Below are 144,179 nucleotides of genomic sequence, written 5' to 3' on the forward strand. Positions count from 1 at the left end.
TCTCTCACAAATAAATAAACTTAAAAAAAAAAATGGAAAATTCAGCAATACTTTTTAATCTATATGAAATAGGCTATTAAGCAACCCAAGCTTTCAGCTTTAAGAATGCTATCCTCCTATAATCCATCTGAACTTGTATCTTGATATGAATACATGTTGCGAATATATCAGCATTCATTTGTTTTTAGCTATTTACATAAATCAGTTGTGTACTTTTTCTTTTCCCAAATTACAAATGCCAAGAACCAGTTACAAAATCAGACTGCCATGAAATCACACAAAGACAAATGTAACGAGTTTTAAAATTTTATTGAAATTCAATTTAGAATTTAACAATTTAAGAGCATTATTTTGAATATTTTCTAACCAGTATTTTCACCTGCTTTACATGATTTCTGGGAACAACTTTAAAGAACTGATACTTTCTGCTTAATTTTCCACAATATGTCAATTATACATTCATTAAAATCTCAGTTCCCTGAAACTGTTATTTCAATGTCAGAATTTAAAAAAATAAGCCCAAATATTGAAAATTTAAGACATTAATATAGCCACTGTAAAATAGAAAAGAAAAAAAAACCTTACACAATCTGAACTGTTTAAAATTGTTAACATTTATTGTAGTAATGCAATATGAATTTTTTAACATAACCATATGAATTTTTCATTAAAATGTTCAACCATTTCCTACTGAAGCATGTCCAAAGTTATAAAAATCTTCTCTTTTAAAGTAACCTACATTGAATTAATCCAAAGTAACTGTGGCACTTTAGATAAAACATATACTCCATTGTAGTAGCTTAAGGAATAGTCTGATCAATAGCAGGTTACTGGAAAGAATAAAAACAGCACAGCTTTCTTTAAGGAGTGAGTCGTTTGGGATCACGGGGGAACATTGAGGTCTGGCGAACATTGTGCAATCCCAAAAAAAGCATAGTGACTCGTTCCAATCCTAGGGAAAAAAGTAATCATTAATTCCTTTTCTGAAAACCTTTCAGGGTCTTACTTATTGAAACTACCAACATAGTATCGTCGATTAACAAAATACTTCTATTATTTTGAGTTTATTTAAAATGAACTGTTTTGGGTCTGACACAGAAATAGAAATGATGCTGTATGTGGGAAGGACTAAATGAGATATCCTTAAGTTGTATGGATTCTGTGAACTACAAAAATCTTGTAAATATACAAAACTTACGATTTAAGCAAACACAAAAAAGTCATTTTATAAGCCTGTATGTTTTCAAATGGGACCAGAATCTTAATTATGTAGTCTAGACCATCAGCATAAGATGAGAGCCATAAACTTCTTCAGGGAAGTTTATTAATGGAAGCACCAGAAATTTACTGTAAGTCAATAGATGTGTAATGTAGTGGTTCCTAGTATAAGACTCTAGGATACATTATTGTAAATGTTCTGAGTGCAGAAGAGACTGATTTTGATATGTGACTTAAATACTGTATCACTGTCAGAATTAAGACCGAGTACCACCTAAGAAACCGAAAAGAACTAGCAAATGAAACTCTGTGTGTGTAATTTATTTCACCAAAGTTGTAGAAGACATTATAGAAAAAATGCAAAGAATATTTTTATACAGCAATAACTTTTAATTTTAATGGAATGTATTTAACTTCTTTTTTTTCTTTAAGTTTTTATTTAAGTAATCTCCACACCCAATGTGGGGCTCAAACTCATGACCCCAAGGTCTAGAGTCGCAGGCTCTTCCAACTGAGCCACCCAGGTGCCCCAGGAATGTATTTAACTTCTAAGACAGAAATATAAATAAGAGAATTGACATTTTTAAAATGTTTACTTATTTTTGAAAGAGGAAGAGAGCACATGAGTGAGTGGGAGGAGGGCAAAGAGGAGAGAATCCCAAGGAGGCTCTATGCTGCCAGTGCAGAGCCTGATGAGATCATGACTTGAGCTGAAATCAAAGAGTCAGACACTTAACCAACTGAGCCACCAGGCGCCCCTGAGAATTAACATTTTTATTGCTATTCCTTACCAAAAAATCTGCAGCTGTAAATTCGAACTTTGTATTAATCTAATACCAATCTAAAAACCCGACTATATCCCATCTTCCCTTTAATCATTAATTACCAAAAAATGAGTGGTATTTGATAACAATTCAAATGTCCACAAGTTTGATTAAAATTTACATTGTCAATCAGTCACAAAAATATGTGAATTAAACAAAATGCACATTACTGCATACTCTGAGAGAAAATAGTTGTGCATTTCCCATTTGAACTTAAATTCTAGGGGCACCTGGGTGGCTCAGTTGGTTAAGCATCTGACTTGAGCTCAGGTCAAGATCTCATGGTTTTGTGAGTCTGAGCCCCATGTTGGGCTCTGTGCTGACAGCTCAGAGACTGGAGCCTGCTTCAAATTCTGTGTCTCCCTCTTTCCCTGCCCCTACCCTGCTCACACTCTCTCTCTCAAAGATAAATAAACATTAAAACAAACGAACAAAAACAACTAAATTCTGTATCCAGTGGAGCACTGTTTGTAATAACAAAAGGCTGGTATCAACCTACATGTCTATCAAATTTTGATGTACCCTTTCAATGGATTGATTCTATGTAGTGTTAAAAAAATACTGAAAATGTCTAAGTACTGATAAGGAACAAATGAGAAAATACAGTAAGTGACAAATGCAAGGTACTGGATGATTTACATTGTATGCTACAATTTGTGTAAAAATGTATTTTTAATTTTTTTTTTCAACATTTATTTATTTTTGGGACAGAGAGAGACAGAGCATGAACGGGGGAGGGGCAGAGAGAGAGGGAGACACAGAATCGGAAACAGGCTCCAGGCTCTGAGCCATCAGCCCAGAGCCTGACGTGGGGCTCGAACTCACGGACCGCGAGATCGTGACCTGGCTGAAGTCGGACGCTTAACCGACTGCGCCACCCAGGCGCCCCTAAAAATGTATTTTTAAAAGTGTCTACTTTTGCATATGCAAAGATTATCTTTGCAAAGGTAAAAATAAAACTAGCAATAATAGTTTCTTACAGGGAGATGAATACATACTCTTCTATACCCTTTTATTTTGAAAAATTTTACAGTACTATATTATTCATTCACCAACCCTCCCACCCAAACATCAAACAAAAATTTCAAGGAAACTATACATTCAGAATTCTTTTAAGAGTGTCTGATAGGGACATCTAGGGGGTGCCTGAGTGGCTCAGTTGGTTGAGATCTGACTCTTGATTTCAGCTCATGATCTCACAATACATGAGCTAGAGCCCTGGGTCGGTCTCTGTGCTGACAGTGTGGATCCTGCTTGGGATTCTATCTCTCTCTCAAAATAAATAAATATTTTAAGAAAAGTTCTGATAGGGACACCTAAAAATTGAGCTAAATTTTTACTTATTCATTTACTTTTAAAAGGTTTATTTTTTATAAATTTATTTTTTTTTAGTTTATTTATTCATTTTGAGAGAGAGAGAGAGACAGAGAGCATGTGTTCTCATGGGAAGGAGGGGCAGAGAGAGAGGGAGACAGAATCCCAAGCAGGCTCTGGCACTGTCAGCACAAAGCTTGATGTGGGGCTGGAACTCAAGAACCGTGAGATCATGATCTGAGCCGAAGAGTCGGACATTTAACTGACTGAGCCACCCAAGTGCCCAGATTTCTTTATTTTTTAAAAGTAATTTCTACACCCAACGTTGGGCTTGAATTCACAACCCTGAAATCAAGAGTTGCATGCTTCTGTGACTGAGCCAGCCAGGTGCCCCTTACCCTTTGTAAATCAGAGTGGTCTCTTACATTTACTCTAGAAGTGGTCCTAAAAGCCAATGAACCATTACATTACAACAAAATATTTAGCAATAATCCAAGCTAACTCGAGGGAGAGCTTCAATTTGGGCTACTGTGAATGAACTCATGGATGCAGAAAACAGGATACTCAATTTAAAAGACATTTTGCTTCTCAACTCTTCAGAGAAAAAAATGGCTAGAAATTTATTACAATATTTTACATACAAATTAGCTGTTCATTTTGTTCCTTGGGAGTCACATTTTCATTTAGTCATAACTCGCAAAATTTGTTATACTTCAAATTTGTACCATACTTAGCACTTATGGACCTATTTGTAAACAATAACAATATATAAAATTTACTTTTTGAAGTCTCATGTTGAAGAAATTTAGTTAGAAATGAATGAACACTTTGCCAAATGAAATCTGGATTGGAACTATATTCTCATAATATTAAAATAATATTACCAATGCCTCCACCAGCATGAGGAGGGGCTCCAAAGCGGAAGGAATCAATGTATGCCTTAATTTTCTCCAAATCTAGGAAAACAAACAAACAAACAAACAAACTCAAAAGCCCAACATAATTTATCATTTTATTTAGTAACTCAAAAAAAAGTACTAAGCAATAATTATTGTTCAGTAAAGATTAAAACAAATAACTATGTTTCTGAGAAGTCTTTAAAAGGTTTAAAATGTGCTTTTTTCACAATATACATTACTCTCCCAAATATATTTAAGTTGTTTACCAATTCCATGATGTAAGGCTCTCTCTGTTAGCAGCTGAGGATCATGTATTCTCTGAGCTCCTGACAGTATTTCTTCTCCCCTCATGAACATATCGTAAGAGTTGGACTGCTTCTGCAGGGCAAAGCAAACACACAAGAAAACACCACTCTTCTAGTGGCTATCATTCTATTTCCATTACTCATATGAGAGAAAAAAAAAAATCTCTGTTGTTCAAAGAGCAAGGCCATTTCCCCCTACAATTAATGATGCAATCTGCTCCAATGAACACAATTTGTTTCTCTAAAACAAGATTAAACTAGTGAGAGCTGAATAATAACTTCTTCCTTCCCTCTATCAGATTTTATAGTCCCCTCCTCTAACACGTTCCAATAACAAATCAGAGCACCATATCTAACTGGTAAGAAGTAGTGCCGATTCTCATTTCACTTTATCATCTGAAATGTTTTTAAGTATGATATAATTTTGAGACATTTTTGGAACTTCAAATTATCAACAGGTGTAGTCTTTTTAATTTAGATTTTTAAAAATTTTAACAAAAGTAAATTGAACACCAGTTTACCATAGCTTAACCTATTCTCTTATCATGTTTTAACTTACTTTCCCTGTCTTCCAGTAAACCAATGGTTCTCAAAGTATGATTCCTGGATCAGGAGCCTCAGTATTACCCAGAACTTGTTAGAAATACAAATTATTAAGCTCCTTCAAGACTAACTAATCAGAAAGTCTGGCGATGGGGCCCAGTCATCTGTGTTTTAAAAAGCCCCCCCAAACACACTGAAGTTTGGGAAGCACTGTAATGGAAAAACAGTAAAAGGTCAAAAGACAATACAAATTAAATGAACTCCCAGGACAAAATGTTGTTTTTTTAGTTCAAAGTCAATGATAATAATATGCACTATAGTCTGCAAATCTAATGATACTATTTATTATTTATATGGCATTTCTTCCTCATAAATCTTCAAAAAATGAACCATGAAAATGATTTTTAATGTAGGCTTTGGGACTAATTTTCTGGAATATTCAAATTTCATAATATCATTCTGACCTGAATTGGCAGAAACTAGTAGTAATATATATAGTGGCCCATCAAAATTGCAAATTACTGATGAAAACCATTATTCCCATTGTACAATTTAACAAAGTCACAATAAAGCTTCCCCCCCCCCCCCCAATATTTAAAATAAAATTACTTACGGGATTTCTTGGGTCAGGCATGGTATAGAAAGGTCTGACAGCCAATGGATATTTATCAAGAATATAAAAATCTGTATCATACTATAAAAAAATGATTAAAATAAATTAAAAAAATTTTTAACCAAAGTAAAAAGAAGGCTAACATTTTGGTAATTGTCTTTTTAAAAATAAGTTTTGTCTTCAAAATTACTATAGTTACACTGTATATACAATAAATATTCTTCTTTCAAGGAACATCTGTATCCTATGGTATTTTGCCATCATGTTATAAATTCCTCTAATAATTAATTTTTGGAAGCTTTTATTATTCAATAATAGTTCAAATATTGTTTTCTTTCTTTTTTTTTTTTGGATATGTAATCTCTTTGTAATTTCTTCCCCATTAAAAATTATGCTGCAATAAAGTGATTTTCATTCCTTTCCCTTGTTAATCTAATTTCAGATACAATTTAACTTTTGTTAAATTATTCTAAATCTCTTTGGGTTTTACAAAAACTATATTAAATCTATAAATTATACTAGGAAAAACAGGCATCTTTTACAATATTCATCTTTAAAAAACCTCGATTATTTTCCCAATAATTTAAAATTTTGTACAGATATCTAAAAGAAATCTGGTAGTTTTCTTCAAATGAAAACTATAATTGAAATAAATCAGTAACATTAACATGAAGTTATGACATTTTTGTTAGAAAGAATATTATATGATCCAGATTTAATGAAAAACAATCACATTTCAACGGTTTTGATGCTAACCATTTTGCTACAACTCAAGCACAGAGGGAAAGTCAATAGAGCTGACAAACCAGAACCAGCTCTGCTGAAACAGCACTTTAAAGGTGTAAACTCAATACTGCAGTTTCAGAAAGAAGTGAGCTCCCCAGTCAGTCTTGAGTACAACCAGCAGGAGGAGCTCAAGGTCTGTCTTCATTCACACACAATTCTTTCTATTTCTTGGAAGATCACACTAAATTCAGCTTTTATCTTCTTTCGAGTTTTAAAAAATGAGATAGGAAAGCAGCACAGGCAGAAAAGAAAATTCATTCACCTTCAAGTCCCATTAATCAGTGAGGGTACTCAGAAAAGATTGTTTCTAAATAATTTCAAATCATCTTGAGGTCCTTTCTGACTAACCTGACAGTCTGATACAGATACTACTTTTAGGGATACCTCAGTACAACTTAGTACAAAAATCAAATAATGAGCTAATCAAACTTACTCAGCAAAGCTTGTCTGAATATTTTTTATTTCTCCAAGAATTAAAAAAAATCTATCAGCCTCCTTGGTTTTTTAATTTATTCTGGAATCTTAACATTCTGGAAGACTGTCCCCCCTGCAACTGTTCTTTAGTACCAGATTTAGAAAAAGAAATCCAGCATGTAGTCCTACCTTTTCCTTCACCAAACGACCCAACAGTTTTTCATTTGGTGTACTGAAGAAAAAAACAAAACCAAAAAAACTCCATGAAATTAGATATTTGAAGATCAAATAGCAACTTTAAATAGTTTTAAGTTAATAAGGCACCTCTTCTATTTGAGGTTCTCAAAGGATAAAAAATGTGGACAAAATACATAATTGTCTATCCTGCTCTTTTTTAAAAAGGCAATTACAGTGACTTAACATTTAGTAGGTGCTACTCAAAAATATTTAAATAAAATGATACAGATTTAGTAATTCACAGATTCAGAAATAACATGGATGAATAATTTCCCACAATTATACATAATAAAAGTTCACTATAGCAACATAGGCTACATTCTTGCCATTAAGTAGTTCTACTTTAAAATGATCTCTTTTTTGTTACTCTTTAAGTTTATTTGTTTTCTTTTTTGTTACTCTTTAAGTTTATTTGTTTTGAGAGAGAGAAGGGGCAGGGAGAGAGCAGGGAAGCAGGGAAGGGGCAGAGAGAGGAGAGGGCGAATCCCAAGCAGGATACATGCTCAGTGCAGAGTGACGTGGGGCTCGATTTCACAACCGTGAGATCATGACCTAAGCTGAAATCAAGGTCAGATGCTTAACTGAATGAGCTGCCCAGGTGCCCCTAAGTTACTCTTTATCAAAGGTTTATAAAACAAAAATCAGTATTTCCAAGTCTTTAAAATTTAATAGTGTTATATAAACCTATTAAATTTCTATACCTAAGAGGCTGTTACTTTAGCTTCTATCCTATGTAAGAACAATTGCCAAAATAATCAAGAAAATATTGCTCAGCTTAAAATAATTACAGAATTTATAGTTTGCTTTAAAATGCAATCTAGCAACGAAGGAGATGCTTAAAACCATAAGTGCATATTACTGTTAAAGAAACAAAAATAAAGAGTTTTGAGCAAAATACGCTTAAAAAAAGCCCTAAAAAAGACAACAACCACCCCTTGCACTCCTACATCCATACAAATTATTGTGAGGGGTTAAATATTTTAACTTAAGAACTTTTGAACAAAATATAAGTACCGTAGATAGTAACTGCTTTATTAAACCACATAATTTGCTTCAAAATTATAAGATATATGATGTGAATTTAGATAGCATAATACCATATACCAAATAAAGAACAGATATTTTTATAAGTTTGGAGATTGTAATTTTATGCCCTAATCCTGTGTGGTGATGGATTTAGACTGCTGTCTACCCTCTCTAACACAATAACTTAAAAAGAGAACTAACATATTAGATGACAAAATCATAGGCAGTAGTCACTATCTTTAAAGTGTTACAAATATGGGGTAGGTGGGGACAAAAAAATGGTCTTTATAAACAAAACTATCGAAGCTCAGGCAAACCACATCAAACAACATTTTATTTCAGATCACACATTAAACAAACCAGGATCATGCTCTATACCAAAGTTAATAAAACTGAGGTTTATTACCTGGGTGAAAAAAAGATCATCATTCATTAATATACTCATTCTTTCATATCTTAAATCTAATTTACTAAAAAATTTTAAAAAATCACAAAGTCAAACCTCAGATCTTCTTCATCTCCCATTTCGATTCCAGCTTCCCTAAGCATAGCCAATGCTTCACAATACTCCAGTCTTAAAGTTGGCTCCAAAAATTTGAATGGCTCACATGGGAATTGTTTATTCACTGTCCGAATTTCAGTTTGAAACCTATTTGTACAATGATAAAGAGTTAATAAAAAAAAACATATGAAGTGTTTTCTCCACAAGAGGTCACTGTGGCAACACATAAAAATTTTACTGATACTGATGAAATAAGGAGCATATAGTTCTATTCTTCTACACACTTGATATATATATATTTTAAAACAAAGAAACATTTTTAACATTTCACAGGAGTCATATGTGCAACAATGAGGAAAGGACAATCTGAGTAGGTTCAGTGGTGGTAGCAGTAGCAGCTCCATGGTCAGCCAAGTGCCTTCTTCAGGTGAACCACTCAGCCCCACAGAAGCTTCTAGCTGTCTGGGGAGCCCATTCCCTAATGGCCGGCTGATGTAGACCCATGAGTCTACTGCACATACTCTTAGTTCTATGTGTTCTACTGATAACAAATTTTTAAATTCAGAGGTAACTCAAAAGAAAATGCTTTTAGAGTAATGTTGTTTTGTGTAACATCAGCCTCAATACAAAAATTGCCTTGGGGACTTTTAGGCTCTTCTGTAGTAGTGGCAACAGCTAAGAAAAAAACACCTGGTAGGTGTTAAGTACCTATGTCATACAAAATCATTCTTTGAATCAGTGTATGCACCAGGAAACAGTGTTATCAACAAATTCTTTATGTTAAAGACAAAATTTAAATACTCAAAATATTTAACACCTTTCTCAGTCTCATCTTGTTTTGCCACCCCAGTGGTATTAAAGGATTAAAAACCATAACTTACACCAGTTAACACTGTTAGTAATATAAAATACCCATTTTATGAGGCATTAAAAGGAGCTTTTTAATCCTTTAACACTTGTTATCATCAAGGTAGACCAAATTAATGAATACTTATCTTCCCCCATCCCCATTATACTGTAAGTTTGTAAGTGCCAATTTCCCATTTTAATAACCACTACAGTATAGGTCTAGCCTTTAAACAACAGGAACAAGACAAATATTTACTGCAATTAATTGTGGAAGATCCTATTTTAGTAAGATTTAAAAAGCATATCTTTGCTATTTATGGATGAAATGATAGCTGGGATTTGCTTCAAAATAATAGGGGGTGGGAGAAATGGGTAACCAAAATTGGCCATGGGTTAACAATAGTTGAAACTGGGTGATGAGTACATGGGGTTCATTAGGCCAATCTTTCTATTTTGTATGTGTCTTGAAATTTTATGTAATTAATAGGATTGAAAAGTATGTTTATATTCCATGAAAGCAGTAGAAATTAAAACATTATCATCTCCTGATTAGTCTTAAAGACTTTCATGGGAGCAATAAAGCTTAGCCATTGATTTATTCAAATCTTTTTTTTTTTTTTAATGTTTTATTTATTTTTGAGAGAGAAAGAGAGTACAAGCTGGGGAGAGGCAGAGAGACAGGGAGACACAGAATCCAAGGTGGGCTCGGAGCTGTCAGCACAGAGCCCGATGTGGGGTTCGAACTTGTGAACTGCGATCATGACCTGAGCCAAAGTCGGACGCTTAACTGACTGAAGCCACCTGTGCACCTGATTTATTCAAATCGTGATGTAATAAGAAGGGTTAAGAAGATCTCAATAATTGATCTTTAATTTTTTAAAAAAATTTTTATTTTTGAGAGAGAGAGAGAGCACAAGTGGAGAAGGAGCAGAGAGAGGTGGAAACACAGAATCTGAAGTAGGCTCCAAGCTCTGAGCTGTCAGGACAGAGCCTGATGTGGGGCTTGAACTCATGAACTGTGAGATCATGACCTGAGCCGAAGTCTGATGCTTAACCAACTGAGCTACCCAGGTGCCCCCCCAAAATTGATTTTTAAATTGCCTTTCTTTGCCGTGGATATTAATCCCCATTCGTTTCTATTAATGGTAATACAAAAATATAACTACCAATGTTTTAAAATACATTTGTGTATTATTCTTCTATGAGAAATAAGTACTAAGGATAAACATGAGAGGGACATGACACAAGCTAGGTAATCCAACTTAAAACTGACACAGAAACTTAAAATTACTAAATGACTTAAAGAATATAAAAAGGCTTTTCTTTCTAGGTTGCCACCTTAAGTCTACTTGAAAAAGTCTAGTGATGATGGTGTCTGAGTCTCTAATTTGTAAACAAAGATTTGATTAAACCCAAGGGCCCAATTCATGCTTGATCTGTTATTACAAAAACCAAAGTGGAAATTTTATATTCTAGTATTAAAGAGAGAAGATATCAAAACCCAAAATAAACAGACGTCAGAAACTTTCTTGAGTTATAAATGTGAAAAGAAAATGAGAAAAGCTCTGTTCCTTCACTGTAGTTTCAAATGGTATTTTATTTTATAAGGAAACATTAGTTGTTCCATAGATTATCTGTATGAAAATTGCTTTAAATAAACTGTACCGAAATGTTTCAGACAACTAAGGTTAAAAAAAAAAAGCTGTCTACAATTACGTAGTCATCAAAGTAACAATGCAATGCAGAGAACACCTGGAAAATATTGGTGCTTATGCTACAAGATTTTTGTAAGATCAATGATTAATTTAGACTTGCAATGGAGTAAATAAGATTCACAGTACTTTCTGAATCCCTTTTAAGTATCAATGAAGCATATCCAAATACATCAACAATTAACAGTTAAATCAGTACTCTTCAAATAAAAACTTCAAATACAGTCCTTTGTCAGTTATCAAAGCATTAGATAAGTCTACTCTAGCCTAATATTTAAGTACTGTTTCAAATATGGAGAAAGGAAAAAAAAGACTCTTGATCTACTACACTTATTTTCCATTTTCTTTTCCTATTTTCTTTGTGTTAAACATCATCACAAGTAAACAACTTTCAATGACCTTTAAGGGAGAAACTATTTGCCACTTTAGAGGGTATACCTAATATGAACATTTTACATAATTCAATTTTTTGAACACCCTGAACATGTTTATTAACTTTCTATAAGATTCTTATCAGCACATTATTATTATTACCACTACCAGTTTGATAATAAACTGTTATAAAGGTAATATAGGCTGCATTTCTTTCAGACATTCAGGATGTAACATAAAGGGAAAAATATAGTTAGGTTGGTTCACAATCTGGTAAACTTCCCCACCAAAATGAGGTTAACTAGCTGAAGTCCAAGCTGACTTGGATCTAGAAGTACTAGTTTGAAGTATGCATTTTTTCACTAATTAACTACTGATCATCTAAGTGGCAAGTACTCTCCTCCGTATATATTTATGTTTATATATATAGCTTTACACTTTCAATTCATAAATTGCTTTATTTTGAAGAACTCAAACTGATTAGACATTAAGTCCACATAGGGATATAAAATATGTTTTTACCTTTCTTGGAGTCCTTTGAATATTTGTACTAAGGTGTCAGCAATTTCTTCCACAACTTCATGGTAATGGTAATTAAAAGCCATTTCAATGTCCAAACCAACAAATTCAGTTAGATGTCTGTGGGTATTTGAGTCTTCAGCTCTGAATACTGTAACATTAATAAAAGAAACAAACAGTAAATGGAAATTTTGGAAGTTTGGAAATTTGGGGACTTAAACATAAAATTTTATTTACTAGTACTCAAATGGTATTATTTTCATTATCATTATAGGGTTTTGGAAAGACTTTTGATAAGCCATCTGTTTCAGCATTCTTTTGGACAGCAAGTTCATTATCAACTCTTAAAATCATGTAGTAAAAGCTGTAACAAATGTAAATTAATAAATGAGGCTCAGGAAAATCCCGAGGGAGTGCAAGATCCTGAAGAGCCTTTTCAGTAATTAAAAACAGGACCAACAGTGAGTTCTTCTCAATTTTATTAAAACTTGACTCAAGCTAAATGAAATTTGTAAAAATGAAATAACATTATATATATTCTAGCCATTACCTCAGTCCAGCTCTTATTGTCCACACTGTACTGTCCTCCTTTCCCAGTCTTCCTGACTCTAGCTCTGCTCCATCTTTTCTATAAGATTAATATTCCTATAACACATCCTTGCTCAGTAATTAACTAATTAACTACTGATCATCAATGGTTCCCAAATGGTGACTGAATGAGAAAAAATCTAAAACCTTTATGTTTTTATAATTTAATCTTACCCTATATTTTCCATTTCTTCTTAACACTAACTAGTCTTATTTTTTATTTTCTCCCATGCTCTTTACTCATTCTGCTTCTGCTAACTAGAAAATGTAGTCTGTCCTTAAAGCCCACTTCAGTTTGCATTCTCTTTTCTGGTAACTCTAGCAAATTCCATCTTCTCCCTCTTTTTACACTGTCTATACTACATAATTAACACCAATCTGCTGATTGTACACAGCACAATCTGATTATTCGCTGTGAAAATCAGTTGATTATTCCCTGAGACTGCAATATGTATGCATGTCTTATTCTGTCTGGGGAGCAGGGACAATGTTTATTCCCTTGTCACTCAAAACATGGTCTGCAAATCAGCAGCATCAGCAGTACCTGGGAGCTTGTGACAACTGCAGAATCTCAAGCCTCCCTCTAGACCTAACGGTCAGAATCAGTATTTTAACAAGATCTTCAAGTGATTCATGTGCACATTAACATTTGAGAACTGCTGGTTGATTTTTTTTTTTATGTACATGTTATCTAGCACAAGGCTATGTATGCAGCATACATTAAAAAAATTAGTTAATAAATCCAGAAAATTAACACAATTAATGCTCTTGCCAGTTTCTAACAGCAGGTATTTAATTTTTATTTAGCTACCACAAAACTTATATATACAAAATAACTTGGTAAGTTTTATAGAATGAAGCAAAGCTGGTTTTTGCTTATAACCCACTTTATTAAATAATCTGCCACATGATTATGTGTCCATGCTTAACTTTAAGCCAATATTTCTTAAAAGCCATGTCAACATAACCAAGTAAATATCAGATATTTCTTGTTAATAAATTCTAATGGACTTTATAGCACATTCTCAATGCTAAGAACAGTACAAACAATAATACTAAAATAGAACAGCTCTGAAATAAAATTGGTAGCAGAGTATACAGAGGTACATTTGTAAGCTTACAACAGTAGTAAGGGGCTATCAAGGACAACAAATTACATTTTTCGAAAGATTGCAACTACTTGTTCTTTAGTGTTCATGGAGAGTTGAGAGTCCAAACAGGAGCTAATTACACCTAAATAATAATAAATAATATACTCAGGTATATTTCAGGGGGCATATATTATCAAAGCATGCATTTTCAAAATGAGATCTTCCCTAGGCAAACATTTTCTTCAGCAAACTTCTGTAGGGATATCAAATGGTTATGCATCTATTCACATAAGCGATGTTCAACTACTTAAAGAACTATTGAGCATACAATTTTGTGTGTGTGTGGGGGGAATTTCTACCTAAGCACATTGTCTTTTTTCCCTAAAAGTCTAGTGGCTCCCCCCTCCAAAAAAAAATTGTTTTAAAGTTTATTTCTTTCGAGAGAGAACAAGATAGAGAGAGTGAGTGTGAGAGAGCTCACCAGCAAGCATGGGGGAGAGACAGGAGACAAGAGACAGAGACAAAGAATCCCCAGCAAGTTCTGGCTGGCTGTGAAGCCCAACCTGGGGACTCAAACTCAGGAACTATGAGATCATGACCTGAGCCATAATCAAGAGTCAGATGCTTAACCCACTAAGTCACCCAGATGCCCCAAGTTTTTAAAGTCTAGTGTTTACATAGCCAACATATAAAAGGATTTAAGCTTTCAAAATGTCTGTACCTAGAGGCACCTGAGTGGCTTAGTCAGTTGAGTGTCCAACTTCGGCTCAGGTCATGAGCTGATGGTTTGTGGGTTTGAGCCCTGCATCGGGCTCACGGCCATCTGTGCAAAGCCTGCTTCAGATCTTCTTTCCCCCTCCCTCCCCATCCCCCGCTTGCATGCTCTCTCAAAAATAAAATAAACATTAAAAAACAACAATAAAATATCTGTATGTAAAATGTGTTCCGAAAACCATAACTACAGTACAATTAATAAATTTTGAGAAAACCATAACCACCAACACCTTACCCGGTCCAATACAGAAAACCTTCTCAAAATCAGCACAAATACACATTTGCTTGTACAGTTGTGGGGACTGGGCCAGGTATGCATTATTTTTAAAATAGGACACAGTAAATACATTGGCTCCTCCTTCACTGGCAGCTGAAATGTAAACATTTTTGTTATTATAAGTAACTGTGAACTTATCAATGCAAAGTTCTAGTAAAAACAGTTTACATACTTTTGGTTTAAGTACTTCACTTAAAAAAAAAAAAAAAACTGGAAAATCAAAAATTGCAGAGAAACCAGTCTATGTAAGTCTTATACCTGATTCTAAACAGTTCATATTTAGATCAGATTTACTTCTTTGGCTATCCATTCATTTTACTTTTTCGGATATATACACTCCCTTTCTGTATCAATTTCAAATCTATTAAAGCTACTGTAGAAGGCCAAAATATTTTTTAAAAAAGGAGAAGATATTCTTAATGATTCTATCTTAATGATTGTATTCTATCAAGAATACAATGTTCAATTCTTGATTTATAACTAAATGCCATTTGTAATACACTTTTTAGTGTTATTTAAGCAACTTAAAAAGAGTTAAATGATTAAAATAAAGTTCTCATATAAGAATGAGAATTAATGAGATTTTCTAACTTGTAGTATTTAGTAGTATTACAATGCAGTTTATACAAAACAAAATTGCAATACCACTTTAGAAAGAAACCTACATAATGAAAGTAGTTTCTAGTGCAACGTATGTAACAACAATCTTGTTTCATGTGCTACTGCCTAATTTTATAATCACTACCACATAATGACTTCTGAAAGGAGATGTTGTATTATTGGTGTCAGTGATATGTGACTGCTGCTATATAGCAGTCTTCAAAATAAGAAGTCTCGTGGCAATAAACCTTAAGGGATAGTCGGGATTCTCAAATTAAAAAAAATTAATATTAAACAGCTTGGGGAGAGCAAATTTATTTTTAAAAATTAAGAGAAATCTCTTAAAGCATACCTGAGATAATTTTAGGAGTTTGGATCTCCACAAAACCCTTGTTAATTAAAGTTTCTCGGAAAAGCTGGCAGATACCAGACTGGAGACGGAAGACTGCCTGACTAGTTGATGTCTAAAAGACAATAATAAAATCTAATGAAATCAATTCCACACATTAACTGAGATGGAGTTATTTTCTAATCAGGCCACCTGCCTGGAAAGTTCACAGAGGAAACACTTCATTGTATGAGAGAAAAGTTAGGTCAGATGACAATTAGTATAAGGATATATTTTTCATATTACAGGAGAATGGCAATTTTGCCTTTTAAAATCTCCAATGTCTCCAACTCGACTTTGCTGAGAGTCTATAAGAGATTAGAGAGTAGTTTAGACATAAACTAAGACGCTCAAAAGATTTCAAGTACACAATACTTTCCAAAATATGAAGTCAAAGTAGGGGTTAAAAATGTGAATGCTTACAAGAGCCAAATAACATAAATGGAATAAATGAATGACACTTCCTGAGTGGTACAGGGCATAGTAGAGGACATAATGCCCCATCTGGAGTGCTAGGTAATGTTGCCATGCCACAGTATTGCCAGATTTACTTCCCACTTTTTAAGAAAAGCCATCTACATTTAATGTGCAAATCCCTACTTTACAACAGTAGCAGTGAATTTAAATGAAGAAAAAAAAAAAAAAAGATACCCAAGAAAAATACTACTGGGGCCAAATTCTATAGGCACAACCAAAAACTTGTGGGAATACATAGCATGGACAAATAGAGTATGATGTCTAACTACTGTGGCCAAAATTATGAAAAACCTGAGGTTTCTAGGCAGTATCAAGGACTTTTGATTATTGTTACAGCCTCTTCTATAGAGACTACAGATGAAAATAAAAAAGGAAGTGGGACAAAAAAGCAAATAAATACTCAGGGGAAACGTTAAGAGTGTACAATAAAGGTAGACCCATATGATTGCAGAAAAGTTGGAAAGAACTCTTAAGGTGACAAAGAATTTAAGCTTTAGGTAGAATATTTAAGGAGGAAGATGTGGTCAAAACATACAGAAAGATGACACTGGTTTTACTACAATAATGAAACCATTGAACTCTTTCACTTGCAACCAAACCAGAAAGGGAAACAGAAGACCTATGAGATTACTAAATAAACCACAAGGGCCAACTACTTCTTTTATTAATTCTGTGCTCAGATCAAATTCAAAGGATTGAGGCATTAATTACTAATCTCTACCTGGTCATTCTAAAATGTGCGTATAATTTCTTGCACAATTTTGTAGTGATATTAATGGATATGTTCTTACTTACTAACTTGTCAAAAACAGGTATCACTTGGGAGCAAACCCATTTATTGGCTTCATGTTCCTTTGTCATTTTAAAATAATGCAAGTCAATATCCCATGAATTACTGCTCCATGGTCCTTGTGCCTGCAATTCTTTTTAGGGGAAGGGTCAGTCAGTCAGTAAGGTACATTGCTTTCTGTATTGTCATATGTATAGGCAATGAGTTCTATAAACTTGAGACATGTATGGTATCCCTGCCCACCTTGATTTTGGCACAATCATGTCACTTAATAAATAAATGAGGCATACCCTGAGATCAATAACTCTGTTGTCTAATCTTGTATCCTGGTTAACAGTAGCTCTTCCTTCCTAAAAAAAGATGAAAAAACAGATTTTACTAATTTTTTTAATAACACAAAAACACTTTAAGAAGCCATGCTTACTTTTAAGTGAGAATAGGTGTGCTTATGTGTGTTAATATTATACCCCCAAATCAGAATTCTGAGAAACAAGAAGCAGGGCCAGAGAGAAGCTATTGTTAAAAGAGACATGGAAAGAAGAGAAATGTGAATGAACAGAGGTCAATGCTTTCTTTACATCTCGCATCGCCTCAAAGCCTTGCCTCATTACTGGGACATGAGAAGAACTAACCACCTGTGCCTTTATTGATTCCTGGATATTACCTGCTAGTTAAAGACTGAAGGAACAGATAAAAGCTGATGGAGTAGTGGGTCTCAAAGTACGTTCTGGGCACCACTAAATGTCCCAAAGACACTTTCAGGAGTCAATGAAATCAAACCTATTTTTCACAATGACACATTTTCACTCTGTACTGAGTTTTTCCAAAGTTTCATGATGGGTGCTTTCACAACAGAATAAATGCAGAGGCAGGTAAGAGAATTTAATTGTTGCCTATTAAGTCAGACATTATAAAGATGTATAGACACGTAAGACAATGTCACTCTTGCCACAAAATTATTTTTTGTTTTTGAAAATATTTTTCAAAAAAGTTATTTTTGTCATTCATATAAGATTATTATATATAAATACATGATATTACTGTTATTTTTAAAGAATTAATACTGAAAAATTTCCTGTTTTAACTTCTAATACTGCAAAATACTGACAGATATACCTACGAATATAAAAGTTTGTGGGGGCAATTATTTTTAGGAGTGTAAAGGGATCTTGAGATTAAGAAGTTTGAGAATTGTTGATGTAAAAGTAAATTTAGATAAAAAATGAAGCTCAAATCAAATCACAGATATCTTCACACAAAAGTAGGACATCAAGTTTTCAATGTTTTGTAAACTAAACATACAGAGGAAGCACAGTATTTCAAAAATATCGTTTTAACCTCTTCTCCTTCCACCTCAGGCCGAACAGCATCATCCAGCTGCAAGGGCAGGCGGGGTTCAGCCAAACTGATCACATAAATCTGAAAGTGAGAGATTACCAAAAATATCATGAAGCACACAAAACCTGTTATCTTTGCTTTAAAAAAATCTGCAGTTGACTTAAATATGAAGGTATGTTTGCATACATCTTAACTGAAACTACCTGCTAAAAATCAAACAAAGATGTACATGTTTTTTCACCTATAAAATGGGAATAATATTTCTTGTTAACATTCCTATGTTGTTGGAACAATGAGATAACACATATATTAACACTTTGTAAACACTAATATGCCTACCAATATGACAAATAAGTACTAACTGGAGTCAAGGGGCCTCAACTTAAGGCTTTGCTTTGTCACATAAAAGCTGTTGTTAGGCAAATCATTTAACCTCAGAGCTTCAATATCCCACTCTGTAAAATAAGGTCTGCAATGAGAATCAAATGGAGTAATGAATATGAAAACATTCTGCTCTTTTGTGGGAGCCATTAAACAAATGTGTTATTATCACTGTTAATAGCATTTGGCATTTCTACCACTAGGACCAAAGTCAACCCAACCCTGCTGTACATCTCCTCCCTTTTCTCATTCTTTTCCCAAATATCCCTTCCTTACTTTATATCTCATTTCTTGCTGCTCTTCTGGATTGGAAGCCACCACAGAAGGTATTCTTTTATGGTGTTAAAATTCCTTTTTATTTGTTAAATTCATTCACATGAATTGTACATTTTAGCACTAAAAAGCAGTTAGGTCATAAAGAATGAGCTAGGGTTTTTTTTTGGCTACTCTTAAAAACATGTTACCCTATTAGTTACTCCCAATTAAGCCTGGAAAACCTGTTAAAGCACAAAAGGGAAAGAGACCTTATTTAGTTAATTCAGGGAAGGAAATCATATTCTTCCAGTCAGTAGATCGCATTTAGCACTCAGCTCAGACTCTTCAAGAAAAAGTGTCAGAAGGATACTCCAGTCCTCTTTATAGTAAAATAGATTTGTCACCACCTCTATACTCAAGTTATAGTGTTTCCCTTTGATGAGTTAACAGAAACGCGATTTCCCATGCAAAGCTGGAGAATGGAACAGCTACTCCTTCTACTTTTATAACTAGTAGAAATTCACTTCATCAGGTTGTGAGTACTCTGATCCCCATAACTTCACAGTGCTGGAAGAAAGTATGTACTCACTAACTGCTGGCTGAATAAATACATAAATGATAGGAAAGAATCAGTGCTTCTTATAAGATCCTTTTTAGGATATGATACTTTATACTTTGTGAGATACTTTATAATTATTTCCATTAAAACAAAATTTGTAAGCTTTTTAGGCTTTATATTTCTCATTAACATTTATTAAGTACTGAATGCTAAATATTAGAGTATTTTAGTTTTTTAAGTTTATATTTTGAGAGAGTGAGTGCATGCATACACACAAGTAGGAGAGGGACAGAGAGAGGGAGAGAGAGAATCCCAAGCAGGCTGTGTGCTGTCAGCACAGAGCCTGATGCAGGGTTCAATCCCACAAATCCCATGATCCCTCAGATCATGACCTGAGGTGAAATCAAGAGTCAGAAGCTTAACCAGCTGAGCCACCCAGGAACCCCAGGTAACTAGAATATTTTGGAAGTACATTTACTTGCTGTATTCACTAAAAATTTTTAATTAAAATATTGAAAAAGAAGTGTTACTTGGAAGATAGGAGGTTGTTTTACTTGGTCAGCATACCTTTAGGTTGGTTTGCTTTTACTAGGTTACCTACTTCTTGGTGGGCTTAGTATGAAATGAAGCTTACACAAAGAGAACATAGTAATCTGACAAGTCAGTAATAAATATAAGATTTTTTAAGTCTTGAAGTGTTCCCATGACGACTCCAGTTAAATACAACCTAGTACTCCCAAATTAGTGTGCATGTATGAGTCTTTCTGCATCTGTCAGTCTCCCTGACTGCTCTCTTACACATGCTCACACACATACAAATACACATACAGGGGTGAGGATGGGAAGGATCTACTCCTTAAGAAAAATTTAATGATGCATATTGTAGATACAAACTAGGCCTGGACCTGAGAACTGCAGGTTCAAAACTGCAAGGTTATTTCAAAAGCACTAAATATTTTTGAGTTCACTTACAGTATTTTAGAAGTCAATGGTAATGAACACTTCTAGTTTTTTTGTCCAAGAACAAAATGAATGTGGGGTAAATCTTGTATGAAAGAAGTTATTGCTAGAATGTAAAACCAACACAGTTTTGCCTCTTTTGATTTCTCTATACTGTATATTATCAGAAATATGATGACAATAAGGAAATATAATCATTAAGAGTTAGCGTAATTAATCAACCATTAGAAGTTATTATCAGAAGAAAGTTCACAGTAAAGTAAACGCATAATAGCTTTTCAGACATGTTTTATATATTTTATATTTTTTAATATTTTTCCCCATGTGACTGTGGCAGATTGCAAAAATGGCTCCAATAATTCCTCAGGCTCCTGATTACATACCTTTTTTCAAAGATCTTGCCTTTCTTCCCATCAAGAGGTGGCATCTACTTCTCCGTCCCTTAAATCTAAGTTTTTTCATGTGACTTGCTTTGACCAATGACATATTTAGCAAATGTGATAAAAGGAGAGGCTTGAAAAGTGCTTACACACTAGGGCTTTCCTCTCTTGCTGCTGGGAACCCTTCTGGCACCATGCCAAGAAGACTGGGCTAGTCTGCTGGATGAAAAAAGGCCACAGGAAGAGATGTCCCAGAAATATCAGTAGGCCCCGTTGTTGTCATGCAGAGCAGATGAGCCATCTCAGATCGATGACCCTAACTGCCAGACGTACAGAATCATGAGCAAATAAATACTTTTAAGTCCCTAAATACTGGGATGTGGTTTGTCATATAATAAAAGCTAACTGATTCAGTAATCAATTTATAAAACTCAGTATTTTACACATCAACTCTAATTAAGAACATATAGATTTGACATGATTGTAAGAACCATTTAAATCTATTTCTGTACACAATTTTATATTTTGAAAAAAGTTACCTTTTGAACATGTAACTCTACATCTTGCTGTGTACAGCTTCCAATTTTTTGATTCACTTTTCTCACAACACCTTCTATGTCTACGATACTCTCTTTGTTGATGCTGTCAAAAGAAAAAATTTTCAACTTTAATCATCTCATCAGAGGTGTCAGAATTCATTTGGTGTTTCAACAGTAAAGCTGAATATATTAAACTCTTCTTTAATACAGTAAGCCACTTGAGATAAAGTCAGTCTATTTAACCTACTTACAATAAGTTATTATGTAGCACACCTTGTGAGATTCCTTGAAGAGATGATTTTCCAGATGCCATAATTTAGTTACCATTCGTAAAATACTCTGAACATAAATGGCAACAGGACTAGCACTGAATTGTGAAAAGTAGAAAAAAGTCTTTCAATTATTCATTAAAGAACATTTCCCTTCCTATAGTTGAAATTTACAAACATCAGCATTTCCTATAAGGAGAGGCATGGGCTTCAATTAATGCAATTATTGGTATGTAATGGAATTAAATAATAAAAGAAGGTAAACTGAAAGTATTTCAAGGTAATAAAAAGAAGTTAGGTTGCAGCAATTAAGCCCTCATTGCCTATAGTTTCTGAGTACACACTGTCATTGGAATTATGGCAGACAGCCTATAGGATTGTGCAATCCCATTTAAGGATGTCTATATGAAGCTCAATATACATTAAATGGGTCTCCTATGCAGTTTAATTTTATAACAAACTTGAATTCTGAACATAAGACACTCAAATTCTGAAATATAAAATAGATGAGGTAGATTATTGAACTCACCGATTATTTTTTGATCTCTAGTACATAACAAAGGGAGAAAGGGTATAATCCCAAATGGTGGTTCCTCTACAAAATGTACCAGTTTTACTTTTGTGTATATTATTGTGCTGACAGAATGTATCATAATACATTTGTGGAAAAGGATTAAGATTTAACTTTCAGTTCTTGGAGAGTGATGTGGAGAACATCATGGTGGCTCAACTGGCCAAAACTATCAATGTAAAACTACCAATTAAAACTCTTGGGGGGGAGGGGTAACTGGAGCTGCTGAAGTAAGGTGAAAAGAGAAGGAAGGAAGAAAAATGCAAGATAACTGGGAGAGAGTGGAGTTCCTGACACAGCTGGCATAATACAAAGGGCAAACATGTATCAGGAAAATCTGTTCTGGACTCAACTGTTTATCTGCTATGTCATAAGCCCCAGTTACCTTTTATATTAACCTTTCATGGCTCAAGTTCCAACCTAGAATCCTGCAGAACAAATGACAAGAATCTAAACAAAACAAAAGAAAAAAAAAAAGAGAAAGAAAAAAAAAAAAAGACAAGATTTAACTTTCACAGGAAAACTCTATTTATTCTGATAAGGAATGGGTCCTTAGTAGTTGTAGTGCCATTTGACAAGATCCCAGAAATCCAACAATCCTTATTTTACCCACGAGAACACCACAATCCGTTTCAATGAACGTTTTGCTCAGGGTTGGAAAGGATCAAAATGAGGATAATAGGAGCAAAGTGGTGAAGAAAGGAAGAAAAATTTTCCTTTTTTCACTTTACCATACTGCTTAGAATCCTATTGTGTCTGATACCAACTTTAAAAAAACAAACCAACAGCATAGATATTTATTGCACTCTCTTAAGTCTCCTGCACTAGAACTAGTACCTAATTACTAGCTAAAATCTTGTGCATTGAAGAAACTCAGAATTTATTGTGGCATACTGTTAAAGGGTTTTCTAACACTGGCAATCTAGGGTCACTGAATCTTCCTTCAGTGTGATTTCCACCTAGTCACTTCTGTTTGCATGAGTAAACTTGATACAGCCTTCGTGAGAATTCTGTTGCTTATCTTACACGTCTCCATGAGGAAGGCTTTTCATTACTGATCACATTGTACTTCACTGAGTAACCTGTCCGGCCCCAACTAGAGCTCCACTCTGCCACATTCCTGTTATGATCCTGGCCCTTTTGGGTCATCCCCTTGACTCCTTAGTCAGAAAATCTTCTTCAAGCTTACTCAAGTTAAACTACTCTCAAGATTGAGCACTAAGCTAATATCCTTTCAGAAAAAAAGCTGGGGTGTGATCAGATACTCTGCCCTACCTAACGGTCCAATTAAAGAAAACAAAATGTTCTTTCTCCCTCAAAAGTACCAGATGGCTTCTTCTATCCAGGACCTGAGACTTGTAACTAAGTCTAAGTCTACCTTTAGTACTTTATTTAATTCAGCAATATCATATGATAAAATACTTGAAGAGCTAGAGAAAAAAATAACCACCATTTTAAGCATCATTTCTAGTACCAAACAACTCACAAAAAGGACTTCTGAAAACCTAACTTAATTCTTAAACTAGAGCCAAAGATAAACTTCTATCACAAATTAGTCTACTGAACCAATCAGAAAGAAGGTAGAATTAACCAGATACAGAGGATGCTTATAATTTTTTTTTGCCTTTCCAATCTCAGTATTATCTTATTATACCTAGCAGCTATACGCTGTTAACAGATACTCTTTAAATACTCTTTATTATTACTCTTTTGATACTAGTAACACCATTCCATGATTTTTTAAAACCTTGGATAATTTAGCCCTACTACAGCTACATCCATATCTATATCCATCTAACCTTATTTATTTGTAGACACGAATGAATTCAGTGTAAAATACATTAAAACAAAACAAAGTGTCAAATTTGTAGAAAACAATCAGACCAGAACTTTCTACTCAGCATTAATAAAGGGTTATAGAGGGTTTTACGTGTATGTATGTGTATAACTAGAGTCAATGGAAGACGGATAGGAATCTTAGAATAAGCTACTGCTAGTAGAAGGATGATATTCTACTTTTAGAAAAAGTCTAATTTATATGATTTTAACTGATATTGTATGTTAAGATGGCTTAATACTTTATAGTATATACAGTATAGTTTGCTGTCATATAGAGACCCTATTAAGGTTTCAGCTTTACATTCTGAAACTAATATACCACTGTATCTTATTTTGAAAGAGGAGTATGTCTAACAGACAACTAAAAGCCTTGGGTTTTTAGAGGATATGGCAGGAAAAAAATCCATGGTGGAAAGCAGAGGAACTCCTGGGAACTATTTGATTGTAGAAGAAATGGATGAAGTAAATTAAACACATCTTTCGAAGAGCTAAGTCAGCTATTTTTATTATTATCACCACCTCCCAACACACATTACTACTGTGCTGTGTTCTGTACCTCTTCCATTTTCCAACCACCCTTCTGACCCTGCTTATAAATAGTCACTCTACAAATAAGTTAAATTAGTTATAGCCTTGATATTAAAAATACCCTAATAAGGCTATCCTGTTCATGTTATCCACTAGAAACTGCCAACAATCAATTTAATAGTTTACTTCTTTTTAAAAAAAAATTTTTTTTTTAATGTTTTATTTTTTATATTTGAGAGAGAGACAGAGAGCGAGTAGGGGAGGGGCAGAGAGACAGAGACAGAATCTGAAGCAGGCTCCAAGCTGTCCGCACAGAGCCCAACGGGGGCTCAAACTCACAAACCGTGAGATCATGACCTGAGCCGAAGTCGGACGCTCAACCGACTGAGCCACCCAAGCACCCCTAATAGTTTACTTCTAACTTAAATTGTTTTTAGAAAATAAAATTTTAAAGAGCATCATTCTTTATATCAAGTATTTTATAAAAATATTTTGATTGGCTATCAAGTATTTATTTATTTTTTTTAAACTTTTTTTTTTTAACGTTTATTTATTTTTGAGACAGAGCATGAATGGGAGACGGTCAGAGAGAGAGGGAGACACAGAATCCGAAACAGGCTCCAGGCTCTGAGCGGTCAGCACAGAGCCCGACGTGGGGTTCGAACTTACGGACTGTGAGATCATGACCTGAGCCGAAGTCGGACGCTTAACCGACTGAGCCACACAGGCGCCCCTCAAGTTTTTTTTTTTAAACAAATGATACAATGTATGAATAACTCAATTATAAAACATGCAACTTCGGAGAAAAACAAACAGTACTCAGGTATCTGAAGGAATAAAATCCCATCTTTCTACCACGACTGCCATATAGTTTACTACTTAGGGCCTCACCAATAACCTCAGGGGCAATTTTATTATCTGTAGTTGTTATCAATCTTGAGTTGTTATCAATTTTCATAACTATATTATCTAAAAAGCAACAAACTAAAATAGATGCTCATAGTAATGGCCCTGTCATTAAAAAAAACTCAAAACTGGGGGTGCCTGGGTAGCTCAGTCAGTTAAGCGTCCGACTCTTGATTTCAGCTCAGGTGATGATCTCACAGTTCATGAGATTGAGCCCCATGTCGGGCTCTGTGCTGACAGATTCTCTCTCCCTGGGGTTCTCTCTCCCTCTCTCTCTGCCCCTCCCCCCCCAACCTTAAAAAGGAAGAATGTGTAAAAAGGACTTCAAAGATTCTGTTAAAAAATTGTTAGAACAGTTTCAGTACTTGAAGGAGGTAAGCTTCATAGTCTAAAATAATGTACTAATGAGTAATGCCTTAGTCTTCAATGTTGCCAAAACATTTTTAAAGTTCTTAGCTTATCTCTGTAGTGCACTGAATTCTTACTCTCAAGTCTTTGCTCCCCTATGGTAAGTATTCATCCACACCTTTGCCATGGCTTCAAAGTATACAGAAAGTACTTCTTTGTCTTGTGGCTTTGGGTTTGGCCATATGAGTTGGTTTATATGTCAGTAGATATGATGCCGGTAAAGGTTTGAAATGCACTTGTGTGGCTGAACTTGCCCTTTAGCATTCCTGCTTTTCTTCATAAGATCATCCCTAAAGATCATTCCTAAAAGGAAACTGAGAAACACAAGGAGCAGACCAGGACACAAACCACAGCTTCAAAACAAGCCTAGATGAGCTGAGCTTTAGCTCAAATATAAGAGCAAGAAATCAAGGTTTATTGTTGTATGCTGCCAAGTTTTTAAAAAAGTTTTTTTTTTTAATGTTTATTTTGAGAGACAGGGAAAGAGTGAGAGCATGCAAGTGGGGGAGGGGCCGGAGGGGGTGCAGAGGATCCAAAGACGGCTCTGCGCTGACAGCAGAGAGCCCCAAGCGGGGCTTGAACTTGTGAACCACGAGATCATGACCTGAGTCAGAGTTGGACACTCAACTGACTGAGCCACCCAGGTGCCCCTAAAAAAATTTTTACTGTTGGTAAAGTATACAGTACATAAAACTTACCATTGTAACCACTGTTAGGTGTTTAATTCAGTGGCACCACCACCACTATCCATTTCTAGAACTTTTTATCATCATATAACTCTGTACTCATTTAAAGAATTAACTCCCCATTTACTCCACCCCTCCCCCCAAGCATAGCTACTGGTAACCTCTATTCTACTTTCTGTCTGTATGCACTTAACTACTCTAGGTACCTCAGGTATGTGGAACCATGATATCTGTCCTTTTGCGTCTGACTTATTCCACCCAGCACAGTGTTTTCAAGGTTCATCTATGTTATAGCTTGTATCAGAACTTCATTCTTTTTTAAGGCTGAATAAAATTTCATTATATGTACATAAAACATTTTATTCATACATTCCTGTGCTGATGGACATTTAGGTTGTTTTCCATTTGGGTTATTGTGAATAATGCTGTTATGAATAATAGCATACAAGTATCTGTTTGAGGCCTTGCTTTCAATTCTTTTGGGTATCTGTCTAGAAGCAGAATTGCTGGATCATATGATAATTTTATGTTTAACTTTTTGAGGAACCACCATAGTTTCCACAGCAGCAGTGCCATTTTACACTTCCACCAGCAATGCATGAGGGTTCCAATTTCTCTACATCCTCACCAACACTCGTTATTTTTCTTTTTCTTTTCTTTTTTTTTTTTTGATAACAGTCTTCTCAATGGGTATGTAGTGATATCATTGTGGTTTTGGTTTGCATTTCCCTGATGACTAGTGATACTGGGCATCTTTTCATGTGCTTATTGGCCATATGTATATCTTCTTTAGAGAAATGTCTATTCAAGTCCTTTGTCCATTTTGGAACTGAGCTGTTGTTATAAGTTATTGGAGTTTTTATATATTCTGGATATTAATTCTTTATTAGCTATATGATTTACAAATATTTTTTCCCATTCTGTGGGTTATCTTTTCACTCTCTTGATAGTGCCCTTGGATGCACAAAATGTTTTAATTCTGATGATGTCCAATTAATCTAGCTTTTTTGTTACCTCTGCTTTTGGTGTTATACCTAAGAAATCACTGCTAAATCCAATGTCATACAGATTTTTGGCCTATGTTTTCTTCTAAGAGTTTTCTAGTTTCAACTCTTGTATTTAGGCAGTTGATCCATTTTGAATTATTTTTATTTCTGGTGTACAGTATATATCCAGTTTGGCATATGGATATCCAGTTTTCTCAGCACCATTTGTTGAAAAGATGGTCTCTTTCCCATTAAGAAGTCTTGGTATACTTGATGAAAATCAATGGGCCATATATACCACGGTTGATTTATGGGGTCTCTCTTCTATACCATTGGGTTATGTGTCTAGCCTTATGTTAGTACTACATACGTTTGATTACTATAGTTTTGTAATAAGTTTTAAAATAAGGAAATGTAAGTCCTCCAAATTTGTTCCTTTTCAAAACTGTTTTGGCTATTCAGGGCCCTCTGAGATTCCACATGAATTTTAAGATGAATTTTTCTATTTCTGCAAACAATGTCATTGAGATTTTGACAGGGATTGCACAGAATCTGTAGATGGTTTTGGGTAGTGATATCATGCTACAAAGTTTAAGGTGGTTTGTTACATAGGAGTTTTTTTTCCAACAGCTGACTAATAATACAATCTGAAGTTTAAAAACTTATAAAATTAAAAAATATGCTTGAGGGGCGCTTGGGTGGCTCAGTGAGTTAAGCGTCCGACTTTGGCCCAGGTCACAATCTCACAGTTTGTGAGTTCAAGCCCCGTGTCAAGCTCTGTGCTGACAGCTTGGAGCCTAGAGCCTCATAGAATTCAGATTCTGTGTCTCCCTCTCTCTCTGCCCCTCTCCAACTCATGCTTACAGTCTGTCTCTGTCAAAAACAAACTTAAAAAAAAAAAAATGCTTGAGTTCAAAGCTCTCATCTGATCCTAAGAAAGGGCTCTGAAGTAAGTGAAAGTTTATTTGTATTTATCACATACACACTGCAAATCTCCACTGTGTAGTATGCATTGTAAAGGGATTTAAGGGGCACCTGGATAGTTTGGTTGATTGAGCATCTGACTCTTGATTTTGGCTCAGGTCATGATCTCGTGGTTTGTTGAGATCAAGCCCTGTGTTGGGCTCCTCACTGGTGGCATGGAGCCTGCTTGGGATTCTCTCTCTCCTTCTCTCTCTGCCCCTCCCCTACTTGTGCTCTCATTCTCTCAAAATAAATAAACTTAAAAAAAAAAAAAAGAAATTTAAAGGAAGATATACAAAATTTGACTATGAAATATTAGGGTTGATTTAATATCAAACACAGCAGAATTTATCCATTCAAGTGAATATTAAAAAAATTTGTTTTTAAATGTTAATTTTTGAGAGAGAGACAGAGTGCAAGTGGGGGAGGGACAGACAGAGAGGGAGACACAGAATTTGAAGCAGGCTCCAGGCTCTGAGCTGTCAGCACAGAGCTGGACGCAGGGCTCAAATCCACAAACCGTGAGACCATGACCTGAGCCAAAGTTGGACGCTTAACTGACTGAGCCACCCAAGTGCTCCCATTCAAGTGAATACTGAATTCTTCTTCGAAGTGACTGTTCAGGGAAAGGTTGTAGGGACTATAAACACATCTCAAAAACAGCACTGCCTACAACAATCTTAAAACAACTTATCTGGAATTACTTCTTGGTTTTGTCACATAAGTTGGTTTTTTTTGTGGGGGGCAATCTCATTTATACCTATTGTTTACTACCTGTCAGAAATGCCAAAGATCATGATAGAACTCTGGATGGGGGAAATAAGGAGACAAAATAATAATAATAATAAGTAAATAAAAGAGAGTGGCATTAGAGATGCAAGGAATAACCTGTTTCAAAAAGGAGAGAGTAATATATCAACTATGGGGTTAATGCAGATAGAGATTAACCTTACACACAGGATTAATACAGACAGATATAATTAATATATCAACTATTGGTTAAGTGGCTGTCTCCAAACATTTTTGGTAATTTGATGTCCTCTATCAATAAAAAAAATCTAAGGGTACATACCCCAATATGTATATATTTTATCTATCTTAAAATTATATACATGTAATCCTAAATGTAGGTTATTATACTTATACAAACGTAAATTCAGGGTAAGCCTCATAATTAGCTACAGTGAATGCAGATCCATACTTTACACAGTCTTCCCAATAATTCCCAATTTTGGAGCACAGACATCTTGCCCAATATGATTAGATTATCATTAAAAAAAAACTGCAGAATGCAGCTGATACAAGGATCTCACTCTAAGAGTACATGTGTTAGTGTTAACATTTTCTCATTTGTGCTTATGTTTAAATTTTTTTTTTTTTTCAACGTTTATTTATTTTTGGGACAGAGAGAGACAGAGCATGAACGGGGGAGGGGCAGAGAGAGAGGGAGACACAGAATCGGAAACAGGCTCCAGGCTCTGAGCCATCAGCCCAGAGCCCGACGCGGGGCTCGAACTCACGGACCGCGAGATCGTGACCTGGCTGAAGTCGGACGCTTAACCGACTGCGCCACCCAGGCGCCCCGCTTATGTTTAAATTTTATCCTCAATCTGTGGTCTCCTTGGTTGAATATTTTTTAAGCCACCTGTCCTTTTTCTGGGAGTCAGTCTATCATTTTAATACATATAAATAAATAAATATAATGCCCCCAAACCAAAATGAAGCACAATAAACTGCAATTGGTTACAATACGCCAAAGTGAACCAGAGTTAGGGTACCAGTATTAGCTCCTTTTTGTTACTGGAATCCTGCAGTCTTGCTTCAGGGACCTCACATACTATATGCGACATGTGACCTTCTGAGATGCTATCCAAGTGACAGGCCCAGGGTTTATCTATAAATGAACTATTAGAAAAACTCAAACTCTTTCTTACTTTTTAGATAATAGAAGGAAGGAAGGGAAATAAATAGCAGCTTATTTTCTTTCTCTCAATGGATAATCTTGAGCAAATCATACTGTGAAGACCACTGAGATAAGAGAACAAGAATCATAAACATTGAGAAAGGCTGTTGGGTAGGTGATTTACCGTCCAGCAGTGAAAGTTTCATTTCTGTACAGTCCACAGGTGAAAAAGTATTTAACAGCACATGACTTTAGTTAATCAGATCACCATTGTGCATTTCAACCATAGAGAAATAGATCTGGGAAAGAAGTACTTTGTGTACCTCTTGTTGCTGGGTCCCAGTGTGAGGTGCTGACTCCAGCAAGTTGTCTTGGAAGAACAAAGAAGAATCACCTCCAATTCACACTCACCAACGGCCCCTCACCAGTGAAGGATGGGAAATGGCAGGGTTTGCTCTTATGTTTTAAAGTTATTTTTGAAACGCTTTTTTATACATTGCTTCAAAAACTTTTTTATTATAAAAGAATATACTTATTTATTGTTACAAATTCTAATGTTAAATAATCATTAAAATTAAGTTTAACTTTCCCATCATATACCCAACCTCTTCTTCTTATAATCATGGTTTACTACTTGGTCTATACACCTCCAAATTTTTTCTCCTTTGCAAAAAATATGCAATGCTTCATAAATTTTGTGTTGTCCTTCTATGGTAGTTTTGTTCACTTTCCTCTGTATTTTTTTTTTTAATGCTGAAGAAGTAAGAGTTTCATTTTTACAGCTCAAACAAAACTGATTTATATATATATAAACACCTAAAGTATTATTATTCCCACATCACTGACCAATTTCCTTTTATGTTCCAGTTCCTGTGTGAAGTGCTTTACACATATACCACTTCACTTAAACTTCCCAAAGGCCTACAAGATAGGCATTACCACCGTTTTATAGTTGAGAAAACTTATTAGACTCTGTAAGAGGTCAAGTAAGTAGCCTAAGATCACACAACAGTAAGATCATGTACTGATTACTGCACTAGAGTATTCTGTTCTGTTACAGACTCAACGAATTACACCAAATTCTAAATACTCCGAATACATCATCAGCTCACTCTGAAATAATACATTCTCATTTGTAGAAGCTCACGAGCTGCCAGATTCCTTTATAGTTTATGTGAAGTCAACTGGAAATAACAGGCCCTTCACAAATAGTTTTCATATTGCCCAAGAATTGTACTATCCACTTGTAACACTGATGCATCTTAATGTCCTGCTATTATTGCCAGCCTCAATAGAGGTTCATCAGAATCTTTGTATAAAACAATATGATGTTATTACTTAAAATTATATTTAACTTAGAAATTAATCCTATAAACTGAGAATTTTTGATTTTAGACCTACTTTAATTTTAAAGCACTTCATTAAAGTTTTCAAAACAAATGTTGAACTAGACAAAAACAAATGTAAAAGTTCTGTTTCTCCTTCAATAGATAAGTATCTCAATCCAACAAAGAAGTATAAACCATCTATATGCAGTTTTTCAAAGAGTTGCAATCAGGGGCGCCTGGGTGGCTCAGTTGGTTAAGCATCCAACTCTTGGTTTCGGCTCAGGTCATAATCTCATGGTTGTGAAACTGAGCCCCATGTTGGAGTCCGTTCTGGGTGTGGAGCCTGCTTAAGATTCTCTGTCTCTCCCTCTTCCTCTGCCCCTACCCCACGTATGCTCGCTCGCTCTCTCTCTCTCTCTCTCTCTCTCTCCAAAAATAAACAAACATAGAGCTGCAATCTACAGCAGTGTAATGACCTAGCCTACCTCCACCAACTTATCTATATGATACTCAAGGAGTACTCACATGCCCACCTCTCTCTGGGCCTCAACTATACATGATATATTCACAAACTTCCACCACAGCACCTATAGCATGTCTCTGTATGCAGTTGTTAATCTATTTTTGCCATCTCCCCAAATTAAGTTCCTTATGTGATAATGTGCCATTGTATACCCAAGCCCAGTAGGGTGCCTGGACCAGAGGAGGTACTAAATAAGTTTTCTAAACCAGTGAGATTTCCTCTGAACATTATTTGATATTTTACAGTTACAAAAGCTAATGTAACAAACTGAAATTTCAACTTACCAACTAAATAAAATACCTATTTTTAGATGAAAGATCTAGAAAGGAAAGAAAATGCACAAACTTGTATGCAGTGAGGTGACTCACAGAATGAAAAACACACTTGTGACTCACCAGCTACGAATAAATCACTTAACCACAATGACTAATATGAAGAAAAAGAAAATAAAACACCTATATGTACAACTAGCAGTCTGAAAAAGCCTTTTTTTCAGAATCCAAATATCTCTAGGCTGGGTGGGAAGAGGGGTTTTATATAAGCACAAATACCAAAATTCAATTTTTAACTTGAACCCTGCCATTCAAAATAACCGTAGCCCTTTACAGTAGTTACTATAACTTCAGCTTGAAACTTTAAACACTGTTTTACATTCACTGTAGTACTTAATAGCAGTCAATACAAAAAGGCCTCTAGGGCAACCTTTACAAACATTTTGTCTTTACAAAACTCAACCATAACTAATACAAGACTACTCTGTTCATTACTTTAAGATGGTACTAAATAAAATATAATCTTTTAAGAAAAAAAGGGATGACTTCTTGCTTCAGCTTAAACACCAGCTACTAATACTAAGGTCAGAAGAGTAATGTCAACCTAAGATGGAGATCCACAAACACAGGCCTGGATAGGTATCCCATCTTCCTGCTCCAGACAAATTCATTTAAGGAACACAAACCATTTTGGATACACAATTAAGAACCTCTTCTTAAAGATCTCTAGGGAATAAGATGTGCCAACCTTCCTATGTAGCTCATTTAGTTGCTTCATTTTTATATGCATTCAACCATGAGAAAATTGATCCTTCCAACAAATTGATTAAAATAATGTGCTGAGGAGTCCTGTGGCACTTAAATCCAATTAGTGAGTCAACTTTTCAGATTAGTATATTGATGAATTGGATATTCCTAAGAAAAGATAAGTGGGGAAAGCAACTGACCTCATATTAAGTGCCAATGTTGCTCTTAAGGAATATATTCAAAAGCTAAAAACTGCTAGTGGTATAATCTAGTTAGTAAGGGAAAGATAAGCACTTCAGATTTAATATCTAAAGTAAATGCTAAGATAGTTACCTACTTAAGATATTAAAAGTGACCTCATATTTTGCCTTTTAAATGACTGGGAAACCCCAGCTGGAACTATCTGATTTGATATTTTTAATAGTGGACTCCTTGCTTTTTTCCACCTGGTATATGGCCAGAGGGAATAGAGTTAAATGTAGGGCCTCATGGAATTAACATATAAATACCATTATTTCTGCCACTTTGTTGTGTAGGAGTTCACATGTTTTAAATGTCCAGTCTCTCAGAGTAGCACACTATTCAAAACGGAAACACCTTGAGAATAAATAAACAGTCCTTAGGCACTCCTCTAGTACTAAAGATAATTGCAAGCATTTCACATATAAGATCTGATCTAAGACAGTATGAAAATTAACCAAGGATTAGAAATGGCTTTATCTTATGGCCGTATTTCTAAGCATGCTATTTTCCAAACCAAAGATTCTAGCAGAATGGGTGGTTGGCTGACTCACTAAGCTGCTACCTTTCTAAAGTGAATGCATTAGTAAAGTAAGGATTTTTGCTTTATTTACGTAAGAGTCCACCAGAATTTATTTGTTGCTGTCCATGTGCTGTTTTTAAGCATAATACAAGGCTGACAATATATTAAGCAATGGAACTCCTAGTGTTCTCCAAATTTTTCTTTTTTCATTATACTTAGAAACCAAGGGATAAAGAGGAATAAGATACTGAAGAGTTCAACAAAACAAGGAAAATAGGCAGCCTACAAACTTCTATTTTCATTATAAAGTAGAATACATTCCACTAGGCCCAGCTGAGGAATAAAAATCAACTGTTGTGCCACAAATACACAATCTACTCCTTAACCTTTGTGTTAGATTATGGGATCAGCAATCTATGGGGGGCAGGTCAAAAGAAACAAAGAGAAGGGGGAACAGTGGATAAGGATGCAGTGAGGGCAGTTCTGGGAATGGAAATGGATCGCAGGAGATCAGAAGAGGACAGAAGAAGTAGGAGAAAACAGGGAGACTGGTAAAAAGATGAGAAGTCTTGATGAGGTCCAACAGAAGATTAAGAGACATGGGACAGGTAAAAAGATGAAAATTATGGTTAGAGAGAATGGCCACTGGAGTTTAAAATTAAGTTCTAAGGGGCAAAATCCAAGCGGCAGCCACAGAAGTGAGCTTTTGAAATAAAGCAATGATAAACTAGTGGAAGAAAAGGAATTTTAAGGCCAACGTATTCCAAACGGACACCTAAAAACATTTAGAATGAGTTGACTTAAAATGGGAGGGACAGGATACCGTCAGCCAGAAAAACAAAATGGCTTTGAGTAAAACAACCTTCAGTCTTTGGACTCTTCATGAACTCAAAAGGCTGGAACTTCTCTCCAATTTACTCAACAAAGACAAACTTAGGTGATACTGCCAGCTGCCTATCCAAACCCACTCTCCTTTTCTTCATGGCAAACAGAGCCCCACCCCCGTTCAGTATCTACTCTATCTGGCAAAGTGCTCTCAGAGAAGGTGAGCGCATCACAGCTCCAGAGAGTGGGTCGTGTTTAGTCCCAGCCCATCCTGGGAATTTAGTCCAGATTGATGGTGTCATTTCCACATAGTGTTTCAAACTGGAAACTCTGAAGTAATTTTCCACTTCTTTCTTTTCCTCACCCCACACATCAGCAGCCATTAAACAGATAAGACCCATGTTTTTACCCACTCACTGGGCAAACATAGTTATCTCAAACTTTAAAGAGTACCATCATGTTAGCTGTAATACTTGTTTTGAAATGTGAATTAATCCCAACACAACTGATATATTAGGTATCAATGTGAGCATAATGAGAAGTCTGTGCTTGCCTATGTCAGATTTCATGAGTGAAAACACAAGGTCAGTATGGACAACTGTACTCAGGTGAACTCAAAACACATACACCTCAAACATCTATGTTATAAGCCACGTTTGGTGGTACAATGTGCATTCAGGTTTCAGACAGCCTTCCTTCTACCACTTCAAAATGATTTATAAACTGCAACTCTCTGACACCCATTTCCACAAAGAACAGTATATTTTTTGTAAGACAAAGTGCTGATAACAAGTCAGAGAAATCAAATACTATATGACTTCTCTTCTATGCAAAATCTAAAAACCAAAACAAATGAACAAACAGTAAATCAGACCTATAAATACAGAGAACACACTGATGGCTGCCAGAGGGGAGAGGGTGGAGGGATGGGTAAAATAAGTGAAGGAGAATGGGAGGTACAGGCTTCCAGTTACAGAATGAATAAGTCACAAGGATGAAAGAGCACAGGGAATAAAGTCAATGGTATTGTGACAGCATTGCATGGTGACAGACAATAGCTACACTGTGGTGAGCATAGCACAGAGGTGTCCAATTTCTATGCTGCATACCTGAAACTAATGCAACATCTGTGTGTCCACTATACTTCAATTAAAAAATACAATGTGACACTTATTATAGTATTATTTATGTACTTCTCAACTATTTGACATGTAACAAGCTATTCTACCTACATTTAAAAAAAATTAGGTTCTTTTTTTTATGTCACTGATGAAGTTTTTGACCTTTGTGCTATTAACCCATTTTCCGCAAAACCTTGAGGTTTTTATTGCATAATTTTGCAAAGCATGGTGATTTTTAGGAAAGTATCTGTTATATTAGCAGAACAGCAGAACTGAATATTAGCACTATCTTTATAAAAAGTTAACCCTGAAGGACAACCACATGCAAATGTCCCAATATCTCCTACCCGCTGACAACAGAGCAATTTTACAAGAGGATTTTTGTTCGTGCAACTGTGTAATAAAGAGCCCAGTGTGTCAAGGAACAGCATCAGTTATCCAGCCAAACTTTTCCATTTCCTTCCTGTGTTCAGAATCTCAGTAAAGGATAAATTCTTATTTTAATTCAGAATTTATGAGGGTGCCTGGGTGGCTCAGTCGGTTGAGCGACCGACTTCGGCTCAGGTCATGATCTCACAGTTTGTGAGTTTGAGCCCCGCGTTGGGCTCTGTGCAGACAACACAGAGCCTGGAACCTGCTTCTGGTTCTGTGTCTCCCTCTCTCTCTGCCCCTCCCCCACTCATGCTCTGTCTCTGTCTCAGAAATAAACAAACATAAAAAAAAATTAAAAAAAATAAATTCAGAATTTACGGTTTTATTTTCCACATCAGTTGCATTCACCACACAGTTGCTTTGTTGAGTGACTGTTTTACTTCTCACAGTGAGAGTAAGATGCTAAGAATGTGTAAGATGCACTGTGTGGCAGTGCTGATGATAAAAAAGACAAACGATTAAGCAAAAGTAGATGCAGTTATTAAATATGCCTAGTGGATTTTAGATTTCATGTTTATAATTATAGCTATCAAATATTTTCATATTGAAATTATTCAAGAAAAATAATTCTTTGCAAACATTAAACTCTTTAGTTTCTAACTACCACCCTCCCCTGCACTGTTTTTATAGCATGCTTTTTAACAATGGGGTGACTCCTTAGGAAGGCAGCTACTGCTTTATGGCAGAAGAGACAAGTTCATTAGTATTAATGATGACTAGAAAAAAATTTAATTGCTCCTTTGGAACTATTTTTAGCATTAACTTATGACTCAACATAAAAATATTTTTTTATTACTCAATTGTACTTTTAAAACCAAAATTATTATTTTTCACCAGTTTTGGTTTTCAATAACTCAGGGGCAGTATCTAAAAGTCACTGTCACCCTCAAGAAACAAAATAGTTATCTATTCTTTTATTTTTTATTAAAAAAATTTTTTTTAAGTTTACGTGAGAGAGAGAGAGGGTGGGGGAGGGGCAGACAAAGAGGGAGAAAGAATACCAAGCAGGCTCTGCACTGTCAGCGCAGATTCTGATGTGGGGCTTGAACTCCCCAATTGTGAGATCATGACCTGAGCCAAATGCTTAACCAAATGAGCCACCCAGGGACCCTAACAGGTATCCACTCCTTGAGAATATACCAGAATAAACTGCATACTCTAGAAAAGACTGTTAAGGGACACCTGGGTGGCTCAGTCAGTTAAGCATCCGACTTCAGCTCAGGTCATGATCTCACAGTTTGTGAGTTCGAGCCCCACATCAGGCTCTGCACTGACAGCACAGAGTCGGCTTGGGATGCTTTCTCTCCCACAGTCTCTCTGCCCCTCTCCCACACACACTCTCTTTCTCAAAATAAATAAGCTTAAAAAAAAAATAGAGAAGATACTGTTGAGGAAAAAGCAATACTTTGAAACACAAAGCATTTCCCAGTCATCAACACATTTCAGTGACATTAAGGTTGTATTCTAAGTGTATTAAGGTTGTATTCTAAGTGAGCTATTCTAAGCTTTAGACTGGTATCATTAGGTTATCTCCGAGAAGCATGAAGACATAGGAGGAGCGTGAGCCCCAGAGTCAAGAGACCTTAGCCAAAACACCTGGTACTTTAAATTTCAATTTCCTCAACTGTAAAAATGAACAGACATAAAGAAAAAGTGTCTATACCTCATAGTGCTGCTGTGAGGATCAAGAGACAAAGTGCAAGTATGGCATTTTGCAGCTCAGAAGATAGTAATAGTTAATTATTACTGCTGCTATTGTTATATTATAAGGAATACTATTAATATTGCTGTTATTTCCCTGTACATCAGACTCTGATGTATTGCATCCCAATGAGAATAAAAATTCACGATTGCCACCGAAAAGCTTGGCAAGATAAAGAAAGGACAGTCACTATACTGAATTTTAATTACAGATTGTTTCTTAAACATTAAAAATAATATTTCACATGCAACGAAAGTCTAGGAGTGTGTATTAGGGTCGGGGGGGGGGGGCGTGGTGACTTCCTTCCATGGCCTTTCATCTAAGAAATATATGCTACCAGTTAACAGAGGTAACTGAAGAGTATACTTCTCATCATTACTCATACAATCTATTCAATATATCCAAGATAATGATGGAATGTTAACAGCATAACCTTTGTATGAACAGTGGTTTTTACCTTTTATTTCACATTATTTTAGAGACCACATATTTAACACCCTCAAAGTGCTTTTACTAGGGCGCCTGGTTGGCTTAGTAGGCTAAGCATCCAACTCTTGATTTCGGCTCAGGTCATGATCTCGTGGTTCTTGAGTTCCAGCCCTGCCTGAGGCTCTGCTGCTGACAGCAGGGAGGCTGCTTGGGGTTCTCTCTCTTTCTCCTTCTCTCTGCTCCTCCTCTGCTTGTGCTCTCTCTCAAAATAAATAAACTTGAAAAAAAAAATGCTTTTACCAAACCAGCCTGTCATATTAAAGGCTTAAAATATGTTAAGAATTCCTATATCTTAATATATGCTGATTGTTACTTAATAGTAATAGGGATAAACCTGGGAGTTGGTGAGCACTAGGTGATGATCACAATTATAATTTTAGATAGTTATCAGCTCATCTTTCAAAACTATTCCCATCTTATTCCTATTACTCCCTTCTCCTCTCCCCCCAAAATCAATAATGGTGAAAAAACCCACTATTTTAAACTTTTCTTTTTGCATATTTACATATTCTTATATCAACAAACCTAAAAATCTGAATATGAAAGGCTTATAGCAAAACTGGCAACAAATTTGTTAGCTTTCTGGTTGTCAGAAATAATTTGTTGAATCTTACTAATACATTACTCAATGAGAAGTGTGCCCCACAAGATCTACATAACTACCCATATTCAAATTAATAATTTTTAAATTTTGGGAAAGGTGTAATAAAAGATTAGTTAAAAAAAAAAGGACATATAAAGTAGCTACACACTAGTTCTTTAAGTAATGCACCAACATAAAGTGCATCAATGATGTAAATTAAATATACAATTCGTTGAGGCAAAGAATTCAAAATTCCCAAACATGAGAAACCATATATTTACTAGTTAACTCAAAATAGCACCCCCAAAGCATAAATTATCTAGGTAGTTTTAAAAATAACGAACTACCTTTTGATAATAAAAATCTGTATTCCAATTCTGGGGTAGGTACAACTTGGTTTATATGTCGAGTAACTTCAATTTTAATGAATTAGTACTATCACTCAGTCTCAGACTTTTATATTTCCCAGGCAAATGGAAATAAAGATGTTTATTAAAGAAGGGTCTGAGCTGTAAAGAATGGAGTAAGACTAGCATACAGAAAACAATTTATGAAATCATGTGGCTAGTTAGTGGGGAGCCAAGTTTCTGCACTCTCTGGCTCTCTATTACACCCAGCTGCCCATAGGTGCTTTGTAAAAGTTAATGGTTTAAATTATTTACTTTGTGAACACATTTGTCTTCACCAAAACCCCAAGAATAAGTTCAAAATATACATGGTAAAAAATTAAGCCACTACTCAACATGGCACAGACCAATGGTTCTCAAACTACTACGTGGGCTCTCTTTCATGGTATAAACAATGTCAGGGACTCACTTTAATCGCTTTTATCATATTACCTAAAAAACTTCAAATATAAAAGTAGTATGAATGCTATATGCTTATAGCCCTTAACTATTTTAAGTTTAGTTTAAATTCCAGGTAGTTAACATACAGTGTAATATTAGTTTCAGGTGTACAATATAGTAATTCAACACTTCCCTACATCATTCAGTGCTCATCGCAAGTACACTCCTTAATCTCCATCATCTACTTAACACACCCCCCACCCACATCCCCTTGGGTAACTATCAGTTTTCTATAGTTAAGAGTCTGTTTTTTGTGGGGCACCTGGCTGGCTTAGTTGGTACAGGAACTCTTGATCTCAGGGTTGTGAGTTAAAGCTCCCTGTTGGGCACTGGGCCTACTTTAAAAAAAAAAAAAAGTCTGTTTCTTGGTTTGCTCCCCCTTCTCCTTTGCTTATTTATTTTGTTTCTTAAATTCCACATGAGTGAAATTGTATGGTATCTGTCTTTCTCTGACTTATTTCCCTCTAGTTCCATCCATGTCATTGCAAATGGTGAGATTTCATTCTTTTTTTAATGGCTGAGTAATATTCCATTGTCTGTATAATATGTGTGTGTGTGTGTGTGTGTATACACACACACATATAATACACACACACGCATACCACATCTTCTCTATCCACTCATTAATTGATGGACAATTGGGCTGCTTCCATATCTTGGCTATTGTAGATAATGCTGCTATAAACATCAGAGTACATATATCCTTTGAATTAGTATTTTGTATTCTTTGGGTAAATACCTACTAACGTGATTGCCGAATCCTAGGGTAGTTCTATTTTTAACTTTCTGATGAACCTCCACACTGTTTTCCACTGTGTATAGACCTTAACTTTATTTTTATTTATTTGCGGGGGGGGGGGGGGGGTACCAAATTACAGTCTTTGAAAGAATGGTACAAATGAAAAATGTTAAGTAGATGTTAAGAAAGATATACAACTTATAGGTAATCACAACATGGATGTACTGCCTCAGTGACCAGGGAAGTCACCTTTGCAGCTATGAGATACAGCCCTTAACTTTAAATCAAAATGAACTTTAAAACAAAATGAAAACAAATACTAAAAATAACAAAATTCAGATAACAATATTAAAGTCTGCTAAAACTAAATTACTGACATTTGGTTTACTGTGTAGAGCTATAGTCTCAGATCCAGTTCTATATTTAATCTGTTTCTATACTTTATTATCAGTAATGTCAAAAATGTCTGCTCACCATTACATAAAATGGTAAGTTTGAGGTTGGTTCTGGACAATTAGACCCCATAATTAACCAAAAATCTGCAAACAGGAATCCAAGAATGACAATTTAAATAAAGTTATCAGTTGATAATTTTATGAAACTATCTTATTCATGTGAAAGTTAATAATGCAGCATTGTTAATTGAAATCTGAATCAAACAGGTATCTAGTATGGTAATTACCAGAACTGGAAATAGAAACATTTTTCCTTGCAATGGGAACTATTATACTGTTAGTGATCTGCTGCTCCTATATAGACAAAAATAGGATTCCATAAATTTGCTTGAATGGCATAGGCTTTTTTTTTTAATTTTAAGAAAGTTTTTAAATTTATTTTTGAGAGACAGAGCGTGAGCAGGGGGAGGGGCAGAGAGAGAGAGAGACACAAAATCCGAAGCAGACTCCAGGCTCTGAGGTGTCAGCACAGAGCCTGATGTGGGTCTCGAACTCACGAACCATGAGATCATGACCTGAGCGGAAATTGGACGCTTAACCAACTGAGTCATCCAGGCACCCCAAGTCCACAACAGAAAAGTTCAGGATGCCTCTTAACTATCAAGTACCACCTAGTAATCCAACTTGTTCTCAGCATATGTAGCTATTCAAAACTACAGTGAAATCATCATTAGTAAAGAACACGGATATCATCTGGCTTCAGCTGGCATGAACACAACTGTAAATATGACAGTAAATGCTACATGAAAAGTTCTGAATTCACACAGCAGTTCTGCTATAAGTTAGCCTTTAAAATGATATGGAAAAATACCCTTATATAACTTTAAGATAATCATCAAAATTAAAAAAACTGAAGTTAAAAAAAATAAAAAATCTTCCAGCCTTCTAAGAGCATATCTATGGACCTTAAAGAAAAGAAAAACCAATCAATGAGGACCATGAAGGACATGGGCTTAAGCTAAGTGACAAAGACAGAGGATTTAATGAATAAAAGCGAAACTTTAAAATATGAGAAAGAGAGGCCATCGCAGATACAGAGAATCTGCCCAATATGAAGAGTGTATATGGGGAAGTAGTGGGAAGTAACATTGTAGTGAGGGAATCAACAGGCAGAATTAACATAGCATATGGTTGGAAACAGGAAGCCATTTAATGTTTTAGATAAAAATACCACTGGAAAATAAACCTCTGGCAAGTATAGATTTCAGGAAAGAGCAAAAAGAATTTGTATGTCTCAATAAAAACTAGTTTAGGGGCACCTGGATGGCTCAGTCCGTTAAGCGTCCAACTTCAGCTCAGGTCATGATCTCGTGGTTCACGAGTTCGAGCTTGCGTTGGGCTCTGTGCTGACAGCTCAGAGCCTGGAGGCTGCTTTGGATTCTCTGTCTCCCTCTCTCTCTGCCCCTCCCCAGCTCGTACTCTGTCTCTTCTCTCTCTTAAAAAAAATGAAACATTAAAAACATTTTTTTTTTTTTTAAACGTTTATTTTATTTTTGGGACAGAGAGAGACAGAGCATGAACGGGGGAGGGGCAGAGAGAGAGGGAGACACAGAATCGGAAACAGGCTCCAGGCTCCGAGCCATCAGCCCAGAGCCTGACGCGGGGCTCGAACTCACGGACCGCGAGATCGTGACCTGGCTGAAGTCGGACGCTTAACCGACTGCGCCACCCAGGCGTCCCTAAAAACATTTTTTTAATAAAAAAACTAATTTAATAAATTATTGGACTTTTGTTCCAACCCAACTAACATGTGGCAGAAATTACAAAGAACAACACTAAAAAGATGCCAAAAAAAAAAAAAGGCCAAATGCCTTGGAAAATTCATTCAGAGAGACAAAAAGAAGACTTTCCTCTCAAAACAATTTTATTTTTTGAAGTTTAGTTATTTATTTTGAGAGAGAGACAAAAACAGGGGAGGGGCAGAGAGAGAGAGAGAGAGAGAGAGAGAGAGAGAGAGAGAATCCTAAGGAAGCTCTGCACTGTCAGCACAGAGCCCAATGTGGGGCTCGAACTCACAAACTGTGAGATCATGACCTGAGCTGAAACCAAGAATCAGACGCTTAACCAACTAAGTCACTCAGGTGCTCCATCCTCCCAAAAAAATTTTAGTAAAATTTTGGACAGAAAGTCCTCAGGACCTTAAGGTTTTTGGAGTATGGTATAACAATAATATGTGAGTATAATTAGACCACAGCAAGTTATAAAAATTATCTTATGTTAATGTCAAATAGAGTAATTTCTTTTTATTGTTATTTAATAAAAATCACACTATAGATTCTTGTTTTACAGAAGTGCCAGCTCACCAAAGATCTCAAAGATAAGTGCATGAGAGCTACCTTAATCTTTGCTTTCACAATGGAGCCAATGAATACTTATTTCACTTATTTGTATTTTTAAAAAAAGTTTATTTACTTATTTTTTTCTTTTTTTTTAAAGTCTATTGCCAATTCTTTTTTTTTTTTTTTAATTTTTTTTTTTTAACATTTATTTATTTTTGAGACAGAGAGAGATAGAGCATGAACGGGGGAGGGTCAGAGAGAGGGAGACACAGAATCTGAAATAGGCTCCAGGCTCTGAGCTGTCAGCACAGAGTCCAACGCGGGGCTCGAACTCACAGATCGCGAGATCATGACCTGAGCTGAAGTCGGACGCTTAACCGACCGAGCCACCCAGGTGCCCCTATTTACTTATTTTGAGAGAGACAGAGAGAGCACGAATGGGGGACGGGCAGGAAGAGAGAAAGAGAGAATCCCAAGCAGGCTCCACATTGTCAGTGCAGAGCCCGACAAGGAGCTCAAACTCATGAGCTGTGAGATCATGACCTGAGACAAAGTTGGACACTTAACCAACTGAGCCACCCAGGTGCCCCTACATACTCATTTTATTTTTTTTGAATACTCATTTTAAATGAAATAGTTTGTATAAACCTAGCAAGTACACATAATTTTTAGGAAAAGGATTTTGAAGGATGAAGAACAAAACCAACACATCTTTTTCCTAAAAAAGTTCTAAAAGTTCTTTAGAATTCATATTACAACTTCACTTGAATTATTATTCCTGTAAAGAGCAGGTAATTTTCAAAGAAAAATTTTTCTGTTTGTGATTTTCTTCTTTAAAAATTAGCACTTTTGATTGAAGATCATACTGGCTGTCAGTCAGAAATGACACGTGACTTAGGGGTGCCCAGGGTGGCTCAGTCGGTTGAACATCCGACTTCAAATCAGGTCATGATCTCATGGTCCGTGGGTTTGAGCCCAGTGTCGGGTTCCGTGCTGACAGCTTGAAGCCTGAAACTTGCTTCGGATTCTGGGTCTCCCTCTCTCTCTGCCCCTCCCTGACTCACGTTCTGTCTCTCTTGTTCTAAAAAATAAACAGTAAAAAAAATTAGAAATGACATGCTGTCTTAGACTTCTATTACTAAGAAAGATCAGAATTTCTGTACTGAGAAGTACAATCTATAGTCACATAAAAAAAGCTGACTGACCTATCAGGGACATGAAATCATGTTCCTAAAAAAAATGATCAATCAACCACACAAATTAAAAACTTATCATTTTTACATGGATGGACCTAGAGGAGTATTATGCTAAGTGAAAAAAGTCAGGTAAAGACAAATACCATGATTGTACTTCTATGTGGAATCTAAAAAAAAAAACCCAAATGAACAAATAAATGAACAAAAGAAGCAGAAAAAGACCCATAGACACAGAGAACAAACTGGTAGTTGTCAGAGTGGGTGGAGAGATGGGAGGATGGGTAAAAAATGGTGAAGGGCAGAAGGAGATACAGGCTTCCAGTTATGGAATGACTAAGGGACGGAGATGAAAGCCACAGTGTAAGGAATATAGTCAATGATACTGTCAGCATAGCGTTCTGTATAGAGATGTTGAGTCACCATGTTGTACACCTGAAACTAATGTAACATTGTGTGTCAACTATACTTCAATAAAAAAAAAAAAACTCATCATTTTTTACCACACAGAGTCTTAGTCATGAGAATTTTCCTCTTTCACGAGGTAGCAAAAGTTATTAACACATTTACTCTTAATTACTCAGGCTAGACACCTTAACATAAGAGTAGTGCCAAAAGCTAAATAATTATAACCAAAGTATCACATGTTAAGCCTATTGTATAAAATTGGCTCCATTTACTTGCCTATAACCAGCCAAAGGCTTTATAATTTGCAATAGCTCTATTATGAAATCATTTTTTCCCACACATTACTAATTATATAAAGCCTATTTTTTAGGGGGCAGGAAAGTAAAAATAGATACTGTGCTTTGCTTAAAAAAAAAAAAAAATCCAAGTCACAACTGAACTGTTAAGCTGAATTACATCTAGATCTTGACTGAGTTCCACTCTAGGATTATGAAATCCAGACTACATTATCTAAATTCTTGCCTTGTCTAAAAAAAAGATCATCCTTACACTATATCATTTAAATGAAAGTCTTTCTTTAATTTATATGAGGACATAGTAGCTCTGCTAGCTATTAGGCTTTGGTTGACCTGATATGGTTAACTGCTGTTCATCAAGTCCCAGAAGTCTGAAAAGATCCAAAATAATAAGAAATAACTATTCATGGACTATTTGAATGTGTTTACTTCTAAAGACATCAAATGAATCCATTGTCCTTTTATCATTATAACGTCTCTTAGTGACTACTAAGCGTAAATGGGATTTTCAAAAGATTTTCAGACTAGAATATTTTCTTCAGGAATGTAACACTAAGGTTATTAATGCAATTTAGTGGAAACGCATATTCTATATAAAACTGTCAGCTCCATTTATTAGTTTTCAGAAACCAATTTAATATGTAAAAGACAAAAGCCATAAAGGTTATCTGTTGATTTTAAGTTGACTTTTTCCCAGTATTTTCCAGTGTATTAAATATAATTTAGCATATATGTCTACAGTTTGCAGGGTCTCTATTCAGAGAAGATTCTCTGTGTAAAATTCATTTCTAGGGACTAAGTTTACTTATGTCCCACTTCATAGGATACAGTCTGACCTTAAAAAGCTAGCTGGATATGTACCCCACAAGCATACACTCTTATAGTCTATGAGATGAAATCAGCAAACCTAATCACCAAAAGATACAGATAGAAGAGATGGAAGTCTCTAGGGAGCAGGACTGGGAGACAGGGTGAGGTGGGGCTACTGTACCAGTACTATAAATACTACTGAGTTCCTCAGTGAATTGATGTAATTAACAGCACTGGAGTTTTTAAAGCAGACTGCAGATATTGCTGATATAATAAAATTAAATTTGGTAAATAAATTGCTAAACCGACACCAGTTACTGAACATCCAGTACATGTAAAACACTATGCCAGGAGAGTCAGGGAGGGCCCAAGCATAAATTAGGATGTTAAATTAGATTGTTTTTTAGTTTCTTTCTAGTTCTAAAATTATGGATAATTCTATCTATATTCACTCATCTTTGAAAGTTTACATCTAAAGAACAGAGATAAAAAATCAATAGAAAAATATAACATTTGTGCCTATACTCTGTCACTGAAAATATTGCCCATTTTCCAAGTCTTCTTTAATCATTATCATGCAAATGAAATTCTGATTGATCAAAACATACAAACAAAACGAGCCACATTACCAGCTATTATTACTTTAGAACTATAGCATGTACAACCCCTACACTATCTCTATATCCTGCTTCTTGCAAACTGAACAAAACAATGCATTTCTACAGGAACTCTGAGCCAGACAGCAAGAGCTGGGGGGTTGGGAGTTGGCGGGGTGTGGGTTGATTTTTTTTTTTTTTTTTAACCGTTTTGGTGTCAAAATTAAAAGTTGTAACATGTTATGACATTTAAATTACTTCCTTTGGGGGAATCATTTGCAAAACTACATTCTTTTATTTTATATGCTTTTATTTTTCAGTTAGGAAACTTGTTGCTTAATATGCAAATCTCAAACTGGGGGAGGGAGGGAGGAAAAGAAGCTCAACAAACACAACAAAATAAAGTTGCTTTGCTATGTTGAGGCTGCCAGGCTTTTTGTTACTCCACTTGAAAGTAAATGTGACTTGTCTGTAGAGAGTGCTGCTTCAGCAGTTCCAAATGAATTTCAAGCCTGTGCTCCATATTTTCTCTTTTGTAAGTTTAATGTATTCAGCAATACTGAACTGACAATTTAAATAACTACATTTTTAAACAAACGAAGCATTGATGTTAATGTATGAAAATGGTCCAAACCCCTGGGAGTCTTGGTTCCCACCATTGTTTATTCTGACAACAGGATATAATTGCTTACTTACTTGGCAGCAAATTTAACCATCTGCTTGCTTGCATGGTCTCCCACCGCCACGAGCGCCTGGACGTTAAACTGCTGCTGACGTAGGACTAAGAAACATTGCTTCCCTGAATAAGAGAGAAAGAACACAAGTGTATTAAGGACATGCTACTTCAGGTTTGACAAAGAAGAAAAATGTTTTACTTTAAAATTGAGCCAAAATTTACAACACACATTAGACACAAACACACATATCCGGCTTCCACAGCCAAAATACTCATACTGTTGACAAGCTTTAAAGAAACCCAAGTTCCCACTAGAGTAACAAAAATGCTTTAACATGTTTGTTATAAGAATGTAGGCAAATCACCAATTTCAAAAAAATTGTATAATTAGAAAATTACTTTATCATGGCACTGATTAAACAAATTTGAAGTAACTTCAGATCACGCAACATTCATTCAATGAGTGTATTCTACAGGCAAAGGCACTCTGCTAACCTCTATAGGATCTTCAATGATGCAGCCACAGAAGTGCTAATCAAGTGCTTAGTAAAGAGAACACAAGCACTCTGTGGGGGTGGTCCATTTTACTTCCTACCAAGCATTTAGGATGACAGGCTAGTTTCTTCCGTGTTCCTTTATCATCTTCCTTATCCTTCATCCTTTATAAATATGTCCACATTTTCTTCACAGCAAGTAACTTACTTTGTCTATAAAAGATCATTCTCTTTATGCTCTATAACCAGTTTTATTTTCACCTATTCTGGGCTTGTGATCCCCCCTCCTTTCATAAGAAACAGCCTTTCCTTATTCTTAACTTTTTGAAAAACATTACTCATAATAGATTCAACGACTATTTATCCTGGTGACATCTCTTTCCTCCAAAGCAGATTCTTTGATCAAGTTTTGGGAAATTACTTCCTCATAGAACAAGTCTTTTCAAGATCACTTTTCTCATCAGGTTGTTTTATAAAAACATCAGAAGAATTCAGTTTTTAAACTAAGAATGATCCTTGCAAAAAAAAAAAAAAAAGAAAAGCAGGCTTACAGTTATTACTTTCAACATTCAACATACTGTATTTTGAAATGCATATCAGATAACAATCATGAGTCTAAAACAAAACAAAACAAAACAGAACTAGACAGGTTGCAAACAAAGTGCAAACATAGACATAATCTATGGACTTCCGAGTAATATATGACTGACATGTTTTACCACTAAATAGACCCTCATTCTCCCTTTCTTTTGGAGTATATCCAGTCATAAAGTAAAACCTTAAGAAGAAAGTTACACATACTAAACACATTCAAGAGGATTTTAAGATGCTGAATGGATAAAGATTGTTACCATAGAGAAATCTGCAGATGGACCAAAATGACATTATCCAGGAACTATTGGAACAGAATGTCTGTGAAATTCTGAACAGAGTATAGTGTGAAATGGAAGGGAATGTGATTTAATAAGTTTTTTAGCTGCTCTCATGGTGCAGACAGGCAGCACAGTCCTAGCTGCACTACAAAGCCAAGCTGCAATGAACTCCAATGCTACACAAAGGACCTTGAGAGAGAATAGAGCTCTACAGGACTTACAAAGAGTTAGCACATGAAAATGTCTCAGGGTCAGCACTAGGGGGTAACACTTAGTGTAAGGGCTGGTAAAGTGTAAAAGCTTGGAAATCAAAAGACCTAGGATGGTATCCTATCACTTCCTGTGAAGGGGCCTGTGGGAAAATTATTAAACTACTTTATGCCTGTTTTTCATCTACAAAATGGAGAAAATAATATATTACTCACGGGGTTTTCTCAAGTATTCTCCTGTAATATTGAGGATTATATAAGTAATATGTTTAGAGTTGTGACACAACCAATTAATGTTAAGTATGAATAAATGTAATTAATGTTAGTTATTATTACAGCACCACTGCCACTGGCTCCTTGAGGATTGATTACCATTTCCTATTTTGAATCTGGATTATAATGTGTAACAACCATGCCAGGTACTGGGAACACAAAATAATTACTTGACAGACAATCATGATAGACTATCATGTAAAGAAAGTTATAAAACCATATAAAGTATAATCCCAATTTTGTTTGTCTAAGAAGTATATTAAAATCGAGTGTGTAGGGAAGAAAACACCAAAATATGAAATTGATTGAATACAGAAAAAACACCAGAATGGGGCTACTAACAGATGTGAAATTGTAATAAATTATGCTGTTCTTTGTATTTTTTTTTTCTGAACTTTCTTTTTTTTTTTTTTTTTTTTTTTTTTTTTCCAACGTTTATTTATTTTTGGGACAGAGAGAGACAGAGCATGAACGGGGGAGGGGCAGAGAGAGAGGGAGACACAGAATCGGAAACAGGCTCCAGGCTCTGAGCCATCAGCCCAGAGCCCGACGCGGGGCTTGAACTCACAGACCGTGAGATCGTGACCTGGCTGAAGTCGGACGCTTAACCAACTGCGCCACCCAGGCGCCCCTTTTTCTGAACTTTCTACAATAAGCATGTACTACTTTTCCAATGAGAAAAAATGAGAGAGGTAGGTAAAAAGAAAGGTGAAGGATGAAAGGAAATCTTTAACACAAATACTTCGTAGAACCTGGGAGTTTTAGCAGGCTAAGTATAGAAGCAAATGCACTCCCTGAGATTTGACATGATTGCTAGGGAAAACAAATCAAGAAATGAATGATTATGAGTGAAGATTGTTCACTGTCTTCTTTTAATGTTTAATGTGTTTATTGTATGTATTTCTAAAAATTAAACTTCTTATTTAAAAAGGAAACAGAGGGGCGCCTGGGTGGCACAGTCGGTTAAGCGTCCGACTTCAGCCAGGTCACGATCTCGCGGTCTGTGAGTTCAAGCCCCGCGTCGGGCTCTGGGCTGATGGCTCAGAGCCTGGAGCCTGTTTCCGATTCTGTGTCTCCCTCTCTCTCTGCCCCTCCCCCGTTCATGCTCTGTCTCTCTCTGTCCCAAAAATAAATAAACGTTGGGGAAAAAAAAAAAAAAGGAAACAGACAGAAAGGGGACGTGAAGTAGTAAGACCCGCACCATGAACATATTATACAAAACTACAAGTAAAAATGTACCAGCACAAAAACAGCCAGATCAATGAAGCAGAACAAACCCAAAATATACCGTATTAGAGAAATTTTAATTCCAGATGGAATTGAGGAAATAAAAATAAATGAATAAACACGAAGTAAAAATGAAATTGAGTATCAAACTGTACAAAGGGGGAGGGGAAACTTTTCTAAGTTTAAAAATTACAGAATATCTATACACAAAAATTGAAACACTGGGAAAAATTATTTGCTGACTTATAGCCTATATGAATTAACATCATTACTAAAGATCATAAAGATTTATGAGTAAAGGACATTGAAATTCCAACAAGAAAATGGGCAATAAACTAGAACAAATCATTTGAAAGAAAAAGAGAAAAACCTTAGTAAACGTGAGGAAAAAAATGAAATGAAGGTAATGCAAGTGGAAGCAAACAATGACGACACATAATTTACCTCTCAAAGTAGGAGAGATTTAAAAATATGTAATATCTAATGCTTCGGAGAATTAAATGAAAACCTTTCCTTCATAATTTGCTCATGGCAAGGTAAACTTGCACATGCTTTTGGAGAACCATCTGGCAGTGGGCACTAAAAGGCTTAAAAACATCTCTTTGCTTCAAGAAATGTATTTCTTAGAATATATGATAAGAAAATTGGGTATGTAAAGGCTTGTAGTGACAAAGATATTCATAGCAGTATTATTTCTATAAAAGCACTGAAACTCTATTATCACTCACTTCATATTTATGCAGTCTTTACTAGTGGAATGATCTACATGCAACTCTAATGCTATCTATGGTTTCCAGGTTTTCAGTTTTCTAAGCACCTTCAAATACTAGAACCTTGATTATCCACTCAAAAAAATTATTAAGACTCAAAAAATACTGGCTATCTGGTAAGTAGACCTGTCTGCTCAGACTACTTCCACCAAGTACTTTTGAGAACAAGTTCTCGCCAGTGAGTAAACAAAATTGTTCCTTCTTTAGCTCTGATTGGTGACACACTACATGGCATGCTTTGCTCCACGTTTTGCAAGGCACTATCTTATAGACACTGGTGAGTGACAACAGGAGCAGCATGTGAATTGACATCCCTTTTATGTAATTTAAAAAAACAAAGAATACACCTATGCTTATAAATGCATTTTTTCCCTGGAAGGATATACAAGAAATAACAGTGGACATTTCTGGGGGAAGAGATTGTAATGAGATGGAGAAGCTAGAATTGTGAATTCTAATTTTTCTTTTATATCTTTCTGTACTTTTGGAATTTTAATTTTTACTATACCCCTATATTACTTTTTATTCTAAGAAGCAAGTATGTGACTTCTCACTTCAGCAAAAAGTTCTAAGTTAGCACTGGAACTTTATAGGACAGGTTAATCAACTGCTAAATATTATTCATCTTTCTTCTTGGAACCCTTCAACCAAGAAACAGTTTATAGAAAGGAAAATAAAGACTATGTTCAAAATAGCTGAATGAATGCACTACTTATAGATACCTTAAATTTAGCTCCGTAACAGTTAAGAATTTGTGTTGCAATTTGATTAAGTTTTTAGAAGAGGCAGTTTATTTCTTAAGTTTACACAAATGTAAAGTTTGATATCCTTTATAGCACCAGTTGCATTTTTTAGTTCTAAGCTGAACAATAAACACGGTCACAGTCAGGACAAAAAGGCTTACTCTCATCTCCATTACAGTGATGGCTCAGTAATAGAGTGTGCTTTTTTTTTTTAAGTTAAAAAATTTTTAAATGTTTTATTTTTGAGAGAGACAGAGACCGACAGAGGGTGAGTGGGGGGAGGGGCACAGAGACAGAGTTCGAAGCAGGCTCTAAGCTCCATGCTATCAGCACACAGGCCGACTCAGGACTTGAACTCACTAACTGTGAGATCATGACGTAAGCTGAAGTCAGATGTTTAACCGACTGAGCCACCCAATAAAATGTGCTACTGTGGAAGAACTAGGTGTAAAGCAATCTTTTGTTTTCATCTCTTCCTACTGTCTTTTAGCTTGCCAAGCTCCTGAACTCATTATTTAGATAATGAACTAATACCCAACAGTAATTATTTTCCTTCATCATTTATGTTGATCTGTTACTGAATAAAACAGCAAAGACCTAAATGTTTTAAAGTACTTTCCATTTGCTATTTCCTCTGAAATATTCTTGTATGAAGAGAAGCTGAGGTTCTAAACTACATAATTACCAAAATAAACTAGCTATTTTGGAAGTATAAGCAAGTTTTTAGGAAGAAAAGTATTGAAAGAGAATTATTTTGTGCTAAATGACTTAAATGTAGTATATTTAAAATTTGAAAGGAGCCACAGATACTTCAGTTACTCTTTCAAGATGCAGGCTTAAGCTCATAAGCTTTCACAATCAAAAGAAACAAATTTTTATCATATCATTAAGAGTTAAAAATTTCTCCTTGCTCCTATAGAAACCACTTGATTTTAGGGATGTGATACATAAACCTACTATAAGAAATCTGATCTAACTTTTTAAAATGTATGAAACACTATCCTTAAATTTAAGGAAATTTGTTTTTAACCGTTTTTGTTTTGTTGTTTTTTTGCATAACAGGATTCTAGTTGTCATACTTCTGACACTATGATTTTGACACTTCCATTTCCTTATTTGTGGTTTTACAGAGCTTTGCTCTACTTGAAACTGCCAGCGTGCGTTGTTTCTCCAAGTCCAGTTTTAATGTGTTACTACTCCTGGAGTTACAGCACTTGAATGCTTCCAAGTAAAAATCATATTTACTGACAATTTTTCCTATAAAAGGAAGAAGGGAGTAGAGGCAATCAGGGTTTTGCAAATTCAAAACATAAGATTTTGTTTCTTTAGATAATCTACTTTGGCAGAAATGAAAAACTGACAATCACTACTGGCAACAATATAGAGAAAGTGGTACTGTCACACACTCGTGGGGAGTATAACTGAGCACAGCTTTTTTGGGTGTAATCTGGTATAAGAAAATTTAAGTATGCATAAATATACCCTTCAACCCAGCAATTTCACTTCTAGATACCTACAATGGATAAATACTGCCTTATGTAGATCTGTAACTAGTATCAAGGGAAGATCTTCAAGAAACACTGTTAACTGAAAACAAAAATGTTGCAAAATAACATGTAAAATATGTCTTCTGTGTAAAATAAGACAAGTTAAAAGTCACACATAAAAAAACAAATAAAAACCTGTATATATGTATGTGTACATATGTGCATTAAAAAAGATTTTTAGAAAGACAATGAACAATAAGAATTAATAGAAAAGGCTGGGGCAGAGGATAGCATATAGAGAAGACAAAAGGGAATATTATTGCTGTATTCTCTGAAAAATTCATGTGAAAATATGTATGTATTATTTAGGTAATTTCTAATTTAAACACAGACACACACACACACCCATATATATATACATATACTTAAAAACAAAATAATAGGGTTTTTTAATAACAAATTATGAAAACTAGATTAATGTAAAATTCCAAGGAAAAAAAACCCACGAAAATTAACCTAGTACTATACTGAAAGAATACTACCCACACCTTTGCCAAATTCCATTTATTCCAAGAATCCAAAAATGGTTCAACATTAAGAAATCCACTACTGTAAATCATTACAATTACAAAGAACTGATTCTTGTTAATTGTGGCAGTTATGTTCTATAAAGTCACCAGGAACAATGAATTTGCAAATATTGAACCACCACTGCTCCTAGGGGAAATATAAGGTTAGGTTCCCATGAGACTCTGGTCACAATATTTTCATCAGTCCATCAATACATAACCTTGTGTGTGTTTCTGTTTAAAGACACACTACTTAATATACACTGTTGATTCATTAATATTGAACTCAACGGCCAACAGCACTATAACTCATGCTTGACTGAAGCTTCTCTAACACTTATATTTTCTCAGTAAGGCACAAGCCTTCTTGCACTTAGGAACACTGGAAAACACTTTAGCACTATGCTTGGTGGCCACTGTAAATAGCCATATCACCAACAAAAAGCACAAAACTGTGAAGAACATGGCCTTAAATAGATTGTGAAGAGAGCTGATACAAGAAGGCAGAGCTTCACTGTTTGACCTCAGCTGGGAACATGTGCGTTGGGTGACTCAAGTTTTTTGCCTCTCTGCACATGAGTATGTCTGACATGTCTGTGAATGACAGTGAAAGTGCTGCAGGTATTGATTTTGGGGGTTACAAATACATTTTAGCAAGCAGAATTTGCAAATACACAATCCATGAATAAAGAGGATCAGCTGCATTTTAATTTTTTATTATATGGAAAATTTCAAACAAATACAAAAGCAGAGAGAATATTATATGAACCTCTACATAAATACACTCAACACAATTATATTTTGAGGGGAAAAAAGATCAAAAAAGGCCTAATAAAATTTAATATGTATTCCTGGTAACAGAAAATTGGACTAGAAGAAAATTTCTTTTAATCTAGTCTTTAAACTTTGGCATTGTTTTCTAATGACATTTTATGTAGAACACCCAAAGGCATGAAATAACTCATCAGGAGTTAAATCTCTGCTGTCTGAAAAATTCTTCATTGAGGAAATCCCCGTAGTACCGGAGAATCTACTAATCATTACAAAGAGAAAGAAGAAATGAGATAAACATTTGAAAGAGAAGGACAAAAGATCATAATTTGTAAATGATACCAATGTCTACCTACAATCTCCATGTACTTCAATAATTAACAACTCAGGGCCATTCTTGTTTTAGCTTTATTCCAATCCACATATCCCTTGACTCTTGTACAGTATACTGTGAAGCAAACTATTTTGCTGTTATTTCATCTGTACAAAGTTCTTAAGTACATTATTCCTAAGAGATAAGATCTTTTTAAAAATAATATTACCATAGTACTATTATTCCAACTAAAAAAAGTTATTTAACGTCAAACATCCAGCCAATGTTCAAATTTCCAAGTCTCAAGTATCCTCCATTTTCATTTACTCATTCATTCATTCACCTTTGGATCCAAATAAGTGACTGGTTGAGAGATAAAAAAAATTTTTTTTAAACATTTATTTATTTTTTAGAGACGGAAAGAGACAGAGCATGAGCGGGGAGAGTAGAGAGAGAGAGGGAGACACAGAATCCAAAGCAGGGTCTAGGCTCTGAGCTATCAACAGAGATCCCACGAACTGTGAGATCATGACCTGAGCCAAAGTCGGATGCCTACTCAACTGAGCCACTCAGGTGCTCCGAGAGATAAAATTCTTAAGTCTGTTTTAATCCTATGTTTCTCCTTGGGGCGCCTGGGTGGCTCACTTGGTTGGGCATACGACTTCGGCCCAGGTCATGATCTCACGGTTTGTGGGTTCGAGCCCTGTGTCGGGCTCTGTGCTGACAGCATGGAGCCTGGAGCCTGCTTAGGATTCTGTGTCTCCTTCTCTCTCTGTCCCTCCCCCAGCTCATGCTCGCACCCTGTCTCTGTCAAAAATAAATAAACTTAAAAAAAAAATCGTATGTTTCTCCCTCCCTTTTCTATTTATCTGTTGAAGAGATCACATCATTTTTGCCTAGTAGTTTCCTATAATCTAGATTTTGCTGACTGCATCCTCATTGTCACTTAACATAGTCATTTGTCCTATGTTTTTCCTATAAATTGGTAGTTAGCTCTAAAGGCTACATTGAGATTCAGGTACAATTTTTTGGGCAAGACAGTAGCATTGGGTGGTGTTGGGTTCTTTCATGAAGAGACATAAAATATTTCTGATTGTCTCTCTATTGTATCATTAGCAATCACTGGTGATGAATGCCTGGATAATCTACTAGGGACAAAATGATGAAGCTCTAACACGCTTTTTTTTTCATTTTATTCACTGCAATACTTCTCCAGCATCTTTCCTCTATCTACCATTTGGTTAGCCAGGGATATAGAATTCATACAGAAACGATACTTTAATCAGTTTTCAAAATAATGAGTTTGTTTCACCAGTGACCAACTAGGTTTTGTTTGCTTGCCTTAGCGTTATTATAAATTTATGGATTTAAAAATATCTGCTGTGTTTCAATTCATTACATTTATCCTTATTGATACACATATTGTTCCATTTGGGGGATGGGTGCGAAGGGAAGTATTCTTGGTTCAGACCTACATGTAGTATGCATTCTTTTAATTTGCTGAATAACTATGTTTAAGAGACACAGTGGCCAGTTGGACAGAACAAAGGCTCCCAGTCTAATGTGAAAAAGACAACTAAATGAAGGAATACAAAACAATGTGATTATCTTTTGGTAGAATAAATGGCCAGAACTTTCAGAAAGGCAAATCAACATTTAAAAAAAAATTAAAACTCCACCAATATTCCTCTCAAAGTCTAATGGTATACAGCTGTTTGGGGGAAGTATACTGGAAGAACAAACTTTTAGTAGTAGTGATACTGAGAGTGAGATATAAATCTAAAATGTCAGAATTTTAAAAATAATGGGCCCACATTAATTCTATAATAAACACTGAAAAGCACTGTAAGAAATGACGTAACACAGCATGTATTAAATATTATAGAAGTAATCAGCTCCGCCAGGGAGACTAAGTGTCTTAGAAAACTACCACATTCTGTTCATATTCTACCAATTACTATGAGAACTTGGGTGAGTAGCTTTCTCATTTGAAGCCTCAGTGTTCTCATTTATAAGGTAGAATACCAAAGCCTGTTCTGCCTACTTCAAAAATTTGTAGGGATGATCAAATGTGAAAAAGTGTATGAAAAGTATAAAATTATAAACTAATGTTAAGTCTCATTAATACTTTTATACAATTCTGAACACTAGGCTAGGACAATTTTCTATAAGGAACAGGCCTGTCTAAACTACCTTAATCTTTCTTTGTTATTATTGCTAAATTCTTAGTACCATCCAATAGAACTTCCTACAATGATAAAAATATTCTGTATTTGTGCTGTATTTTGGGAGCCGCTAGCCATTGTGGCTATTCAGCACTCATAATACAGCTAGTGACTTGAACTATTAAATTTTAATTTGGTTACATGTAGCCAGTGGCCACTGTATTGGATAACCTGATCTTAGCCTTATTTCTCTATCACCTATCTTGCCATCTAAATATTAAAATATAAGAATATTAACAAATGAAAAGCTTCTCAACCACACTCTTCACTTAAAACTAAACTTTTAGGGTGCCTGGGTGGCTCAGTAGGTTAAGCATCCGACTTCAGCTCAGGTCATGATCTTGGGGTTCATGAGCCTGAGCCCTGCATTAGGCTCTGTGCTGACAGCTCAGAGCCCAGAGCCTGCTTTGGATTCTGTGTCTCCCTGTCTCTCTGCTCCCTGCCTGCTCACACTCTCTCTCTCTCTCTCTTTCTCAAAAATAAATAAAAATTAAAAAAAAAAAAAGCAAACTTTTGAGAGATGCTAGAAAAGTACCTTAAAGTCTTAGATTTAATCTGAATTTTTAAGGTCAAAAAATTAAAAAAAAAATTTTTTTTTTTTAACGTTTATTTATTTTTGAGACAGGGAGAGACAGCATGAACGGGGGAGGGTCAGAGAGAGAGGGAGACACAGAATCCGAAACAGGCTCCAGGCTCTGAGCTGTCGGCACAGAGCCTGACGCGGGGCTCGAACTCACGGACTGCGAGATCATGACCTGAGCCGAAGTCGGATGCTTAACCGACTGAGCCACCCAGGTGCCCCAGGTCAAATTTTTTTTAAGGATGTCTTATAAGAACCTAAAACTAATTAACCATGGACTAATATTTCACAGTGATTTAAGAAGGAAAATAGATGTTTTGAAAGATTTACTTTGGTCTGTGAGGAATTTGCAAAACAAAAAACTTAGAATCCTTACCAAAAGGACCATAATCATTAAATCAATCTTACCTTTAGCTCTGCTTGTATGAACCCTTGCACGCACCCAAATAACTTCATCAGCTCTGTGTACTGTCAAGTCGCTAACCCGAACCAAAACTCGATCTGCAGCAGATAAGTGAAACAATTTTGTAATTCAGAATTTAACAAAGTCATAATTATTTTGGTTTGGCAGCTAGCATAAGTACTTGGTATTATCTTAAATAATTTCCAATCTCTGATAGCATCTTCTTATCACTGTCCATATGCAATTTGCTTCAAGTTTTATGAACTGTACTAAGTACATCTCTAAAATCTATCCAATTCTCATTCATCTTCATTGCCACCATCTCAAACCAAAGTACCATTTCTTCTGTCTAAACTATAGCAACAGCCTTAAACTGGTATTCCCCTGATCCCCTAACTCAGTCTACACTGGAGTTAAAGAGATAGTTTCAAAACACAAATCTCTTGAATACTTCAATGGTTAAAAAAATACAGCTCGTCTTTACCTGCCTTTGCCTAGGTGGACATGTTATTTTCCTTTGCCTGCCATGGTATACAAGTCAACTATGCACAGGGGAGGACTTTCTGCCAGGCCTGGATAGTCATAGTACCAGGACACGGAGAATGATCCAGGGAGGGCATGTAACTCAAAATAAATAAAGTCCTTCTGTGGGACTTACTATAGACAACATGGGAATGAAGCTCTCTTTCCCGAGGTTGCTGAGCTGAGATAGTGTAGGCCTGGGCTGCAGCCACCACCTTTCCCAGTACCTGAGATGTATGGACAAGAGAATACGGCCAGTAACCTAAAGGAAGCAGAGCCAAAAAAGTGTAGACAGAAAGCCCTGCAGATGCTGCTTGAGCCTCTAGATCCAATCATGCTGTATGCTATCTCCTACTTTGTTTCCTATAGTTATGTGAGCCAATAAATTCCCTTTTAGGCTGTGAGTCCTCCAATGCTAATAACAAAACACTACACCCATCCAGAGTCTCCCAAACAGGAAAAATGTGACAAAACAACTATTATGTCAAGATAGTGATATAAGGCAATCATGATCCAGAAATCGTTTTATTCTAAATATGCAGTAATTTGAATATTAAAGAAAAATTTAAGTATTAATTAAAAACACAGTAATAGACATGACATCATAACAACAGAGTAATATAAGATCTCTATTCCCAAGAGTTTTATTGCCTAAGTGTAACCAAATTTGTCAATATCACATGCAGCAAAACCTAGTTACTACATTACTAAAAATACCTTTGGGAGGATATTATATTGAAATCAAATTATAAATCTATTTTACCTACTTTGCTAAATGTATTTATAACTTGTCTCTTGAAGCAAAGATGCAGCTTAGAGATAATTCAATTGACAGGAGTATACCATGTTTCTCATTGCCAGAAACGAGAAAGAATGACGTATTTTTAAGCCATGAGGTAGCACAAGAAAATTTCTGCAAAACATTGCTGACAGACCTTATGAATTAAGCCAACTTCCAAAACTGCTGTGTAAACTCAGGCAAAATAAAGTGTGAAAGAGAAAAGACAAAGCAGCATAAAATTTTAAAAGACAATTCTGAAAATGCCAAGATTGATAAAACAAAATGACTTATTAACTAGGCAGTCAAAACTCAAAACCAAATGAAACACAGTAACATAAATCTAAAAGAGTAAAGTTCTAAATAAACAGCATGATTAGGGTAATTCTAATAGTACTTTTGAAAACAAAGAGCAACATCCCTTGTTTCGTGTGGCATTCCAACTAAGTAGCATAGGGCTTCCCAACCTTCAACATATCCACACATCCTTGAAGGACATGCCACACTCTCACCAGTAAGACTGGTTGAGACAATGATCAGGGGCAGGAGGGTTTCAGTTTGAAAATCTACTGCCTCTTCCACACTTCTAAGTCACTAGCATTAGAATGAAGGAATTTGGAGAAATGGAAACAGATCAGAAGGAAACTTGGTGTTGAACTAGGTATTAGGATTTTAGCAGAGATAAAACCAAAGGCAGTATTCTCCTGTTATAGTAATGTAACCAGGTGACATATAGTTTATTTTTCCCTCCTGTGAGAAGAAATTTTAAGTGGAAGAAAGCAGTCCGAATTTGCCAGCCAAATGGGAACAGTAAGTATGGCAACAGGTGACTGGGGCTCATGTAAGTGATTGAAACACCAGTGAGATTCATTGTTACAGCTCAAGGAAGTCCAGTTTAGGAAGATACCGGAGCTGAAAAAAAGTCTCAAATCACCTCTCCTGCTTGTCCGGGCAAGAGAATGTCATCTCCTATACTATATTGCTTACATCTCATTTTATACTAAATTCTTTTATTCTATTGTTTCTTTTTTTTTTTTTCTTTCGGAAATGATTTATTTTTAGCAAACTATTTAGGTCTTTTAATGCATACTTTGTCAACAAAGTTGGGAAGTAAAGTGATTTTTATGATGGTACAATTAATCAAATCCAAAATAACATTAAAACTGATCTGGAGATTTATGATTTCCAAAAATTAAATTTAAAGGCAGGCTTCTAAATCAGAAGTACTTAAAAAATAATTTGAGGGTGCCTACCAAAAGAAAAGAGATTGTTAAATAGTTAAGAGTAAGATAAATCTGCTGAAATTACATGCATACAAATATACAAAAATGCAAACAAAGGAAGGCAAATGCTTATAAATAGAAAACCTACAGGTCTGAGAGAAACAGAATGTGACAAGTCAATTTCAAAGAAATATAATAATGCAAGGGGGAAAAGGAGGTGGTTTCATGAAACATGTAAAAAAGTTGTATTTAATGAAGGCAGTTAATATTACCCATTCTTGTTTTATCTCGTAAGCCAGAACTTAATCTCAGTTAAATCTTTTACCTTATTGTTTTAACATAATTTACCATTTAAAGTATACTCCTTTAACATATTTTCTTTCCTTCCTAGATTCGTAGCCTCAAATTGACAATGTTTCTGCAGGGTTATGGTGTCTGGTTGGGTTATTTATTCACTTAACCTTTTCAGAGTTATGCCTTCAGAGTTATTATGCCAAACTTACTTAAAACTTTATGAAGTGCTTTCCTGGAATTAGAAAGAAAAAAAAAAAAGGCTTTATTATCATATAGCTACTAACCTGGTTTTTCTTGTGACTGTATCATTGAAGATACTCCATATCTTTCTTTAGCATAATCCTACAAAGAAATGTTTTTGTATTATGACTTTTTATTTAAACGTTAATAGCATAGTATACACATAAATACAAATAAGAGAATATAAAAATGAATTCATTTTAACTTTCAGAACCATTTTATTAATTACAGAGTCAGTAGTTTTAAAGTGTGGAAATCTATCATTTACCTATATATAGAAAGTTTCTGGTTAATTTTTGAAGATCACCACTCCTGGATGGATATACCATACGCAACAGCTTTCTCAGATAAAATTTACATACATGTATAACACATCTTAACTACCTTCTTCAAAAAGATTAAATGACTTCAAAGCAGGGATATAAATTTCCTCTGTGAAGGGAGTAGGATGAAGTACAGTTTTATTAACTTCCTATTACAGGAAGAGATGTTCAAAGAGAACCAACATTTTGGAGTAACCTTTCTGAGCACCAGATGTCCTCAGTTTTTAAAAATGGGAAATGTTGGACATAAGCTACTACAACTTTGTAAAATAGCAAAAAAATTCACCAGCTTCCTGTTTCTACAAACTACCCTCAGGGGCGCCTGGGTGGCTCAGTTGGTTAAGCGTCCGACTTCGGCTCAGGTCATGATCTCACAGTCCGTGAGTTCGAGCCCCACATCGGGCTCTGTGCTGACCGCTCAGAGCCTGGAGCCTGTTTCGGATTCTGTGTCTCCCTCTCTCTCTGCCCCTCCCCTGTTCATGCTCTGTCTCTCTCTATCTCAAAAATAAATAAACGTTTAAAAAAAAAATTTAAAAACTACCCTCAGTACACAGGGTTGTAAGCAGTTGGAAATGGCCAATATCTAATTTCTAGTTACATTTTAAAGTTAGCAACAGGAAACAGGCGATATAGGGTACAGACTGTTAACAACAAACTATACTTACAGAATAGACAAGTGGTCTTTTATTTTAATCTCCCTTTACTTCTAAAATGGTACCTTAAGATCCTTCTAGCTATAAAATGACATAATAGCACCACAATGCCTACCTTATAGCTAGACCTATGCAATCTGCAAGGGAGCACAGTTTATATAATTAATCAGATCAAAAATAAGCAAAAATAATTTCCCTAGGTTTTACAAGGTTATTTAAAACATATATGAAACAATTAGTTTCTGTCAGTCTATAGCTACTTGGTGGAATCCTCTCCTGTAGATCTGATGGATATTGCAGTTTGTGTTTATACCAAAATAAACCAGACATGTTAAGGTGCATACTGAACAAGTTTTTTTTTTTTTTAAATAAAGAAAAAATACACCTAAAGACAAAGATAACCCAGCCCTAAGAGAGAAATACAGTCACACAAGATAGCATGAGGCCAGCATTTGTAGATTACATGGTGTGAGTAAAGGGTCATTTATCAGTACTGTTCATATTTAGGCAACTTTTATTCCATCTAATGTTGTTAAGATGAACTATTCCTTACGTAGCTTATCACAAATTCATAATTACTCAAGAGAAAAATTAAGAGCTGGGTAGGGATTAAGGCCCAGTTATCCTACAATGGACATAAGTTGTAGGAAGTCTTCAAAATTTCATTTTTGAAAAGCATTGAAGGACCACTAGGTATTAGGAACTACCCACAAGATTTTGAATCACTTCATCTCAAACGCTTGCTCTGCAAACTTCCCTACCTACCTCACTGGGTCACTAGAAGGGAGAAAATAAATAAAAATGGCAAGCGTTCTTTAAAGCTGTCACACGGTAAATGGTCATTAAACACATCGACAGATCGCTTTACTAAGTACTGTCATTACCTGTAAAAACATTAGAACATGAGAGCTGAGAAGAGAAATCGACTACAAGTGGACATTACAATTTTACAAGACGAGGTGTAGGGGCAGATTACGTGAAGGACGTGCCTAACCCAGGCACGTGTGACCCCAGCCGCTCCTACTTCCGGGACAGTTGTTGCTCCACGTCCACCCCACCCTGGGACACGCTTCTGTTACAATAGGCCTCCAAGCGCCCCTGTGAAAAATGAGATCCGAAGTAGGTCTAGCCACGATGCTCGCGCAAGGGCCCTGGAAGCCCAGAGAGCGCTCTGGGCGCCCGGACACCAGGCCTGCGGCCCGCAAGCAAAGTGCGAACAGGGAGCTGGAAGCAGGGCCCCGCTCACCCTACTCCCTCCCTCAGCGCGATGTGGCCCAGGGGTCTGTCGTCCCAGTCCCGGGGAAGGAGAACACCCACTTCCGCCGCGTCCATGATCTCCCGCGGCTTCTCCTGACTCCTGCGGCTTGCGCTGGCGCTGGGCATCGGGACAATTGGACGGGGCAGCGGTCACCACCCTCCCTCGCAGGCTTCCGTAGGGCAGGCCAAAAGGGCTTCTCCCTCCCATACAGTCTCCGCCCTCGCGACACTCAAGCCACAGCAACGCACTCGGACTCCCCGTGGTGGGTCGGCTCCGGAAAGATCGCGAGAACTGAGATTCCTTAGCGCTGTAAGGCGAGCGACCCGTGCCGCCGCCCTCCTCTTGCCCCACCCCTACGGGTGTTTACCTGGAGTTTGAGGGAGTCCCTGGGAATTCGTTGTAGTCTCGCGGGACTGGCTCTGTTCAGCTACGAGCGCCGGGGCTCCGGGTGGTGTGCTGCGGCGCTCGGTCTTTGTTCACTCTTGTCCAAACTGCAGCTTGTGCTAGGTTCTCTTTTTCAGCCTTATTTACCCCTCCCGGCTTTAGCTGCAGACTATTCACTAAAAAACCCACCCAAGCACAGGCTTCGGCTTTTCCTCCCCCGGACTGTCCCGCCTTCACACTCCTCAGAGGCTTTGTGGCCGCCTGGGGTTACGGGAGACCTCTTCGCAAACTCCTATGTACTGGGGACACAGGAGTGCTGGGTTAAAAACAGTTGGCTTGCTAAGGTAGGATTGGGTACCAGTACCCAAGTGATAAGTAAAGTGTAAGCACAATGGTAGAAATCCCACACAATTGCATTGGTTACCCGGACCCATAGCGTTATTACAGGATGTGCATAGTGTTGGTTGTTCAAGGGACAAATCACTTTAGGCTTAAAAAAAAAAAAAAAAAAAAAAGTGATCAATGAGCCTTTTATCGCAATTCAGAGTAATTTGGGGGGATAGATTAAATATTGTCTCCCCTGCTAGACAGCTTTGCACTCTGTCAAATTTTAACTATTTTAGTAGTGCCTTAGCCTGGCACCAAGGGCACAGTTAATACTCGTTAAAGAATGCAGTAGACCCCAATGCAAATGAAAATGCCCTGGAGGCTACCTCATTCAGGTCCTGGACTAGAGTAGTGAGAAGACAGACATGATCCCTGCCCTTGTGAAGCTTACCTTCTAATTGTAGGTGTGAAGTAGAGAGGTGCTATGGAAGTTTCTTTGAGGGCATTCATCTCAGGGTTCCCTGAGGAAGTGATGCTTAACTAAAATCTAAAGTAAGTGTAGGGGTCAGCCAGGTGAAGAGGGGCTTGAAAAAATGGAATATTCAAAGACAAGTGGGTAGGGAGAGAAAGATCATGGCTCAAGTTTGGAGACAGTGCATATGAGATGCTTTTGAGACATCCGAGGGGAGATGTCCAGGTAACCACTGGCCTGTGGGGCCTGGAGCATAGAAGAGAGGTTTAGGCTACAGATAAAGGTGGGTAAGACCCTGGTGGGTAGGTGGTAATTGAAGTCTTGGACTAGGAAAGAGAATGTGATAAGAAGAGAGTGTTAACATTGATTATCAACTGCTGCATAGACCTCAAGTAAGATGATGACTAAAACATATGTTGGATTTAGCAACACAGAGGCCATTGATATTCTTAGTAAACATTGTTTATGGTAAAGTGATGGGGTCAGAATGAGTGAGTGACAGTGAAGAAATGAAAGTACTGTAAAAGTGATTATAACAAATCTTTATATGGTGCTTACTGTGTGCCAAGCACTGTTGTCAGTGTTTTACATATACTTACTTAATTCTTAATTTTTTTAAATTTGAGGTATAGATGAAACAATATTATATTAATTTGAAGTGTACAATATAGTGATTCAATCTATATACATTTTGAAATGCTCCACCACATTAACTGTGCTTAACCATCTATCACCATATAATTTTATTACTCTCTCTCTCTCTCTCTATATATATATATATATATTTACGTTTATTTATTTATTTTGAGAGAGAGAGAGAGACCACAAGAGTGTGGGCAGAGAGACAGAGGGAGAGAGAGAATTCTAAGCAGACTCTGCAGCGTAGAGCCTGATGCAGGGCTCTTTCCCATGAACTGTGAGATCATTACCTGAAGGAAAATCAAGAGTCCCACGCTCAACCACTTGAGCCTCCCAGGTGCCCCACAATATTATTGATTATATTTGTTATGCTGTACTTTATATACCCATGACTTAGTTTATAACTGAAATTTGTATCTTTTAATCCTCTTTACCTATTTCACTCATTCCCTCATCCCCTTCCCTCTGGCAACCACTACTTTGTTTTCTGTATTTATGACTCCGTTGTTTTGATGCTTGCTTTTTTTAGATTTTATATGTAAGTAAAATCATATTTTGTATTTGTCTTCCTCTATCTTTACTTATTTCACTTAGTATAATGCCTTCTAGGTCCATGTATGTCCTAGATGGCAAAATTTTATTCTTTTTTATGGCTGAGTAATATTCTATCACATGTATACCACATCTTTATCCACTCATCTATCAATGGATACTTAGGTTGCTTCCATGTCTTGGCTGTGGTAAATAATGCTGCAATGAACATAGAGGTACATATATATTTTTAAATTAGGGTTTTCATTTTCTTTGTGTCAATATCTAAAAGTGGATTTACTGGATCATAGAGTAGTTCTATTTTTTATTTTTTGAGGAACCTCCATACTGTCTTCCATAGTGCTTGCACCAACTTACATTCCCTTCTTTTCCAGTGCATGGGGGTTCCCTTTTTTCTACGTCCTTGATAACACTTGTTATTTCTTGTCTTTTCAATACTAGCCATTATGACAGGTGTTAAGATGGTGCCTCTCTGTAGTTTTGATTTGCATTTCCCTGATGATTAGTGATGTTGAATATCTTTTCGTATGTCTGTTGGTCACTTGTATGTCTTTGGGAAAATGTCTGTTCAGGTCCTCTGCCGTTTTAATCAGATTTTTGGGGGGTGTTGGGTTATATAAATTTTTTATTTTGGACATTAACCCATTATCAAATATGTCATTTGCAAATATCTTCTCCTATTCAGTAGGCTGCCTTTTTATTTTGTTGATGCTTTCCTTTGCTGTTTTAAAGCTTTTTATTTTGGTGTAGTCCCAATAGTTTATTTTTGCTTTTGTTTCCCTTGTCTGAGGAGAAATATCTAGAAAATGTTAAGGCTGATGTCAAAGAGATTACTGCCTATGTTTTCTTTCTTTTTAAAAAAATGTTTTTTTTTTTGAGGTGGGGGAGGGACAGAGATAAAGGGAGACAGAATCCCAGGCAGGCTCTATGCTGTCAGTGCAGATCCTGATGTGGGGCTCAAACTCATGAACTGTGAGATCATGACCTGAACTGAAATCAAGAGTTGGACACTTAACCAATTGAGCCACCCAGGCACCCTGCCTATGGTTTTTTTTTTTTTAGGATTTCTGTGGTTTCAGGTCCCACATATAGGTCTTTGATCCATTTTGAGTTTATTTTTGCCTATGGTGTAAGACAGCAGTCTAGTTCCATTCTTTTTCCTGTAGCTTTCCAGTTTTCCCAGCACCATTTATTAAAGAGATTGTCTTTTCCCCATTGAATATTGTTACCTCCTTTGTTGTAGATTAATTGACCATATAAGTGTGGGTTTATTTCTGGGATCTCTGTTCTGTTCCATTGATATATGTGTCTGTTTTTGTGCCAGTGCCATACTCTTTGATTACTATAGCTTTGTATTATAGTTTGAAATCTAGGAATGTGAAACCTCCAGCTTTGTTTTTCTCAGATTGCTTCAGCTATTTGGCTGAAGATTTTGTGGTACTATACAAATTTTAGGATTATTCATTTTAGTTCTGTGAAAAGTACTATTGGTATATTGATAGGGATTGCACTGAATCTGTAGGTTGCTTTGGATAGTATGGATATTTTAACAATAGCACTTATTCCAGTCTGTGAGCAGCTTTCCATTTATTTGTGTTATCTCCAATTTGTTTTATAGTTTTCAAAGTACAGGTCTTTCACCTACTTGGTTAAATTTATTCCTAGGTATTTTATTTTTTTGATATAATTATAAATGGGATTTTTTCTTAATTTCTCTTTCTGCTAGTTTGTTATTGCTGTATAGAAGCACAATATGTTTCTATATGTTAATTTTGTATCCTGCAACTTTACTGAGTCCATTTATCAGTTCTAATTGTTCTTTGGTGGAATCTTTAGGGTTTTCTATATATAGTATGGCATCTGCAGAATGAAAGTTTTACTTCTTTCTTACCAAATTGGATGCCTTCTTTGCTGTGGCTGATTGCTTTTTGTTGTGTGATTGAATAAAAGTGGTGACCGTGGGCATCCTTTTCTTGTTTCTTTTTTTTTTTTTTTAATGTTTATTTTGAGAGAGAGAGAGAGAGAGAGAGAGAGAGAGAGAGAGAGTGTGTGTGTGTGTGAGTGGGAGAGGGGCAGAGAGAGAGAGGGAGTGAGAGAATCCCAAGCAGGATCCACACTGTCAGCACAGAGCCCGCCACAGGGCTCTATCTCACAAACCATGAGATCATGACCTGAGTCGAAATCAAGAATCGGCACTTAACTGACTGAGCCACTCAGGTGCCCAATCTTGTTTCCGATCTTGGAAGAAAGTGTTTAGTTTTTTACCATTGAGTATGATGTTAGCTGTGAGTTTGTCATAAATGACCTTTATTATGTTGAGGTATATTCCCTCTATGCTCAATTTATTAAAAGTTTTATCATGAATAGATGTTCAATTTTTGTCAAATGCTTTTTCTGTAACTACTGAGATGATCATATGATTTTTATCCTTAATTTTTTTTGATGTGGTGTATCACATTGATTGGTGGATGTTGAACCATCCTTGTGTCCTTAGAGAAAATCCTACTTGATTATAGTATATAGTCTTTTTTATTTTTTTTATTTTTTAAAAAATTTTTTTTTTCAACGTTTATTTATTTTTGGGACAGAGAGAGACAGAGCATGAACAGGCGAGGGGCAGAGAGAGAGGGAGACACAGAATCGGAAACAGGCTCCAGGCTCTGAGCCATCAGCCCAGAGCCCGACGCGGGGCTCGAACTCACAGACCGTGAGATCGTGACCTGGTTGAAGTCGGACGCTTAACCGACTGCGCCACCCAGGCGCCCCATAGTCTTTTAATTAAAGACTATATTGTATTATTGAATTAGGTTTGCCAACATTTGTTGAAGATTTTTGCATCTATGTTCATCAGGGATTTGGCCTGTAATTTTCTTGTTTTGTGGTGTCTATGTTTGGTTTTGGTGTCAAGTAATGCTGACCTCATAGAATGAATTTGGAAGTATTCTTTCCTCTTCTGTTTTTTGGAATAGTTTGAGAATAGGTATTAACTTTTAAAATATTTGGTAGAATTCACTTGTTAAGCCATCTAGTTCTGGACTTCTCTTTGTTGGGAGTTTTTGTATTGATTCAATTTCATTACTAGTAATCAGTCTGTTCAGATTTATTTCTTTATAATTCAATCTTGGAAGAATGTGTGTTTCTAGGAATTTATTTCTTTTCAGTTGTCCAATTTGTTGGCATAATTTTCTAGTAGTCTCTTATAATTGTATTTCTGTGGTGTTGTAACTTATTTTTCATCTGATTTCTTTGATTTCTTTGAATTCTCCCTTTTATTTCTTGAGAGTCTGGCTAAAGGTTTATCAATTTTGTTTATCTTTTCAAAGAACAGCTCTTAGTTTCATTCATCTTTTCTATTGTTTTGTTTGTTTTATTTGTTTGCACTCTCATCTTTATTATTTCCTTTCTTTTACTAACTTTGGGCTTGGCTTATTCTTACCTTTCTAGTGCCTTTAGTTGTAAGGTTAGATTGTTTATTTGAGATTTTTCTTGGTTCTTGAGGTGGGCCTGAATTGATATAAACTTCCTTCTTCGAATTGCTTTTGCTGTATCCCAGAGATTTTGGACTCTGTTGTTTCTATTTTCATTTGTCTCAAAGTATTTTTTAATTTTCTCTTTAATTTCTTTATTGACCCATGGTGGTTTAGTAGTATGGTGTTTATTCTCCATGTTTGTGGGTTTTTTTTTTTTCTAGCTTTTTTCTTGTAACTTATTTCTATCTAATTTAATACCTTTCATACCTTTCCATGGTTGGAAAGGATGTTTGATATGATTTCAGTCTTCTTAAATTGACTGAGACTTATTTAGTGGCCTAACATGTGACCTATCCTGGAGATTGTTACATGTGCATTTGAAAAGAATGTGGGGGCACCTGTGTGGCTCAGTCAGTTAAGTGTCTGACTTTAGTTCAGGTCATGATCTTGCGGTCCATAACTTTGAGCCCTGCGTGGGGCTCTGTGCTGACAGCTCAGAGCCTGGAGCCTGCTTCAGATTCTGTGTCTCCCTCTCTCTGAATCTCTCTCCCTCTTAAATATAAATAAACATTAAAAAAAATGTTTAAGAAAAGAATGTGTCTTGGGGCACCTGGGTGGCTCAGTCAGTTATGTGTCTGACTTTGGGTCAGGTCATGATCTCATGGTCCGTGGGTTCAAGCCCCATGTCGGACTCTGTGCTGACAGCTCAGAGCCTGGAGCCTGCTTTGGATTCTGTGTCTCACTCTTTCTGCCCCTACCCTCCTCGTGCTCTGTCTCTCTCTGTCTCAAATAATGAATAAACACTAAAAAAAAAAAATTTTTTTTTTAAAGAAAAGAATGTGTCTTTTGCTGCTTTGGGATGAAATGTTCCATATATATCTGTTAAGTCCATCTGGTCTAATGTGTCCTTTAAAGCCAATATTTCCATGTCGATTTTCTGTTTGGATGATGTATCCATTAATATAAGTGGGGTATTAAAGCTTCCTACTATTATACACAAAAATAAATTCAAAATGTATGAAAGACCTCAGTGTGAGACAGAAAACCATCAGAATCATAGAGGAGAACAGCAACCTCTTTGACCTTGGCCATAGCAACTTCTTACTAGACATGTCTTGGGGGCAAGGGAAACAAAAGCAAAAATGAACTATTGGGACTTCATCAAGGTAAAAAGCTTCTGCATAGGGAAGGAAACAATCAACAAAACTAAAAGGCAACCAATGGAATCAGAGAAGATATTTGCAAATGCCATATCAGATAAAGGGATAGTATCCAAAATTAATGAAGAACTTATCAAACTCAACACCCAAAAGCAAATAATGCATTTAAGAAATGGGCAGAAGACATGAATAGACATTTTTCCAAAGAAAACATCCAGATAGCTAACAGACACATGAAAAGATGCTCAACATCACTCATCATCAAGGAAATACAAATCAAAACCACAATGAGATACCACCTCACACCTGTCAGAATGGCTAAAATTAATAACAGTAAACAACAGCTGTTGGCAAGGATGCGGAGAAAGGGGAGCCCTCTGGCACTGTTGGTGGGAATGCAAACAGGTGCAGCTACTCTGGAAAATAGTATGGAGGTTCCTCAAAAAGTTAAAAATCAAACTACCCTACAATTCAGCATCACATTACGAGGTATTTACCCAAAGGATAAAAAAATACAGAATCAAAGGGGTATGTGCACCCTGATGTTTATAGCAGAATTATCAACAATAGCCAAACTATGGAACTAGGGAAAGAGCCCAAATGTCCATTGACTGATGAATGGATAAGGCAGATGTGGCATGCATATATATACATATAATATTCTATTGTATATTCCAATATGCATTTTATTTTATTTTATTATTTTTTTAGCATTTATTTTTGAGAGAGCATGAGTGGGGGAGGGACAGAGAGGAGACACAGAATCCCAAGCAGGCTCCAGGCTCTGAGCTGTGGGGCTTGAACCCATGAACCTTGAGATCATGACCTGAGCCAAAGTTGGATGCTTAACTGACTGAGCCACACAAGTGCCCCCCAAAATACATTTTATTTTATTTAAAAAAAAATTTTTTTTTACGTTTTTTTATTTTTGAGACAGAGAGAGACAGAGCATGAATGGGGGAGGGGCAGAGAGAGAGGGAGACACAGAATTGGAAGCCAGCTCCAGGCTCTGAGCCATCAGCCCAGAGCCCGACGCGGGGCTCGAACTCACGGACCGCGAGATCGTGACCTGAGCTGAAGTTGGACGCTCAACCGACTGAGCCACCCAGGCGCCCCACCAATATACGTTTTATATACATATATGTACATATATTTTATGTGCATTTTAATGTAATACATTATGCTAAGTGAAAAAAGTCAGAGAGACAAATACCATGTGATTTCACTTATATGTGGAATTTAAGAAAACAGCTGAACATATGGGAACAGGGAAAAAGAGAGAGATAGGGAAACAAAACATAAGAGACTCTTTACAATAGAGAACAAACTGAGGGTTGATGGAGGGAAGTGGGTGGGGAATGGGCTAATAGGGTGTTGGGTATTAAGGAGGGCACATGTGACGAGCACTGGGTGTTATATGTAAGTGATTAATCTCTTAATCCTGAAAACAACACCATATGTTAACTAACTAGAATTTAAATAAAAATTTGAATAAAAAATACATTAGAATAGAAAAGAAAAACAAAAGTCTCCTACTATTACTGTATTGCTGTCAATTTCTTCCTTTAAGTCTGTCAATATTACTTTTTTTTTTTTTTTAATTTTTTTTTTTCAACGTTTATTTATTTTTGGGATAGAGAGAGACAGAGCATGAACGGGGGAGGGGCAGAGAGAGAGGGAGACACAGAATCGGAAACAGGCTCCAGGCTCTGAGCCATCAGCCCAGAGCCTGACGCGGGGCTCGAACTCATGGACCGCGAGATCGTGACCTGGCTGAAGTCGGACGCTTAACCGACTGCGCCACCCAGGCGCCCCTGTCAATATTACTTTATATTTAGATGCCTTTTGTTGGGTGCATAAATATTCACAAATGTTGGATTGATCCCTTTATTATGTGATACACTTGTTTCTTGTTATAGTCTTGTTTTAAAGTCTATTTTGTCTGGGGATGCCTGGGTGGCTCAGTTGGTTGACTGCCTATTGATTTTGGCTCAGGTCATGATCCCAGGGTCATGGGATCGAGCCCAGCATCAGGCTCCACACTATGCATAGAGCCTGCTTAAGATTCTCTCTTTCTTTCTCTCCCTCCCTCTGCTCTTCTCTCTCACTCACATGTGTGCTCTCTCTCTCTTAAAAAAAAAAAAAAAAGTTTAAGGTATATTTTATGTGATTTAAGTATTGCTATCCCAGTTTTTTCTTCACTAATGTTTATATGGAATATCTATTTCCATTTCTTCACTTTTGGTCTGTGACTTGAGGTCTAAAGTAGGTCTCTTATAGGCAGCATATAGATGGGTCTTGTTCTTTATTTATTTAGTCACCCTTGTCTTTTGATTGGACTATTTAGTCCCTTTTAGTCCAATTAAAGTTATTGTTAGGTGTATACGTAAAGCCATTTTGTCAAATGTCTAGTTGTTTTTGTAGTTCTTCTCTGTTCCTTTCTTCTTCTCTTGCTCTCTTCCCTGGCCATTTAATGAATTTCTTTAGTGTTGTGCTTGGAGTACTTTTTCTTTATTTTTTGTGTATCTGTTATAGATTTTTAATTTGTGGTTACCATGTGGTTCACATATATCACCCTACATATATTGGAGTCTATTTTAAGTTGATTGTTGCTTAAGTTCAAACACATTCTTTTTTAAATTTTTTTTTAACGTTTATTTATTTTTGAGACAGAGACAGAGCATGAACGGGGGAGGGGCAGAGAGAGAGGGAGACACAGAATCGGAAACAGGCTCCAGGCTCTGAGCCATCAGCCCAGAGCCTGACGCGGGGCTCGAACTCACGGACCGCGAGATCGTGACCTGGCTGAAGTCGGACACTTAACTGACTGAGCCACCCAGGTGCCCCAAGTTCAAACACATTCTAAAAGCACTACAATTTTACTCCCTCCTTCCATGTTTATGTTTTTGATGTCATATTTTACATCATTTCATTTTGTGTATCCTTTAGCTAATTATTTTAGATGTAGTTGGTTTTTACTACTTTTGTCTTTTAAACTTCATAATAGCTGTATGAATGATTGCTCTATTATCTTTACTATATGTTTGTAAATTTACCAATGAAATTTTTCTTTCATAATTTTTTTACTTCTAGTTTATGATTTTTTTCTTTTCCACCTAAATAAGTCCCTTTAACATTTCTTGTAAGGCCAGTCTAGTGGTGATGAACTCTTTTGGAAATTCTTTGTCTCTCCTTCAATTCTGAATAATAACTTTGTCAGGTAGAGTATTCTTGGTTGTTGGTTTTTTTCCTTTCAGCATTTAGAATATATCATGCCACTCCCTTCTGGCCTGCAAAGTTTCTGCTGAAAAATTAGCTGATAGCTTTATGGATTTTTTCCTGTATGTAACTAGTTGCTTCTCTCTTGCTGCTTTTAAAATTCTGTCTTTATCTTTAATTTAAAACAATTTATTTATTTTGGGAGAGAGAGCACACATGGGGCAGAGAAGTCTCTGCACTGTCAGCGGGGAGCCTCCCCTGGGGCTCGAGCTCATGAACCATGGGATGATCTGAGCCTAAATCAAGAGTTGGATACTTAACCAACTGAGCCACCCAGGTGCCCCTCTAATTTTTAACATTTTAGTTATTATGTGCCTTGATGTGGCCTCTTTGAGTTCATCTTGTCTGGGAATTTGCGTGCTTCCTGGATCTTGTTGTTTTCTTCCTCAGTTTAAGCAAGTTTTCAGCTTTTATTTCTTCAAGTAAGTTTTCTTTCTCTTTCTCTCTCTTCTCTTTATGGGACCCCTATAATATGAATGTTAGTATGCTTGATATTTTCCCCAGAGTTCCCTTAACTGACCCTCATTTTTAAAATTCTTTTTTTCTGTTCAGCATGAGTGATTTTCACTACCTCATCTTCAAGATTGCTGATCACTTCTTCTCCATATTCTCATCTGCTGTTGATTCCCTCTAATGTATTTTTCATTTCAGTTGTTGTAGTTTTTAGATCTGATTGGTTCTTTTTTATATTTTGTATATCTTTGTTGAAGTTCTTGTTGAATTCATCTACTGTTCTCCCAACTTTGTTGAGCATCCTTATGATCATTACTTTGACCTTTATATCAGGTAGATTGCTTATTTCTGTTTCATTTAGTTCTTTTTTTTGAAGTGTTTTTTTTTCTGAGTAATTTTTATTCTGAGTAATTTCTATATCCCATGTGGGGCCCAAACTCATAACCTCAGGATCAAGAGTTATGTGCTCTTCCGACTAAGCCAGCCAGGTACCCCTCATTTAGTTCTTTTTCTGAGGTTTTGTCTTGTTCTTTCATTTAGCACTGTCTCCTCATTTTGTCTGACTCTGTGTTTGTTTCTATGTGATAGGATGGTCAGTTATGTCCTTGTCTTGTAGGTAGTAGCCTTATATAGATGGTGTCTTACAGGGCTCAGAAGCACAATTTTCCCTGTCACCAGAACCTTGCACTCCACAGGTGTTCCCTGTGTGGGCTGTGTGTACTGTGACTGGGCTATGACTGTTGTAGATGTGCTGGTGGGTGGGGGTGGCCTTCCTCCTTTCCCCTGAGCAGAAGTCATTTTGGAGGAGCACTGGTCCTGGCCAAGGCTGCTTGTTGGGTGTGGCAGGGTGGTAGCCACTTTGGGGAGGTGGTGCCTGCTGGAGCATGTGGGTTGGGTGGGGCAGGTCTGCAGGGCAACATTGGTAAGTTGAGTGGTGCGGCAAAGTAGATGGAGAGTGTCAGAATTGATTGGCACCTGCCACTGTTGGGCCAGCTAAGGTAAAGGAGGGGAAGAGAAATAGTGCCCACCAGCACTTCTCTTCCTGGACAAAGTTCTTACAGATCCCTGCCTCTCTATACATGCCAGAAAAGTAATCAATAAATCACACATAGCCCAGGTGCTTTACAAACTGCTGCATCTGTTCTGGATCTCAGAGCAAATGAGATTGTGTGTGGGACCTTCATGTCTTGGTTTTTTCTTGCCCTCCAGTTTTTTCCAAAGTTAAGCCCCACTGATTTTCAAAGCCAGATGTTGTGGAGGCTCATCTTCCTAGTCCAGATCCCTGTGGCAGGGGTTGCCCAGTGTGGGGCTTGAACCCCTTGCTCCTCAGAGAGGACCTCTGTGCCTGTGATACTGCTTTTGCTGTGGGTCACACCAGGGTTTGGTGCCTGACAAGACTGCATCTCTCTCTCTCTCTCCTGCCCTTCTGGATGTGGCTTACTCTTTATATTTTTAGATGTGGAAGAGCTGTTATTCTAGTCTTCAGGTCATTTTCAGAAAGTTGCTGTATATTTAGTTGCATCCTTAGAGTGTCCATGGAAGGTGGTAAGCTCAGTACTTCCTACTCTGCCATTTTCCCCTTGCCTCTGTAACCCACTAAATTGTTACACCAATATTTTCAGAGAGACAATATTACAACCTTTTTTACATATGGGGATATTGAGGCAAAGAGATGTGAAGTGACTTGACCATGATTGTAGAGCCGTTAGTTAAATGATGTATTTCAATTCAGGTAGTGTGGTGCCAGACTCCATGTTCTTTTTTTTTTTTAATTTTTAAGTTTTTATTTATTTATTTTCAGAGAGAGAGAGAGAGACAGAATGCACAGAGGAGGGGCAGAGACTGAGGGAGAGAAAGAGAGAATTCAAAGCAGGGTCCTCCTTGTGCTGAGCACGGAGACTGCTTGGGATTCTCTCTCTCTCTCCCTCTGTGCATCTCCACTGCCCATGCACTCTTGCTCTCTTTCTCTCTCTCTCTCTCTCTCAAAAAAAAAAAAAAGGCCCTTTAGATTACTTTGATGCACACTCAAGTTTAAGAAAAGCTGGCGTGGTTATTAGGGATGCAGGAACTTGACTAGCTTGGGTTCATATCCCAACTGTACCACTTACCAGCTGTGTGATTTGGGGTTCTTTTAAAAGCCTTTTTGTGTTCCAATCTCCTCTTCTGTAAAATGAGGATAATCCTAGTCCTTATCTGTAGTTTTCTCTGGTGATAAATGAGTCCATCCGTATGGAATTTAGAGCAGTGCTTGGTGCATAGTTAACACTCAACAAAAGTGAACTATGACTGTTATAGATAACACGTAAATGTTGAATCTGAATCTCATTTTAAATGATTGGGTTTAGAAAAAGAGATAGTAGCCAAGTGTATTAGAATTATTTGTAGAGTGAAGACCTGGGGACTCTCTTGAATAAGGTTGAATACTCCAATCCCTATTTTGGCTGCTTAAAACCCTTTTCCCCCCTTACTTCCTGGTTTATGATTGTGATGTGGAAAATGTAGAAGGTGCCAAGTTCTTTGGAGTTTATGCAAATAATACATAGTGCACATTGTTATGTGGCTCTTCATTTTCTATGAAGGCTCCACTGTCATCAATTTTATATCCTGTTCCCACGAGAACTTCACCTTTTTCTTCCCTGCATCCCTTTCTTGATTGATTGTCTAGTTTCTCATTTAGACAACTTACCCTCTTTCTCCACTGGCCCATTCAGAACCACCTTCTATTAAAAAAAAAAAAAAAAGAAAGAAAGTTTTCCATTGAGGCATCTGTATACTCATTTCCCTTGTTTTTCACGTGCCTTCTATCTGAGGCGATTCCAATTGTTTTACAGTGTGCAGCTGCTACTAGATACTAATGACATTTTCACTGGGTGAGTTGCATTTCCCAGCCTTGTTTCTGTATATTTGATTGTCTTCAGTATTTTATGTGAGTTGTAAACACACTGGGTAGAAACAACTCAATAAATGACAAACAGTAAAATGAATAATAAAAAGTTATAGTCTCATAAAAGGAGAATGAGTGGGGCCCCTCTCCCAAATAGAAGTAAGCCAGGGATATCAGTATGTTCAGAAAACTACTGGCTAGTTGCTACTTTGCTTTAAAAATATTCTTTTAGTCACAAACTTGTTTTCCCCTGCAGTGCACAGTTAATTTTCCCTTCTGCTTAGCTTCTTAACCACTCCAGGAAACACAGCCATTTATTTATCATCCACATCCCAAATCTTGGTGTCATTTCTTATTACTTATTTCTCTTCTCTCCAACATTGAAAAATCTACCAAAGTTTTTCTGCTATTGCCTTTTTAACATTATCCATCTCTAACTTATCTCAAAGACCAGACTTTATACAATTGTGGGGAACTGGAGAGTCAGGGTAAATAATAATTCATTTAGTTAGATTATCTCTAGTCTTACTTTGTAATTCCATACATGACTATAGCCATATCCAGAAATTCTATGAAGACTTGTAGACCTACATCCCCCAATAAATTGAAATGGAAAACACAAAGTGTAAAGTATATCACACTTTTAAAAGAACTGTATATGAGCCAGGCGATGTATATGAGCCACAAGACTCTGTGGGCCTCTTCTTTGACTTTTCCTATTTATTGTTCAGATGCTCTTCATTATCTTCTGCTTTGCTCACTTTAACATAATAAGTTTTTCATGATAAGTTCACCATTGTCACTATTTGGGGAGTATGTGGTTTTACCGTCTACCATTTCTTTAAGAAAAAGCTTTTACTTTTAGAAATGCTCTTTACTGAAAATTATTTTCTCCAACATAATGTCCTTTATCTATTCTCATTTATGCTTCTGAATATGACTTTGAGCCAAAGGAACTGTTTTCCGTATTGTGAAGAATAACCCTATGTAAATCATATATAAACAAGTTATGCTGAATCAAAACATTTAATTCCATTTATTTCTTCATTTTAGTAACTTTAGTGATCCAAATTCAGATTGGTCTTCCTCATTGAGTCACTCAATACAAACACTGTTAAGAAAATCTAATTTCTTACCATTCTCTGAGCTGTGATAGATCATGTTTCTAAAGATGGCTACAACAATATCTCCCATCCCCTATGTTCTTTTGCAGTGTGCTCCCTCATCAAGAATAGAGTTTATTGTCATTCCCTTTGAATCTAGACTGGTCAATGACCTATTTTGATCAATAGGATGGATCAGAAATGATGCTGTCTAAAATCCAAGGCTGGGCCTTAAGAAATCTGTACCTTCTGCCTTAATGTCTTGTAATGTTCTTTCTTAGAACCAGCTGCCATAGTGGGAGGGAGTCCTAGAAGCCATGTGAACAGATCTCATCAAGGAAAATCAAAGACCTTGGCCAACAACTCCAGCTGAACTTCCAGCTGGGATGTGAATCAGGCCATTTTGGTTTTTCCAGCCAACTCAGGACCCTAGCCAACACTCTATAAACTAGAACTGCCTGATCAACCCATAGAAACATGGAATATAATAAATTGCTTCTGTTTTAAGCCACTACATTTTGAGGTGGTTTGTAATGCAACAGTACCTTACTGGACCACTGGGACTCCACTGATCTTCTTTTTGAGGCCTTGTGCCAAGTTTACCAGCTTACGTCACCACCCTCAGACTTCTGCAAGGAAATATAACTTATTTTCTGGGTCTTCACCATCTTCTTTTAGCTTTGTGGACAAAATAGCCCATGCTTCAGTGAAATGGCCAAATGATAATACTAATGAACACTTTTTGAACGCTTATGATGTGCCAGGCACTGTTTTAGCTATAATATCTTTATTAATATATCTAATCTTTGGAACAATTTTTTGAGCTCTTATCTCCATTTTACAGATAAGATAAACCAAGGCACAGAGAGGTGAAGTAACTTATCCTGTACAAAGTCCAACAGCAAGTGGAGTCACCATCAGAACTCAAGTATCAGGTTCCAGAGCCACATGCTTAGCCACTGCGATGTACTGCCTCCCATAAAAAAATGTCTCATGTTCATCAGGTTAATCCTAAAGTGCCTGAAGTAAGTGGAGTTTCTTTGACTTATGTTACCTGATCCTCTTACGTTGGTTAAGAAAGTCCTTTACTCTCCCTCTCTCTCTGCTCTCCCCCACTCATGCTCTCTCTCTCTCTCTCTCTCTCTCAAAAAAAAATAAAATATAAAAAATAAAATAAAAATAAATAAACAAACAAACAAACAAACATACATTAAAAAAAAAGTCCTTTAAGGTTTTGATTGCTTCATTCATGTATACTAGATTCTAGGCTGTGTCCTGTGCTGCCACTTATATTTAGAAAAGCTTAACGTTAGAAAAGTGTGAACCCTTGACTGTTTTTATGTTCACAGTTCAGGGCAGGATAGAATGCCTGCATGGTTTCCCCAAGTTCCTCATCCCCACTGGGCCTCCTCCACAGAGGGCAGCAGAGTGACAAGCAGGCAGCAACCTGGAGGAGAGAGCAGAGAAGCAGTGCTGCTCTGGGCCAGAGCTCTTTACTCATTCCCCAGACCACAGGAGCCAGGCTGGAGCGCTGCACAGAGCCTCTCGGCACCTGTCAGACTGAAGGAAGGAATGACCGCCGCTTCTAATAACAGGGGCCAGAGACAGCCAAAGCCATGCTAGTTAGACTTAACAGTGGAGGGAGGCCTCTGTGCTTGTTAGGCAGTTGCGGCCCTAAGACAGGCTCCCAGGGCCACTTTCCAACTGGACTGCTGCCTTCCAGTCTCTCCTAGGCAGCCGTTTCAATGCAAAGGTGTGTGATTTTGCTTCAAGTAGTCTTGAAGCCCTTTTGCCTCCTATTCTTCCTGGTAACTGCCTCAGGAACTCTGAGGGAAGTAAAAAAAGTTAATTCCAATATTCAGTAGATCTGCATTGTCATGCCGTATTCAGAGCAGGGGCTTTGGAGACAGACAGTTTTGGAGTCAGAGCCCCATTTTTGCTGCTGAATCACTATGTGATTTTGGGAAAATTGCTTTCTTCTTTCAGCCTCAATGACCTTAGCTGTAGAACAGGTTAGTGATATTTACCTTGTGTGGCTGTTGTGAGGAATAAGTCCTATGGGCAGAGCTCTTGGCCCCATACAAACCAAGCAACCATCAGGGTACCTATGAGTACATAGACAGTATATATTGTACATGTGTATAACCACGGGATACCATTTAGCCTTAGAGTGTAAGCTGGTGTTTCAGACTCTACTATATAATGGTTGCTCAGGAAAAAGGCAACTGCCACAATCTATTTTAGAAAAGTACGATCTTTTAGGCCCTTCCCTTTTACTTTCATCCCCTAGATGCTTTGGAAATGTGTAGTATAAAACTGACTTCTCTAATTTTAAAAGGTATCTAAGTCTTGATCGCATGTTAAAACAATTTTTTTTAACATTTATTTATTTTTGAAAGAGGCAGAGCACGTGTACGGGAGGGGTAGAGAGAGGGAGATACAGAATCTGAAGCAGGTTCCAGGCTGTGAGCTGTCAGCACAGAGCCTGACGTGGGGCTCAAACCACAAACCACGAGATCATGATCTGAGCAGAAGTTGCATGCTTAACCGACTGAGCCCCCCAGGTGCCCCTTGATTGCATGTTCTTAATCTGAGGTTTACTGGTCTCCAGGAGTCCATGACCTCCTTGAAATGGTATGCAATATTTTGTGTGTCTACATGTATGTGCATATTGGGGGGGGGGGAGAGATGATTTATAATTACCAACAGGCTCTCAAAATGGTCCATGTTTGGACAAAAGACTGAAAATTCTAATATAGAAAGAGCCTTTTAAATCTTCTACTGAAAGTAACTTGGAGGCCTTCCCTGACTTAAGACAAAGCAGGCATAACTTTGGAAAACACTGGAAATGGATCCTGTCTTTCAGCCAAGGCCCAGTCTCTTTTCCCCAGTGTGTCTTTAACAGAGTAGGAGGCTGGCTGTTCCCACTGGCACAGGTAATGCCATAAAGACAGGACTCTGTGGATGAAGAGGTGTTGCCTTCTCTAATTACACCTCACAAAGACCAGAGCCTAACTTCAGCTGTACCTTCTGTCTCTGGGAAGTCATTTATGGAGCAAACCTATAATTAGGATTTGCTGCTTGAAATATAATTCTCAGGATGACGAATATCTAAATTATGTCCCCAGACACGTACCTGAGGCAGAGCCCTAAGGGCTGATGGCCATAAGGGGTGCATGTGGTATTCATTCAGTGGAGATTAATAAATGAGGATGATATCACTCAGAATCTCTGAAGGGGCAGGTGTCCAAGAGGCCCTTTTGGCTTCTGCAGTGGGGCCTAACAGCCTGTGCACTGGGCTCCATAATTTATGCCTCTGGCACAGAATTTGCACAAAGCAGGAATAGCCACATCAGCATTTTGGGATTTAAGGCCAGCTTCTCTCTTCCACAGATCCTTTCTCCCAAATTGTAAGGATGATTTGGCTAATTAATTCTACTTTATTTCTAAAGAAAATGATTGTTGGTATACCAAATAAATGAAAATACAGTTTTGGGGGAGGGGTTTTAAAATAATTTAAAAGTTCAATGGATGATGACTAAGTTTGCAGTTGTTATTCTTATATCTCTTTAATGGACACATAATCTGTGAATTATGGAGTATACAATATAAGGTATATGGACTATATTAGGGAAATATTTTGACCCATATAAATACATTGAGATAAATGGTGGGTGCACCTGTTCCTAGCCTGTCTCAGGAATATACGAAACTCTGGCACAGGATGAACGTCTGTTGGTGTCATTGTGACAATAAGAAAACAAAGCTGGCACTGGGGTCAGGAAGTCTTTGGTGGGCGGGGAGCCACCGTCTGCAGCCAGAGCCCAGCCGGCTGTGTGTTCTGATGTCCATCAACCAGGAAAGGGAATCTAAGGTTTCCAAATGATTTTACCCCTTCACAAAGCTGCTGTAAAATAAAATACAAATCCTTCCTGAATGTTCCTAGCTTTCCTTCCTTTAGGAAGTTTTCGGTCAATGGGAAACAAAGTCTTATTCAAAGGATTAAAGCCATAGTCATTCTATTGTTTACAGCTTCAATAATGTGGCTTTCCTTCCACAGACAAAATTTCCAATTCACAGATCATCTAAAAAACAGGAAATTTGGGGGAAACACGTGCTTATGATAACAAACAAGGGATCTAGCATGAGGTATAGAAGTTTATGCAAGGTTTTAAGGTTTTAAGGTTTTTTTTTTTTGTTTTTTTTTTTTTTACTACAGTGTTTCTGGATGCATTCTAGGAAGATTTTTCCTTAAAGGAGAAAGCCATATGGTCTATAACATAAAACTACTCCATTCCCACTTCCACCCCCAGAGAGAGGAGGGGCAGGGAAGAGGGGAGGCAGATTCTGGCTGTATTTCCTTTCTTTCTTTCTTTCTCTTTCTTTCTTTCTTTCTTTCTTTCTTTCTTTCTTTCTTTCTTAAAGTTTATTTATTTTGAGAGGGAAAGAGTGCTCGAGGGGGAGGGGCAGAGAGAGGGGGAGGGCCAGAGAGAGGAATTCAGAGAGAGAGAGAAAGAGAGGGAGAGAGAGAGAGAGAGACAGAGAGGGAAAGAATCCCAAGCAGGCTCCACACTGTCAGCGAGGGTTGGGGGGATTCCAACTTACTAACCGCGAGATCATGACCTGAGCCGAAGTCAAGAGTCAGACACTTAACTGACTGAACCACCCAGGTGCCCTGACAGTATTTTCAAGTTTGTGCTCCAGGCAGTGCTGCAGAGCCAAAGACTTCTCCCTGGTCTGCCTGCTGGTTGTTAGTCCTCCATTTCTCTTCTTTTTCCAGCCAAGCCCCAGGCCTTTACCTGGGGAATGGAGGGAGAAGGGCCAACAACTTTTGTTAGCGGGGCTGGAGTGAATATGTAAGAGAGGGAGGGGCAGGCAGCTTTGAGCTCTGGCTGTGGGCACTAGCCACAGGGAGCCATAGGAGGTTAAAGAGGTTGTGGAAACAGTCACTACTTTTTTTTTTTTTTAAGTTTATTTATTTTGAGAGTGAAAGAGAGAGCGGGACAGGGGCAGAAGGAGAGAGAGAATCTTAAATCTTAATCTCTCAGTGCAGAGCCCAATGCAGGGCTGGAACCCGTGAACTTTGAGATGGGCTGCTTAACCGACTGAGCCATCCAGGCGCTCCAACAGTCACTACTTTTGCAAGCAGAGGGAAAGCAGAGCTGGTGGGACCAGGAGGAAGCAGCAGCACTAAACCGTGAGAACAGACTCACTCTGGAAATCTATTCCAGCTGCTTCTAAATAAACTACCAAGAGAATTCTTTTTTTTAATTCAGATTCTTTATTTTGGTGACAATGTTTTAGTCTCTGTATCTGTATCCTAGAAGGAAGACCATAGTTCCTCCTGAATAATAATTTTTAGTGTCTGAATTCCCCAACATCATGATTTTTCCCTAGTTCCCCATCTTCCACTGTTCTCTTTAACTTTTATCCACCCTTCAGGGAAGATGGCACTTTTCCCTGATTGAGGGATGACAGAACCTATTTTCTTTTATGCTTTTGCTACTCAAGGTGTGCTCTGGTTCCCAGCAGCATCTAGCTTAGTAGAAATTCAGACTGCCTGTCCCTTTCCTATGACCACCAAGTCAGAGTCTGCATTTAAGGGGATTCCTGGTGTTTTGCATACACATTAAAATTAGGGAAGGGCTGGTCTATACCCTACTACAGACCTGACTCATAATTTACAACCACCAACGCCTACAGGATCCTATATTCACTGACCCTGACCACTAGTCCAGTCTTATCTCACACCACTCTATGCTCATTTGCTAATCCCAGCCTCCAAGCTTTTGCATTCCCTGTTCCCTTTGCCTGGAGTGCTCTTATCCCCTCAGTACAGCTAACTCCTTTATTTCATTACTTCATATAGAGACCACTCTGTATGAAGAACCAGCCACAACCCAGCCACTGTCTATCCCATTGCTCTGTTTCATACTTTTTTTTTTTTTAATTTTTTTTTCAACGTTTTTTATTTATTTTTGGGACAGAGAGAGGCATAGCATGAACAGGGGAGGGGCAGAGAGAGAGGGAGACACAGAATCGGAAGCAGGCTCCAGGCTCCGAGCCATCAGCCCAGAGCCTGACGCGGGGCTCGAACTCACGGACCGCGAGATTGTGACCTGGCCGAAGTCGGACGCTTAACCGACTGCGCCACCCAGGCGCCCCTGTTTCATACTTTTTAATGGCACTTGTTATCTGGAATCATTTTATTAATTCCTTTTTGGGTATGTTTTGTGGAGAGTTTTATTTTCAGTGCCCAAGGCACTCGCACATTGAGGTGCTTAGAAAATATTTATTGGATCAGGAATGAGATTTTGGGGATCATGAACAGTGAAGAGCTGTGCCCAGAGAATTATATGGTAAGATCAGGAATCCTCTGAACCAACTCAACAGCTATCAGTCAATTGGCCTAAGATCAATACTTTTGAGTCCCAGAAAGAAAGTTCACAAAGCCTAGTCTTCACACCAGTAGCATTCCCACAGGGAAATTCCTACAGGGAACTTGGTAGAAAGGCAAATTCTTGGGCCCCACCCCAGACATACTCACAAACTGATTCATAAACTTAAAGATTACCTTAAATTGTTAAGTCCAGCAACCTGTGTCTTAACAAGGCCTTTAGATGTTTCTGATGCATTGCCCTAGACAATATCAACATCTTACCTGTGTGGAGAACCCATAGTGTTCAGAGCCCTTTCACATACATCACTATGCTTCTAGACTTTAAAAAAAAAGCCCTGGGAAGTAGGCAAGGCAGGTGTCATTCCCATTTCACAGATGAGGAAACTGAGCCCTAAGAAATGATTCCATTTGCTTATGGTCATATAGTTTTATCAGAGTCACCTGGGATACCTAGGCCTATTTCAGACCTACGGGAATGAGAATCAGTGAAGGTAGGGCTCTGAAATCTGGATTTAAAAAAGAAATAAGCTTTCTAGGAGATTATGAAGCTCCTGAAAGTTTGAGAACTAATTATGCTAGAGAATAGACAAATGAGAATTAGAACTCATAGCCCCTTGTTGCTGATATACTTCTCTTACAGGGTCTTGAGAAGAATAAGCACAAATGATACTGAACTTTACTGAAAAGAGTTAAACCAAAGTCCCAATAATTCCATAACTTTTATTAGACTCTGACTCTATTTATTACTCCTATGGATTATGAGATAAAGCCCATGCTGTCAGCTCAGAGCTTGCTTGGGATTCTCTCCCTCTCTCTCTCTCTCTCTCTCTCTCTCTCCTCCGTCTCCCCCCCCATGAAATAAATAAATAAACAAGCATTTTTTTAAAAAGATACTTTACCTGTTTGGTGTATTCCTGTAGTCCTTTACCAACTGTTGTACTTAATTTCCTTTGCTTACATCTTCTAGTTAAGAAGAAAATTTTAGAAAAATAAAGTCTTTAAAGCTAAAAGCTACAGTTGTTAAAGCAATCATTACAACCTCAGACATCATTTATTTACCTGGCTAGCCTGGAAAAGATTAACTTTTAAAAGGACTTCTCCAAACTGTCAGATAACTCCCAAGTCTCTCCTGCTCAACCAACTCCCACAAACTCGAGACTCATAAATTCAACTGTATGTGGAACAGTTCTCTTCTGAATGTCCTGCAGATATCTTAAGTATATCCAAAACCAAATTCATTACTAAGCCACCCATTCTTCCTCCTGGATACACTCTATAAGCTAATAACTATACCATTCACTGCATCATACTGGCTAGAAATCTAGGCATTGTCTCTGGATTCCTTCCTTCCTCACTCTGCATAGCCAATCACTCCTTTCATTTTACTCCTTAGATTTCTCTCTAGTCCCTGTTTTCCTCTTCATCTCTACCACAGCTCTACCTCAGACCTTCATCATCTCTTGCTTAGGCCCCTTTGATTAAGCTTCTACCTGACTTCATTTCCCACCGTTCCTTTCTTCAGTGCTGCTGAACTGCTTTCACTACTCAGTGAGGTTTTTGTGCTTAGGTGCCTTTGCAAGTGCTACTGCTGCTCCACTGATTTTTCTTTCCCCATTTCTTGTGTATGGCAAGCATGTTTTTCATGGTACTTCTCAATGTTCTCTTCTATATGAAGTCTTCCCTGTGAACTCTTGTAGAGTGGACCATTCCCTACTTTGTGCTCCCAATCTAACATCTAGTCTGCCTTCATTATAGTACCTCACTCACTAGGTTGCATGACTGCTTATACTTTTTTCTCCTTCAACAGAGCATTAGCTCCTTGAAGGAAGGGAACATGTCTTATTAATGTTTGAATCCCCATCTCCTAGCACAGAACAGGGTCCATCAGATATACTCAAAAATGCGTTCAGTGAAGACCTGGCTAGATTTCTGAATTCTAGAGATGGTTGAGGATAAGAGGAACTGAAATGTATTGACAACTATTATGTGTGAAGAGCTTAACACCCATTATGTATCTAATTTTTACCAATACTAGTTTGAAGTAAATATTATCTTAATAATATACGTGTTGAAACTTACACTCAAAGTAATTAAATCACTTGCTTGAAGTCTCAGTTTGTAAGTGATAGTGCTTGGAGTTGAATTCAGGCTTTTCTAGTTCCAAACTCCATGCCCCTCCAGCCATCTCATGTCACCTCTAGTCGTGCCTTAACATAAGCCATAGGTTTTAAAATGACTTCATGCTCTGTTTGCAAAATGTTAAAACATATTATCTCAAAGAATAGTGGTGGGGCACCTGGGTGGCTCAGCTGATTGAGTGTCCAACTTCAGCTCAGGTCATGATCTCATGGTTTGTGGGTTCAAGCCCCACATTGGGCTCACTGCTGTTCGTGTGGAGCCGGCTTCGGATCCTCTGTCCCCTCCCCTCTCTGCCCCTCCCCTGCTCTCTCTCTCTCTCTCTTAAAAAAAAAAAAAAAAAAGAGTGGTGGTGATATTATGTGTAATAGGTAGTCTCCAAAGATGATCCCTAATGAGCCCTGCCCCCTGATATTCATGCCCTTTTATAGTTCTCCTCCCATGTATCTAGGCTTATTCTGTGTAGGCAGTAGAATCAAACAGAAGTTGGGGCATAAGAATCCTTGCAATGTGCACTGAAATGCTTGTTTCAGGGAAAGACAGCTGCCATGTAACAGATCTGACTCCCTGGAACCACCATGTTGTAAGAAGTCCATCTTGTCCACATAGAAAGAGACCTTTGACCAGCCCCCAACTTTGCCAGCCCACCTCAGGTACCAGACATGTGAATAAAGAGGCCCTCTTAGAGGTTCAGCCCCAGCCACCATCTGATTACACCTGCATGAGGAGCCAAATATTATTCTCTCTCACAGAATCATGACAGATAATAATACATTGTTCTCTGAAGCCACTCAGTCTTGTGGTGGTTTGTTAGGCAGCAATAGGAAACTAAAATATCATGGCTTTTTTTTTTTTTTTTAAGAAAATGAACCTAATATTTATAAGCACAGCTTATTAAGCTTCTTTTTGTTTCCTTTTATATAAGTACAGTCTGCAATATAAGTAGATTTCTAGCTCAGTCCTTAACAGGGTTTATGACCTTGAGCAAGTCTCTTTATAAAACTGTCACTGAGCTGCTCATGCCTCAGTTCTAAAATGAAGGGCTTTACTAGTTAATCACTAAAGTCCATTCTAGTTCCACAGTTGTATCGTTCTCTTCAAACTATCAGAGAAAAACTGAATCCTTGTCTGACAAGTTTTAACTTGCAGTAAAATTTTACAGGCATAAGAGTTTTCAGCAAGGCAACCAATGCCAGAGAAGTGCTGACTCAGCACAATGCTGTCTGTTAGCAGGAGAAAAACCCACTCAGGAGCAACTGTAAATCTGATCCTTTCAGCTCCTTCTCCCTGAAGCAAAATTCAAAGAGATGATTATCTGTAACAAAACACTTGAAAGAGGATTCTCAACTTCTTCTTAAAAATCTGTCACTGAAGTCTGTGGGTGACTTCAGATCTTTTGGCGGACTATTCAGCACTGCATGGTTGAATCAGTCTCCGGAAGATCCCTACACACAAATGCTAAGTTTAGGGCAAGTGGACTGAGTGATTCCTAGAGGAAATAAACTCTCGCCTGAGAACAACAGCTGAAGTAAAATCCCATAAGCCAGGAAAACAGTCACACAATCACAGTAACAGGTGGTCAGTTTCAAAACAAATTTCAAGGTCTGACTTGTGTGGCACCTGCTCTAGAACCACAGACAGCAGTGTAACTCTGTCTGGGTTTGAGTTAGGTCATCCCTGCCACACTAAAGGAAGATTAACTACCTTTATTAGCTGAGCTAAGGCATGGTAGGTTAGGTGACCGTCTCTGTAGTAACCCTTGGGTTCCCTGTCAGAAAGGACGAGGGAATGAGAGAATTTGGGAATCAGAAGGGAACGTGGCAATTGGCTAGTTTGATGCCCTTGATAGCTGAGCGAAGTGAAGCCCAGACAGGTACAGATTTGCTCAAGGTCACATGACCTATGGAAGCAGACCCCTCCACCCCCAATTTTATTTGGAAAAATTTCAAATACACAGCAAAGAATATTCGCAGGGAACACCATTACCTAGATTCTACTGTTACCATTTCATTAAACTTGTTTATCACGTATCTATCTGTCTAACCATCCTTTGATCCTTCTACCTTATTTTTTGGATGCATTTCAAAGTGAACTTCAGACATCTATACTCTTTCCCTTAAAGCAGCATTATGTTTTATCATTATTTGTCTAATTGTTTGATACTTCAGTTTTCTTTATGTTATGAAACCAGCCAAAATTAGAAAAAAAAAAAATCACTGGACACAACGTAAGTTAGCATTAGCTAGCTTGAAACACAACCCAACATCCTAACTCCAGGGCCCTTCAGGATTCTTCCTAAGAGCAAATTCTAGAGGAGGCAGAAATACTGATCAGTATACAACACTGCATATGCTGCTGCTCCTACCTAGAATCCTGCTTTTGCCTGTTCCCCCAGGAATGACCTCACATGTCTGCAAGTAACGGAGGCTACTGTTATAAATGTAGTCCTGTTTTAGGAGGAAACAGTTATTTAAAAAAATCTGAAATGCCACCTCATTCCTAATGCCTTTCCTGAACCCTGAGTTTTGAGCTTTCTCATTTGAACCCTCACACACCTCCCTTGCCACTTTTCCTGCTTCATTCAACCCTTTTACAATTTAGTATGTCTTTGTTTATCTATCACTGGTACTGGTACTGCTACTGCTATTACTATGGTTAATTCCTCTATGTGAGGGACCATACCTTAAGACATATTTCTGTATCTCCTGAAGCTCCTTACATAGAGTCAATGTTGAACATTAACTGACTTCAAACTTCAAATCAGGGGTGCCTAAGTGGCTTAGTCAGTTAATTACCTGACTCTTGATTTTGGCTCAGGTCATGATCTCAAGGTTTATGAGATCAAGCCCTGGTGGGGCTCTGCACTAATGGCACAGAGCCTGCTTGGGATTCTCTCTCTCCCTCTCTCTCTCTCTTCCCCTCCTGTGCTCATTCGCTCTCTCTCAAAATAAGTAAAAAAACTTTAAAAAATTAAAAAAATTCGAACCAATGTTTGGGCAGTTTTGTGAAAATTAGATCTTAAGGACCTGAGGGATTTGTTTAAGTGCAGATTTTTGGACCTCCTACTCTCAGAAATGCTGACTCAGTAGGTTTGAGGTGGGGTCCAGGAAGCTGCATGCAGCTTTAGCAAGTACCCCTGGTGATTTCAATGCAGGTAGCACAGAGATTATTCTTGGAGAAATCTGCTCACAGGTACGAATTACCACTGGCTTTATCCATTTTTAAACCAACAGGCCCAATCTACCCGTTCCTTTGCTGGATCCGGGGATAAAGGTGTGGCTGTCACCGTGGGATGTGACAGTCACGGCATCATCCCTCACCACATCATGTGCTGTCAGTCACCACTTCTGCTGTTGCCACCAGCCCCCGAGTTTCCCTTTGTCACTTCCCCCTTGCCACCACCAACTGCCACTACCTCTCTTGCCCCTCACCCTCCAAGGCTGAGTCAGATCCACTGCGGAGCACTTGAGGAAACACATTTTGGAAGACAGGATGAGGGTGTTCACATTCTACATTCACAGCCTCATGTCAGGGAGAAAAGGAACACCTATTTCTGACCATGGCTTCTTCAGAAGTTCTGCAAACCTGGTTAGAAAGTTGGGCCCATGGTTTGGAGTTCCTGCTGCCTTTGATTTTACAATGAGTAGAAACCGAAATTGAGTAACAGACCTCTTGCCCAAGCATTAAGGGCCACCACAAAGCATAAAGCAATCAATGGGACAGGAGCTCATAAGATGCAGTCACTCCCTCCTCCAGGCCCAGTGTTTCTGTGCAGGGAATGCCAATTGCACTCATCTCCAGTGTCTGGTATTAACAGTACTTTTTATATATGCTAAAATTTACTTTTTAGGTGCCCAAAGGATAGTAGTAAGAAAAACTATGGACCAGAGAGTTGTTTCATGAAGCATAAACTGAAATATGTTTTGAGTTGAATATACTTGAAATCATTTTCTTTAAGACATTCACAGCATTGTCTTTTTTAGTTCAACGTATTTCTTTATTGTGGTAGTTCCCAAACTTCAACAGGCATCAGATTCATCTGAAGGGCTGGATCTCACTCACAGACTTTCTGATTCTCTAGGTTTGGGAGGGGCCAAGAATTTGCATTTCTAACAACTTGCTAGATGATGCCAATTCTGCTGATCTGGAGATCATGCTTTGGGAAGCACTGCTCTAAGAGAAAGTAAAATGGTGCTACTTAGGCTGTTCGCTGATCTGCCTGCCTTGTCTTCTTATATCACAATGGCTCATAGCAGTGATTCTTAGCCCTAGCTGCCCATTAGAATTATCTGTGAAGCCTTTTAAACATAAAGTCTGGGTAGCATGCTCAGACCCTACCTTAGACCCAAATAAATCTGTAGCTCTGGGATTGGGCCTGACAATTTTTTAAAAAGATCCCCGGATAATTCAAATGGGCATCCATGATTGAGAACCACAGGCATATAGCAAATTCTGACCTTGTTCTGTGTTAACATATGATTCTTATTTGACAAATATTTATTGACCACTCAATACATGTGGTAAAAAATGACAAAGTACCTAAGAAATGGTCCCTGACCTCAAGCAGAGATAGATCACATACCCAAACATTTAAACAAAAAGCTGGTGTGTGGTGAGTGCCAATTAGAAGAATAAACCATTACTGAAAACCGAAGGCTATATGATCCAAGGTAAATCAATGCTCTACTAGAGCCTCACATTGTTTGCGATAAGTTATGTATGCCTTTGCCACACAGGAAACATATTCCTTTGGTGGGGGAAATTGCTCATTTATTGGTTCATTGAGGATGCTCCAACTGATTCACCATGGTAGGTGTGATTGAACCATGGAATTGATAGAACATTAAATCAATAGCTAGTCAGCTGGCAACTATTCCTCTGCTAAGTATGCTATTAAGGTTCCATTTCACAAACCCTGTGCTCAACAGAAGTGAAGATTTTCAGTGGAGAAATAAAACAAGAATTATGTTTAGAAACCACTTCAATCTGGAATTTTAAGTAAACATTTCTTAAATGTATAGAAAAAATACTTGAATTTATTTGTGAATTAAAAGCTAAGGATCTTAAAAACTGTGCACTTATTTACATCCACTGGAATACAAAATAATTTAATGATTCAGTGATAGCTGGCCCATGAAGGGAGAGTTTATAGAAATGAGAAAATATCCTCTTCGGATATTACTTATGTATTAATGGCATTATTTAATTCATTGTGCTCTTTAATTCAGTTACTTGTTTTGAAATCTTCTTTTCATGTGGGAGACTTTTCCCAAGAATAAGAGATCCCAAGGACAACAAAAAGATAATTGTTTTCAAGAAAAGGAAATAAATACTTTTTAAACTGTTAAATTTATTTCCATTAAAAAACACTGGAGGCAGCATTTTAGGCATTGTGGGAGATAGCATGAATATGACAAAATAACTGGCTCTCAAGGAAACTTATAACCTAGTAGAAAGGAAAGATAAGTACCTATTTGAAGCAAAATATGATACATGCCTTCAGAGAAGAATAAATTTTAATGAGGCTTCAAAGAGCTGGAAGAAAAGGAGGTCAGGGTTCAAAGAGCCTAAGATAAGGCGTAGAACTGGGCTGCTGGTGCAATGCATTACTGCACGGCCAATTTTCAAAGGCCAGCTGTTCCCAGTCAAACGAAGACAGAAGATGAGGGTGGATGCAATCAATGGGAAAATCAGGCCACCCTCCCTTATTTTCCTGGCAATGTAGTTTCAAGATCAATAGTTTTACAATCTCATCTCAGGAAGCAGATGAAAATGAATCTGATGCATTTTCTTTAGTTCACTTCTTACTAACAAAATCCAATTTAAAGGATTTTATATGTTGGCTATATGGCCACTAATATTTAATAAAAATGTCTAACCTCATTAGTATAATCAAAGAAATGAAAATTAGAATAGCAATACAATGGCTGTTTTTGGCTGGTCAAATTGACAAAGATTTTATTTATTTTTTATTATTTTTTAACATTTGTTTATTTATTTTGAAAGGGAGAGAGAGTGCTTGTGTGCAGGAGGGGCAGAGAGAGAGGGAGAGAGAATCCCAAAGGGCTCTGCACTGATAGCAGGGAGCCTGATGTGGGGATCAAACTCACAAACCACGAGATCATGACCTGAGTTGAAATCAAGAGTCAGATGCTTAACCAATTGAGCCACCAGGTGCCCCTCAAATTGACATAGATTTTAGATGACTACCAAATGTTGGGGCCTCCTCCTCCTGCCTGTAGAGTGCTCTTGGTTCTGCCTTGTTTGCCACAGCTGGAGGACAACCCATATTCTACAGTTATCAATTCTAGGAATATATTCTAAGGAAATAGTATATATATGTGCAAATACTCATGTATGAAAATATTCCTCAGTGCTTTGTTGATTATTGGGAAAAATCAGTAAAGCAATAGGCCCAACAATAGGTTAATAAATATAAAATGTATTAGGCTAGGAAAGGAACAGTAGTGGTGCACTCACCTGGAAACCTAGAAACCGTGGTCTATAAAAAAAATCTTCCCGAGTGTTTTAGGTAAGTCAGTCCCTTCTACCCAAGATCAATCCCCTTCCCTTCATTATCCCCTCTTCAGATATTCTGTATTCCTCCAAATAAGACCAGGTGCTTTATGTGCCCTGAATTGCTCCTCTACATTTTTTCTGCCTCCTTGCCATTGCTCATGCCTTTCTCTGTGTCTGAATGCCTTTCTTTAATCTCTGAGGTCTCACATCTTCAAGACCCAGTTTTGTAAGCCCCCTATGTGATGCGATAATGATATTCCCCTACATCAGCTAGACAGAAGGGTTTATTCTCTTCTTGTACCATCAGAGCAATTTGGTTATCTTCTATGGCTGTTTTCACCCTCTGTACTATATTAGAATGATCTGAATATATATACTTTATTTTCTCTATTAGATTTTGAACTAACTGAAGATAAGGGCCAATCTTGCTCAGATTTATATCCCCTCATAGTTATAAAGCATGTTGGGTATGGTTGTTGAATGAGGGAATGAGTGAGTAAATGCTACAAAAATGCACTTGAAGCCAAATTCTAATGTTCTCCATAGACATAGGATGAACTTGACTAGTGCTGAAGATGCTCTTTGGTGCCTCCATTTTGTATGGTACGGGGCCTGAAACCTTCCATCTGAGCCATGGTGATGAGAACAGTGAAGACCAGGACTGAGGAGGAGTGGTCTGAGGGGGGAGGCCAGGATGATGAACCAAAACTACAATTGTCCCCCATCCTTACTTCCTCCCCTACCCAATTATTGCAAGAGCAATAGGTTAGAATTTTAACAAGGAGGGAAAACTGATGAAGACTTTTGCAAAGGAAAGTAAGCACTTCTGATCAGTTATCAGTTCTTTGACCATCCCAATAACATGTGTTTTAATCAGTAGGTCTTAAAAATAGAACATTTGTCAACAAAATGAAGAGAAGAGATTAGCAGATAATTGAGGGGCAAAATACAAATGAAATATTTTCAATGGGGAAGAACGGACTTTGAAAGAGTTTTAATGATGCACATTGATTTATACATTCCCAGATTCAATAGGCAGCATAAATGCCCTTCATGTTGATGGTGCAAATGCCTTGATGCTATCAGTAAGGAAGTTAATAAGCTGAGCAGCTGAACTACTATTCAAAATAGTGAAGCTTAAGTCTTGCTAAGGCATTTTCTATCCCCACCTGGTATAACCTACATGTCTTATTATACTTAGCAATACACCTGCTGGCTTTTGTGGGCCTTCAGGAAATGCCTTTACTTCCTGAAGAATGCAACAAACTACAACACAAACACCACCATGGCCAGCTGACACTAGACTGTAAACTGTAGTTACCTCTCTAAAAGGGTTAGGTGCTTGGGTGATTAGTATTTGTAGATTGTGCAATGGCCAAGTTCACAAAGGAAGTTCTTACATTAAAAAAAAAAAAAAAAATATATATATATATATATATATATATATATGCTAATCCACATAGTATGGATTCTATATATGTCTTATGAATCCATGTATATGTGTATGTATGCATTTATAATTTTGGTGAGGGGCGTTACTTGTTTTCTCATAAAGCTCCCTAGCGTGACAAAATTAAACCTCACTGGAATGGATTATTTTTATCAGTAAACAAAAACAAAAACTGCTTTTCACCAGACAAAGCTTCGGTCCCTCTGTCAAGCAACAGTGATTTACCGAGCTAACATGTGAGCAAATGGGAAATACTATATTTCCAGACTTGGGTAATGAATAACCTCTGAGGGCTTGAACTTTTCTCCGTTCCCACAGACTGCATCCACAGAGCGGTGCTCTTGCCCTGAAAGGAAGGATTTACTCCGGTTTGGAAGGAAGTGGAATAAATAGAACTGGAAGTGGCAAGGTCACCTTTAATATCATATGAACTGCCTCTTAACAAGCTTCACAATTGCTTTGTTTCTTCCTCCCTGGGTTCTATAAACAGGCAAAGTCAAAGCAAACTCCTAGAGCACACAGTGCTTGGAGGAAGCTCCCAGAGTGGTGAGGAAGGGGAGGCTGCAGGCTCCATGGGGCCCATCCCACCCGCCAGGGTTACAATTGTGTTATGGTGTGGTGGCCAGAAGGGAAAACTGCTTGTTTTTAAAGGAAGGAGTTATATTGTCCTAAATTCCTGTGTATAAAATATAGGACAAACAAGTTAGAGTGGGCATATTGGAGTATGTGGAATATATGGCATATTTGCCTTTCACTGGTCTTTTCCCTATTAACTTTAATTATCACATGGTGAGTGCATAAATACAAAAATGTTATTTTAAAAACGCTCTTCTCTAGGACCCTGTTCAGTTGGTATTCCAAACACCATGCAAGCTCTTTACTGGCATTCTGCTTCATAGAGTTTTCTTCTTTTCCAAGGTCCTTCAGCCACATGCAGTTGGGCTTCCCTCTATCTCTCTGTAGTTTTTCATTTCTTTTTAATGTCTCCTTACCGAGGAGAGGAAAGAATATCTAGTATGGAAAAGGCACTAACCATATTGGGATGCCAGAGGGTTGGGCAACAGACAGGACTGGAATTTTGGTGTCCTGACTCTTAGTAATTCTTAGGTAGTCCAATGTATAAGTCATCTTGGAAGACAATGTGAATGAGTAGTACTGTCATTATCAAAGCAAAACAATAATTCAGATTGGGCTTTGAGTCTAAGGTAACTTGGCATGGCTTAAATACAGATTGTCAACGAAAGCATGAACCAAACAAAACTGAGTTGGTACTTTGTAAATTGTTACTTACTCCCTGTATGGACTCCCCACATTTGGCGAAGGTGTGTAGGAAAATCTCCCTTATATTTCGAAAGTGCAGTAAAGCTATGGAGTGGTGTAACTTCAAAAAAGTGTGATTAAAAGAATATAAGAAAGATACAATAAGAGTCTCTAAGGGGTAGAAAGAGGGCAGTCTCTGTCTAATCTGAATTTTGGCCATTTCTTTACACTTTCAAGATAATATGAGTTCTTGGCATTACAGATAACGGGTCAGAGCTGAGCTGTTGTGGAAACTGCTAGATGGAGCTAGAGCTGTTATGTGGCCAAATATTTTGATCTGTGGATAACATGCAATATTGAGAGATTCTGATCTCTGTTAAGTGTCCTAAATTGTCTACAGGGCAGAGCAAACATTGAGGCATCAGCCTAGACATTCTAACAAATGTGCTCTACTAAAATGCTATGCTTGAATGGACTTGACCAGGCTAATCAACCTCTAAAGTGCCTCCTGCATTATAATAGCTATAAGACAATCCCCGCTCCCAGCGCCACCCCCCAACCCCCCCACCCCCCACCGCGTGCTTGTAAGAGGGGTGGGGTGGGGAAAGGGCGAGCTCTTCCTTTGTCCTCTGACCACCTAGAACAGCATGGCTAATTGCTTTGTCTATCATTAAGAATCTTCAGTATATAGTGAGGTTGGATGTGTGCACATGCATACATGCATGCTCACACTTACCTCATATCTTCACGTTTTTCACCTTTTCTAAAATATAACAGCAATGAATCCAGACTGAAACTTGCCACACCTTTCAATCCAACAACTTTTTTCCCTGAGGACAGTAGGGCATCATCCAAATGTGGCAGCTGGGGAGTTGTGCTGTTATTTCTTTTCAGATGACAAAATAGCAACACGCTTTAATGATGATGAAACCCAGTTCTATTTTTTCTTTTCCCTTGTATTTCTTTTCGTAGCAGGAATCTGACACTGTTTACTCTTTGGGCAGTAAGTCCCCCAAGTCTGAACTATGTGATTGCATGAGCCCTGCACCTTATTCATTAAGATTGCCCCCCTTTGAAACGGAATTGATGAGTTTTCAGTGACCATTCGTAGCATTTGAGATCCATAGGCATCAGGGCTTGATGCATGGCCCTCATCTCCGTGAGCTTCTGTGCAATGATTCTCATCTGTCTTGGTTAGAAAGTGAATTAATCTTGACCTTGGCCTCTGGGGTGTGGTTCTCTGTCCTCTCACACATCTTCAACTCACTTTTTTATCAGAGGCACTTCTTGTTTCAAGCCCAGGCTCCCCCAATTTCAATTTCAGCCTTTTGTCTTTAAACTACATTGCTTTGATTTTAACCAAAATCTCTATTTCTGGTATTGTATATCATATTTCTAGAAAGTTCTCATTCTTTATAACTTAATTATGTGGATCATTAAAGCTTTGAAGGATACTAAAGGGCAGAAAGAGATTGACAAAATACAAGTTATTATTAGGAATTACAAATCACTTAGCATTTCAACATCACTCGTCGGATGTGGGCATTTTGTTGAAAGAGACCTTGTTTTGAACAATGACAGTGCAGAAGACCTTTGGAAGAAACAGACTTCCAACCAGATTTCTATTGTTACAGCATGCATGGAAATTATCAATTATATTTTGTTTCAATAAGATAATAGATTTAGAAATACTACCAGCAGAAAACTTGATGTATTAGTGCTGTACCACCCCCGTCCAACGACTCAACTGTACTTCTTTCCATCCATACTTTCTGTGGATGTAAATGATATTTGTATTTCACAATGGAAGTAAAATTGCTAGATATTCTTGTTTATGCCTTCAGTGGGCTGAAGAGTTGAAACATGGTGAAGCTCTGTTGGTTAGGAAGGTAATGAAAACTTAAGGTAGTTTTTGGATTCTTCTTTTTTTAATTTAATAGATTTTATTTACTTATTTTTATTATTTTTTATTTTTATTGAAGTATAGTTGATACAGGATTATTCTTATTAGCAAGCATTAGTTAAAAGTTAAATATAGGAAGACATCACACAAGTATTAAAAGTATTTAAACCATACCATCTGCATAAGGTTAATAATGAAACAATGTATGGCTACATTTATATTTTTACCAAATTTCATGGAGTTTTCATATTCAATTTTTGTGCCTCAGGCAGTGGCACATTGAAAGTAATGCTTGTCTGAAATGAGGAGCAGAACAATAATATTTCAGGTACACAGACAGTAGACATGGTTGGAAAATCACAGTTAAATTGTTAGTTATTCATGTCAAGTTTAAAGCTCTCAGGTTCTGCTGATAGGCCATGCAGAGAAAATGAAAGGGACAGAATGGTCTCTAATAAGAACATTTACTACCATTGTGTCCCCAGCCCATTCCCACTCAGTGTGCTCTAACTTAATTGGCTCCTTTCATCCAGGCCACTTCAGGGAGGGTGCTAAGTAGTAAGTACACCCACCAGTATCTGGCCTTCACTCTGGCCATCAGTTCCATTTCATACCGCTACAGATGGAAATGCGACACATTTATTTATTTATTTATTTATTTATTTATTTATTTATTTAAAATGTTTATTGTTTTGAGGGAGAGACAGAGCGTGAGTGGGGGAGGAGCAGAGAGACAGGGAGACACAGAATCCGAAGCAGGCTCCAGGTTCTAAACTGTCAGCACAGAGCCGGATGTGGGGCTTAAACTTGTGAACCGCGAGATCACGATCTGAGCGGAAGTCGGACGGTTAACCAACTAAGCCGCCCAGGTGCCCGTATTTATTTATTTTTAAACATATTTTTTAATGTTTATTATTGAGAGACAGAGAGAGCATGAGCGGGGGAGGGACAGGGAGAGAGGGAGACACAAAATCTGAAGTAGTCCAGGCTCTGAGCTGTCAGCACTGAGCTGATGCAGGGCTGGACCTCATGAACCTCGAGATCATGACCTGAGCCGAATTCGAATGGTTAACCGATGGAGCCACCCAGGAGCCCCTAGATATGCTCTATTTTGAAAACAATGGGATCATGGAGATTGTTAATATTGAGTTGGAAGTCAGTGGTTGTGTTCTCCAAGGAGAATGACCAAATTCTGTGACAACACATCCATAGAGAGGAATGAATGGAGATAGATATAATGGCACATAGAAAAATACTCTCATCACATACCATTGGTTTTGTACTATTCAGGTAAACAGGAGGGGGAGTAACAAGACACATTTTGGTGGTGGGAAAAGCATACAAATGGGGAGAAATAGAGAAAGGAAAGAATTTTGGAGGGACTGGTATGAAAGAAGGGAAGAGGGAATGCAACCAAACCCCACGGAGTAAGTGGAATTGCTATTAGAAAAGATTTTCTTTTGAATAAAAAAAACCTCAGGTACCTTCTAAGTATAAAAGTAATAAGAAAAGACAAACAAAAGAAAACATGGAAAGGTATAGTTATCCAAAAGCAGAAGGAAGAAGTAGAAAAAGGCAAACTGTACCAAGACTATACCAGGTAACTTTTAATGTAGTAGAAGTTTTCTTAATTTTACTTTTTATGACTTATCCCTTAGAGAAAAGTCCCTGCTTTATTGAGTCAGTGACAAAGGAGCTAATTAATAGATAGCTGCCTCACAGGAGACTTGAATCAAATGGCATTTTCCCTTTTAGAACTTAACTGATCTAATCAACTTATTTAAAAATTGCGCCAAAGTGCAAAATTTCCCCTAAGTCTCAAATTCTGTTAAACTACTTCGAGGAACTGAGAGTTATATTTTTATGTAATCTGTACATCAGAGTAATTTGTGAAGCCCTGGGAGGGAAATGTGAGTTGTGATGGTATCTCAGCTTGAAACACATGAAGAGGAACCTGAGGTCACACTCAAAACCTATCGGGAATTAAAGGAAGTGATTCCACTTGAAAGACCCTAATGCATGTCAAGACTGGAGAAAATAGGTCCCTCCCCAGAGTGCAGAGAAAGGGAGAATTAAGACAGAGAGGTGAGCAAGAGAGAAAACAGTTAAATGTATTGTCCCTGAGTGAGTGAATGACTATCCTGTTTTGCTGTAAGTTCTGAATTTGGATGTCATTGGTCTCCCATTCAAACTTCCTTTAAATTCATTACACCACTGAAGCCACGGCTTGATTCCTTCATCAAGTTCACAGTGTAGGTTAATATGTGTTTTTATTGGACTGGGATTTCTGCTGCTACCAAGGTAGAAAGGAGCAAGCTGAGGGAAGATGAGCCTGACTTGGCTGAGTCCAACCCCTCAGGAACACTAGGCTGCACCCTGCACTCGCCACACAGACCTTCCCAGGGAATCCTTCACCAGGCAGCAAAGGAAACCAGAAAAGCACAAAAGAGCTTGTCTGAAGAGCATAGGCTGGGTTTGGAACTAACTGGCCTTCCTCTGCTTCCTTAAATTCTGTATATTACTCTCTGATCACTTCTCATGGCTTAATAAAAGACAGGTTTCCAAATGGCTTATTAAGACTGTGGCCATAGTGTGCCTGGGTGACTCGGTTGAGCATCCAACTCCTGATTTCAGCTCAGGTCATGATCTCATGGTTTGTGAGATCAAGCCTCATGTCAGGCTCTGTGCTGACAGTGCAGAGCCTGCTTCGGATCCTCTCTCTCTCTCTTCCCCTTCCTCTGCTTGCACTTCTTCTCTCTCTCTCTCTCTAAACAAACAAACAAACATTAAAAAAAAAAAAGGAATCTGGCTAAGGGGTACCTGGGTGGCTCAGTCGGTTGAGTGTCCAATTCTTGGTTTCAGCTCAGGTCATGATCTCATGGTTGCTGGGTTCAAGCCCCACTTGGGATTCCCTGTCTTTGCCCTCTCCCCTAGCTCTCTCTCTCTCTCTTTCTCAAAAATAAATAAATATATTTTTTTAAAGGATGTGACCAGGGGCACCTGGGTGGCTCAGTTGGTTGAGTGTCTGACTTCAGCTCAGGTCATGATCTCTGGTTTGTGAGTTTGAGCCCTGTGTCAGGCTCTTTGCTGATGGCTCGGCTCGGAGCCTGGAGCCTGCTTCGGATTCTGTGTCTCCCTGTCTCTCTGCCCCTCCTCTGCTCTCTCTCTCTCTCTCTCTCTCTCTCTCTCTCTCAAAAATAAACAAACATTTAAAAAATAAAATAAAATAAAATAAAATAAAATAAAATAAAATAAAATAAAATAAAATAAAATAAAATAAAATTAAAGAACGTGACTAAGAGCGAGACTGCCTGTGTTCACTTACAGGTGCACCTTGAATTAGATGTATGAATTTGGGCAAGTTACTTAACCTCTCTGAGCCTCAGTTTTCACATCTGCAGAATGGAGATAATCATAACATCTACCTCCTAGATGGATTTTGTTGATTGATTCCTAGATTGATTTGTTGGGATCAATGTGTTAATATGTGTAACATGCTTGGAACACTGAAAGAAATATTAGCCATTAATGTTATTATAAATCTGTCTTTTCCACTGGAATATCAGATTATAGCAGTCAGGGAAATTTTGAAGTTTATTTATTTATTTTTGAGAGAGACAGACAGACAGACAAACAGATAGACAGACTCAGGCTCTCTAACAGCGTGGAGCCTGACAAGGGGCTAGATCTCATGAACCCTGAGGTCTTGACCTGAGCTGACATCAGGAGTCAGATGTTTAACCAAATGAGCCACTCAAGCACTCCCATTCAGGGAAAATTTGTATGTCTAACCCTTAGCATAATAGAATATTCAGTATGTATTGAATGTTACAAGGTAGTATAAGTAGGTTTGGTTTTAGGGAGATGATCAACATTCACTCTTCATTTACTTAGTCACTCAACAAATGTTTCTTGAACCTCCTAGTAAGCTCCAGGGATTCTGCTAAATATTGGGTGAACCAAAGGAATAAGATCTCTGCCCTTGGAATTTAGTGGTAGAAATTATAAAGGAATAAACATAAAAATAAATTTATAATTATAATTTGTCTTAAGCGCTTTGAAGGGAAAGACTAGAGACCTATGAAAGAGAAGAACCTTTGTTGTCCTCAAGTCTGTGATCAGCAATACCATGGGGAAAAGATACTAGAAGATGGAAGAGAATTTGTATATGTGCTCCCCATATTATGTTAAGAAATATGGGTAATCAAGGTAGAAACATCTCAATAACTGATTTTTTGCTGGTTTTTCTTATACTTTGACTTAATCAACATATAATGCTCTCTGATGTCCATGGCTGGTTAGCTCATTTGATTAGCTAATGAGGTCAAGGTCAGAGGCCAGCATGGGTCAGTGAGCTTTTCTCCTTTCTGCGGCCAGATTGCACTCTTAACCTCAGTCATCTTTCAAAAGTGTGCGTTTGGTCACAGGAAGGCTGTGTCAAGAGAATGTGGATGGGGAGCCCCCAAATTACCCTCATTGATAGTTGCTCTCCACTGGCATTTTCTAATACTTATGATAGTATGCTGTAATTTATTATTCTCTGTCACTAGTTAGGGTCTAGTTCTTTTTTTTTTTGTTTGTTTGACAGAGTTAGCCAATAATTTCTACAGCCAATAATTTCCCCCCCATCCAGGAAAGAAAACTGCCTTTCAAAATATTCAAACCACTTGTAAACATTATGTCTACTGGGTGGAAGCTATAGACTAGAGCAGTGCTTCTCCAATAGTAATGTGCATAAAAACACCTGAGTGCATAAAATGTAGATTCTGGCTCAGTAGGTCTGAGTGGGATTCACGATTCTGCACTTCTTCCTTACTCCCAGGTCATGCTGTTGCCGCTGATCCATGGAACATACTCTAAAGAACATGGGACTAAGCATACAGTAATGAATCAAAGCTAAGTCTAGATTTTAGAAATACAGCAAATACAAAGCATGGTGAGTTTGACCACTGGTGCAACTTGCTGCAACTGTTTACTGTGTAAGGCACTTAACTGTTTATAGACAAGCTCTCTCCAAATGTTTTCTTTTAACTTTTTTTAAAGTGTTCTATTTTTCTCGGGAGGGTAAGTCTAAGAAAGAGTTCAATATACTTTAATTTTAGACAATGTATTTATTATATACAGTATACATGAAGCTCAAAGGGCTGGAGCTAGAGCTAATTCCATGTTATGCAACATAAAATGCCTTTGAAACACACAAAGCCTTTTGTTTTATGGTGGAGATTTTAGTTTCATCTTCAACTTACTTCACTGTATGTGACAAGTATAGTAAAAATCTTTTGTGTCTTCTGTATTTATTTTTGGTAATAAAAGGAGACAGCTCCTTTTTCCCACTGCCCAGAAGAGGCCTATTCCCCTGCTGACATGTCTGTGTAGCTCCTATTGATACTAAGATGATCGTGAGCATGAAGTTGCCAAAGAAACTGCTTCTCTGAGGAAATTTCCATGAGTGTGAAATCATGGGAATCAAAACTGATGGGAAAGTCCCTTTGAACTTGTGAAAATTGCCAGCATTCTTATAGGAAAAGAGTCTAGAAATGCCATGATTATCTCCTTTACTATTTTAGTGAGATGCATTTCTATTGTCTTTGGAGAAAATGGTCAAGTTCTGCTCAGTACAAAATGCTTTATTTATTTTGCCTCAAATTCTTTAGGTGGATATATATTTGTGAAATTTGGATTTTCGTACTTTAGATTATTTGGTCTAAGTATTGGTCTATCTCAGCATTTTCCAGGCAAAGACACCTAAATGCAGAGGATCTAAATGATCTTTAAGGTGTCACATCCAAGCTAGAGGCAGAACCCAAGCCTCCTGGTCCTTGCTATTGTACCTCTATGCTGTGGGTGCCTCCAGACAGTCAGAAGTGCAGAAATTTCAAAACACATTGATTTGAGGAAGAGTTTAAGAGTTACACATATCTTGGTTCTCAATTTATTTAAGCAGTCAGTCTATCAATGAATATTCAATTAGCCTCTATGATGTGCCCAGCACTGTTTTACATAATGTAAAATAATTTAATATTTATTTATTGGTTCAGATTTTCTGGCAGTAAACTACTTTGGGGTGAGTTAGGCACTTCGGGTTGCTGAGTTAACTCCTGGAGCCCACTTGAGAGCTATTTATTGTAACCAACTTCTGCAAATTTGAAACCTCCATCACTTTTTACTCCTTTGTCTCATATCCCCCCCGTAAATCAGTGGCTGAGGTTCTTTCCCAAGTGTGTCTTACATCACTTTTTCCTTTCTTCATCTGCTTGTCTTGAAGGCCCTGTTACACAACTGCCACCTCTAGCCTGTGGTTGAAGCTTGGGGCCCCTTCTTCCAGAGATCCCCCATACTCCTGACATCCCTATTCTCTTTTCCTTCATAATATATGTATCCTGTATTTGCGTCCCTGAATTTGCCAGTTAACTGAAGCTAGTTTACTACCATCACCTCAATTTCCTTTCTACAGTCTTTGGCGTAGACCCTTCCAAACTTTCTCCTAGTCAATGTCCTTGATTGCAGCATTTTCTTTCTCCTGTTTGTCCTGCTCATACAGCTACTAAATCCATGTTTCTAAAGTGTAGTCATCAAGATAGTATGCATGACCTATCTTGCCTGTAACCATCCCTGAAACACTGCAGGCAATTAATAAGTGTCTTCTTCTTTTTCTGCCTGTCTTATATATACAAAAGCTGGAAGAAGTCCCTAATGATTCTTTGTTTCCACATATGTAAAGTGGGGATAATAATAGTACCAATATTTTCATATAGTTGTTGTGAAAGTTTAGTTATTACTATTACTGAGAAAAATTCCAAGCTATGAATAATTTTATCTTATTCTCATCTGTCATTTGGTATCATTTGATGTATGCTAGCTTCACTCTATTAAAAACGAAGTAATAAATACCTTGAGGAAAAGACAGTGCTTTGCATTTTGGAAGTCTCTAAGCTCTCCACTCTGCTGCCTAGCACAGAGCTGTGAGCCCAGTGGGTGTCAGCAGTAGTGCTCAGCTGGTTCACACCCATGCAGTGTACCCATGCAGGGTGCATGCTCATTGCTAGGTGGTCTGTTCTGATGGCTCAGTGCTTGTGCCACATCAGTTGACAAATATTTGCACATCATCCCCTGCTTGATTGATTTGAGGTAATTGGAGTTTGACATTAGCCAACTGAAAAAGTTAAAATAGATTCAAGGCATACAGGCTTTTGCTCTCTGCCTTCCACCCCCATAATATGAGTTCTGTAATAAACATAAGTTATTACTCTATATTTGGATCCCCCTCAGGGCCTCCTGTTATGGGGAGAGAGAGCCAGAATAATGTGAGAAACACAAAGAGTGGCAGGAGGCTGCACGTGCAAGTTACACCCGCATTCAGACCTGAGCATAACCAGTGTGCTGACTTGTGGGACAAGTGCCTGTGCCTCTGCCCCTGGCCTGCTGATGGCGCTGTGGGTGGAGCCCATACTTGGGAACCCTGCTGAACAACAGGCATTTCACACTGATAACAATATAAAAAAAAGCCAGGTAGCTTACTGTTACCTTAACGCACTTCTCCTTGAGCAAGTAAGAATTTTTATCAAAGAGCTGATGTAGCTAGCGCTCTTTGTCCAGGTTATACTGTAGCAGGAAAAACACTCATATCTTGGTTTGTTTTTCCTTTGGAGAGAGACCCCTTCCAGCTTTCACATGCAATTGCTCTTAAGTGTGACTTAACATTTCTCTTCCCAATTCACCACCGAATTTCCCCGAATCCGAACGCACTGCTGAACAGTGAGTCAGGGTATAAAGGGTGGTGAATTGAATGTAACTCTCTTCAGACTGGAGGAAGGGGGAGCGCTGGGAAATCCCAAGGACTCTGCGCTGACTTCAGTCTCTGAAGTTTGGGGAGTTCGGCAGACACCATAGAAAAGCTCCCTTCATCGCTTAAATTGTTTGAGTTCCATGGCAACAGCAGCCTTAGAAACTTGAGAGAGAGAGAGGGATGGGGGAGCGGGGGATGATTGAGAAAGAGATAAGAAAAGATGACCGAATAGGCCTGGGATTTTATATTCGGCGCTTAACTTGAGAGAGAAGGAAGCGATTGGGGAGGAATGCCCAAGACCGCCGCCTGAGTGATCTCATACCAGCCAAAAGGCAAACGACGGCCTGGCCGGCAGCTGAAAGGAACAAAGGCGGTAGGTGGGTGGATGAGGCAGGGGGATGGAGGGGGGGGGGGGCACAACTCGCCCACGCTTGCGAAGCGCTTCAGCTAGCGTGTGACAGGCCTGGAGTTCTGGCACCGAGAGGGGAGCAACCCAGCCCACAAAGGCTCTGGCCCAGAGAATGGCCTGGCGCGTAATTCAATGCAGGACCCGTGACCACACTGGAGTTGTAGCCTTTTGTGTGAGCCACAACAATGGAGGGGAAGAAATCAGGCCACAGGCTCGCGGCGCAGACGGGCTGGTGCGGATGTGTCTCGGCTCTGGCGGCAACGTGTGCTGCCTTTCAGGCCGTTGCCCGGCAACCGGACGCCGCCCGCCTATGCCTGCGGAGCCCATTGAAAGGCACTGCAGCCTGGTGAAAGGGAGAGCCGCGCGGTTCACAGGCCAGGCTGGGAGAGGAGGAAACAAAGGACAGGGAGCTGGGGCAGGGATCGCATGGGACCGGGGGAAGGCCTCCCTCCGTACAAGGGGGAGCACTGGAAGTCCCTTCTTCTGAAGGCCTGAATTGGTGCTCTGCTTTGGCCTAGCGTGTGGACTGCTTGAACAAATATAGCTCTTCCTCCATCTTCAAGTTCACAGCTTTCCTGGCCCAGATGTATTAAATTGTTTGGCTATTGTGTAAAACACATAGACAACAAAAACAAACCCTGTTCAAGTGGCCAGCAGAAAGTCATTTGTTAGGCAGGAATATTTTCCAAAGTAGAACCATGCACCTGGTGGGTGAATTGATGTTCACCATATGAAAGTGCTTGATAAATGCAATTTGGTATCTCGGATTGCATCGTGAAACATTAGTGGAAAAACTAGTAATATAAAGTGTGTAGTTAATAGTAATATTACAATGCTAATTTCTTGGCTTAGACAAGTAGTCTGCAAACTTTTTCTGTAAAACACCAGAAAGTAAAGACTTCAAGCTTTGTGGCTCTATGGTCTTTGCTGCAGCTACTCAACTGTGCTGTAATACTGGCCAAACCTTGACAGACAATATGTAAAGGAATGGGCTGTGTTCCAATAAAATTTTATTTATGGACACTGAATGTTTAATTTCATATTCTTTACACATGTCATGAAATATTCTTCTTTAGATTTTTTCAACTATTTAAAAATGTAAAAACTCAGGAGCCTGGGTGGTTCAGTCAGTTGAGCATCACACTTTGGCTCAGATCATGATCTCCCAGTTAGTGAGTTCCAACCCCACAACCGGCTTGCTGCTGTCAGTGCAGAGCCCACTTCAGATCTTCTCTGTCCCTCTCTCTGTGCCCCTCCCCTGCTTGCGCTGTCTCAAAAATAAATAAAAAAATTTTTAAAAAATCACACGAAAACTCTTATTTGCTTGCAGGCCCTACAAAAACAGGCAACAGGCAGGATTTGGCCAGTAAGCTGCTGCCATTTGTCATCCTCTGGTTTAGACAAATGGAACAAGGCTATGTAAGATGTTAACATTAGGAGAAATTGATGAAGGGTGTATGAGAGCTCTCTGTGCTTTCTTTGCAACTTATCTGTAAATCTAAGATTATTCCAAAATAAAATGTCTATTAAAAATATTTAAATGGAAATCTTTTTGGATAGAATGTTTGGAAAGGGGTTTGTGGTGAGGAGAGGGGTCAATTAGAGTTTGTAGTGTGTGTGTGTGTGTGTGTGTGTGTGTGTGTGTGTGTGTGCATGTGTGTGCGTGCACATGCGTGCGCTAGAGACATAAAGGAATGATTTTCCTTAGTATTTATTGACATATGTTACTGAGACCTCCCAAAATGTAACTCCTTGTTACATCACTATATGGGTAATCAAGCCATTAACATCAAACAGCCTGAAAACAAAATAACATTCCAATAATACAGAACTCTTTGACCCTGAGGGTTGGATGAAGAATATTTTCAGCTCCCACTGAACCAGGATGATGGACACCAGAACAAGGAATAAAATCCATTTTGCTCTAATAGGAAACTAGAAAATTCTCAGCAAGCTCATTTTTAACCACACACCCACATATGTGCACACACACTCCTTTTTTTTTTTTCCCAATCTGGTTAACATCTATACCAAATAAAGCACATACAAGACTTTTCCTTACAAACCAGGATCTGTATCCCTTTCCTGATATTATTAGTTGTACAAATACAGACTCTTCTCCATATTTGCATGAAAATGGTATGATATTATGAGACCCTCTTTTTGCCTTCTTTCAGATTGAATTCTGTAACATCCAATCTCAGGCTGAACCCTACTGATTAAGAATGGTGAGGAAGTACAGGAGGGCATTTAACAGAAAGCACACCTTCTTTCTGACTGCAATTCTAGAAGGGTGTGGGATGTAGTATAAAGACGATATAAAAGTCTACAAGTAGTAGACTATTGTAACGCCAGGCATGGTGGGCAGAGGGAAGCTTGGTAATGAGAGTTGATACTGGGCCTGGTGGGCAGAGGGAAGCTCAGTAATGAGAGTTGATACTGGGAGTGAGGGAGAGACTTGCATAATGTTTCTTGGTAAAATGTGAAGCACCTGGAAATTTGGTGTCAGGGATTTTCTATTGCTCCTGTCCTCTGGTCTCACACTCTCAATTGCTCCACACTAAGACTATTTGATGTTTGTTTTTTCAACCAGAGATATTTCAGGACAACTTTTTTCAAACGTGAACTTTCCCTATGCTGTGGATTGGTCCTGGATTGGGGTGGGAGGTATAAAGATGAATTAGAGATGGCTTCTAGCCTTGAGTGTCAAGGGGTTCTGGGTGCAGATAAGGCCGAGTTTTCCAGTATTGTTGGTGGAGACCAGCATCAGAATCCCTAGGGAGGGTTTTACTTACAAATGCAATCTCCTGAGCCTGTTCCACACTCTGACTTTAATTCTCTGTACAAAGCAATGGGAATCTATATTTTTAGCAAATTCTTCAAGTGACTATTTGACATCCCTAAACATTTGACATCCACTGAAAATGTGAATAGATGTGAAAATGCCTTAAGTATGCTGCTGCTGCTATGAACTGGCTATTACAGAAGCATAGAAAAGGGGTGAGGGTAAGTCAAAAGGGAAGTTCCCTAAAAATGACATCTGAGCCTAATCTTAAAGAGAAGACAAGAGCAGGGATGAGGGTGACAGATAGCATGATAAAGGGAATGAATGCAGGAAGTGAAATCCTGAAGTGGGAGAAAACCACACCTTCTTATGTAGCTGGAGTATAAGCAGCAAAGAGGAATGAATGTCTAATGGTGGACTTTTGATAGACAGTGGAAAATTCATTTTGAGCAAGGGATCCTCCTTTATGTCACTCTGCCTAATTATAAGTTCAAGTCCACTCCCCAAATATGAGTATATAGTTTTTGGTAAAGGCTTGGATTTTTTCCTCATAGTATATTCTCTGTAATATAGGTACCTAGAGTGCTCATGTGCTCAGTGTCAAAGGGTGGTAGCAGAAAAGGGCGTATTAGGTCATTTATGCTACTCTGCTTCCAGACTTGAACATTCCTGGAAATAGAGCTATCTTCCTTTTGATTAGAGTTGGGCTGTCAGCTCTGTGACGTGTAACTGAGGGAGGATGTGTGTTATCCTTTGGTGCTGTTAAAAGAAGTCAGGCAATGCTTCTCTTTGTGGGGGATGATTATGAGGGAGTTATGGGAAAAGAATGTGGTCTCCCCTGGCTCCCCAACCTTCATTTCTAGTTTGGTCTGTCATTGCATCCTCATCAGTATTTCTATCCTCTTCCATTGTTTCTTTTCCTGGACTTTAGCAGGTGGCCTTGGCATTGCAAGACTTTGATTCCTCTGAAAATGAGATGATTGGGTAGTCAGCCTTATCTTCTTTCCCACGGTTTTATGTTTCCTTCCAGGTTGATCTGGTTTCTTTGACTGTCCTATTTTAAGAATGAGGCATTTTGCTTGGTCAAGTGCATGAATTAATGTAGCCAGGGCAGCTAATCTAGACAGAAAAATACACAACACACAAACCTCCCAACAGCTGCAGAGACCATTATCTATGCTGTTTTTCTTCACCAGCTAGAGAACCTCAATTCATCAAAATAGTTGAAGGCACTTGAAAAGTTAGCACTGACCATTTGGCTCCTGGAAGAGAGAAACATTTGTTTTGTGCTAAAAGTAACCCTTTGTGTCTTGTGGTAAGAGGCCATAGATTTAGGTGAAAGCGAACGGTGACCAGTTATACTAAGTTAGAGAAGAGGGTATTGAGGTGGAGGGGGTGGTGGAAATTAAGAGGCAAAAAAAAAAATACATTTCTATCTCATCCTTACACAGCCACATATGCACCCAGTTGCACAGAGCACTTGTGAAAAAACAAACAAAACTCTAGTTCAGAGAAACTGAACCTAGGTACTATTGACATTTTGGGCAAGACAATGTTTTGCTCTAGAGGGCTTTTCTAGGCCTTGTAGGATGTTTAGCAGCATCTTTGGCCTCTACGCACCGGATGCTGGTAGCAACACCCCCCTTCATCCCCCCCAGCGGTGACCATCACAAATGTTTCCAGACATTGCTGAATATCCCCTGGGAGGTAAAACCAGCCCCTGTTGAGAATCACTGCTCTAGTAGAATCACTTACCATTTTAATAAATCAAGCAGTATCCAAAGTGTTTACGGTTGTGATGGAAAGACAGGATGCTCCAGTGGCTGCATATTTGTGGTTGGCAGCTTTCATGGGCAGATCAGGCTTAAGTGGACATGGAGCATAGCTTCACCTCAAGAATGTGACAGTCACAGCTGTGAGTTGCAGGACGGTTGAAAGAAGTAAATCCTTTTGGATAGGGTATCCTGTGAGCATAATATGTGATATTCATCGGTTTTCAAAAGTAGCTTTAAAGTTTTTTTTCTTCTGAGGCTTTATGCCATTGCTTGTGTCTTCAAGCATATAATTTCAATTCTTCACAGTTCATGGGAGTTGCAGGAGAAACATTTTTTTTTTTCTCCCTTCATGTAGCCTGTGGATCTCCTTGACAATATACTAGTATCCATAAAAAAGAGAAATTCACCTGAATTTCTAACTTGTGGTATTTGATTTCACCCAGAGTCGGAGAATGTTCCATACCCCAGATCCCATTAATCTTATGGTAAAAATTAAGCTATAGACTGGTACATCCTTCAGTAGGAAATTCCCATGGTTCCAGGCCCCTAGGGTGGGTCCCTGAGCTGATTCTAGAGGAAGTCCATGCTGCCTTCTCCAAACTGTGTTAAGCCTTTCCTTTGCTCTTATCAGGCTTGCCCTGCCTTTTAATACAATAAGACCTAAACAATGAAAAAGTAGTGCTGAGATTTAGACCAAAAAATCACAAAGGAAGGAAATTTTGAATTACTGCTTTCACTCAGGCTCTCATTCAACAAGTTCCAGTGTTATCAAAAGATCAGGGAATCATATTATACATCCCACAGCATATAATTATCTGCAAATATACTATTATAGGATTAGAATCTTAACATATCTCAATCCTTGAACTGTTAGGTAAAAATTCCAGAGTACTAGCCAGGATGTCTTGGAGAACCTGGATATAAATTATGGGTACCATCGTAATTCAACTTAACAGAATGTGGTTAAGATTAGTAGTTACCGTATCTTTGGTCTTTAATCAAATTTAATTTGGTCTAGATCTTAATGCCATGCCTAGATATCCTGACCTCCCATATTTATATTGTCATCACAGTAGGATATGCACTGACATATTGACATTAATATGCAGGGATCAAGTTGCTTTCATCTTTCCAATACTGACATTAGTTATGTCTCTTTTAAAGTAGCAGTTTAAGTCTGTGGGTTTTTTGTTGTAAGTCGGCCGAAAGTGAGTGATTGTAGTTTCACTTTATTTTCGTGGGTGTAACTGAGCGCTGTTGGGTTTACCTTGGCATGTGAGATAGTCATAATAACATTAAACTTTAAAATCTCTAGGACAAAATCTAGGATTTGAGTTTCCCTAACTCTTTGCAGAGCTGTTACTTAGCTGGAAAATTACATTTCAATCGAACATTCTATAATTCTCTGAGGTATTGCAGTAAATGAGTGTGAAAATGCCGAGCACATCCCATCCTGGCACTTCTTATTAAGCATATAACATTCTTGAGTGAAAATAACATCACAGAGTAATTTGGTTATTAAGGCAATAACAGCATATCTTGTCCTGGTGATAAAGTTACCTTTTATTAACAGTTTCTTCCTCATTTTAATAAATGCATTAAGAAAGATGCATACTTTTCTTTCACCACTATGTCTAAGGCTGGATGACAAAGATAACTATCCATAGGACTAGTAAATCTAAAGATTTCACATAAATGATTAATAAATTAAAGACTTTATAAGTCAGACCTAGAAGGATATATTAGTTTTTTTTTTTAACATTTTATTTTTAAGTAATCTCTACACCCAATGTGGGCCTTGAACTTATAACCCCAAGATCAAGAGTCGCATGCTCTACTGACTGAGCCAGCCAGGTGCCCCTAAAGGAATATATTACAGGTGGGTTGGTAGATGGTAGGGTTACAGGTGATTTGTTAAAGAATTTTTTTACTTGTGCTTATCTGTGTTATCAAAATTTCTGCAATTCACATGTATTGTTGTGTATTTCAAAAGCTTTATTTTGAGAGGGTTAATGGATCTTTCTAGATATTTTACCACAGAAATTCACATTATATTAAACCACAGAAATTCAGTAAAATTTTTTTCATCCCATGAAGATATTTTGATTGCTTAAAATGCATAAAGGCAATATTTTCACTCCTACAGCTTGCTTAACAAAGAAAGAAGTAAGTCATTCTTAGCTTTTGGTTTAGGATATTCCTAGGGAGATGTGAGTATATTATGTATTCATTTAAGCATCTCAGGTGGATCAAACTGAAACAAATGAAAGAGTTCATTATGAATTCAATTGACTTGCTTTTTAAGGATAAGTGGTGTTTGGAATGTATTCAGATACATTCTTGGTAAATGTTTTTAATTTGGTTAAATATGATTTGAGGAGATCATAGCTACACAAGAGCAGCCTTGTAATATAAAGGTATGAGGAAATAAGCACAGCTACCTGCCATTCAATTTGCTCCAAACTTTCATGTTCTTTCTATGCATCTATTATTACGCAGTGGAAAAAAGAAAGAGAAAAAAAAACATTAAGTAGGAAGCAAAAATGCATATCAATAGCCAATTAGTCAAGAATGTATGTTGAGTACATATTCCATGCAAGTCATTTGACTGGGTGCTGTGGGGAACTCAAAGCCTTAGCAATTTTCTACCATTATAGAACTTGACACATAATAGGTGCTTAACAAATATTTGTTTTGAGTGAACACATGAAGTCATGAAAGATGAGTTGTGATAATGAATAAATAAATGTAGAAATTCAGAGAAAGGAACCTTGACTATGGTCTGGGTAGTTTTTACCAAGAAGATGGAACTTGAGTTTGGCCTTGAAATATGGGTACTTCTTTTTTTTTTTTTTTTTTTTTTAACGTTTATTTATTTTTGAGACAGAGAGAGAGCATGAACAGGGGAGGGGCAGAGAGAGAGGGAGACACAGAATCTGAAACAGGCTCCAGGCTCTGAGTGGTCAGCTCGACGCGGGGCTCGAACTCACGGACCGTGAGATCATGACCTGAGCCGAAGTCGGACGCTTAACCGACCAAGCCACCCAGGCGCCCCGAAATATGGGTACTTCTTAATGGAGAAGGCAGGGATAGATGGATTCACAAAGATCAGATCTTTCCTGAGTAGGAGGGAAGGTTGTACTTAGGAAGAGAAAGAGAAAGTGGTCAGGCAGAAGAACTGTTCAGATATAGAGATAAACCCAGACCTGCTCATTCCACCTGTGTGTGGAATTGTCTTGAGGGGACTCTTGGGTCCATTTTCATGGAGTTCATTGAGATCTCTGGCATTCTGTTTAGTTTCCAGTTCTTGTCTAACTTCTCACCTTCTCACTAATATTACTCACTTATGCCCCAGCAAGGCTGACAGTTTAGGATACCTGACGCCTACTTTGCTATTCTTACAGGTATGAGTTTAGACCATTGCTGCTCAGAGCTTAAGGAGAACTGACTGGAGAAACTAATCTAAAGGGAAGGTTGTTTGAAGAATTCCTGTAGCTAGTGGTTTTCATGGGAAAAATACATAGTGACGATAAGATATATATTTATATGTGTCATGAGGTCATATATATATCATACTGTGCTTTATATATATGTGCACACACAAAAAACATGTTTTATTTATTATGTTAAATTATATGTATTTCATATAATAATATGTGTGTATTCACAATGAAAGAATACTCTAGGGGTGCCTGGGTGGCTCAGTTGGTTAAGCATCGGACTCTTGATTTCAGCTCAGGTCATGGTCTCATGGTTGATGGGTTTGAGCCCCACGTTGGGCCCTGTGCTGGCAGCATGGAGCCTGCTTGGGATTCTCTCTCTGCCGCTCCCCAACTTGTGCATGTGGACTCTCTCTCTCAAAAATAAATGAATAAACATTAGAAAAAATAAAAAAATAAAGAATAATTCTGTATCTTGCAGCTTGGATGATATATATTCTAGTCTGTTCTAGATATATTCTATTTTATTCTATTCTGTTTTGTATTTCATTTCTTAAAATGCTCATCATGCCTCACTGAATTCATTTCACACCCCGTAATGAGTCTACCCATAGACTGAAAAACTTGACTCTAGTCAAAGTTTCTCAAACATCAGTGTGCATCAGAATTACTTGGGAAACTTTTAAAGAAGAAACCTAAGTTTCTGAAGCCCTTTACTTAAAGATTTGGGCTCATTACATTTTAGGGGAGTTCTAGGAATCTACATTTAAAAATCAAGTATCCTAGTTTGTATTGATGATTTATAGATCACATCTTGAGGAACATGACATCTAGATATTAAAAAAAAAAAAATCCATTCCAAATTAAGCCAGGCCAGCTAAAACTAGATCCTGTTGCTCTGGAGCCCCTCATTTCTAGTATGCTCACTAATTTTCACTCCCCCTCACTCTTGGTATTATACCAACTGCCTACATTACAGGATGTATTTAAGAATATTACTGAGGACAGTTATTGTTCACCAAAGAGCACAATATTCTGTGTGCAGACCTTAGAAATTTCTGTCTGTTCTTGGTATCAGAAACTATTGGGCTTATCCTGAGAAGTTAGTTTGTGTTTATCTTATTTACACAATGATTTCAAGTGTCAGATTGTGTACTTCTCACAACATGCATTTTGTATAACAACCTTACTCTTGGTTTTATCTTATTTTCTAACCATAATTATTCCTTTGTTCTAATTTAGTGACCAACTTATTTTAAATTTTATGTTATCTTGTGAGAAGTTTTGTAAACTCCCTGAAATTTTCTTTTGGAAGAAGGGAGATATATAAGTAAAGGATAAAAATGATAGGGAAAAATATTTAGGACTCATCTAATAGATGTGGCCATTATCAAGCCTTCCACTCATTGTTGTCTGTCTTTTCCCCTGAGCTACGTAGCCATTCCTTTCTGCCTTAAGTCCATAGCTGAACAACTTTAATCCTTAACTATTCTATTTAGTCTTTTTGTCTCTAATTTGCCCTGAATTTATCCATCCTGTATAATTCCATCAGACCAATCCTCTTAAAACTGTCTTTCATTGTGTCCTCCTCCTACTTAAAGACCTTTAATGGTTCTCTTGGTCTTGCAGAGGGGGTTCTCTTCAGTCTGATCTCTTTTGACTTCTGTGCCTACTTGACATATCCTTGTACTTCCTGCAGGTCTACCATAGTACTAAGCTTAAAGGGTAGTGTTTCCTACATGTTGATGGAAGGTGATGTAATCTGCTCAAATCCTACTGCCCTTTTTATATTTAGCTTCTGAAGAAGAAAAAGTAACAGTATTAAAAGTTAGATATTTAAAAAATGTTTATTTGTTATGAGAGTGAGACAGAGAGTGTGAGCAGAGGAGGGACATACACAGAATCTGAAACAGGCTCCAGGCTCAGAGCCCGATGCTGGGCTCAAACCCATGAGCTATGAGATAATGACCTGAGCTGAAACCAAGAGTCAGATGCTCAACTGACTGAGCCACCTAGGTGCCCCCAAAGTTAGATAGTTTAATATCAAGACTCAAAGAGGCAGATGCAGTCTCTGTCTTCAGTTAACTCACAAATTTTGTTGGGGAAAAAGAATCTATACACTGAAAATAAAAAATAATGATGCCAAGTGCACTCTGCTAAGGTCCATATGAAAGGTTCTGACGATATATTAAATCCATGTTCAGAGTGAAAAGTACTTAAAGTCCTAGACAGAGTCTACAATGCTCTAATTGTACCTCTCAATGGACACTTGTATCAAAGGTGCCAAGAAAGAAAAGCCAACTTATGGAAGAGAGAAATGAAGAAGCTTGTTCATTGGAGAAAAGCTATTTGTCTTATCTGTAAAACTAGAAATGTTTAGAAGCATTACTTTACTTAATATCTTCACCTAACGTACTATTTATAAAATTGTAAATTATATTGATCTTCCTCTCTTCCTTCTCAGTACAGTGGAATAGGCTTGTATGTATGTAATGCAATCAATGTAAGGTATGATTGCCTTGATGATATCTAGCAAGTTAAATATTGCATAAACCGCCCGTTGGTTGAGAATCACATAACTAAAGAGGTCATCAACAAATCTCTAGGGAAAGTCTGCAAGGGTACTTAAATCTGCCATGAAAACAAATAAAGGTCCACATTCCTAGAATCTAAAATATAGTAACACAAAGTGAACCTCATGATATTCAGATTGTGTCTAAGAGAATGAGTAATATTTGCTCATTTGCTTTTTTTAGAGTCCTAGAAGGCCACAGTTGTTTTAAGCAACTGCAAAATAACCAAACAGAAATTTGGAACGAAATTAAGATTTGGTTGGAGCATTCTAAATTTTCATTAAATAGTATGTTTAAGTCCCAGATGCTCTATGAAGCACTCATAAATAATGTGATTTCTGTCTTTAAGAGCAGACATTTGCAAGGAGCTTCTCAGTTAAAGTGTAGATATAAAATACTTTCTTGTAGAAATATAGTGTGATGTCTTTTGTATAAGAAGATAATGTTTCTGACCTACTGTCATTTATTTTGAGGTTTTTTTTCTCTCCATATTCTCTCACTTTGCTACCTTCACAACCAAGCACATATTTACTGAAAGAACAATTCATGGAATGAAACACAATGATATGAGCTGCATGAAGTTAGTTTATCACTCCTGCTTTTAGAATTTCAGTGGTCTGTGATAGCTAACTGAACTAACCAGCAAAAGACACTTAGATTGGAGAGGGCCTTAATCTGGTTCAGGGCAAAAGAAATATTCATTATATAAATCAACTTTTTTCTGAATTTTTGCATTATACACATTAAAAATTTTTTAAATGTTTTTATGTTATTTTTGAGAGAGAGGGAGACAGAGCGTGATTGGGGTAGGGGCAGAGAGAGAGAGGGAGACACAGAATGTGAAGCAATCTCCAGGCTCTGAGCGTCAGCACAGAGCAGGGCTCGAACCCACGAACAGTGAGATCATGACCTGAGCCAAAGTCAGATGCTTAACTGATTGAGCCACGCAGGTGCCTCACATTATATACATTTTAAAAATAGCATTCTTTTTTTTTTTTTTATAATTTTTTTAATGTTTATTTATTTTTGAGAGAGAGAGACAGAGTGCGAATGGGGGAGGGGCAGAGAGAGAGAGGGAGACACAGAATGTGAAGCAGGCTCCAGGCTCTGAGCTGTCAGCACAGGGCCCGATGCAGGGCTCAAACTCACAAACTGTGAGATCATGACCTGAACCGAAGTCAGACACTCAACTGACTGAGCCACCCAGGTGCCCCTAAAAATAGCTTTCTTGAGGTATAATTGGTATACAGTAAATTGCCCATATATAAGTATACAATTTAATAAATTTTGACATATATGTACACCCATGTAACCACTGCCACAAATCAAGATAACGAACATATTCTGTATTCATTACTCCCCAAAGTTTCCTGATGTGATTGCCTCTCCCCAACCTATTCCTTCCAATACCCCCAGGCAACTACTCTTTTGCTTTCTGTCACTATAGATTAATTTGCATTTTCTGGAATGTTATATAAAGTAACCATACAATATGTGGTCTTGTCTGGCTTCTTCTACCCAGAGGTTATTTTGAGATTCTCCCAGATTGTAGCATTCATCAACAGTTCATTCCTCTTTATTGCTGAGGAATATTCCATTGCATGAATATACTGCAATTGTTGATCCATACACCTGTTGAAGGATATTTGACTCATTTCCAGCTTTGGACAATTACAACTAAAGCTGCTATGAATATTCATGTATCAGTCTTTATATAAATTTTTTTCAGCGTTTTTTATTTATTTTTTTGGGACAGAGAGAGACAGAGCATGAACGGGGGAGGGGCAGAGAGAGAGGGAGACACAGAATCGGAAACAGGCTCCAGGCTCCGAGCCATCAGCCCAGAGCCTGACGCGGGGCTCGAACTCACAGACCGCGAGATCGTGACCTGGCTGAAGTCGGACGCTTAACCAACTGCGCCACCCAGGCGCCCCAAGTCTTTATATAAATATATTCTTTCATTTCTCTTGGGTAAATATGTAGGAGTAGAATGGCTGGATTATGGGGTAGGTCTATGTCTAATTTTTTAAGAAAAAAACTATTTTCAAAGATAGTTGTATTATTTTACATTCCCATCAGCATTGTATGTTCCAGTTCTGCACATCACAAACATGTGGCATGATTAGTCTTTTCAGAAATTTCTTGTTTAGTCTGCAAATATTTAGGATTTTTCAGGATTTTAGGATTTCTTGTTTAATTTCATTGTGGTCTGAGAACATACTTTATATGTTTTCTATTTAAAAATTTTTGTTAAGGTGTGTTTTATGGCCCATAATATGGTCTATCTTGGTGAATATTACATATAAATTGAGAAGAATGTATATTCTGCTATTGTTGGTTATAATATTCTGTAAATGTTAATTAGATCCAGTCAATGATGGTATTGTTTAATCCAACTGTATTCTTACAGATTTTTCTGCTTGTTGGATCTATCAGTTACTAAAAGATGGATGCTGAAGTCTATAGCTATAATATTTGTCTATTTCTACTTGCAGTTCTACCAGTTTTTGCCTTATGTATAAGATGCTTTGTTGTTAGGTGTATCCATGTTAAGGATTATTATATCTTTTTGGAGAATTGACCCATTTATCATTATTCCTGAAAATTCCTGAAAATCTTCCTTGTTCTGAAGTTGACTTTGTCTGAAATTAACATAGCTACTCCATGTTTCTTGTGGATATACCATTAGCATGGCATATACATATATATACATATGTATATATCTATATATACATATGTTTGTTTATTTATTTATTTATTTATTTATTTATTTATTTATTTATAGCATGGTATCTTTTTCCATCCCATCCCATCCCATGATATATCCTTTTCTATCCATGCACTATACATTTAAAACTAATCTAAGTTTACTTTCAGATAACACTATAACACTTCATGGGTAATTGGTAACGAAATTTTTTCAGTGTTTTTATGTTTGGAAAAAAATTTATTTTGCCTTTGTTTAGAATGATATTTTCTTTGGGTATAGAATGCTAGGTTGACAGTTTTTCTTTCAGTGCATTAAAGATGTTGCTCCACTGTCTTCTCACTGACACTGTTTCTTAATGAAAAATTGGCTGTCATCATTATCTTTGTTCCTCTGTCTGTAATGTGCCTTCTTTGGTCTGATTTTTTTTTTTTAAGGATTTGTCTCTTCCTCACTGGATTCGAGCAATTTGATTATCATGTGTTTTGGTATAGTTCTCTTCTTTCTTGTGCTTGAAGTTTTTTGTGTCTTGGATCTGTGGTTTTATAGTTTTTCATCAAATTCGGGAAAATGTTGTCTATAAGTTCTTCAAATATTTTGTCTATCCCTGTAAACCATTTCAAGGACTCCAATTACTTTTATATTATGCTCCTTGAAGTTGTCCCAGAGCTCACTGGTTTTCTTTCCCTTTTTTTTTTCTTTTAAGATTCTTTCCCACTTTGCATTTTATTTTGTATACTTTCTATTGTTGTCTTTAAGTTGACTATTTTTTTTTTTTTTTGAAAAAGAGAGAGAGAGAGAGAGCAAGAATTGGGGGAGAAGGGCAGAGGGAGAGAGAGAGAATCCTAAGCAGGCTCCATGCTTAGCACAGAGCCAGACATGGGGCTTAATCCCACAATCTGAGATCATGACCTGAGCCCAAATCACGAGTTGGTCACTCAACTGACTGAGTCCTCCAGGCACCCCAAGTTGACTAATCTTTTCTTCTTTAAATTTTTTTTAATGTTTATTTATTTTTGAGAGAAAGAGCATGAGTGGGGAGGGGCAGAGAGAGAGGGAGACATAGAATCCCAAGCAGGCTCCAGGCTCTGAGCTGTCAGCACAGAGCCCAACGTGGGCCTCAAACTCACGGACAGCGCAATCATGACCCAAGCTGAAGTTAGCCGCTTAACTAACTGAGCCACCCAGGCGCCCCAGCTAATCTTTTCTTCTGCTATGTCTCCTCAGCTGTTAATACCATACCATTATATTTTCATTTTAAAACATTGTAGTTTTCATCTCCAGAAGTTTTATTTTTTTAACGTATATCTCATGACTCTACTTAACTTTTTGCAATATCGAATATTTGTTTTAATATCATTGTCTGCTAATTCTAACATCTGTTTTTCAATTGACTGATTTTTTCCCCCTTCTCATTATGGGTTGTATTTTCCTGCTTCTTTATATGTGTGGTAATTTTTGACTGGATGCCAGACATTGTGAATTTTACCTTGTTGGGTGGGAATAATGTGAATCATGAGGTTTTCCAATCTGGCTGGTGGTAACAGACCCTCTTCTCTACCCTATGTAAATACTAGACATTGTTCCCTCTTATCCTTTCAGGTAGCTCTTTCCCCTGGCTGGAGCTTTGGGGAGCTTCCCACATGTGTATTGTTATTAGTACTCAGCTGAATTCTCAATGGGGACCTGCTGCTCATCTCTCGAATTCTCTCTCTGTGCAATTCTTTCCTTTTCTGTATTCTGTATTATGCAATCTAGCTATCTTTATCTCCCTAGAGTTTCAGCTCCATCTCCTTAACTCAGTAGGGATTGGAGACTCACTAGACTCAGCCTGGGGTCAGCCCCTGTGCTACAGCATGAAAATTCTCTCAGAGTGATAAGTTGGTATAATCATAGGGCTCATCTCAGCACTATTGACATTTTGAACCAGTAATTCTTTGCCATAGTGGGCCGGAGTACATTGCAGAATGTTTATCACCAGAAGTGTATGAAAGTTCCAATTTTTCTACATCTTTGTCAATACGTGTTTTATCTATTTATTATTATTATTATAGTTATCCTAGTGTGTATGAAGTGATACCTCATGGTCATTTAAAAAATATTTTTTTTAATGTTTATTTGTTTTTGAGACAGTGTGTGAGCAGGGGAGGGGAAGAGAGAGAGGGAGACACAGAATCTGAAGCAGTCTCCAGGCTCTGAGCTGTCAGCACAGAGCTGGTGATAGGGCCGAACCCACAAACCATGAGATCATGACCCGGGCTGAAAACAGATGTTTAGCCATTTTAAGGTTGTTTTATTTTTTTTAATGTTTCTTTATTTTTGAGAGTAAGAGAGAGAGAGAGTGAGCATGAGTGGGGGAGAAGCAAAGAGAGGGGGAGACACAGAATTCAAAGCAGGCTCCAGGCTCTGAGCTGTCAGCACAGAGCCTGATTGGGGGCTAGAACTCACAAACCACAAGATCATGACCTGAGCCACCAGCTGCCCTGTACCTCATGGTCATTTTGATTTGCATTTCCCTAATGACAGATTATGTTGAACATTTTTTTTAATGTGCTTATTATCATTTGTAAGTACCTCTGGCCTCTACCCACTAATAGTGCCACTAGTTATAACAACCAAAAACATCTCCAGACATTGCCAAAAATCCCTTGGGAGCCAACATTGCTTCTGGTTGAGAACCACTTATTTAGGGATTTGAACACAGACCCCTCAACCCGTTATTTAAGTCTCCAAGATATATTCCCATCTAACCTCTCCCAGCCTGATCATCCACCATTTTACTTATTCCACTCTCTAGTCCAACAACTATGTGCTGTTCCCCTATCAGGCCTTGAATATCAGTGCCCCTCTGACCTCTCTTGTGCTGTTCTGTTTGCCTGAAATCCTTCTCTATCTCTCTGTCTTCCAAAACTCTCCCTGCTTTAAAAGACTTACTACAAACACCTAGCTTTTCCATAAACCCCTTTCTGATTTTCTAATCTGATAAGATTTTCTTCTACTAGTGTGTGTTTCTCACTCCACTAGTAATTGTAAGCATCTTGATGCATCTTTCCCTTACGTTCTGCACACTTAGGGCCCTGCCCTAAACTGTACATAGCAAGTAATCCATATGTATTTATTGAATTGTTAGTTTGTGTTTTTTACATATTTAAGGTTCTTTTAAAAATATATATGTCTGTTACAACTCAATAATAAAAAGGTAATGCAATAATAAATGTGCAAAGGATCTAAGTAGAGATTTCTTGAAATAGGAGATACAAATGGTCAGTAAGCACATGAAAAAATGTTCAACATAATTAGTCATTAAAGAAATGCATATCAAAATGACCATGAGATACCACTTCATACTCACTAGGATGGCTATAATCAAAAAGACAGATAAAACATGTATTGACAAAGATGTAGAGAAGTTGGAACCTTTATGCACTTCTGGTGGGAATGTAAAATGGCATAGTTATTTTGGTGATTAATCTGGTAGTTTCTCAAATGGTTTAAACACACAGTTACCATATAATCTAGTAATTCCACTTCTAGCTATAGACAGATCCAAGAGAAATTGAACATAGGTCCTCACAAGAACTTGTATTCAGGTGTTTGTAGCAGCATTATTCATAATATCCCCAAAGTGAAAACAACCCAAATGCCACCAACTGAATATAAAATGTGGTATATCCATACAATCGATTGTTATTATTCAATTAAAAGAAATGAAGTACTAATACCTACTGCAGTGTGAATGATCCTTAAAAACATATAAAAGAAGCTGGTCACAAAAGGCCACGTATCATGTGATTACATTTATAGGCGTGCATGACCCTGAATATGCTTATAAAGCAATTGAATTTTACGCTTTAAAGGAGTGAATTGTACGGTGTGTGAATTAGATCTCAACGAAAAATTTAAAAAGGCATATCTGTAATTAATGTTCAAAAGAGAGATATGTTACATGTGAAATATCAATAAATATATAAACTATCTTGATAAAAAACAGTCCTTTTCTATGAGAAAACAATTGGACAGCAAAGCCAGTTTTCTTGGCGAGCAGAAAATTGCTCACGCTTTCACAAATCTGCCTGTGGACTAAACAGATGAATTCTGCTAGGATGGATGCCACTTTTTTTTTTTTTTTTTTTTTTGGTAAGACATCATCCTTTTTGGTACATTGTTATTAAGTTTTAGCTTGTTATCACTTCTCACAGATTTGATAAAGTCCCACCTGAGCACGTTTACTGTATTTTATATTGTATTATTAGAATATGCACCCAAGGCTTGTCTTTGGCCTTTGCAAAAGGCAAGAGTAGCCATTACTTTCTATATTCATAATATGACCACCCTGAGTTAAATAAGATGGGCTTTACTAGCATAAGGAGCAAGTACTTAAAGCAGAATAATTAAGAAGCAGGTTTGAAGATCAGATCTGATATATTCCCCTCTTATCAGATCTGATACATTCCCCTCTGCTTTCTGGACAGACTCTCCAGAATATGCTTGTACTCCTTCAGGTACCCAGTTGTATGTTAGATGTTCTTCATGCAAACTGTTGTAGATTTATGTCTTGAGTTTCACTGGTGCAAACACTCAGAGAAAAAGGAACACATTTTCAGAAGACTCCAAACCAACTTTCAAAATAATTTTGTTAGATGCTGAGAAAGCTTTATAAGCCCAAAGAATGGTAGATTGATTGGGCATTTAAAATATTATAAATCTATACTTTTGATATTATTATGAACTGGGTTAGTACAAAAAACTAGGCACTTAATGTATTTTCTTCTTTTGTTGTGATAGGTAGAATGAAAACATTAATTATTTTAACTCTTCTTACTAGGAATATTTTAGGTTATTACTTGGGATATTTTTCAGATACAAAAATAAATAATATGTTATACACATTCATTGTTAAGACGGGCATTTTAAAGGCCCCTTGTTAATAAACTACTGAAATAAAAATTATGTTAATTTTAAAGTGTTTCAGGAAAAAAAATGTTCCTTGCTGGAAATCCATCCTGTGTGTATGTGTTTCAGTGCAGGCTGTAGAATTAATTATACCCCTCTGATGGTTAATTAGTTTTGGGTAATCTGTTTTACTGGAAGAGCCAAAAATGTAATGAAAAGAGCTTTTTGGGGGCTCCTGGGTGGCTTAGTTGGTTGAGCGTCCAACTTCGACTCAGGTCATGTTCTCAGGTTTGTGAATTCAAGCCCCGCATTGGGCTCTGTGCTGACAGCTCGGAGCCTGGAGCCTGCTTTGGATTCTGTGTCTCCCTTTCTCTCTGCTCCTCCCCTGCTCATGCTCTGTCTCTCTCTCTCCTTCAAAAATAAATGAAAACATTAAAAAAAAAGAGCTTTTTGAATTTTGTTTTTTAACCAGCTTTATCTTAGTGTGTAAGTAGTAAAAGCAAATCAAAGGGCTGCTTGGCTGGGAACCTCTTGGTAAAGTAATCAGCTTTGATGTTTGTCTTTTGATAATCCACATAATTTTGGGTAGAGGAAAGGCCAGATCTTCAAGATTTGCCTCCATTGACCAGGATCTGACAAGCTTGCAAATTCTAACTTTAAATGGCAGCACCTGGAGTTCTGGGCTTCATGAACAGGCAAATAATAAGCAATAGGAAAAACATACACTACTCAGTGGAAACCATGAAAACTAGAAAAGGCACAAAGACCAAAACCTTTGAGAATAGGACATATTTGAATTTTGAATCGGAAAAGAGTTTCAAGGTTTTGATTTTAATTTGGATCATGGAGAAAAGTGGGGCCCGAAGAGGTTAAATGAAATATCCATGATCCATAGAAAGTTAATGCTAGAGGGGCGCCTGGGTGGCGCAGTTGGTTAAGCGTCCGACTTCAGCCAGGTCACAATCTCGCGGTCCGTGAGTTCGATCCCCGTGTCGGGCTCTGGGCTGATGGCTCAGAGCCTGGAGCCTGTTTCCGATTCTGTGTCTCCCTCTCTCTCTGCCCCTCCCCCGTTCATGCTCTGTCTCTCTCTGTCCCAAAAATAAATAAAAACGTTGAAAAAAAAAAATTTAAAAAAAAAAAAAAAAAAAAGAAAGTTAATGCTAGAACCAGAACTGAAACCCAACACCTTGGCATGTTTTTACTCCTATACCAATCATTTATACTCTTGGTCATTCACTCATTTCACAAGTATTTATTAAGTGCATACGATGTTCCAAGTTCTGTGGTGGACACTGGGCTTTTAATAGTGAATACATAAAATGATTCCCACCCTCGTGGATCTTACATTTGGTAATAGAGATTGATATTAATCTGTCCTGTGTACACACATAACCGTGAACTCTGGAGACAGGGTGCTATAAGAACACATCATAGGGAAGCCTGGCTAGTGAGGGCAGTCAGAGATGGGGCCCCACCTATTCATAAATCCACACCCAATTTTTCTTGTCCCTCAAGTCTACTGTCCTATTTTGACTTCCAGACCTGATTGTGTCTATGTTCACATCTCTCCACCTGAAATGAAGTCTCTTTACTTTTTTACATGGCAAATATCCACTTGTCTTTCTGGGCCTTTAAAAAATTTTTTTTTCAACGTTTATTTATTTTTGGGACAGAGAGAGACAGAGCATGAACAGGGGAGGGGCAGAGAGAGGGAGACACAGAATCGGAAACAGGCTCCAGGCTCCGAGCCATCAGCCCAGAGCCTGACGCGGGGCTCGAACTCACGGACCGCGAGATCATGACCTGGCTGAAGCCGAACGCTTAACCGACTGCACCACCCAGGCGCCCCCTTTCTGGGCCTTTAAATGTCATTTCCATAGAGAAGCCTTCCTTGACCCCACTGATTAGGTTATGTGTGGCCATGATACAATCTCCTAGCACTATATACTTTTTCATAGTAACACTTCTCACTATTAATTGTGCAATTGTTTATTTAAGATCTGGCCTCCTCACTAGACTGGAAGCTCCTCAAAGGCAGAGACCATGACTGTCCTGCTCCGTCCTGTGAACAGTCCTGCCACATAGTAGATTACTCAACAAATATTGACCAAACAATTGGTGAAGTGAATGATCCTGTCTCTGAGCTGTCATTGATAATGTTGACCATCTTTCTCCTTGAAGCCTCTAAAGTCCATGAAGCTAGAAGCAACTTGATTTATGTAAGGGACACCTTCCCTGTTGCCCTTTTTTCTTGCTCTTTCTTCTATCTTGAATTTTTGTAGTTTTTGACATAAAACAATCCTCTCCCTAGACCTTACTTTCCTCTTTTTACTCTTTGGGGAAATTAGCCAAAATTAATGCAGGGATCTAATTAGTTTTGGTTTCAAATGGAAAGCTCCTTATTTGGGGTTTGTCTGTTCATATGCCTCTCATATAGCTGGCATAAATGCTCTGCAATAAAGAAATCTACTCTGATGGTCTTGTGAATTCTCTTTCAAAATATATATTTCCTTGACATGTCTGGGCAGGGGCATGTTCTGATAAGAAAATTCTGTTAGCGTATACTGGCCCACCAGTGTATATAGGTCCTGAAGTGGCCTGACTTCCTGGTAGAGATAGAGACACAGAGGAAGAATAACTCAGAACAAAAATAAATTTAAAAAAGGAGAAATATCAAGAATTACAGAAGTCTGTAGGGGAAGCCCATGGAAAAAGCAATGTGCTGATATAGAAAGCAACAAAAGATACTAAAAAAAGAATAAATAAATTTTTATAGACTATTCAGACTTTCCATGTTGGCTATGCTCATTTAAGGAGAACATGTTCATGTCTCTTGTTTATCCTTCAACTCAGTCCTGTGCATTATTGAACATGTGTTGAATACCTACTCCATGTAAATCTAGCAGGACTATGGAAATGAAGAAGGTCATGATTTACTTCAGAAAAACAACCATCTAGTAGGAGCTGTAGATAGATTTATGAATATAATGCCAGGTATAAACAGTGTCCACCAAATAAGAGGCATAAACAAAATGTAATAGGAGCCCAGAAGAATGCACGGCAATTGGACCAAGTGGAATCAATGCTGTTTTTTATGGAGGTTTTAGCATTTAATCAGGGTAAAAAAAAATGGGCTTCAGCAGTCATATGTGGTACAGCAGAAGGAGTGGTGGCAGGGAGAATGGGGACAAGAAGGGAAGATATTCCAGGCTGAGGGGATAGCTTGACTGAAACCATGGAGTTACAGTACATTTGAAAAACTGTTGAGTTGACCCTAAAGTATATGGTATGAGGCTGGAGAGGTTTGGTAGGGCATAAGAACAGAAAAATATTTGAGGCCAAATTGTAGAAGGTCTTCAGTTCTGTGCTAAGGAGGTTGGATTGGATTCAAGCAGGCTAGGGCTTTACAAAGTTCATGAAACTCAAAGTGCTTAATCATCTTCCAAACCCAGAAATTCTATGGACATCTATTTTAATTTATTTTCAGTTTATAATTTTTAGATTCATTTCATGGAATAGTTTGGTTAGATGTTTATGTTTTTTGTTTCTGTGTTCCTGGCACTTTGCATGCAACCTTGCTCATATAGGCATTTGATAAATTTGTTGAGTGTTGTTCACTCCCCCTTGGGCCTTGTTTATACACAAATTAGAAACTTCTATCACAATTTATCAACTCAGTTCCATACAAGTGACCAATCTGGACCATTCAGGCTAAACGAAACTTTCCCACTGGTTTCCCCCTGTATTCTAACCTGTCTGTATAATCAAGCCAAGATTTCTAATTTGTCTTGCTTTTGTGCGCATAGCCAGCTTAAGCTCCTTTTTGATTTTCCTTTGGATTGCCAACATTCTATTTGGTAAGAAGACAGCCAACTTAGATAATTGGAGACAAAAAAGAAAAAAAGTGTTTTTCCATGATGAGCAGTCAGTCCTTCAGTTCCTCTTAATTTTCCTGATAATTGCTTTAACCCAGCACTCCAAGCTGCCTAGCTTAGTTTCTACATTTCAGGGTCTGATGCACAATTCCTTGGAATCAGTTGACATGTTAACTCTGAACCTTCAAAGAAGAAAAGCTTTCCCTCCTGCACAGTCACATATGCCTGAACGGCTTGCCTCTTTACATACCGAACAGGCTTGGTTGCCTTTGCAGAAAATTAAATAACTCATCCTTTTTATACCAGTGCCAAACATCAAAAGGGCCAACTACCTACTGAGTAGTGTTCAAAGACCAGCTTAAAAAAATCAAGACAGGAATGAAAGCCAAGGTTTTCTGCAAAGCAAATGCTTGCAAGAAACCTCTGGTAGTCATGGAGTAAAATCCCATTTTTGTAGTTTCACTTTGTGCTTTTAGATACATTGGGCTGGTGTTCCCCTCCCACCCTTGCCTGTCTTATTCCCAGGGGTAAGTTGGGTATTTTTTCCCTTTTTGGAATGGAATTAATTTAGACCTGTTTGATGAAATGTGCAGTAAAAATGTATTATAAATGTTGATATCAGGGAAAGGAGATATACGCCTGTGGGAAGAATGGTAGGATCCATAGTATGGCTGAGTCCATGGAATGCTTTCTATTGGGGCAGGATTGTACCACAGAAGCCTGTTGGATTAGTCTAGTTTATGTCACCCATTAAAACCTCTGTCTTGCATGAAACCGCCTCTGTTTCCTATTGGTTCTGGGCTAAGTTGGGAGGTGGTTTGGACCTCACTCCTCCATGGCTTTGCTTTCTGTCTCCCTCTCTTGCTAATGTGCCAAGTCTTTGTCATCAACACCTGTCTGTGCCTCATCAACACCTGTCTGTGCCTGTCAAAGACAATAGCCTCTTGCCCTTGCCCTGTTCTTTCTTCCTTCCTTCCTCTCTCCCTCCATCCATTCTTCCTTCCCTCCCACTCTCCTTCCTCCCTCCCTTCTTCCCTCCTCCTCCCTCTCTCTCTCTCTCTCTCTTCCTTCCTTCCTTCCTTCCTTCCTTCCTTCCTTCCTTCCTTCCTTCCTTCCTTCCTTCCTTGCTTCTTCCTTTTTTCTTTTCCAGTAGCAGCAACCAATGTTTACTTGGTGACAACATGTCTTTTGTTTGTATGAGACAGGAATAACAAACAGTAATAACAAACAGATAAAAAGTCTTAGAACCAGACTAATTTGGCTGGAGTGGGACAGAGATAAAGGATAAGAGCACAGGGCATTGGTATCTCCACCTTTCTGCTCCCAAGTGCTGCTGTGCTAGACCCTATGTGTCCCTGTGCCTGACCAACCCACTGTCCCAGAAATCTTGTTGAAGGGGAAGCTCTCTATGGCTCAGTTTTATATCATGTAACCTTGTTGCTCAGATCATAGTTGATTGGACCAAGGTAGGATACTTGTGCCAAAGATAATCTGTAAACTGGCCAGTGACTTGTGGTGTGGCCTGGCAGAAAAATTGTGCTTGGTCAATTGTATTTTCTCCCTGAAGGATTTCAGCAGAGATATATTGAGAATTTCTAGGGGGAGCTGTAGCTAAAAGATCATTAAATTAAGAGAGACTTGAGATGCCCTAAGTGAGCTGTATTTGTATACAAGCAGAAGATATGAGGCAGAGAAAAGATACAGAGTCAAGCACCTGAGTGAAGATCTCTAAAATGTCAAGTGAAGATGCTTGCCTTTGATTTAGAACTACTGTTCAGTTCATGCTCTGTGAGGTCTGACCCTGTTACTAAAGTGTTATGAGATTCGATGTCCCCATTAGCCATGTGAATCCTTGTAATTAACCCCTTTCTTGTGCTAACCTGAGTGAGTGCGTGTTAGAAATGCTTTCAGCTCCAAGGAACAGAAAACTCAACTGGTAGTGTCTTAACCAAAGGGCATTTATTATTTATGTGACATGAATTCTAGTTCCAGTATTGCTTTAGTGGCTTGATGATGTTGTGAAAGATCCAGGAGCATTTACCCCTCTGCATTGCCTTGTGTCTGTGGTTGCTGCAGTTCTAAGCATCACAAGACAGTGTCTTCAGCAGACAGGGAGATAAGTGGGTGAAAAAGTCTTTTCTCCTTGAACCTTTATGATAATTTTTTTTATCAGGGAGAAAAATCTGCCCATAAATCCATAGAGATGATGCAAGACTTTCCAAGAACTGGACTATAGGGTTCATAATCTTAGGCTATTTATAAGCTGTCTTTATTCCAAAATTGCATGAGCAAGTAGACTATTTAGAATGCTAAATACATTTTTTTCCATAGAAATAGTAATAATTAGGTTTCCTAGTAAGCCCACAAAATACCATAACATACCTAAAGTATAGTATGATTTCACCTTTACCAATTGCTATTTTAAAACTGTTTCTTTATGGGGTGCCTGGGTGGCTCAGTCAGTTAAACGTTTTACTTCAGCTCAGGTCATGATCTCACGGTTTGTAGGTTTGAGCCTTGTGTTGGGCTCTGTGCTGACAGTTCAGAGCCTGAAACCTGCTTTGGAGTCTGTCTGTCTGTCTGTCTGTCTGTCTCTGCTCCTCCCCTGCTCAAACTCTGTCTGTATCTCTCTCAAAAATAAATAAACATTAACACAAAACTTAAAACTGTTTCTTCACAGTAGGATCTATTCTGGATTCCAGGAAGGGAGATGTCTCCCATGATAGGTAACTGGAAATAGAACCACAGAAGAGAAGGCAGAGCTTTATTTCTTCCATAAGAGAATCAAAGAAGTTTGTACTGGGAGTTAGGAGCTCTGGATTGCATTTCTGGCTTGGTTCCTTTATTAGAACTTTCAGGATGTCTTTTTCTGTTCTGTCAAAGGAACTAAGAGTCTAAAGGGTCTAAGTAGATCATCTCTAGAGCTCCTCTGTCTCTAGCATTCCGTATCTCTTTAGAACACATAATCTGAATTAGGGAACAAAAGATTTTGTATACAATAGGTTAAGAACATAGTTACAAATTCATATTTTTCTGAGGCTTGTTCATATGCACAGAATTACACGGTGACATAATTACTAAAAATGGGCCTTCATGCTAAATCTAATGTGGGTTTCCCCTGCATATAACAAAGAGGTCTCCGTCTTTCTCCAAAGGAGTGAGGTTAGTTAAAACCAGAACAATGTCTTAGGGAACAGGGTGAAAACAGTGAAATCCCCCTTCCTTTCAAGCCCTGTCTTTCCATAGAATAGAAGGCCATTCATTCTTCAATGCCTTTGCTACTATAGTTGCTTGTAGTCCCAAGATATCTTGGGAACTGCCTGAGGTCTGAGCAGAGGTAGAGACCCACCCATACATATGTCACTGTGCCAGTCTGGTCTGGCCTGGACTTGGTCCTCTTTAGTTCCCAACCCTGCAGCCTGATGACACTATCCCCACCCCTCCCTTGGAATATGTAAGGACACTCATTGTCCATGGGACCTGTGTCAGTGCCCTTGATGGATAGTCTTATTGTGACCATTTATTTAGGGCAAAGCTTGTGTTGGTAATTTGGAGCTGTTTCTATTCAGACCAGAATATAATTTTGAAATTCTCATTTCCATATGTCAGCTACCAATTAAACTATTTACAGTTGTCATTAGAAGTCTCCATGCAGGGGCGCCTGGGTGGCGCAGTCGGTTAAGCGTCCGACTTCAGCCAGGTCACGATCTCGCAGTCCGTGAGTTCAAGCCCCGCGTCAGGCTCTGGGCTGATGGCTCAGAGCCTGGAGCCTGTTTCCGATTCTGTGTCTCCCTCTCTCTCTGCCCCTCCCCCGCTCATGCTCTGTCTCTCTCTGTCCCAAAAATAAATAAAAAACGTTGAAAAAAAAATTAAAAAAAAAAAGAAGTCTCCATGCAAAGTTATCTGTAGGACCATAGTGGATAGGACCAGAGCTACAGTTATCTAGGTCATTTGGGAAATAGTCTCAACTTTGGGATGAATTTCAAAGGTGATTCAAGTTAATGTCCCTGCCTTTGCTTGAGCTGTCTGGGATATTAGACAGAGCTGACATGCTTCAGAAAAATAAATTATATACTCTACTTAGATGTATGCCTTAAGCTCTGCTGCCTAATATCATACAAAAATTTTATTGATCACTGATCTGCACTATGACACTGAGTCTCCTTGAGACTTAATACAAGTCTTTGAAACTTGTTTAGCTTCAGCTTCTTCATTCATGAAATCGGGGATGATAAAAAAAGGTTTAAAATAGTGGAGTGTTTTTATATTTTTATTTTTTAGTCTTTTAGATGGTAGATTCTCAATTCCTTATGGCTACCCTATACAGAAGAAATTTATATCCAACCCCCCCCCACCTCAAATCTCAAGGATGCATCACTTTTGACAGTGGTGATTGGATCATAGATCCCCATATATTACCAGTAGCCAGTGTCAAAATTTCTTCCCTGATGCATCTTATTTACCAATGCTAATATCTAGTAGAAAAGTGTTTTTGTCTATATTATTTAAGAAGAATCAAATAATAGTTTTTTTTTGTTGTTTGTTTTTTTTTTTTTTTTTTTGGTAATTTCTAACAGAAAGCTTGTTTGCTTCTCTCCCCAGTGTGCACCATGCTCTCTTCTGTTACTGACCAGACTACAGGGCAATCTGATACACATGCATCGTGTTGCAGGTCAAGCTGAGCCCAGCTTTTAGCTTTGGCTTTTTCACCAGCTAGTATGTGGGTCCAGTATATACTGGGTGCCCAACAAATGTTAAATGTAAGCTTCCTAAGTTCTCTTGGCCTCAGTTGTCTTATTTGACAACTAAGACAGTTCTTGCTTGTGGCAGGTGCTATTCATTGGCTAGCCCTCTAGTTCAACCCTCCTTTTCTGCCTACTTCTCAGGATAGACTAGAGCCTGAAAAATGAAACAGGACTTTGGGCAGCCTCCCTGGAAGCTAGGCCTGGCTCATGTAACCAAAGGGGTAGTCTGCTGGAGGGTTTGTGAGAAGAGTTATTTTCCTAGATAAAGTGTCAGAGACATGGGAAGAATACCTCTTCTTTGCCTTCTGCTTCCTTCCTTGAAAGCGGTTGTGTGGGGAAGAGATAACTGGAATTGTGACAGCCATCTTTCTTCCATTTGTAAACAGGCATGAGGATGAAAAGCCAATAGTCTGAAGATGGGGGTGCCTAGAGATGGAAAGAGGCTAGGCCCTTGGCCACACTGCTGAGCCACTGCAACAACCTTTGAACTGTTTATCCATAGACTTATTATATAATCATATATCTTGACTCTTAAACAAAGTCAGGTTTCTTTCTTCCTTGTAGCCCATGTCACATCTGGAGACATTTTACTCACTACAAAGTGATGATCTCTAAAGTCACTTAATTCTATGTTTCTTTTTCTTCCAGTACTGACTGAAGCAAATGTTTTCTTGGTATTGTCTCATTACAGATGAGTTTCATTTCCTTTCTTATGTTGTCTAGTAGAGGTGCTAATGAGCACTGAAATAACAATAAAGTTAATTAATAGGACGAAAAAGAGTAGGGAATTAAGATTTCAGAATAACTCACATTACATACTTAGAAAATAATCATGAGGAAAATACACCGAGGAAGCTGGAATGCCTGGGAGAGATGATCTCCATTTCCCTTGCCTATTCCCAGAAGACTCAGGATGCTCTGTGAGCAGGAATATAACAAGAATCTTAGCAAGTCACTTTCTCCATCCTATGAAAGGATTTTAACTTCAACAACTCCCCTCCCCAAATAATCCAAGGAGAAGGGTGGCTTCCTTATATAGGATGGAATAGCCAGTGAAGTCACACCAGGACGGTGGGGAAAACAATCTGGTTTTGTATTTGCATTCTGTCTCTAATTGTTGTATCTGATAGCCCTTTACAAAGTCCAGGAAAATGGAATTGAAAAGCAACTGTGGAAGCACCTGTTCAAAGCCATTTTTGAACTGCCCATGTGGGGTTTTGGTTAGTTTCCTCGGGGAGGCAGAGCGTCCAATTGTGTCAAGGCGGATGGTGTAGGTCTGCTTGAGGACAGAATTTGTACCCCAGCATCTGTGAAGGTTTTGCTCTATTTGAGTCGCTGTGAATAATGGGGCTTTCCATAAACATACATTATAACCATGTAGATCAGTTTGACTAAAAACGCTGCTCTGGGTGTTCTTCCTGTAACCCACCTGACCTAAGGCGAATACTCAGTGTGTGCCTTCTGGTGAGAGTGGTCAAAGCCTTTTAGGCCTCATCAAAAAATGTGGTTTTGACTAGATAATTTTTATATAACAATTTTTTAAGTGGATGAAATAGTCAAAGTCATTGATAAAACAAAATTATATTAAGAGAATATTCCCCAATCATGCCACCCTTTTATTTTTTTCTTACTAACCTCACATACACACAGAGGTGTAAATTCTCTCCCTTTAGGTGCATGTATATCAGTTCTCACATTTATCTAAGTTTACAGTCAAGAAATGCATAGTTTGTGAGGTTAGTGCAAATGTAAAAACTCTGGCCCAGGGAGATGACTGGTCGTGGGAAAGGTGATGAACAACTGATCCTGAGCTACTTTTATCACCTCTCTGGGCTTGAGTTCCTAATCTGGAGAGTGGAGCAAGTACCCTGAAATTACCTTTGGGATAATTTCCCATAGCTCTAATGTGCCACGGTTCTACTCAGCCTTCTGAATAAGGGTAAGGCTAGTCATTACTTTTCTTCTAAAACGTTCTTCTTAAACTCTGAAAGTGATTTCAAAGGGACAAATCCCTTGCAATTTCAAAAGGAGTTTGAGTAATTACTTTTTCACCACAACATTTTCTATAGGCAACTTACATCTGGAACGAGCTCTCACAATGTTCTTTTGGCATTTGGTTTCCCTTTTAAAATAGTGATGCCTGCCACTGCCTATAATATGATATCCATTTTTTTCAGTACTACTGAAGCCAAGCCTTTCTTTTTTTAAAAAAATTTTTTAACATTTATTTATTTTTCAGAGACAGAGGGAGACAGAGCTCAAGCAGGGGAGGGACAGAGAGAGAGAGGGAGACACAGAATCTGAAGCAGGCTCCAGGCTCTGAGCTGTCAGCACAGAGACCAATGCACAAACTGTGAGATCATGACCTGAGCTAAAGTTGGATGCTTAACCAATTGAGCCACCTAGCACCCCAAGCCTTTCTTTTTTGAAAGTACCTTTAAATGCACATTTCAATGCATAGTGTAATGAAACCTAGGGATTTGTTAAAAATATAAACAGGTTGTGAGGTGCCTAGGTGGCTCAGTTGGTTAAGCGTATGACTCTTGATTTTGGCTCAGGCCGTGATAACACAGTTTGTAAGTTCAAGCCCCCCATCAGACTCTGTGCTGACAGTGCAGAGCCTGCTTGGGATTCTGTCTCTCCCACTCTTTCTGCCCCTCCCCAACTCATAATCTCTCTGTCTCTCTCAAAATAAATAAGTAAACTTAAAAAATATACAGTTTGCAAATATTATTTCTGGAGGGGATAGGAGGAAATGTTGGGAGGTAATGATTATGTTTATGGCATAGATTGTGGTGATGGTTTCACATGTGTATACTTATCCCTCAACTCATCAAGTTGTATACATTAAGTATATACAACTTTTTATATGTCAATAATGCCTCAAAAAAGTGGTTAAAATTTATTTTTTAGTTTTCTCTAGCATCTCTTTTAACTGGTAAGAAGTATTAGAATTACAGAGCTTTCATATGTGTTAGCTTTCATAATAGAAGCTGTGAACTTTTGTACAAAATTTATAAGCCTCAAGAATATAACTATCTTTTAAAAACAAGTTTTAACAGTATGTAAAATTACTCTATGAAACATGAGGGAAATCCAATTCATGATACTGACAATGATGAAAGTTGCTATCATTAATTTTGTGCCTACTGTTTGCCAGCTGATTATTATATCCAGCATTATTTCTTTTTTTTAAAAAATTTTTTTTTTTCAACGTTTATTTATTTTTGGGACAGACAGAGACAGAGCATGAACGGGGGAGGGGCAGAGAGAGAGGGAGACACAGAATTGGAAACAGGCTCCAGGCTCTGAGCCATCAGCCCAGAGCCCGACGCGGGGCTCGAACTCACGGACCGCGAGATCGTGACCTGGCTGAAGTCGGACGCTTAACCGACTGCGCCACCCAGGCGCCCCTCCAGCATTATTTCTAATTTTTATAACAATATGAGGAAATTATTATTAAATTTACTATACACATAAATATATTAAGATTCAGAAATGCCATGGAGTAGCACTGGTGCTTGAACTTGGGTCTGCCACACTCCTTCCATTATGCCAGGCTGAAAGGCATTTCTTCTGATTGCTTTTACAAAAAATTTTTATATATAGTGAGGAGATCTGTTGGGCCCAATCCATGGTATGTAAAGCTATAATAAGATAAACAGTCTGAATGGAAGCTTTATTTTAGTAGAAAATAAAATGTTAGAAGAGAGTAGAGACATGAAAAGTGGCAGCAAACGTGTATAATGCCGCTTTGTACAGGCACTGTTGTAAGTGCTTTATGACTATCAGCACATATAAGACTCATAAAGCCTTATGGGATAGGTGCTATTATTATTACACTGGTTTTCCAGATTAAGAAACAGGGGCATAGAGAGGTGAAGTAGCTCACTCAAGTTAGTAAATAGTAGAGCTAGGATTTGATCCAAAGCAATCTAGTTGTAGAGTCCATGTTCTTAACCTCCTCACTCTGCTACATTTATGTTGTATTTAATTCCTCTTATAAGATACAGTCTAATAATCCAGTTGTGCCTCCTAGAAACCAAGGTAAGACATTTGAAGATCCCTTAGATGTCCATATTATTTTTTGCTTGCAGTAGAAGGAGAGAATATTGCCCCTTCTATGGCTGGAGGATTTCCTTCTTTTTAAAAAAATTTTTTTAAATGTTTATTTATTTTTGAGAGAGAGACAGAGAGACAGAGAGACAGAGTGCGAGCAGGAGAAGGGCAGAGAGACAGGGAGACACAGAATCTGAAGCAGGCTCCAGGCTCTGAGCATATAGTCTCATGCAATGTGGGGCTTGAACCCACAGACTGTGAGATCATGACCTGAGCCAAAGCCGGATGCTTAACTAACTGAGCCACTCAGGTGCCCCTTGGAAGATGTCTGTGTAGTTGTACAATGTCCAAGCAATACCATCTATCTCCTAGGGACTGGGTAGAATCCCTATGATGATAACCTCCCTGTCTCCATCCAGTCTCCTCCACACTCTCCCCATGTCCTTAAAACAGGAAATAGCACCCCAATGAGTTTTGTAGTGGTTGCCATTAAATATACATAAGTATACAGTACTATTTATGCCATTTGGAAGTTCTTTGGGCAGTCAGAGATAGATAGATAGATAGATAGATAGATAGATAGATAGATAGATAGATAGGTAGAGAGAGAGAGAAAGCAATTACACCATATTAAAGGCCACCATGATGAGGAAACAGTGTGGGCTGCAGTTGGCTAGGAGGGCTTCACTGGAGATATAGGATTACTCTGGGCCTTGAAGATGTTGTATTTGGCCAGGAAGGGGGAAAAGGAAGAATGGCCAGAGGTATAGTGAAAGAAAGAGGGTAGAAAGCCTCTGTGGCTGAAGGGGAACCATCTTTCCCACTCCCACTGCATCTGTTTGTCTGTGGTGTCTGTCTTGCTGCTGCGGAGTCCCTCTGATTTACTCTCTCTGGAGTCCCAGACCTTCCTTAGGCTCAAGAAGATGGATGGCTAACATATTCCTATGTGCAAAATGGGCGACTTGGGTCCAATGAGACATTCATCTTCTAGTGAGTTTTTTATGAAGAAATGAAAATTCTGTATTTGAAAAAAGTCAAGGGAGTAGCTACAATACATAGGCATTGGCACAAATGACTTGGTGGATTGGAGCCTTAGGCTATTAAAGACCTGGGAATTACATAGTGCAATAACATAAAATTGGACACGGGCTACTCTGTGGCTGAAGGGGCACCATCTTTCCCACTCTCACTGTATCTGTTTGTGGTGTGTGTCTGGCTGCTGCTGAGTAGCTCTGATTTACCCTCTGCACTCAAGAGTTCATGGAAGCTACATTATTCCTTCACAGAAGTATACAGAGACCAGTACATTTTGCATATAAGTTTTCTCATCTGTGAGATGGGGATAATACCTGTATCTAACTCATTGAGTTGTTGTGAAGATTAACTGAGTTAATATATATAAAGTGCTGAGACCATTCCCTGTTGATTTATATTACACACATGGAGAAATGTTCTTAGGAAGATGTGCTAGCTAGCTACAGAAATGATACAGGCTACATGTGAAAAATGTATGTTGGAAGAGGTGAATTTCAGAAATGGGGCCCAGAGGGACAGACTCTTTCCCAGGGCTTAATGGGGGATATTTAGGAGCAGATATGTTAAGTCTCCGTTTCTTTCAGGCTATACAATAAGTGGCTTTCTTAAGAAATGTCATGTGAACCAGGTCTCATTTATTTGAGCACAGTGAGGTATATAAGAAATAGAATTTGCTTTGTTTTACACACATTTTTAACAAACTGGTAGTTGTTTAACCAAGCTTTCTTATATTTAATATGAAGCAAATATCAATGAAATGATGTAAAAAAACAATCCCAATATGATGACTCAGTAGCTCTCATTCTCTTTGAAAATTATCTGCATTTTGGGGAGGGAGGGAAGATACGATCAGAAGGATTACAAAGGAGGCTTCAATTAGATCTGTGTTTCAATTAGATGTTATTAGAAACAACATCTTACTTCTTAAAACAAAGCAGTTGAAGCAAAAAGGCATAATGTTAACATTTGTTTAATCTGGGCACTATTTAGATTCTTTTCTTTACCATTCTGCATGTTTGAAGACTTTCATCTTTCATCTATAAAGAAATAGCCCCCTGCCCATCTTCTCTTGCCATATGACTGACTTTGTGCCCCATTCCCGCCCCCACTCCCACTTTGGTTCCACAAATCTCTCCATTCCTACTAGAAACAGTAGAGTGTTTTGCATCTTTCTCTGTGGGGATTTCCACTTCAGCCTGACCAGTTTCAGTAAATATTAACCCCATTTTTCCTTTCACCGCAGCCAGCCCACTTCATAGCAACTTTTTTGCAGGTCTTCCTTCTTAAGGTAAGATGTCTGCACCCACTCCCCAGTGATGCAACAGACATAAGAAACCTACTAAAAATGAAACTTCAAAGGCAGCCTTGATCAGTGTGAGCATCAACACCATGGACAGCTGTGGGTAGAGTTGTGGGGGAAGCAAGGCAGTCAAGGGGTGATATGAGGGATATGTCACCCAAGGGCTAGAGGGGCTGGTGGGGGGGGGGGAGGTGGGAAGGGCCTTGGCAGATAGTTCCAGGCTTACCCCTGTTGCCTTGGTGATAGAAGGTAAGCAAGAAGGCAACCTGCTGATTGGATAAGAACTGGTTAGATGACTTGTTAGCTCTGCCTGCCCTCTAACTGATGCTTACTTGAGTCAACATGCAACTTGAGCTTGTTGGTTTCTGAAGAGGAAAGAGGTCTCTTGAGTTGCATGGACCCTAGGGACAACTCTCTATGATGGCAAGCCTATAACTAGCATTGAGCCCAGTGCATAGTGGGTTCTCCCAAATGTTTGTTGACTGAGTGACCATGTCAACACTGATGCACCCTTAATTATAAATATTGTTAAAAGCAATAGTAACCTTTCAGTGCAGAAAGACTTTTTGGTGTCCCTGTTTCCTCCTTGTTGTACAGAGTGGCAAGGGACTGTGCTCCCTGATGAAACTGGTAGGGTGTGTGAAAGCATGCTCTACTGCTTGTCCTGTCACTCTTGCCAGGTCAGTTTTCCCTTGAATTCTCATGGTAAACCCTTTTTCAAATGTAAGGCCCTGAAAAAGACAACCCATGTCTTCTGCAGGCTCTTGTATGCTCTGCCAGGACTTTGTGGGCTTTCAATAAATCATTTGAGGAGTTCCAGTTGGTTGGCAGATACAAAAACAATTGTGATTTCCAGAGAGAGAAATAACTGCTGCAATTGTTGTCCTTGACTCTGCATTGTCTCTTACCTCCTGCTTTAGACAACAAGCTTCACTGGTTTGCATTTTACAGTCAAATAAACTAATTAAAGATTACCCTTTGACTGTTTTGCTATCTTAATGCACTCGCTTTGAGTTGCGTCCTTCAAATAGTTTGCTTCCATACTTCCAATATGAATTCCAAATGGCATCTTAAACGTGCTTGAGAAAGAAAGTTGAAAGGATATTTAGAAAATGTACACATTGCTTCTCATTGATTTACTCTTTTATTCAATAAAAATGTATGGATCCACTCTCTAACTGTGTCATCTGGATTAGTTGCTTACTCATCTCTCTCTCCACCTCACTTTCCTCCTATGCAAAATAGAGCCAGTAATAGCACTTATCTCATAGGTTGCCCTGGTGATTAAGTGCTTAACATAAAAAACTTGCCCTCAAGAATATGATCATATAGGTGGGGAGATACTGACTATAAATGTTAAATAACTGACTATAAATGTTAAATAACACCAGAAAGTTGAGTTGCTAAGTGAATGTATGCATGACAAACACTCTGGAGCAGTAAGCCCTTCTCTCTAGCTCTGAAATGATTTTCTCCATTCAGACCGTGTCCTTGGGTCTACTTCCAGGCCAGAGCCTCCTGCAGAAGCCCCACTGGCTGAACTCCCATCTCATCCAAAGAGCTCTTCTGTTCCAATTCTGCCTCCTAGCTCTGCCTGAGCAAGCAGCATTTGTGGCCAAGCCCTGAGCTTCAAGGCTGGTGGTGTCTGCCTTCTCTCAACCAGAGATTTCTCCTTCTCTAAGAAACCCCCCTCTTCCTTCCACTCTGACATAGCCTGACCTAGTGTGAAAGTCTCTCCTTGGGTTGCCAAAGCAAAATTCTTCCTTGTTCTTTACTAAAAACTTGTAAGCAGCTCCAGTCATTAATAGATGTCAGCCTGAGGGGTGCCTGGGTGGCTCAGTCCGTTGAGCATCTGACCTCGGCTCAGGTCATGATCTCACAGTTCATGAGTTTGAGCCCCGCGTCGGGCTCTGTGCTGAGAGCTTGGAGCCTGGAGCCTGCTTCAGATTCTGTGTCTCCCTCTCTCTGCCCCTTCTCCGCTCATACTCTGTCTCTCAAAAATGAATAAACATTGAAAAAAAATAAAAAAAAAATAAATGTCAGCCTGAGGACACCAATTAGAAAAGGTGGTGCTAAGCAAAGTGGGCGCTATTTGTCTACTTGTGGCAGAGGAAAATCAGTTCTTGATGTTAGTCAGGAAATAAGTCCCTATAGTCTAAAATTGTCTATAGTCTATAAATTAGTCTATAGTCTAAATTTGTTTAAGTTTATTTTTGTCTTTTCTGTTGCTCTTTGTCTTCAAGGTTGCCAATTTTAAATATTCCTGCAGTTGGCCCTTTAAGCTCAAACTACACCAATGTTAAATACTTTTCTTAGCTATTTTATTCCCTATGATATTCCTAAAGTTATTTTCAGTAATCTCTAATGCTTACCCCAGGGCACTTTGTACCAATATTTTCATTGCTTGCTATAATGCAGTTTCTGCCACCTCTTTAAGGTTACAAAATGAACAAGCCTTGTTTAGGATCTTTGAAAGGACAGATGTTAGGTGAGTTTCTTACCACTCTGAGGCAACAGAAAGGTATTGTGAGTGACAGGTATAATCTAAAATTTGAATGGTTTGTGGCACGTGTCTTTCCATCAGAGTTCAGCAAGAATCCATAGTGTTTCCCATGAGCCTCTGCATCAGGCAAAGGCATAGATCTACCATTCAACCACACAATGGCCATGAAAGAAATCAGAGCTCTTTCAGCTTATTAATTTAAATAGGCAAAATAAGCTAATTCCTGTCCCAAACATAGCCATCCAGAATAGAGATGATGTGCACATCCCAGTCGCCCAGGAACTAGAAGGAGGCCATCCTGGGAGGGTGAGACTCTATTTCTTCATTGATGTCCCTGCACCCTCAAATGTGGATAAGTTCTGATTAAAACAAACATAGAGGGTAAAAACATCTTGAAAAGGAAATGAACTGAGAAATATGGGCAAAGGCTCCTAGTTGCCTGGGAGGGAGGGAGGTGGTGGCAACCAACATGTGAGTACTTCTCTCTTTCCTTCAGATTCTCCATGGGAGGTCTGGACCTAGGGTACCCAATTTCCACATATTTTGACAGGGTGTGTCAGTTCAAAGGCTTGGAGCAGAGCTTCAGTGCTAAGGGAAATTGAGCTTGTTGGTGTATTCCAGTGCACATGGTGGAAAGCTCAGGAAAATTATTTGCATGCCTAATATCTGTGTTTAAGTCCTATTGCTCCAGTAGATGCTTCTCCTGATGTCCAACCCTTTCCGATCTCTCAAATTTCTGATCCCCTCTGGTATCTGATCTGAATCATGCACCCCTATCTAGTAACCTGCAGTTTCCACTGTGGGAGTTCTCACAGTCAGGTGGGTTTAGCTATTGTACATAGGTGCTGGTGTACAAATCTGTGCCTCCCAACCAGATTATACATTCATTGAGTGCAGGCAGGATCCCTACTAGTCTTTGTATCCCTGAAGCACCAATCATGGTGCCTAGGGGAGTAAAAATGAAGAATAGAGAGACTCTAAACAGCAGTTCTTTTAGGGGGACAACCTTCCCAGTGGCACCCTGCCTGAAACACATCCTTTCCTAAGCCATGGTGCTAGGAAAATGACCTCTCAATATGCCAAGAGAGGAAAGCAGAGGGATGGGTGCTTCCCAAGGGTCGGGGCATACTGAAGACAGGACAGAGAGCCTTATATGAGGATTGCTCAGACCAGAAGGGTATATAGTCAGAGTTCACTGCTCAGTGTGACCACACACCTCAAGGGGACATTTAGTGCTCCCCAGCAATACATTTCTGGTTGACACACTTTTTGTTCTCTTAGACGTCTATTTTACACCTTCTGTCTCCTAAACTATCAACACTTCGTCCCTCTTCCTTACTCTCAGTTGATGACTTTGCTTCTTATTTCTTACTGAGAAAATAGAAGCATTCAGAGGAGAACTTCCACAAACCTCCACCACCATAACTCCTTGCCCATCTCTGTGTCCATCTTCCCTGTCTTCCCTCTTGTAACTCAAAATGAACTGACTGCTCCTATTTAAGGTCTGCTGCTTGATTGGCCTCTTTCTCTTTCCCACATTATTATTTTTTCCCTCTACTGGATCATTCCCAGCAGCTTACAAGTCAAAATAAAATAAAACCTTCCTTGACCCCATATCCCTTCCTCAGTTTTCTGCTTCTTATTATAGCAAAATATTCAAAAGAGTTAGGGAAGATACTTGTTGGGATGAGCATTGGGTGTTATACATAGGGGACAAATCCCTGGATTCTACTCCTGAAATTATTATTGCACTATATGCTAACTAACTTGGATGTAAATTAAAAAGAAAAAGAGTTATATTTCACCTTGACTCCATTTGCTTTCCTCCTATTCCTTCTCTTGGACCTATTTAAACCAGGTTTCATTTACACTGCCCTAGCGAAACAACTCTCCTCAGAGTCACCTATGAGTGCTGCATTGCTAAATTCAGTGATCAATTCTCAGCCCTATCTGATGTCAACACAGTTGATTACTCCTTTTTTGGAAACACTTTCTTCACTTA

At 38.0% G+C, this 144,179-nt stretch overlaps 1 protein-coding gene across 2 annotated transcripts; it reads right to left on the bottom strand.

Moving 5' to 3' along the window:
• Positions 1-290: 290 nt before the first annotated feature.
• On the bottom strand, positions 291-64,156 carry DARS1 (aspartyl-tRNA synthetase 1). Of its 2 annotated transcripts, XM_086718477.1 has the most exons (17): positions 63,961-64,085; positions 63,528-63,741; positions 61,712-61,769; positions 58,616-58,708; positions 47,695-47,797; positions 21,531-21,633; positions 18,457-18,537; positions 17,409-17,468; positions 15,816-15,927; positions 14,822-14,956; positions 12,137-12,284; positions 8,682-8,828; positions 7,106-7,148; positions 5,717-5,797; positions 4,522-4,633; positions 4,241-4,312; positions 291-952 (listed from the first exon to the last, which is right to left on the bottom strand). In XM_086718477.1, exons 2-17 carry the CDS (start codon positions 63,537-63,539, stop codon positions 861-863), a joined length of 1,452 nt encoding a protein of 483 aa, XP_086574603.1. In that variant the 5' UTR covers positions 63,540-63,741; positions 63,961-64,085; the 3' UTR covers positions 291-860. The 2 variants fall into 2 exon arrangements, with proteins under 2 accessions (XP_086574603.1, XP_025768456.1); XM_025912671.2 differs by lacking the exon at positions 63,528-63,741 and having other exon boundaries at positions 63,961-64,156.
• Positions 64,157-144,179: the final 80,023 nt, after the last annotated feature.

This window comes from Puma concolor, chromosome C1, assembly GCF_028749965.1.
Source record: "Puma concolor isolate L17-30 chromosome C1, mPumCon1.1.hap2, whole genome shotgun sequence".
NCBI lineage: Eukaryota > Metazoa > Chordata > Mammalia > Carnivora > Felidae > Puma > Puma concolor.

Coding starts and splice junctions, on each gene's coding strand:
- DARS1 (XM_025912671.2), bottom strand. CDS start 64,026: ATGCCCAGCGCCAGCGCAAGCCGCAGGAGTCAGGAGAAGCCGCGGGAG. Junction 47,798..58,615: donor TCATACAAGCAGAGCTAAAG/GTAAGATTGATT, acceptor TCTCTTATTCAG/GGAAGCAATGTTTCTTAGTC. Junction 4,313..4,521: donor AGCCTTACATCATGGAATTG/GTAAACAACTTA, acceptor TTGTTTTCCTAG/ATTTGGAGAAAATTAAGGCA.